Source organism: Schistocerca nitens, chromosome 5 (genome assembly GCF_023898315.1).
Source record: "Schistocerca nitens isolate TAMUIC-IGC-003100 chromosome 5, iqSchNite1.1, whole genome shotgun sequence".
NCBI lineage: Eukaryota > Metazoa > Arthropoda > Insecta > Orthoptera > Acrididae > Schistocerca > Schistocerca nitens.
Genome location: NC_064618.1, coordinates 629,692,835 through 629,837,013, shown reverse-complemented (window position 1 = coordinate 629,837,013; position 144,179 = coordinate 629,692,835). Strand labels below are relative to the sequence as shown.

The 144,179-nt window shown below is 41.2% G+C and overlaps 1 protein-coding gene and 1 pseudogene across 1 annotated transcript; one reads left to right on the top strand and one right to left on the bottom strand.

Moving 5' to 3' along the window:
* Positions 1-30,629: 30,629 nt before the first annotated feature.
* Positions 30,630-30,747, top strand: LOC126261361 (5S ribosomal RNA; annotated as a pseudogene).
* A 48,025-nt stretch (positions 30,748-78,772) lies between these two features.
* LOC126260626 (outer dense fiber protein 3-like) lies at positions 78,773-131,216 on the bottom strand. Its single transcript, XM_049957965.1, has 4 exons — positions 131,108-131,216; positions 117,280-117,501; positions 101,947-102,148; positions 78,773-79,040 (listed from the first exon to the last, which is right to left on the bottom strand). Exons 1-4 carry the CDS (start codon positions 131,214-131,216, stop codon positions 78,773-78,775), a joined length of 801 nt encoding a protein of 266 aa, XP_049813922.1.
* Between the last annotated feature and the right edge of the window lie 12,963 nt (positions 131,217-144,179).

The following is a 144,179-nucleotide window of genomic DNA, read 5'->3' as shown; positions in this document are numbered from 1 at the left end:
AATGTCTCTGATGCGACCAATGTGAAGCTGAAGAACAAATAGTCGCCCACATGGCCCTGATTTGTCCCGATATATCCTTCAGCGCTACGTTACATCAGATTTAGCGATAGACCACATCTGAAGACTCCACATTAATGACTGCCGTGCTGGAGAGCGATTAAAAGCAAACAACAGTAAAAGTCATGCTGAGCACATAAATGTTTAACCGCACTTTGTCGCTTCCCATAGAAGTTTTGTTTGTTCTCGTGTCGATGGAGATGCAGAAACGGTGATCTCACAACTCGTTACGCGTTCATCCTTGTAAGAGCGTAACTATATGTTCAGTAAGAGTATAAATATCATCCCTCCGCAGATACGTCTCGCACTTGAGGAGCTCGCCACCTCTAAGCAGGCGCCGTAAACTGACGCCATTTTCAGCGCAAGTCAGCGCTGTTAAGTGGTTATTACACAAGTATAGCGCTCGGTTTGCTGCTGCGTGGGATTCACTAGGTCGCTTATCGATCCGTGTAGTTTTCCCGCTGTGTATTCCTGAATCGACCAGCCGGCTGCAGATTGGTCCAGCCTGCTATATAAGGCCGCGGACAGCGCACAGACGCGACAGTCTTGCTGCGTCCTCAGAGCTCGCCACTGCTTAGACATGCTGTCAGCACAGATGATTGTCACAGGTAAGTGTCCAGGCAGGTTATCGCATACCGTTAAATGCATCCGTGAGGGACTGCAACCTGAGCCGCTGCGTATCGTATTGGACGTTAATCTGTTGTAGCACTTTTGTCATTAGCAGTGCCATTAGAACTATAGTTTATACAAAATTGAGGAGGTGCGAGTAAATTTCGCATTCTGAGGGTCCCGAAAATTTTTTATTATGTACATAGACGGATCAGCCATTTCGGGAATCGAGAACATCGACGATTTTTGCCTTTTATCGACATTGACACTGGCAAGATTTCAGGCCCAGTGATTCGAAGACTGTAGAGAATTTTTTAATTTCAACCTAGAAATCGGATAACAAATGGTACAAGAAAATTTTTTTCGAGTGAAATACTTACAAGCTAACAATTTTCTGATTTTTCCTTTACTTATACTGTGAAATCTTGTTTCCTACCAAATTAGATGACACGTCAACGGGAAGTAATCTATAGGTTTTTGCCTTTTATCGACATTGACACTGGTAAGATTTCGGGCCCGGTGATTCGAAGACTGTAGAGAATTTTTTAATTTCAACTTAGAAATCGGATAACAAATGATACAAGAATATTTTTTCCGATTGTCATAATTACAAGTTAACAATTTTCTGATTTTTTCCTTTACTTATACTGTGAAATATTGTTTCCTGCCAAATTAGATGACACGTCAATGGGAAGCAACCTACAGGTTTAATTGAGTGTGTTTCCAAGTATCAAAATATGTGACACATATGGCTGTATCTTTTGCCTGCATTAATTTAAAAACTTAACTTCCTTACACCAGCAGGGGACCATAGACCTTAGTATGCAACATAAATTTCAGCTTGATGCGGCTACCTGTTCCTAAGAACAAGGCGTCTTAATAGATGGATGAACAGACACTGTTGGATAACAAATGACAACATTATTTTCATATGACATAACTGCGAATTAATAATTTCGCATTTTCCCTTTACTTTTACTGTTTGACAAATTTCGTGATTGTGCATCAACAGCAATTACTCCATAGGTTTTAATGAGATAGTTTGCCATTATAAAATTATGTGGTACAAGTGGACGTACCTTTTGGTTGCACTGACTTACAGAGTTACATTCATTGCACCACTAAGGGACCACAGATCTTAGTATACGACATAAATTTCAACTTGATGTGTTTACCCGTCCAAGAGAAAAAAGGAGTCTTAACAGACTGACGAACAGACTCACAGACGGTGTAATAAATGAGAAAAAAATAAAGTTTTTGACGTGATATAGTTACAAATTAACGTTTTTCGAATTTTTTCGTTTACCTGTACCGTGAAACGTTGTTTACATCCAAATTTCATGATTCGAGATCAACGAGATGTACCCTATAGATTACGCTGAGTGTGTTTGCGAATATCAAAATATTTGACATAAATGGCCATATCTTTTGATTGCATTGACGAAGAGTCTAACTTTTATTACATCGCTAAGGGACCATAGAATTTAGTATGTGACATGAATTTTAACTTGGTATGTCTACCCGTTCCCGAGAAAAAAGGGTCTTAACAGGCGCACAGACTGACAGATAGTCGGATAACAAATGACAAAAATATTTTTTTTCGTGTGTTAAAATTACAAATTAACAATTTTCGAATTTTTTCCTTTGGTTGTTCAAAAATGGTTCAAATGGGTCTGAGCACTATGCGACTTAACTTCTGAGGTCATCAGTCGCCTAGAACTTAGAACTAATTAAACCTAACTAACCTAAGGACATCACACACATCCATGCCCGAGGCAGGATTCGAACCTGCGACCGTTGCGGTCGCTCGGCTCCAGACTGTAGCACCTAGAACCGCAGGGCCACTGCGGCCGGCCCTTTGGTTGTCCTGTGAAACATTGCTTCTTGCCAAATTTCATGATTCTGGGTCAATGAGAAGTACCCTATAGGTTTTGATGAGTGACTTTGCGGGTATCAAAATATATGGCATAAATGCTGTATCTTCTGATTGCATTTACTTAGAAGCTTCAGTGTTTTACACCGTCAAGGAACCGTGGATCTTAGTATGCGTCATTTCTACCCATTTCTGCCTTTAATAGTCGTACAGACCGACTGACAGACAGACAAACAAGAAAGGGTTCCGTTTTTATAGATTGAGCTACGGAACCCTAAAAAACTACTAACTGTTATCAGGAGGTTCTGGACGTAAAGGTTAAAGCATTTCACACAGCAAAGGAAGTTTGTCTATTCCCTTTTCCTTTAGAGTCTCCTCTTTATTCATGCTGTTGTTGCCTTCAGAACCAAGACTTGTTTGATGCAGCTCTCCGTAACAGTCCATCCTGTTCAAGCCTCTTTATCTCCGAACAACTATTGCTTTCTACATCCATCTGAACCTGCTTAGTGTATTAATGCCTATAGCTCGCTGTACAATTTTTACTCCTCACACTTCTCTCTGTTACCAACTGACTATTTCTTGGTGTCACAGGATGCGTACTATCAATCGATCTCTTCCGTTAGTCAAGTTTTACCATAAATTTCTTTTCTCCCCCATTCGATCATTCGATTCAGTATCTTCTCATTAGTTATTCGATTTAACCATCTAATCTTCTGTATTCTTCTACAGCACCACATTTCAAATGCTTTTATTCTCTTCTTCTCTGAACGGTTTATGTCCCATGTTTCACATCCGTATATTGCTACACTCCGGACAAACACCTACAAAAAAGAATCCCTAACACTTAAACTTATATTCGATGTTAGTAAATTTCTGTTCGTCAGAAACGTTTTATTTGCAGTTGCCAGTCCCCATTTTATATCCTCTATGCTTCGAATTATCATCAGTTACTTTGCTGCAAAAATAGCAAAACTCATGTACCACTTTTCGTCTTTAATTTCCGAATCTAATTCCCTTAGCATCGCCCTTTGTAATTCGACTAAATTCCATTATCTTTGTTTGCTCATCTTATCTTGTATTGCAGGCCTCGGTAGCTGCGCGGTCAGTGCGACGGACTTCTCATCGAAGGGCCTGCGTTCGATTCCCGGTCCGGTTGGACATTTTCTCCACTCAGGGGCTGGGTGCTCTGTTGTCCTCACTTTCGTATCGTCAAACTTGATATTCACCAATTGAGTTGGCTATATAACCACGTCCCGAAAACTAATAAGTTAAAAACAAATCTTATCCATTCTTTTCAAGGCACAGTCTATTCCATTCAACTGCTCTTCCAAGTCTTTTGTTGTCTCTGTCAGAATTACAATATCATCGTCGAACCTCGGAGTTTTTATTTCTTCCCCCTTAAGTTAATTTCCTTAGCAGGGTTCCTATACAGGTTGCAAATAACTTTTCGTTTCCTGTATTTTATCTCTGCTATCTCCAAAATCTGAAAGAATGTGGTCCAGCCAATGTTGTCAAAAGCTTTCCCTAAGTCTACAAATACTATGAACGTGGTTTGCCTTTCTTTAACTTATCTTCTAAGATAATTAGTAGGGTGAGTATTGCCTCACGTGTTCTTACATTTCTCCGGAATTCAAATTAATCTTTCCCGAGGTCAGCTGCTACCACTTTTTCCATTCTTCTACGTGTAATTGTTGTCACTGTTTTGCCAGTATGACTTATTACACGAATTGTTCGGTAATATTCACACCTGTCAGCATCTGCTTTTTTTGAAATTGGAATTATTATATTCTTTTTGAAGGTTATTTTGTCTGTCTCATGTAACTCACTCACCAGGTGGAGAAGTTTTGTCACCATTGGCTTTCCAAAGTTTCCAATAATTCTGTGGAAATGCCATATACTCCAAGGAACTTTCTTTCACATAGGTCTTTCAGTGCTCCATCAAATTCTTCTCACCGTGTAGTATCTCCCATATTATCTTCACCTACTTTCTCACCCTTTCTGTAGCATTCTCCTCTATTTTCCCTTCTTTGATTGGCACTGATTTGTCATCTGAACTCTTGATATTCATACAGCTGCTTCTCTTTCCTCTAAATTTCTCTTTAATTTTTCTATGGCAGCTTCTATCTTTCCCCTAGTCTTGCATGTTTCTACTATCTCTTGTTTTCCCTCTAGCGATTTCTGCTCAGCCGTTTTTAATTTTCTGTGCCTCACATTTTTTAGACGCCTGTCTTCCCTTTCGCCTGCTTATGCGTTTTTTTTTTATATTTTCACTTCTCAAGATATGCTGTATTATCCAAAGACTTGTACCAGGCCTTGTGTTTTATCTTTGTGATATTCTGCTGCCTTCCCTTCTTCATGTCTGAAACCTTCCCATTCGTTTTCTATTTCCTCCAGGTTCATACATACTGAAACAATTCTCCATGCGATCCAAAAATAACTGAAAAACGAAAAATCAATAATCTGCAGCGTATTGTGAGCAGCACGAAGTAATTTTCAGATTTATTTTAATCGCATGATGTTACCTCAATTTATAATCGACACCCGTAACGCACACCTGTGCTATGACACCCGGCTCGGAGGTAGCCAGTTCAAGGGGACGTTAGGCCCGGCGGTACTGTGCGAGAAGAGTAAGCTGTGTGCTGGCACCGGGTCTCAGCCTCCCATTCTCTCATCATCATACGACAGAAACGAGGCACCTTACTGTATACACACCCATTAGTCACCTATGCTTAACGTCTACGCTTCAGAAACAGCTCCCATACATTGCGAAGAAAGGACCACTATGTGTGGAGGAACAAATTATTTCCCGATCAGTTGTCTGCCCTCCAAAAATGCCATACGCCTCTTTCTTTCTTTATTACGCAATGTCGCACAAGTAACCAGTTGACGAATGTAACGTATACCCCATCAGTCCAAAAAGTTTCGATACTGGCTTAACGAAAAAAATTTAAGATGTCGATTTAAATGCTTCATATGGTCTACATAGCAGCCCCTCACTTGAGTTCAATGCACAGATTATTCCCACAATCATGTGAAACAGTCAGAGAAGTCGCTCTTTGGAATTTTGTTCAGTTAGCGCGCAGCATAGCACCTACTTCGGTACTGGCGAACCGCCAGAGACCCATTCCCCGCTTTGCCATTTTGTTTTCACCTAGATAACACGAAGTGTTAATCAAGTTCTTTCGCAGAAAAGAACTGTTCACGTTTTTAATTTCAATCGAGTCGCGGCAGCCGTCCTCACATCGATCTTTTTTTCGAGAGATAGGGTGCGTAGGACAAATTCTGCACACACTTTTCTCTTTTTTGAAACATATTGGAGTATCTTGAACACCTGATTTACAGATGTTAAGTTCGTTGCTGCCCTACAGTTTGTGAGACAACACCGTTGACACACAACGGACGCACCTCCACTGTTTAACACTGCCTGCTTACAGCTGACTTGTCAAATGCTCATTTGTTGCTTACATTTGTTAGCTGAGTCTGCCACGTAGATCTAGAAGTTGTGACACTATAGTTGGGTAGTGAAGTGTTGTTGGTTTCAGTATGGAATGACTTTGATTAACAATAGTATTTGTTCTTATATTTAAATACGCTGCTGAATGTGAGACACAATCATAAAAGTTTGATAAATTATTTAAATGCCTGTGTTCTTCTAGTCATTATGTTGTATTACAACAGCCTTAATTAATTTTATGCGTTGTTTCAAATAAGCAAAGCATTAGAAGATGACCGTCTGTGTAATGCTCGTTCACCGTGTTACTGCTGTGTCAAAATTTATACCATAGCAGCTAATCGGTACAAGTTGCTCAAACTTGTGAGTTATCAGTATTGGAAGAAAACAATAAAACATTCCTTTTCCTCACGTGCTATAACCCCGCAGTGACCGCGCTACTTATCCCTCTGCCCATGACATAAAAGGCCAACTTCTCCTAGCTCACGAACGATTTTTTCTTTTAATTTGTGACTTTTGGCCTGAAGGCCATATAACCAACGAACGAATTCACCAACGTCAATTACAATTAGGCACATCTTAAAATATTACTGCCTCTGTAAGTATATTAATTCGTTACTGAAATGAAAACTTCCTATTAAAGTTAGGCAAATCTTTGGATTATTCGACTGTTAGTTGCTAAACGCATTTTGTTACAAAACACGGCCGATGACCGCGGGCCGCACGAATACTTCATTCGAGCCGCAGTTTGACGACAACTGTTTTAGACGGACGGTGAATTTATGAAAGCACGATAACATGATAACAACTGTAATGTTAGACATAAAGTTACGAAATGTTGCGATAGGTCCTTAAAGGCAGCCTGAAAAGCTTAGCGTACTCTATGTCCTATTTACCAATAAATTCAGAAATGTATAATTCATGCAAGTTTTTTCTCAGCAGTTTGGGATCGAAAAGGTGTTCTTGAATATTATCTTCATTGTCTTCAGTTTTATCCTAATAAACTTTAACACGTCTCTTGTAGCCTGAAAGGGTAACAATTTACAAAAGCTAGACTCTTTTATGTCGCAACGAGGACCGCTTCCGCTGTGACTGCATCTGAATGGACTTTGCGATCTGAGACTGCGGATAGAAAACTGTACTGATCAACAGTTCGCTGTTCTCGTTACGACGTAAAATGTCCATTACCTGCAGGATTCAGTTGTCATCAACAACTCGCTCTAAATTTCATTTACTTTCGTCTAATGTGATATCCTGAGGCAAATTTGTAGCCTTCACGGCAATCTGCCAGTCTACATATCCATCCTCATATTTAATTTCTTTCTGTTCAGTGCGAAACAGCAAATTACACTTTACTTCTTTTTTCTAAAATTGGTCGCATCTGTTTCGCAGAGAAATTATTTACATTCTTCTTCGATTGCTGCATGGCAGCATTAAAGACACTGTCTTTACCAGTAATAACAGGGAGAATCATTTGAAATCTTTGATGTTAAACAGGGTTATGTCACTGTCCTCACTATATTCTCTCTATTTGTTGGTGCAGTCATTAACCCTGTCAAAGCAAAATCACTGCCAGATGTAGAAACAGAGGATTATTCAGCCTCTAAAAATTAAGGACCGGGACAAAAGAATCTTCAACTAGCGTCAATTCAGCTCCAATACTTGGATGACAAAGACGTTTTTTTACGGTTCAGAAGATGATACACAGGCTATTCTAAATGCTTCCAGTGAAGCATATGGAAACAACGCCTTGATCTGAAAGTAAAAAAGACATATCGTGCGTCAAGCTATTCGCATTTCCACCTAGTTCCTCCTGCCATTACGATCACTGGCGAATTCTGCAGAGCATATTACATTTTCCTTACCTCCGTAGTCATGTATCGACAAGTACAAACGTTGATGCCGAAATCTAACGTCACCTCGAATGTGGCAGCACGGCTTTCGCTAGTCTGAGGGAAAGGTTTTTGATAATCGCAACGCCAGGACTCAGAATGAGTACACGGCTGTAGAACTTGAATCACAGCGCATAATTTGCATGAGAAAATAGATATCTCTTCCGTCTGATGAAAATCCATGGAATCAATTTCAAAGACGGACAAACTGACTGCTAATACTACTTACAACGCAGCGACAACTAACAAACATCAGATCAGGATGACTTCTCATCTGGTCTGTCTTCCAGACTCTCGTCTCACCCGCTCAGCTTAAAAGATGCACAAAGTGAGGAGGCTGTTTGCAATTGCCATAAACTTTGTGATAAGGTACAGGTCATACGCGGATAACCGAATAACACCTGCTTAGGACAATGCGTGTGACTGGCAACAACTTAGCAGGCGATGTACTTCCGGCAAAGGATAATTTTCGGTTCCAACAAGCCAACACAGTTCATGGTAATAAAGTCACTACTTGTGGGGTGTCATTAAGTTATATCATTTAGTGATTAGGGGAGTAGCTGAACAATGCTTCATTTCATAATTAGAGTATAGGACACAGAAAGCTGTCCTTCAGTGTCAACGGACAAGAAACAGACCTGAATCTTATTGAGACGCTGTAAAATGAGGGCTGCCACTGAGTTCTGTTCTGCTTCCATTGCTTTATATATGATTGAGCTGTCATCAAACATCGCAAAAATAATTCTTTCTCAAGACGATATCAACATGAAAGACTCTGGATGTATTATAAATGATTTAGCAACCAGGGCAGTGGATAACATTAGTTCATGGGTAACAGGACATGGACTGATGTGAACTGAAAAAAAAAAGAAAAAGAACAACATCACAGTGTATACTGTTTCTGACTCGAAACTCGCGTGGAATCAAAACAATTTACTGCCTCGAGATTACCAGATAATCACGGAAATCGATAGTTGTAATTTATTACTTATACAGGGTTATTATAAATGATTGAAGCGATTTCACAGCTCTACAATAACTTTATTATTTGAGATATTTTCACAATGCTTTGCACATACATACAAAAACTCAAAAAGTTTTTTTAGGCATTCACAAATGTTCGATATGTGCCCCTTTAGTGATTCGGCAGACATCAAGCTGATAATCAAGTTCCTCCCACACTCGGCGCAGCATGTCCCCATCAATGAGTTCGAAAGCATCGTTGATGCGAGCTCGCAGTTCTGGCACGTTTCTTGGTAGAGGAGGTTTAAATACTGAATCTTTCACATAACCCCACAGAAAGAAATCGCATGGGGTTAAGTCGGGAGAGCGTGGAGGCCATGACATGAATTGCTGATCATGATCTCCATCACGACCGATCCATCGGTTTTCCAATCTCCTGTTCAAGAAATGCCGAACATCATGATGGAAGTGCGGTGGAGCACCATCCTGTTGAAAGATGAAATCGGCGCTGTCGGTCTCCAGTTGTGGCATGAGCCAATTTCCGCGGGCTACCCGCAAAACTTGCCCGCACGCGTTCAACTGTTTCTTCGCTCACTGCAGGCCGACCCGTTGATTTCCCCTTACAGAGGAATCCAGAAGCTTTAAACTGCGCATACCATCGCCGAATGGAGTTAGCAGTTGGTGGATCTTTGTTGAACTTCGTCCTGAAGTGTCGTTGCACTGTTATGACTGACTGATGTGAGTGCATTTCAAGCACGACATACGCTTTCTCGGCTCCTGTCGCCATTTTGTCTCACTGCGCTCTCGAGCGCTCTGGCGGCAGAAACCTGAAGTGCGGCTTCAGCCAAACAAAACTTTATGAGTTTTTCTACGTATTTGTAGTGTGTCGTGACCATATGTCAATGAATGGAGCTACAGTGAATTTATGAAATCGCTTCAATCATTTGCAATAGCCCTGTAGTTATAGCTTATGGTGAAAAGTGCTCTTTGTATTATTAAATTCAGGATCTCGTGAAGAAACTAAAAGTTCCCGTCCCTACAGTAAGGACAATCTTCACCGTCTTTGAAAAAAAAATATGAAAATGTTTGTTTAATTAGCACACATTCCCACTATGTTCTACGGTTTCATATTTTGAGGCAATTGTGCGCGCTCAGGAAGAATACTTTCAGCGTAGAAAAGAGCGTCAAAACGATATGCAGTGTCAGTTTGGAAACTTCCTGCATGTCGCTGTTCGGAAATCTGATTCTGCCACTCATGTACATGTATTGAGAATTGTGGTTAAGAATGGGGACTCATTTGAAAGGAACTGTGAGAAGAAAACGTGGCAGATTCTGCTAACATCATCACAAAGGGTAATGCTTCGAGCCGATGTCTTATACGAGACGATTTCTGGAATCAATTTGAATACCATTCGTGTCGCCGATAACTTAGTTCAAACCTTAATATGGACTGGACGTCATTTTAGTGGCTTGCGTGTATGCATCGATTGATGTGTAGTACTATAGGGCAAAGCTGCGTTGGCTTTGATGAAAGCGTATGGAGAGCAGTGTTGGCTTTGTGTTATTGATGATGGTGAGAGAGAGAAACTTGAGGGTGAAACTTTTGTCCCGTGGAATAATTCAGCTGCGGCTATTGAGCTCACTTTACGTACTCAACAGCAAACGAATAACCAACAGTCTCAACTGATCTCACTCCACCAGACACTGGTAGCGGTTACTATTAGATGTATCTCTTAACACAAATATGGTTGAGAAAATTTCTTCAGTTTGAGACTAACATTTTTATCATCTCGAATCATCTGCGAACTTCCGTAAACGAAAAATCTAGTCCCTGGAGACTTTGTTTTCGCATTGTGAAGGTCAGTAGGAGTGGATGTGAGCCCACCTTGCCCACTGCATTCAGCTCACTGAATTGTTGTGACCCTTGTCTGAGAACTGACACAGCCATTAGCAGTTGGTGTGTGTCGGTGTTGTTGATTGCCTTGTAATTTCACGCTGCAACTCCAACATGCACCGACGAAATGGTCAAATGAATATATGCATACGTTTATTTTCGATTAATACTCCGCAACGAAAATGCTAATATCGAATTGCCGCAGCACGACTCCAGTACTGAGAACTGTCTGCCGTGGTGAGGGATGGCGACGAAGCGGTTACTGGAGGACGACTGGTCCTGGAGAATCCGAGTTCTCTGCTCGTCTGGACAGCTTGAACAGCCCGCAGCGTCACTCGGCTAGAATACGCGTTGCCTTCTTGCCTTCCCTCTGAGTATTTATGGATATCTTCTCTCGGAGTATTTATGGGTGTAATAGAAAATAAAAGTTCTTATGTACGGAGAATGAAATATTATTCCGTTGCGGTACAAGATGCTTCGAAAATGGCACTTAAATTATCTTCTCTCGGCGGCAGCTCTTCATGTGTTGCAACCTGGCAATAATACAGCGAATACATGGATGTTTTCTAACTGTCAGAATCTATTTAATTTGCAAATGAGGTCCTTACCGCTATCGTTAAGTGCTAAGACCGGTTGCGTGTCATTGTTAACAACATGTTGCCGAAGTTAGATCATTCTTGATTATCTGAGGTGGAAGCTATTGAGTATAAAACAGACCTGAGCTGTAACATGAGATTAAAAGGAGAAAAATGAAGCTATGGCGATTTTGTGGGATAGTGAAAATGCTTTTTATTAACTGGAAGTGTTTGTAGAGTTCCGTACCTTAGGTGGTAAAGACGGAAGCTTTACAATAGAGGTGTCCAACCTTGTAGCTTTCCTTGGCCAAATTGGAAAAAGACAAATATTTCTGGGCTGCATATAATATGCGTAACACTAATAATAACCACTGAAGGAAAAAAAAGAAAGATACAGGCGGTCCTAGGTGTATAGCGAGCACATTTACGCAATTTAGTATACATTATGATTCTTCATTATGAAAAGCAAGATGTAATTAATCTGACATTTCATTTCATATATGAGATTTCACTAAATATTTTATATATAATTACAAATAAAAGAAGTAAAGTGACATTTTTTTCGAATTTGGGAAACTAATCTACCAATATCAGGTTCGATCGAAGTGGATGCAATCCTCCGGGTGTTCATCTGAGATTCTGGTTCTATTTTTACTTTCTGCGTGCTTTACTCTTGAAAATAACTTCAAGAAGGTAAGTGGTTTCAACCAAACATGAAATACACACCGAAGCGCCACATAAACTGGTACAGGCATGCGCATTCAAATACAGAGATATGTGCACAGGAAGAATACGGAGCTGCGATCGGTAACGCCTATCCAAGACAACAAGTGTCTGGCTCTGTTGTTAGATCGGTTACTGCTACTACAATAGCAGGTTATCAAGATTTAAGTGAGTTTGAACGTGGTGTTATAGTCGGCGCACGAACGATGGGACAAAGCACTCCGAGGTAGCGATGAAGTGAGGATTTTCCCGTACGACCACTTCACCAGTGTAAGGGAATTATCAGGAATCTGGTAAAACATCAAATCTCCAACATCGCTGCGGCCGGAAAAAGATCCTGCAAGAATGGGACTAAAAGACGACTGAAGAGAAATCGTTCAGCGTTACAGAAGTGCAACCCTTCCGCAAATTGCTGCAGACTTCAGTGCTGGGCCATCAACAAGTGTCAGCGTGCGAACCATTCAACGAAACATCTTCGGTATGGGCTTTCGGAGCGGAAGGCCCAATCGTGTACCCTTGATGACTGCGTGATATTTCACGCCTCGCCTGGACTCTTCAACACCGACATTGGACTATTGATAACTGGAAAAATGTTGCCTGGTTGGACGAGTTTCGTTTCAAACTGTATCGAGCGGATGGTCGTGTACAGGTATGGAGACAACCGCTTGAACCCATGGACCCAGCATGTCAACGGTGGGCTGTTCAAGCTGGCGGAGGCTCTATAATGGTGTGGGGCGTGTGTAGTTGGAGTGATATGAGACCCTTGATACGTCTAGATACGATTCTGACAGGTGACACGTACGTCAGCATCCTGCATGATCACCTGCATCCATTCATGTCCATTGTGCATTCTGACGGACGTGAGTAGTTCCAGTAGGACAATGCGATACCCCACACGTCCAGAATTGCTACAGAGAGGGACACTCTTTTGAGTTCAAACACATCCTCTGGCCATCAGACTCCCTAGACATGAACGTGATTGAGCACATCTGGGACGCCTTGCAACCTGCTGTTTAGAAGAGATCTCCACCACTTCGCACTCTTACGGATTTATGGTGTCAGTTCTCTCCAGCACCACTTCAGACATAAGCCGAGTCCATGCCAAGTCGCGTTGCGGCACTTGTGCATGCTCGCGGAGGCCCTATTCGATATTAGGCAGGTGTACCAGTTTCTTTGGCTCTTAAGTGTATAACCCATCAGTGGGCAGCAAGGGCTATTTGTCTCTGAACAGCTATTATTTTTAAAGGTCTAACATAGATGCGTCAATCACTCATCGACGGAAGCTTTGGTCTGCGCTGTTGATCGGTGTCCGGCCTGCGCAATGTCTGAGAGGTTTGAATTCACGCAGACAGCACACAGACAGGTCTGAGCGTGTAAACGGTATCTCAGATTAACTCCCAATCCATTGTTGCTTTGGCGAGCGTCGTGTCGTTGTTGGGTCGGTGTTCTGATACGCAGAACTCAGTATGAGTGATGTTTCTGGATATTCTCAAGATTCGAGGATTTTCTCCGGAGAGTTTGTAACAGAATTTATAGGTCTTTACAGATGTTCAATCAAAATTAGACTATTTTATTTTTTTTATTTTTGTGTGACACATTTTAATGGGCCTACACTCCATATATACAAATTTGTAAATAAATTTGTTTAAAAATTGTGACTGTACAAGATTAAGAAACTTAATCTCAGTAAAAAATAAAAAAAATAATGAGTTTGATTAATTTCTGTTCCCACATTCAAATATTGCAGCCTTAATACTGCATATGTAGCACGACATGTCGTGACTTAATCATATTAATGACAGCAAGCAGAAAATTTAAGATCAGCATGGCTTCTGCCCATAGCTAGAAATCTCAGTGTCATTAAAAACCTCTCGTAAGCAATTAATGATTTTCTAATTACGGTATCATGTCTGTATGTGTGGTGTGACATGTTGCAAAAGCACTAAAAAAAAGTCTCTTCGTCCATTCTTCTTAAATAGGTGAACCACTCATCTTTTTTTCAAATTTTAACTCTTTTAAAAGATTAACATGCGAGAGTGACGCACGTTTTAGAAGCCAGTTCCTTGTCCACTTGTTACGTTGTGGTCTTTCTTTTTTCAACTTCTGAAATGACAGCTGCAGGCAGCAGAATTACTTTATAAACAAATTTATTCAGTTTAACCAAAGCCCCCATACTGTGAACGATGAATTCAAGACTGACCAAAACTGTACCTGTGGTCGAAACGTGTAAATGTGACGTAAAATACGCAGACCCTATGCGCTGACAATCGTTGTGAATCTAGTCTGCACAGACAAATCGGGATGTGTAAAGGTCCCTTAAGGTCTATGGTTCCCTGACGATGTAAAAATTTTAAGTTTCTACGTCAGTGCAATCAAAAGATACGGCCAATTATGTCAATTATTTTCATACTCACGAACAAACTCGTCACAACCTGTAGGTTGCTACCTAAAATCATGAAATTTGGAAGGAAGCAAGGTTCCACCTACAAGTAGAGGAAAAAATCCTAAAAACTTTAATCTCACAGGAAACAAATATTGTTCTTGTCTTTTGTTATCCGACTGTCTGTCTGTCCGTCTGTAAGACCTTTAGTTCCAGGAACGGATGTAAGTATCGAGTTAAAATTTATGTCATGTACTAAGATATATGGTTCCTCGGCATTGTAATAAACTTAAGCTTCCAGATCGATGCAATCAAAATACATGCCCATTTGTGTCACATATTTTGACACTCGCAAACTCACTCATCAAAACCTATAGGGTATTTTCCACTGACTCAGGGTCATGAAATTGGACAAGAAGCAAGATTTCATAGTACAAGTAAAGGAAAAAGTCCTAAAATTGTTCATTGGTAATTACATCATACGAAAAAAACATTTTTTGCCATGTTATCCGACCACCTTTAAGTCCGCCTGTGAAGATCACATTGCCTCACGAATGGGTAGAAGTACTGAGCTGAAATTTACGTCACAACTAATAATGTCTACCATCCCTTCGTGGTGTGCAAAATTTAAGCTTCTACATCAATAAAATAAAAAGATACGGCCATTTGAATCTGGTATTTTCATATCTTTCCAGCACTGATATCGACAACAGGCAAAAGTCTTTGAAATTCTCGATTCCTGGGACGGACAAACTGTCTATACACGTAATTAAGTTTGTATGTAATCCTCGGTGCGTGAGTCCTACTCGCCCTCATCCGATTTTTTTTTTGTTAACTAGAAGTGTGTTTGATAACAGGAAATGATTTTTAGAAAGTAGACTGCTGCCGAATAAAGTGAGTTACTTCTCACACATTGGCGTTAACGGCAGACCAGCGAACTAGCTGCTTTCTATCTCTCTCTCTCTCTCTCCCCAGGCGTTCTACATCGCACGGCAAGACAACGGCACCATGGAAAAACCATTGTGTACTTAAAAGAAACGTTTTTGTATTCCCATGGACTGATGATGCCGTTCGTCCACTAACATGTTGCATTATTCAAAACACAAAGCGAAATACCAATACACTGTGACTCGTAGCGCTTGCTGTAAAACGTGTTTATCAATTTGTAACGAATTATGTACAACAAACACGCTGTATGGCTATGGAATATTTGATCTATATACACAGTAGAGAAAACAGCTGTAAAGAATTTTTTAATGTTTCAATGCGTTCTCATAGAACGAATGTACAGTATTTCTAGCAATACTAGAAACTAGACATTTCAGTACACTTCAGCTACAGCCGCAAAGAAAGGAAAACCCGTTAATTTTATCATTTACTAATTTCGTTATATTACTCTAATATTACAGCTAGAAATATGGCGTCTGTGTAAAAACGTGACGAAACAATCCGTCACACAATTCAAAAGAGTCGCTACTTCAATGCCCGTCTTGTGGTCGATTCTCATTTTAGTAACAACAGACTCAACTCCAGCACATCAGTTATATCGTGGCTTATGGACATAATATGTCATCATCTCATTTCTGACTTTAACTATATGGAAATTTTTTTATTTTCATTTATTCGTTCATTTACTTTAACTTAGTCGCATACGCTTCCTAGTACTACATCACACTGTTAAAAACTAAGCTAGGTATATAGTGATTAAAACACGCTGCACTTTGACACTCGACCCCACGAATTTATGAGGCAATGGCACACGTTGGTGATTTCTGGTTCGGCCAAAATTACAGGTGGGCTGCAAAATATGATGTTAATAACATAGAAACTACAATGAATGACAAAAATGTGAAGCTCCCAGAAGGAGAGTATGACACGAAATGGAACTTAACAGGTTGCGAGAGAGATGAGAGTCTATATGATATTATTTCAATGATTACAGTGTAGACAAAATTTACAAAGAACTTGGCGATACGAGCCTATTTATCTGTATGACACTGCACTGAGCTGGATGCCCGACTATTGTAATTGGTCCTTGACGTGCTGGACACTGGCGCTCGAGCGGATCTGACTACCGAGCTGAGGACAGATCTGAGGATCCTGCTGGCCAGTGGAGTGTCCCAATTCTTGCAGGCACTTCACAGAGACACGTGCCATATGTGGACGAGCAACGTCCTGTTGAAGAACTGTTGCTGTTGTGGTCTTCAGTCCAGAGACTGGTTTGATGCAGCTCGCCATGCTACTCTATCCTCTGCAACCTTCATCTCCCAGTACCTACTGCAACCTACATCCTTCTGAATTTATCTCTTGGTCTCCCTTCACGATTTTTACCCTCCACCCAGTACTAAATGGGCGATCCCTTGATGCCTCAGAATATGCCCTACCAACCTATCCGTTCTTCTAGTCAAGTTGTGGCACAAATTTCTAATCTCTCCAATTTTATTCAATACCTCCTCGTTAGTTATGTGGTCTACCCCTCTAATCTTCAGCTGAGGGGATTAGATTAGGAAAGGAGACACTTAAAGTAGTAAAGGAGTTTTGCTATTTAGGGAGCAAAATAACTGATGATGGTCGAAGTAGAGAGGATATAAAATGTAGGCTGGCAATGACAAGGAAAGCGTTTAGGAAGAAGAAAAATTTGTTAATATCGAGTATAGATTTAAGTGTCAGGAAGTCGTTTCTGAAAGTATTTGTATGGAGTGTAGCCATGTATGGAAGTGAAACATGGACGATAACCAGTTTGGACAAGAAGAGAATAGAAGCTTTCGAAATGTGGTGCTACAGAAGAATGCTATTCTCTTCTTGTTAAAACTGTTTATCGTCCACGTTTCACTTCCATACATGGCAACACTCCATACAAATACTTTCAGAAACGACTTCCTGACACTTAAATCTATATTCGATGTTAACAAATTTTTCTTCTTCCTAAACGCTTTCCTTGTCATTGCCAGCCTACATTTTATATCCTCTCTACTTCGAACATCAGCAGTTATTTGCTCCCCAAATAGCAAAACTCATTTACTATTTTAAGCGTCTCATTTCCTAATCTAGTTCCCACAGCATCACCCGATTTACTTTGACTACATTCCATTATCCTCGTTTTGCTTTTGTTGAAGTTCATCTTATATCCTTCTTTCAAGACACTGTCCATTCCGTTCAGCTGCTCTTCCGGGTCCTTCGCTGTCTGACAGAATTACAATATCAACGGCGAACCTCAAAGTTTTTATTTCTTCTCCATGGATTTTAATTCCTACTCCGAATTTTTGTTTCCTTTACTTCTTGCTGAATATACAGATTGAATAACATCGGCGATAGGCTACAACCCTGTCTCACTCCCTTCCCAATCACTGCTGCCCTTTCATGCCCCTCGACTCTTACAACTGCCATCTGGTTTCTGTACTAAATGTAAATAGCCTTTCGCTCCCTGTAATTTACCCCTGTGAAACCTTCCCGTCTCCTCTATACCTCTTTCTTTACGCAACCTTCCTTTTACAACACACTATGAAACCTTCCCTTAGGGTTTCTATCTCTTGCTTAATAATAACAAATGAAATGTTCCCTTTGAAATTTACTCTCTTTCTCAATCTTCGCATACAAATTTAATTGCTGCTTATTAAAAGTGATTTTCTGATTATTTCGACGAAACAAAGAATGTGTCGTCGTGGTGGCCTTCAATCGGTATCTGCAATAACCCAAAACTGTTCCTTACGTTTTTTTTTTTACTGTTACTGTCCGCCCCCGGTAGCTGAGTGGTCAGCGTGACAGACTGTCAATCCTCAGGGCCCGGGTTCGATTCCCGGCTGGGTCGGAGATTTTCTCCGCCCAGGGACTGGGTGTTGTGTTGTCCTAATCGGATCACTATTCATACTAGGCATTACGTATGGCGATTACAGCGCCATCTTCTGTTGTTGTTGTGGTATTCAGTCCTGAGACTGGTTTGATGCAGCTCTCCATGCTACTCGATCCTGTGAAAGCTTCTTCATCTCCCAGTACCTACTGCAACCTACATCCTTCTGAGTCTGCTTAGTGTATTGATCTCTTGGTCTCCCTCTACGATTTTTACCCTCCACGCTGCCCTCCAATGCTAAATTTGTGATCCCTTGATGCCTCAAAACATGTCCTACAAACCGATCCCTTCTTCTAGTAAAGTTGTGCCACAAACTTCTCTTCTCCCCAATCCTATTCAATACCTCCTCATTAGTTACGTGATCTACCCACCTTATCTTCAGCATTCTTCTGTAGCACCACATTTCGAAAGCTTCTATTCTCTTCTTGTCCAAACTGGTTATCGTCCATGTTTCACTTCCATACATGGCTACATTCCATACAAATACTTTCAGAAACGACTTCCTGACACTTAAATCTATACTCGATGTTAACAAATTTCTCTTCTTCAGAAACGATTTCCTTGCCATTGCCAGTCTACATTTTATATCCTCTCTACTTCGACCATCATCAGTTATTTTGCTCCCTAAATAGCAAAACTCCTTTACTACTTTAAGTGTCTCATTTCCTAATCTAATCCCCTCAACATCACCCGATTTAATTAGACTACATTCCATTATCCTCGTTTTGCTTTTGTTGATGTTCATCTTATATCCTCCTTTCAAGACACTGTCCATTCCGTTCAACTGCTCTTCCAAGTCTTTTGCTGTCTCTGACAGAATTACAATGTCATCGGCGAACCTCAAAGTTTTTACTTCATTCTCCATGAATTTTAATATCTACTCCGAATTTTTCTTTTGTTTCCTTTACTGCTTGCTCAATATACAGGTTGAATAACATCGGGGAGAGGCTACAACCCTGTCTCACTCCTTTCCCAACCACTGCTTCCATTTCATGCCCCTCGATTCTTATAACTGTCATCTGGTTTCTGTACAAATTGTAAATAGCCTTTCGCTCCCTGTATTTTACCCCTGCCACCTTCAGAATTTGAAAGAGAGTATTCCAGTTAACGTTGTCAAAAGCTTTCTCTAAGTCTACAAATGCTAGAAACGTAGGTTTGCCTTTTCTTAATCTTTCTTCTAAGATAAGTCGTAAGGTTAGTATTGCCTCACGTGTTCCAACATTTCTACGGAATCCAAACTGATCTTCCCCGAGGTCCGCTTCTACCAGTTTTTCCATTCGTCTGTAAAGAATCCGCGTTAGTATTTTGCAGCTGTGACTTATTAAACTGATAGTTCGGTAATTTTCACATCTGTCAACACCTGCTTTCTTTGGTATTGGAATTATTATATTCTTCTTGAAGTCTGTGGGTATTTCGCCTGTCTCATACATCTTGCTCACCAGATTGTAGAGTTTTGTCATGACTGGCTCTCCCAAGGCCATCAGTAGTTCTAATGGAATGTTGTCTACTCCCGGGGCCTTGTTTCGACTCAGGTATTTCAGTGCTCTGTCAAACTCTTCACGCAGTATCTTATCTCCCATTGCATCTTCATCTACATCCTCTTCCATCTCCATAATATTGTCCTCAAGTACGTCGCCCTTGTATAAACCCTCTATATACTCCTTCCACCTTTCTGCCTTCCATTCTTTGCTTAGAACTGGGTTTCCATCTGAGCTCTTGATGTTCATACAAGTGGTTCTCTTATCTCCAAAGGTCTCTTTAATTTTCCTGTAGGCAGTATCTATCTTACCCCTAGTGAGAAAAGCCTCTACATCCTTACATTTGTCCTCTAGCCATCCCTGCTTAGCCATTTTGCACTTCCTGTCGATCTCATTTTTGAGACGTTTGTATTCCTTTTTGCCTGCTTCATTTACTGCATTTTTATATTTTCTCCTTTCATCAATTAAATTCAATATTTCTTCTGTTACCCAAGGATTTCTATTAGCCCTCGTCTTTTTACCTACTTGATCCTCTGCTGCCTTCACTACTTCATCCCTCAGAGCTACCCATTCTTCTTCTACAGTATTTCTTTCCCCCATTCCTGTCAATTATTCCGTTATGCTCTCCCTGAAACTCTCTACAACCTCTGGTTCTTTCAGTTTATCCAGGTCCCATCTCCTTAAATTCCCACCTTTTTGCAGTTTCTTCAGTTTCAATCTGCAGTTCATAACCAATAGATTGTGGTCAGAATCCACATCTGCCCCTGGAAATGTCTTACAATTTAAAACCTGGTTCCTAAATCTGTGTCTTACCATTATATTATCTATCTGATACCTTTTAGTATCTCCAGGATTCTTCCACGTATACAACCTTCTTTTTGACAATAGGCAATATAAATATACACGTCTTACACCTGCCACCTTCAAAATTTGAAAGAGAGTATTCCAGTAAACATTGTCAAAAGCTTTCTCTAACTCTACAAATGCTAGAAACGTAGGTTTGCCTTTCCTTAACTAATTTTCTAAGATAAGTCTTAGTGTCAATACTGCCTCACGTGTTCCAACATTTCTATGGAATGAAGAATAGCAACACGATACTGTAGCGTGAGAAGTAACACATGAGGGCGCAGGATATCCGTGACGTACCGTTGTGCTGTCAGAGGTCCCTCAGTCACTACCAGCCGCGGCCTGAAGTCCTACCGATGGGGCCGGCTGTTGTGGCCGAGAGGTTCTAGGCGCTTCAGTCTGGAACCGCGCGACCGCTACGGTCACAGGTTCGAATCCTGCCTCGGGCATGGATGTGTGTGATGTCCTTAGGTTAGTTAGGTTTAAGTAGTTCTAAGTTCTAGGGGACTGATGACCTCAGATGTTAAGTCCCATAGTGCTCAGAGCCATTTGAACCTTACCGATGGTTCCCACACCATGACGCCAGGAATAACAACACTCTCCACATTGGAGAGCTGGGACCTCTGCGTAGGTCGCCGCCACACTCGCCGACGTTGGTCATCTGGGTAGGTAGCGCAGAAGCGCGATTCATTGCTGGACACAATACAACGCCATTCCCCTGCTGTCCACATTTCCCGATCACGGTACCACTCGAACTGCAGCCTTTAATGGCAGCCTGCCATGGGACAATAATTCTCTAGTCCAGTTGCTACTAGTCTCCGACCAATGGCGTGCACAGAACGTTGCAGCGTGTCCATTGCTTGTCTTCGGATGGCAGTCGCACATGTGAAGAGGTTAGGATGTGTTTGGAGCACAATATGGTTGTTCTGTCTTGTAGTGCTGAGACGTGATGGATTGGAATCGTGACGACGAACATGGCTGCACTCACGTTTCCATGCAATCCAATATCGAGCCTCTGCCACATCCGAATGGCCCATAAATGTGGGTATTGTACGGTTCGACCAGCTGGCCAGAGACCCACAAAGAGGCTCGTCTCCGACTCCGTTAGGTGCTGATAACGCAGCCTCGCAGGAGTGCACGGCATCTCCGTGTCCTTCACTATGGTCACTCGTCTGATGCTATTCACTCCGTTTTACTTGTAAGTAGGCTGTTAAGGTTTTTAAGTTGGTAACGCCACGTAGCGCTCTATATGAAAATCAGTGGCTGTGCTGTGCAGTCTGTGGCTGGTTTGCATTGTTGGAATTTTTGCTATTGTAGTGTTGGGCAGTTGCATGTGAACAGCACGTAGCGTTGCGCAGTTGGAGGTGAGCCGCCAGCAGTGGTTGATGTGGGGAGAGAGATGGCAGAATTTTGAGAGCGGACGATCTGGACGTGTGTCCATCAGAAAGAGTAAATTTGTAATACTGTGTATAATGAGTTTTGAACACTATTAAGGTAAATACGTTGTTTGTTCTCTATCAAAATCTTTCATTTGCTAACTATGCCTATCAGTAGTTAGTGCCTTCAGTAGTTAGAATCTTTTATTTAGCTGCCAGTATTGGCGCTCGCTGTACTGCAGTAGTTCGAGCAACGAAGATTTTTGTGAGGTAAGTGATTCATGAAAGGTATAGGTTATTGTTAGTCAGGGCCATTCTTTTGTAGGGATTGTTGAAAGTCAGATTGCGTTGAGCTAAAACCATTTTGTGTCAGTTTAGTGTTGATCAGAATAAGTAAAGAGAGAAATGTCTGAGTACGTTCAGTTCCGCTCAGCTGTTTGAAAATCAAATAACGTAAGAGGTTAACCAGTACAGTAATTGATAAATTTTTCTAAGGGGATGTTTCATCCTACCAGTCCTGGTAACAAAATTAAACACGAACAACACTAATGCGTTTTGGTAGTCGCTCTACCTGCCACAGAAAATTGCAGTTTGGATTCCGTAGAAATGTTGGAACACGTGAGGCAATACTGACCTTACGACTTATCTTGGAAGAAAGATTAAGAAAAGGCAAACCTACGTTTCTAGCATTTGTAGACTTAGAGAAAGCTTTTGACAATGTTGACTGGAATACTCTCTTTCAAATTCTGAAGGTGGCAGGGGTGAAATACAGGGAGCGAAAGGCTACAATTTGTACAGAAACCAGATAGCAGTTATAAGAGTCGAGGGGCATGAAAGGGAAGCAGTGGTTGGGAAAGGAGTGAGACAGGGTTGTAGCCTCTCCCCGATGTTATTCAATCTGTATATTGAGCAAGCAGTAAAGGAAACAAAAGAAAAATTCGGAGTAGGTATTAAAATTCATGGAGAAGAAGTAAAAACTTTGAGGTTTGCCGATGACATTGTAATTCTGTCAGAGACAGCAAAGGACTTGGAAGAGCAGTTGAACGGAATGGACAGTGTCTTGAAAGGAGGATATAAGATGAACATCAACAAAAGCAAAACGAGGATAATGGAATGTGGTCGAATTAAGTCGGGTGATGCTGAGGGAATTAGATTAGGAAATGAGACACTTAAAGTAGTAAAGGAGTTTTGCTATTTAGGGAGTAAAATAACCGATGATGGTCGAAGTAGAGAGGATATAAAATGTAGACTGGCAATGGCAAGGAAAGCGTTTCTCAAGAAGAGAAATTTATTAACATCGAGTATAGATTTAGGTGTCAGGAAGTCGTTTCTGAAAGTGTTTGTATGGAGTGTAGCCATGTATGGAAGTGAAACATGGACGATAACTAGTTTGGACAAGAAGAGAATAGAAGCTTTCGAAATGTGGTGCTACAGAAGAATGCTGAAGATAAGGTGGGTAGATCACGTAACTAATGAGGAGGTATTGAATAGGATTGGGGAGAAGAGAAGTTTGTGGCACAACTTGACTAGAAGAAGGGATCGGTTGGTAGGACATGTTTTGAGGCATCAAGGGATCACAAATTTAGCATTGGAGGGCAGCGTGGAGGGTAAAAATCGTAGAGGGAGACCAAGAGATGAATACACTAAGCAGATTCAGAAGGATGTAGGTTGCAGTAGGTACTGGGAGATGAAGAAGCTTGCACAGGATAGAGTAGCATGGAGAGCTGCATCAAACCAGTCTCAGGACTGAAGACCACAACAACAACAACATGCACACCGATGGACTGTATCTGCATGAAGTTACATTGCAATCCGAACGTGACTCCATGGTACTTCAGTGTCTTTATCATGAAGTGTATAATCGTTCCTAAAATGGACGATAACATAGCACTTCCGACTTCGCCTGTGGCTACGAATGAAACCGAGAAAACACACAGAACATTTGTGGATGCGTAAATATGAGGAAAAAGACAGTTTATTTTGCTCCACTCTTCGGAGCTATTAAGGAAAAGCTCGTTAAAGCAATATCAAATTACGTTCAGGACAATCGAGAAATCGTTATTTACACATGATGTAGCTTCTTAGCGAACCCTTAATATTAAAATATTCATGATCTCTACAGTGATCACTCACTGGCTCTCTACCAATTCGTTCTCGGCGTTCAAAGATAATATTGCGATGCACCAAATTCTTGGCGTGTTAATGTGACATCGTTCGAAATATTTGATATAAATTGATTATAATAATTTTAGGACGAAGACATATTTATCTGAGTGCGTGAACATAAAGACATACCTCTGCACTTTTCTATATTTTTCATTGTCTACCCATAGAAATAGGACGGGCTGTTAGATTGATCACTCACTGTGAAGTCAGAAACTTCCCAGCCAAATACCAGACCAACTGGTAGTGAGGTCGAGAAAGCCGCAGTTGGAAACACCTGGAAGGCGATTTACAACTCCGGAATTTGCCTTGTAACCAAGGGAATCCTCAAAAAACTCATTGTCAGAAGCAGGAGAAGGGTACTGTTGGTGTTGTGGTCTTCAGTCCGAACACTGCTTCGACGCATCTCATCATGTTAGTTTACTTATGCAACGCTCTTTAGTTCTGTATGTATAAACTAACTGGGCAAAAGTCAAGAGACTGGTTGTGCCGTTTAAAGATGTGCCATGTATCACACACCAGTGTTGCGGAAAACGTGTATCGAGCGGGTGTTGACACGATATCTGAGCAGTCTTTCAAGGGCAGGTGTCCGGTGAACGTGAGATCGTGTAGCGATGTAGTCGTCTTTGAGCGTTGGTTGATAATCGGCGCAAGACGCGCGGGTCATAATAGACCCGTGTAGGAGGTTACGCAAGAATTTGGATTTTCGATCTCAGCAGCGTCTAGGGCGCGTCTCCGACACGGGGACTTAAGCTTAGGAAATCAAATGATTTTGTCGATTAACTTTGCCTTCTTGAAACTTCCTGTGACATTAAAAGTTTGTGACGGATCAGGAGTCGAACCAGGACATTTGCCTTCCACCGGCAAGTGGTCTACTGACTATTTTTTCGTCATTCTTTCTATGTGTTTCTTCGTAATTTTTCTTCTTCTGTGTGGTTGTCGCCTGTGGTTGTCTCTGAAATTCCATCGAAGAGAACTTCGCTCAATTTATTTTATTACAAAGGGTGACTAGTTTTCGTGCCACAACACACTCAGCTACCGTGTCACCATCTGAGCTATCCAAGCACGACTCGCTGTTCGACTTCACAGCTGTACTTCCGCCAGTACCTCTCCTCCTACCTTCCAAAATTCACAGAAGTTCTCCTGCATATCTTGCGGGAGGTTCGAGCCCCGGTCCGGCACACAGTTTTAAATTGCCAGGAAATGGAAATCAAGGCAATTCCAATGCAGGATGAAAAATTCGTTCTGGGAACATAACAGGTCTCTACTGAGATTTTTGATAGATTTTTAAAAATTTCTAGTAAACATGAGCTCTAAAATGCATAGCTTAAGAGTTATGAGGACTTGTTCAGTGGAGGAGATGTGTTTCACAGTAGCGAAGATGAAGAAGTGCTCGTAGCTCCTCAGGTATGCATTTTATAGCCCATGTTTACTGGATATTTTTTCCTTCCTCTGGTCCACCCTACCATCTGTGGAATTTGTCTACCATACAATCTCAGCAACAATAGTACCAGTACATGTATTCCACTGTCAGTGACCGGGACTGGGTGTTTGTGTTGTCATAATCATTATTTGTGACAGTGGTTACACTGGATTGTAAAAAAACTGGAACTTTGAACGGGCTCTGATGGGCGCGCAGTTGAGCGCCCCACAAACCAATCATCATCATTATCATCACCACCGTCAGTGATATCAGAACGGTTTTCGCTTGTAACTTTCTACTCGTTCGTTTCCAGTACAGGGTCCCTTGGTCCAACCAATGTAGATCGTTGTGGCTACCAGAAGGCAAATCCGCCGGCCAGAGTGGCCAAGCGGTTCTAGGCGCTGCAGTCTGGAACCGCGCGACCGCTACGGTCGCAGGTTCGAATCCTGCCTCGGGCATGGATGTGTGTGATGTCCTTAGGTTAGTTAGGTTTAAGTAGTTCTAAGTTCTAGGGGACTGATGACCTCAGAAGTTAAGTCCCATAGTCCTCAGAGCCATTTGAACCAAGGCAAATCCAGCTCAGTTGGTGTCTTTCAAATGAAGCGTGCCATATGGGTGCAAACAGGTTCAGTTCGTTCCAGTCTGCTGTATTAGCGGGGTCGCGTAGAACTACAGCCTTGTATCACTGACGTCGATTGCCCGGCTGCGTAGACGAGGTCGTTAAGGTACGCCTGTGACTCCCGACTCGGAGGTAACCAGTTCGAATTCGAGTGCTGAAAGAATTTTCACAGCCAGTATTTGACTGGAAAGAGAAGGAAAGGTGCGTTTACACCGCGGCCAAAGATTAAATTTCAAACCTCTCCGCAGAGTCCCACTCTGGAGCCCGCTTCAGCTGACGCACTCCGTGGTTTCATGCTTCACATTATTACTCGACTACAAATGCTAAAAATGAATGAAACATAACGTAGTAACTTTTTATTGACAATATTTGACAATATAACTAGCTTCCATCAAGGGCATCGCTGTAAAATGCTAATTGTATCCATTACATTTAAAAATAGTTATCTCCGCACCAGAAGCAAGTAGAAAATTTTGTTTCTTAATTCGTGAAAAAATTCAGCAATGTCTTCCTTAAAAAGTTTATCTGAGTCATTTTTTGTTCTTTAACATTCATTAAATCGTAAAAATTATTCCATAACTTGGTGGCACATTTATCCTCGGAGAAAAGAAGCGTAAAACCGTTAGTATGGGGCCATCCACTGAGAAGGTTTAGCCAGTTATCGAGAGCGCCATTGAGATGATCTAGCCAATTACCAAGAGCACTTTTTTTCCAAAAAGTCGATATATCTCAAAAAATTATTAATATTTTTTTTAATTTTTCTAACAAGCGTTTTTTATTATTTTCTGCTGGCTATAATTACAGTAACTAGCAAGTATGGAAATGTACATGTTAACGGTGTATAGAGAACCCGATTTTTTATGTTTTTTCGATATATCTCGAAACTTAGGAAAGGCGACGATGTTTATACAAAATCAATCGGTAGATTTTATTAAGCCCTACTACTTTTTCCTTTAGCATATTTCGACTGGAGCTATATTTGTTTACTCATGAGAAAAAACCGTTTTTTGTAGCTTTGCGGAGTTTTTTGGCTGTGTTTGTAATCTTCGATCGAGATTCATGGTAAAAAAACTCAATGTAAAATTTAATTTTCTATCCGCTCATATTCTTTTTGGTTTTCAGGTAATGTTGTTGTTGTTGTTGTAGTCTTCAGTCCTGAGACTGGTTTGATGCAGCTCTCCATGCTACTCTATCCTGTGCAAGCTTCTTCATCTCCCAGTACCTACTGCAACCTACATCCTTCTGAATCTGCTTAGTGTATTCATCTCTTGGTCTTCCTCTACGATTTTTACCCTCCACGCTGCCCTCCAATGCTAAATTTGTGATCCCTTGATGCCTCAAAACATGTCCTACCAACCGATCCCTTCTTCTAGTAAAGTTGTGCCACAAACTTCTCTTCTCCCCAATCCTATTCAATACCTCCTCATTAGTTACGTGATCTACCCATCTAATCTTCAGCATTCTTCTGTAGCACCACATTTCGAAAGCTTCTATTCTCTTCTTGTCCAAACTGGTTATCGTCCATGTTTCACTTCCATACATGGCTACACTCCATACAAATACTTTCAGAAACGACTTCCTGACACTTAAATCTATACTCGATGTTAACAAATTTCTCTTCTTCAGAAACGATTTCCTTGCCATTGCCAGTCTACATTTTATATCCTCTCTACTTCGACCATCATCAGTTATTTTACTCCCTAAATAGCAAAACTCCTTTACTACTTTAAGTGTCTCACTTCCTAATCTAATCCCCTCAGCGTCACCCGATTTAATTAGACTACATTCCATTATCCTCGTTTTGCTTTTGTTGATGTTCATCTTATATCCTCCTTTCAAGACACTGTCCATTCCGTTCAACTGCTCTTCCAAATCCTTTGCTGTCTCTGACAGAATTACAATGTCATCGGCGAACTTCAAAGTTTTTACTTTTTCTCCATGGATTTTAATACCTACTCCGAATTTTTCTTTTGTTTCCTTTACTGCTTGCTCAATATACAGATTGAATAACATCGGGGAGAGGCTACAACCCTGTCTCACTCCTTTCCCAACCACTGCTTCCCTTTCATGCCCCTCGACTCTTATAACTGCCATCTGGTTTCTGTACAAATTGTAAATAGCCTTTCGCTCCCTGTATTTTACCCCTGCCACCTTCAGAATTTGAAAGAGAGTATTCCAGTTAACGTTGTCAAAAGCTTTCTCTAAGTCTACAAATGCTAGAAACGTAGGTTTGCCTTTTCTTAATCTTTCTTCTAAGTCGTAAGGTTAGTATTGCCTCACGTGTTCCAACATTTCTACGGAATCCAAACTGATCTTCCCCGAGGTCCGCTTCTACCAGTTTTTCCATTCGTCTGTAAAGAATCCGCGTTAGTATTTTGCAGCTGTGACTTATTAAACTGATAGTTCGGTAATTTTCACATCTGTCAACACCTGCTTTCTTTGGTATTGGAATTATTATATTCTTCTTGAAGTCTGTGGGTATTTCGCCTGTCTCATACATCTTGCTCACCAGATTGTAGAGTTTTGTCATGACTGGCTCTCCCAAGGCCATCAGTAGTTCTAATGGAATGTTGTCTACTCCCGGGGCCTTGTTTCGACTCAGGTCTTTCAGTGCTCTGTCAAACTCTTCACGCAGTATCTTATCTCCCATTTCATCTTCATCTACATCCTCTTCCATTTCCATAATATTGTCCTCAAGTACTTCGCCCTTGTATAAACCCTCTATATACTCCTTCCACCTTTCTGCCTTCCCTTCTTTGCTTAGAACTGGGTTGCCATCTGAGCTCTTGATATTCATACAAGTGGTTCTCTTCTCTCCTAAGGTCTCTTTAATTTTCCTGTAGGCAGTATCTATCTTACCCCTAGTGAGACAAGCCTCTACATCCTTACATTTGTCCTCTAGCCATCATGCATAGCCATTTTGCACTTTCTGTCGATCTCATTTTTGAGACGTTTGTATTCCCTTTTGCCTGCTTCATTTACTGCATTTTTATATTTTCTCCTTTCATCAATTAAGTTCAATATTTCTTCTGTTACCCAAGGATTTCTATTAGCCCTCGTCTTTTTACCTACTTGATCCTCTGCTGCCTTCACTACTTCATCCCTCAGAGCTACCCATTCTTCTTCTACTGTATTTCTTTCCCCCATTCCTGTCAATTGTTCCCTTATGCTCTCCCTGAAACTCTCTACAACCTCTGGTTCTTTCAGTTTATCCAGGTCCCATCTCCTTAAATTCCCACCTTTTTGCAGTTTCTTCAGTTTCAATCTGCAGTTCATAACCAATAGATTGTGGTCAGAATCCACATCTGCCCCTGGAAATGTCTTACAATTTAAAACCTGGTTCCTAAATCTCTGTCTTACCATTATATAATCTATCTGATACCTTTTAGTATCTCCAGGATTCTTCCAGGTATACAACCTTCTTTTATGATTCTTGAACCAAGTGTTAGCTATGATTAAGTTATGCTCTGTGCAAAATTCTACAAGGCGGCTTCCTCTTTCATTTCTTCCCCCCAATCCATATTCACCTACTATGTTTCCTTCTCTCCCTTTTCCTACTGACGAATTCCAGTCACCCATGACTATTAAATTTTCATCTCCCTTCACTACCTGAATAATTTCTTTTATCTCGTCATACATTTCATCAATTTCTTCATCATCTGCAGAGCTAGTTGGCATATAAACTTGTACTACTGTAGTAGGCATGGGCTTTGTGTCTATCTTGGCCACAATAATGCGTTCACTATGCTGTTTGTAGTAGCTAACCCGCACTCCTATTTTTTTATTCATTATTAAACCTACTCCTGCATTACCCCTATTTGATTTTGTATTTATAACCCTGTAATCACCTGACCAAAAGTCTTGTTCCTCCTGCCACCGAACTTCACTAATTCCCACTATATCTAACTTTAACCTATCCATTTCCCTTTTTAAATTTTCTAACCTACCTGCCCGATTAAGGGATCTGACATTCCACGCTCCGATCCGTAGAATGCCAGTTTTCTTTCTCCTGATAACGACGTCCTCCTGAGTAGTCCCCGCCCGGAGATCCGAATGGGGGACTATTTTACCTCCGGAATATTTTACCCAAGAGGACGCCATCATCATTTAATCATACAGTAAAGCTGCATGTCCTCGGGAAAAATTACGGCTGTAGTTTCCCCTTGCTTTCAGCCGTTCGCAGTACCAGCACAGCAAGGCCGTTTTGGTTAATGTTACAAGGCCAGATCAGTCAATCATCCAGACTGTTGCCCCTGCAACTACTGAAAAGGCTGCTGCCCCTCTTCAGGAACCACATGTTTGTCTGGCCTCTCAACAGATACCCCTCCGTTGTGGTAGCACCTACGGTACGGCCATCTGTATCGCTGAGGCACGCAAGCCTCCCCACCAACGGCAAGGTCCATGGTTCATGGGGGAATACTTTTGGCAAATTTAATATTAGGCCGTCATTTCTGCACTGTGCCAGCGGCCTTGCCGCAGTGGTAACACCTGTTCCCGTCAGATCACCGAAGTTAAGCGCTGTCGAGCTGGGCTAGCACTTGGATGGGTGACCATGTGGTCTGCCGAGCGCTGTTGGCAAGCGGGGTGCACTCAGCCTTTGTGAGGCAACCTGAGGAGCTACTTGATTGAGAAGTAGCGGTTCCGGTCTCGCAAACTGACATACGGTCGGGAGAACGGTGTGCTGACCACACGCCCCTCCGTATACGCATCAAGTGACGCCTGTAGACTGAGGATGACACGGCGGCCGGTCAGTACCGTTGGGCCTTCACAGACTGGTGACTATGCTGTATCTTATACCCCTCACAGGCTGCCTGCTGCTGTCGGTGGCTGCCAGCGAGGACGGCCCGTGCAAGCGGTGCCCGGCTTACAGCTACCCAGTCTGTGGGAGGATGCCCGGCAGCGGCAACTCCACCAGCACCAGCGCCTTCAGGAGCCGCTGCGAGATGGACCGCTTCAACTGCATCAACAAGACAGGTAGGCCGCCTGTAACGATAGTTACAAATCTACACCGCCTACACAAATAATTTTTCCTTTTATTATTTCGTTTTATTCGTAACTCCTACTAAACCACTGGTTCGATTTCAACTTTCCTACGAAAGTAATGTAGTGTCTCAACCGTACATGTATCGAATTTATTACGAAAGTAGTAGATTGAGACGTGGAACACACGCCCAAGATACTTTAACTTAACAAAGACAAGGCAATAATTACCAATCAGACACAAACTCTGGCTTGTAATTTCCTACAGATTTTATTTAGCAATTGCATGACAACAGTAACTGCTGTTACCTCAGAATAATATACATAATTGCCCAAGAATCTGAAACATTACTGAGAAGACAAAATGTCAACGGACATCAAAGCCCACCCAAAACAGTGGATAATTTTAAACCCCATTTACATAAATCTTAAGAACCATACAAGCAATAAATGCTTTCGTGAGAAAAACTTCCACAGAAGCAGGACATCTTTCAAGATATAACAGCAGAAACAACTCAATTTCTCTTTCTGAATAAGATATTAAAAACCCAGTACAATGGACAAGTAATGGCACATCAGAGGTGCGCGGAAACTACATCTCAGATCTAGCCTGAATGAAAGCTGAAAGGAACGGTGAAGAAGGAAAGACGGACGCCTCGGCGTCACCAGGAACAAAAAATACTCAACGTAAATTCGGCGAAGAACTGGATGGAGTCTACAGGGTGATCAAAAAGTCAGTATAAATTTGAAAACTGAATAAATCACGGAATAATGTCGATAGAGAGGTACAAATTGACACACATGCTTGGAATCACATGGGGTTTTATTAGAACCAAAAAAATACAAAAGTTCAAAAAATGTCCGACAGATGGCGCTTCATATGATCAGAATAGCAATAATTAGCATAACAAAGTAAGACACAGCAAAGATGATGTTCTTTACAGGAAATGCTCAATATGTCCACCATCATTCCTCAACAATTGCTGTAGTCGAGGAATAATGTTGTGAACAGCACTGTAAAGCATGTCCGGAGTTATGGTGAGGCATTGGCGTCGGATGTTGTCTTTCAGCATCCCTAGAAATGTCGGTCGATCACGATACACTTGCGACTTGACGTAACCCCAAAGCCAATAATCGCAGGGACTGAGGTCTGGGGACCTGGGAGGCCAAGCATGACGAAAGTGGCGGCTGAGCACACGATCATCACCAAACGAAGCGCGCAAGAGATCTTTCACGCCAGCATCTCGTGGTCGTGCGGTAGCGTTCTCGCTTCCCACGCCCGGGTTCCCGGGTTCGATTCCCGGCGGGGTCCGGGATTTTCTCTGCCTCGTGATGGCTGGGTGTTGTGTGCTGTCCTTAGGTTAGTTAGGTTTAAGTAGTTCTAAGTTCTAGGGGACTGATGACCATAGATGTTAAGTCCCATAGTGCTCAGAGCCATTTGAACCATTTTTAGATCTTTCACGCGTCTAGCAATACTTTGCTTTTTTTTTTTTGTTCTAATAAAACCCCATGTCATTCCAAGCATGTGTGTCAATTTTTACCTCTATATGTACATTACTCCGTGGTTTATTAAGTTTTCAAATTTATACTGACTTTTTGATCTCCCGGTACTTATAAACACAGCAACCGCGCTATCGGTTACAATTCAAACTGGCCGCCGCCACGGCATCGTCCCCCAGTTAGACGACCAGCTACAACGGACGACGCGCATCGCTAATTATACCATGAAACAACAACATAAAACGACACAACTGGGCAGTATCCAGAGTAACACAGTCCTTAAAACATTAGAAAAATTTCAAAACAGGAATTCGGCCACAACAGACCGACAAGCCATTCACGTTCAGAATCAACCACTTTAAATATCTGCACTACCTTGTCATTAATAATATCTGCAGATAGGCTTATTACTGCCAGAGCAGGAAGTGACAGTATACTCAAATATGTAAGAATCTGGTCATAGTGCTAAATCACGCACTCTTAACTCATAGCCCGCATCTCGTGGTCGTGCGGTAGCGTTCTCGCTTCCCACGCCCGGGTTCCCGGGTTCGAATCCCGGCGGGGTCTGGGATTTTCTCTGCCTCGTGATGGCTGGGTGTTGTGTGATGTCCTTAGGTTAGTTAGGTTTAAGTAGTTCTAAGTTCTAGGGGACTGATGACCATAGATGTTAAGTCCCATAGTGCTCAGAGCCATTTGAACCAATCTTAACTCATAACCCCAGAGCCGATTAATTATGGTTCAAATGGCTCTGAGCACTATGGGACTTAACATCTGAGGTCATCAGTCCCCTGGAACTTAGAACTACGTAAACTTAACTAACCTAAGGTCATAACACACATCCATGCCCGAAGCAGGATTCGAACCTGCGACCGTAGCAGTCGCGCGGTTCCAGACTGAAGCGCCTAGAACCGCTCGGCCACAACGGCCGGCGATTAATTATATTATATATATTTCATAAACACACACTGAATAGTTACAATACGACAGGACTCTAGCACATAATAAATTTTTCATCAAATGGTTCAAATGGCTCTGAGCACTATGCGACTTAACTTCTGAGGTCATCAGTCGCCTAGAACTTAGAACTAATTAAACCTAACTAACCTAAGGACATCACACACGTCCATGCCCGAGGCAGGATTCGAACCTGCGACTGTAGCGGTCACGCGGTTCCAGACTGAAGCGCCTAGAACCGCACGGCCACACCGGCCGGCAAATTTTTCATCATTTTTAATTTTTCTAACAAGCATTTTTTCTACTGTCTGCTGGCTAAAATTATAGTAACTTGCAAGTGCCTGCTTATGAACACATTACCTAAATACCAGCAGACAGACAGAAAATCGAACCTGTGGTTATTTCGGAGTGCACAGACACGCGCTTAGATATACACTCCTGTGCCCACATCTCAAGTCCGTCCAAAACAGGCAAACCTATTTCACACAGGTAACCACTGTTCATTAAGTTGTACACCAGTGGTCGATACGAAACAGATAACACTGGGAGAAACGTTAACTGCAAACAGCACGAAGTTCAATATACATATATACAGCAAGACTTTAAGCATCTGAATAATTTCCCTCCCGCCGGAGGTTCGAGTCCTCCCTCGGGCAAGTGTGTGTGTGTTGATCTTAGCATAAGTTAGTTTAAGTAGTGTGTAAGTCTAGTGACCAATGACCCAAGTAGTTTGGCCCCTTAGAAATCCACACACATTTGAACATCTTTTTGAACAATTTCCACCGTTTGATTCTGTAGCGCATCCGTTTGCAGCCTGATACATTCCAAAGCCACTTTCACTTGTTCACATCGTTTATCAGCACAAACGAGACCATCGCCCTCTCAATAGACGCAGTACACACTCGCTGACTGCACGCACGTCTCAGTATGTGGCCCCAGTGCCCATATGACAGAAAGGGGCAGAGCATGCGTAAAGAGCGACCGCCGACAAACAGACTGCACACCGGAGCGCCAGTCACCCGCCCAAAACCAGCCCTCTCCCCTTATCGTCGTGCGCTTAAACAGACGAAAAGCGACCAAAGAGGGAAACCGCGGCCACGAGATACAGAGTTGGTCGCAGAGATCTTATTATATGAATACAGAGAAAGCGACTGGCGCCAACGGCGCCATGTATCAGATGCAAATAAGATAAAACAATCACGACAGAATTACATAGTTTCTTTCGTAACACAAACAACAAATTAAGGTGTTTGCGTTTTCTGGGGGGAAACTGGTATAAATGCGCTCTCTGTCCTGTTGTATTATTGCATCGTTAGTACTTTGCCCAAACTCTGTTCTTTCTAATTATCTCAAAAATTCTCATCAGCATTGATTTTGTAAGGTTTTGTAGTTCTTACAGTGAAATTATCGCCCACTCTTCTCTTATAGCTGTTTTCTGCTCACACACGGCCTCAAACTGCCTTCCACTGCAATAAACATATCTTGAAAGTACACCCAAAAGTTTCTCAAGGTCTTCAAGTCCAAGCTAAGTGCAGGCCGGGGCAAAGCATCGATATCTTCATCTTCAAACTACTTTTTTGTTGTGGAAATACCGGGACAGATGCATTATCTTGTTGAAACATTAAACTCTCCTCCTCTAGGTCCTCATACCTTCTAATCAATTCTGTCTCTAGCGTCTCAGTGTATGTATTAGAGTTTGTTCTTGTGTTCACCCAGACAAAGCGCGATTTACCTTTAGTGCAGAATGCAGCCCAAATCATATCACTTCCACCACTAAAATTTCTGTTCACTCTTACCTGCTACTCTGTTCTCCGATCATGCCAATCATATTGAAATCCATCCAGACCATCCAAGTTAAACTTCTTCTCATCACTGAAGATCACTTTTTCCAATTTTCAAGTCCATGACGTATGCTTTTCAGCATCACTTCAAACCGGTTCATGCTCTGTTCAGAGTCTTACACGAGTGGTAGAGTTGTTGGAAACCAGCAGTGGGCTCTTACTTTACTGTAGGTTTTAGCTATTACTTCCAGCTTCCTCATTCCGCCACAGCTCTATTCGGCGAGCGGAAGGTGATGATGTAATTGCTACAGTTGTTCTAAGAAAACTCTTTCTCGATTTCAGCTTAGGACATGATGCTTCGCTTTCAAACATGGGATGCCTGAATCGTTTTCATTTTTTTATTTTTTAAATTTAAAAAAAAATTTTTTTTTGTTTTTTGTTTTTCAACCTCTGCCGTTATTCTTCGTCTAATATCCGGGAATGCTTTGCCTGATTTTGTCAAATGAAGTTTATCGTAGATTCCCACTTATAATGCGGTCTGTCTCCTTAAGAGTGGTGCCAACGTGCCTGCTGTGCATATTCTGGCGCTGCACATTCTGCCATGGAGAAATCTTGATGCAGAGTAAACTACGTTGTCTTCATCATACTCTGCCAGATCTTCGAGGGCTGCAGTCAGTTGAGAGGTGGCATGAGCCCCCTCTCATAGTTCTATCTTACGATTCTCCTCTCTAATTGCATGCCGTGGAAAGTTGCTATTGCTTCACACGGCCACTGTCGTGGGGGCGGGAATGTTCTGTGTTCGGCCTGTACGGGTTCTCAGGGTAGTCGGCTCTCGCCTTTCGGTCGAGGACGTCGAAGCAACCAGCCATCGCCTCCGGTACGCCAGATCGTGTTCTGGCAGTTAAGAAGACAGTGTGGCAATGTATGTCCGCAGCACCGGCAGATAGGGATTTTCCTAGGTGATAATCAGAGCTCAGCAGAGCGCGCCTGTTCGTCTTTTTCTAACTTTGTTCTGTCTTGAGTAGCAGCAATTAATGTTGGGTTAGCTGTGTGTCTCTCTTAAGATTTGAGTGGCAAGGAATTGACTCCACATACCACCTCGTCTTAAACCTCACAATCTAGTTTAGGGACAACTTCACATTCACAGCGTTTGTTTGAGTATCCAATTTGAGCCAATTTGATGTATTGTAAATGTTTCATGTGTTTTTGTTTATTATTTTGTGTTTAGTCTTAATAAATCATATTGTTATTTTGGGCAGAACTTTCATTCTGTTAATCGGTAGAGCAACCCTATCATTCCTCACTATGTTAATGAAACCTTCGTTTATTTAACTTATTTATCAAATTAAATTATTGCAGGTGCCAAACTCTCTTCTACTCCACTGGCAGGGTTCATTAGAGTCAGTTCGCGTATTTTTTTAAATCCTTGTGCAACAGCAAAAGTCGGAGTTAGAATAGGGGGGGCTTAGAGCATCATTTACATATGTAGATTCTAGAAGAATTTAGTGTTAAATACACTGCTAGCCCCGGCACCTCTCACAGTTTCATTTCTACCTCCTCAATTATTCGTCTTTTGGCTGCAATGCTGGGTCGTCACATAGATGAAGGATCTTTCGTCAGGAAATACATACTGAAAATATTCCCGAAGGTACATTTATTTATATACTATTATTGTTACTTTGACACTGAAAATAAAAAGTTGAAACAAAAAGCTAGACCTGTCTGTCAATCATAAAAAATAACGAGTTGTGAAGTGCCATTGACTAGTGCTCTTCAGCAGTAGATAAGCAAGAAACAAACTTTAAAAAAGGTTTATTGAACGCTGATACCGTCCATAGGGTGTTTCAGAAATATTTTCGTGAACTTTTTTCAGGGAGGAGGGTAGAGGGGTTGTCATATCCCTCATCCCAAAACAAGAAAAGAAGACAGTGTAAATATATATCCAAAAATCATTCGTCTTTGAAGTATAATGTAAGTTTAAGATCTTATATTTTAGGTGAACTCCAACAGCTGAAGCTTGTAATTAACACTTTGTTAATCTAGTGACGTACCAATACCACATTACATCCCCAATGGCGATGAGCTGACACCGAGACACATTTATATTTGAGACTTACATAAATTGAAGATTAATTCTTGAATTTTTTTATGTGTGTACTATCAGTGCGGTACGTGATAAATATCAGAACAATATCAACAGCGCCATTAACAATGGCACAATATTCACTTTAGGAAGTAGTTGTGAATGGCCACAAAAAAAGTATTGGACGAGAGGCAACAGGGTTGTACCGAAACGTAATAAGGTCATTACATAAGTCATGGCAACTATGGTGTATCTTGCGAACATGTGGCATCACTGTAATCGCAGTAAATACATTTGAAAGATCGCAACCAAGAGTGCCGAAATCAACCGACAGGCTACGTCCGCATCCGACGAAGGCTCGGTATCAGCGCCTGAAACGTTGTGTGAGCTTGGCAATGCTACAACGTGGATATAAGCAGAGTGAGACAGCAAATATACGTGAATATTGTCTTTCTCGCTGCCAGAAACGCTACTCGGTGTCATACAGTGTGGGTGACGTCGAGAATGTCTGGCACTGCTGGTTAATGCAGTCATAGTCCATGATAACGCTGCAGCCCACACTGCAGATGTCATCAACAATTGTGTGCAACGGGAGGGGGGGGGGAGGGGGCAGTAATCCTCCCCCACCCACGCTGCTCACCCGACCCCAAAATATGCGACTTCGACCTCATTCCAAAACTGAAGAAATCATTGCTTGGGAAGCGCTTTGCAGACAGGGTGGATATCCTCACGGCATTTCGGCAACTGGCCGAGCGGTTCTAGGCGCTACAGTATGGAACCGCGCGACCGCTACGGTCGCAGGTTCGAATCCTGCCTCGGGCATGGATGTGTGTGATGTCCTTAGGTTAGTTAGGTTTAAGTAGTTCTAAGTTCTAGGGGACTGATGACCTCAGAAGTTAAGTCCCATAGTGCTCAGACCCATTTGAACCATTTCAGCAACAGGTGGCACACGTTGACAACAATGCCAATGGCAAACAACGCCTTCCCCATCGTTAGCAACGCTGTCTGGATCCACGGGGGGCTATTTTGAAGGACAGTAGTTGATTTTGATTCACTTTTGTTCCATTTGGACTGAGGCTTTATCCCCAATACTTGCCGGTTTACGGACTGCATTGGAGGTGGATGTAGGCTACACTGCAGTCCCGTTGGCTAAGGTGAAAACTTAAGACTGCCAGCTGAGTTACCCATAGAGAGCCCCAGCTTTTCCCACAGAAAGAGGAACATACAGAGTTTGGGAAACATCTACAAAAGAATACGGTCCTGCTCCGCCATTCTATACCTAACCCACACGACACCAAACCGGTATTCATCCACGATGAACTGTGCAAAACCACACGTGGTTGGTTTGGGGATGATACTGTCCACCTATCATTAAAGCCGCTGTACACAGGACCATTCAAAGTCGTCCATAGAGGAGCAAACTTACTTCAAGATCTGATGAAACGATCGAGAGGAAAAAGTATCTATCGAGCATCTGAACTCTGCATATCTTGAAGCGGATTCGATGGAGTGGGGGCTTCTGGTCTCTCCCCCTACACCTTCAGGCACCTTCTCCCACACTCATCACCTCACTCAGCTGACAAGGCCTCGGACTGGGTCGTGGAGGAGCAGCCAATGCAGGAGCGCCTGGAATTGAAATCACCTACACCACAGCGTCCAGGTGTAGTAGGAAGAGTGGGCATATCAAAAACAGTTTCCAACATTCCCAGGGATCTGGAGATTCAAAAGGAAGGGGGAGGAGGGGGAAGGCTGTTGCAACTATCAGAGGATCGTCAGATCGGTCACGTACAGATAAATGACTAAGTATATGTGAAATGTTTTTGTATTTTTTTCTTTGTTCAGTTGGGAAGTGTGCGTTTTTGTTGTGCATCGAGCTATTGCGAGATGTAAAAATACGTGAATTTAAAGTTTATATCCTCAACGGTGTATGGCTATTCAGTCAGTGTTTTATTCGCATGACTAAACCAAGAAAAATCCTACAGTTACGTTGTTCGAAGAGCACTGGATCATGTAATCAATGATACGAGGGTAATACTGAAAGTCGTGACAACGAATTGTTTAAACTCCAACACTGTAACAAAAACGACTGCTCGATTGTAATATAGAGACTTTAAACCACATGTGACTAAACTGTGACGCCATTAGCATCTATCGCGAGATTACAGGCAGTTCTTCCAACATTGTCGATAACTATGTTGCGTTTTGGCAACTTGCTGTCATTGAATTCTCTGTTGAAGAGGCAAAACGCTTCTGAAATTCACTCCAAATTTCAGGGTGCCTATGGAGATGCCTGCATAGGTGCCAGCAGTGTTAGGAGATGCGCCGCCAAACATTTCAAAGATGGAAACACGAGTATCCACGATAAGCCTGGTAGCGATCGCCCTCGAACTGTCTCTATGGAATGCCACGGTGAAATATTCCGATTTATTTTCTTGAACATGGACAAACCATAAATGTTGTGCATTGTATCCAGATACTTTTGAAGCTCCGTCCTGCATTGCATGATCAACTCCCTGGATAGGAGGTCATCTTACAACAGAATTGGACGTGTCCTCATACTACGCATGCCACTTTGGAGAAGATCAGAACATTTGGGTGGGAAACTCTTACGCATCCTCTCAATAATCTCGAATTGGGAACCCCCGAATACCACCTTTTCGGTTCTGTTAAGGAATAGATGCGATGCCAGTGCTACCAGATGATGGAAGATGTTTGGCCAGCAGTGTCAATCTCTTTTGGGAAGCTTGAGCGTTTTTCAAACTTGTGGAACGATGGAAAAAATGTGTACAGAGAAATGGATACTATGCTGAAACGTAATAAAGAGTATGTAGAAAGAGATGATGTACATGGTTTGTATAAAAAATAAAGATTAGAAATTGACAAAGTTGTTGCTCATTTCTTCGAGTATGGGCCTCGTTGTTGTGTAGGTAAGGGATGACCAATTCCATGCCTACAGATTCTCCTATGCTCATTCCTTGTTGTGTTCTCTGTGTGACCTCCTAAGATAATTTATACCTGCAGCGGATGATTCAATAAATTGCCATGGAAAAAGGTGAAACCATTTGACATCGTCCAAGGAACTAGACTTGGGATTACATAACTTCGCAGCAGCTGAAATTTTTCAATTCCGTTATCATCTATCAGTCACTGATGTCATCCAGTTTGTGCGTTGCTTTATGTGTAATGGCACTGCTGCTTGTTAGCCATTCGCTGATATGCCTTGTCGACGTGTAAATTGTGTGTTTCGTTGTTGTCCCACTGTCTACAAGACTTTTAGACGTGGAGACGAGTACACCCACAGGTAGTGGCAAACGTAGAAAAAGTTATAGGCTTTTCACTTGACAACTTTGAAAAATGTTCTGTCTGCCCCTGGTCAGCGCGACCTAATGTCATACCTAACGGTCCGGGTTCGATTCCCGGCTGGGTCGGAGATTTTCTCCTCTCAGGGACTGGGTGTTGTGTTTTGTCCTCATCATCATCATTTCATCCCCATCGACACGCAAGTCGCCGAAGTAGCGTCATCTTGAAAGACTTGCATCAGTCGAACGGTCTACCCGATGGGAGGCCCTAGCCACACGGCATTTCCATTTCCATTACCAAATTTAAAAATTGAGAATTTCCGAATATGTGTAACTGTTTCCTTTTAGTGAGCGAAATCTCCCCCCCCCCCTCTCCCCCTCCACCCCACTCCCATAACTTCGTTAAAGTATTTGTTACATCCTGTACAGCCCTTTGTTGCTTACAAATATTTAATTCTGATCATAATCGTTGAACTTTGACGTTATTTTCTAATCATCTTTTTTTTACTGATTTAATCTGATCGGTTTTTCTACTGATTTGATATTTTCTGTTTTTATTTGTTAATTTACAACACAGAAGTTACAAAATGTGTGCTGATACCTACAGGTTTTGCGTTGTTGGTGTAAAGTGTAATCTACACTTAGAATTCATCTAGATGAAGAGGTAAACTTCCTAAAACCATTATGAAGTTATCTGTAGAACTACCCTTAACAGCCTAGGATGCAACCAACACAGTCCTCATATTCCCAGCTGGCATTTGATCGTGCAGTTGAATTGGTGGGCAGTAGAATCTATAACACGAATACTGTATTAAGAATGGTGTTGTTAACTTGCCAGGATCGAGTTTGTTTCAACACCTACACATATCACTTTTTTAAACTTGACGAAATTTTCACGTTTATTTCCACTTCTAGTGGCGAAAAATAGCATTTTCTCTTTCTGAGTGATGCATCAGGGAGCACAGTTCAAGGAAAGAATAGCACACCTACTATTATAACATATTTCCATGTTTTTCAATGCTCCTATAATCACTTTCTTACGCAAAACCGAATGTAGTCTCATTAAGTGAATGGAGAAAAGATATGCTGCTGAGACAATTAAGTTACGCAAGGGAGCGAGTGGTTATCCTTATGGCAATGGATGTTCGCTAGGTGTATCAGTCATTATTGCGTTGTGCTGGTCACGGAGGAGAAGAATGTCCTGGGAATTGGTGATGGAGGCCAAAGATAACTTATTGGGCAGTATATTGTCAATATTTTAGATTGTATATGACACCTCCTTGGTCTAGAATAACTATATGAAACAATTGTACAGCGTGCTCAAAAAAAGTATCGAATACTTTGAGAAATGGTAATACTCATCGAAACAAGAAACGTTTTTACAGGAGGTGTTCAAAGTGGCGTCCATTCACGACAAGGCATCCCTCTGCGCCCCGGGGGTAAGGAATATCGCACCCTTTCAAGTTGTTGTACCTGCTGGCACCCTTAGAAGAATCGACCCTGTATTTTCCTCACATCGTTGATTGGCTTGGTGTAGACCAATTCCTTAAAGTGTCCCCACAACCAAAAGTATAGGGAACTGAGATCTTGGGAAAGAACGAGCCAAGGTGCGCCCCCTCCCCCCAACCAATCCAGCGGTCCTGAAATGTCTGTGTCAGATGTTCGCGCACATTGTGACGAAATGGTGAGCCATCATGCATGAACCACATATTTATTCGTTGCTGCAATGACACAGCCTCCAGCAAGTAGGCAATATATTAATGAGAAAGTCCAGATAATGTGCCCTAGTTAACCTTTATGGTAGCACGTGTGGCCCTATTAATCTACTGACAAGAACGCCTGCCCATACGTTCATTGAGAATCGGCGTGAATGCCGTCTTCCCTGAACCGATTGGGTATTTCTCATCGGTAAATAAAATCTTGGGTGTGAACAGTAGATCTGCAGCATACTTCTGTAACAGCCATTGACAGAACCGCCGTCTGCCATGGTGATCCTGTGGCCTTAGGGCCTGAACACACTGTAGAGGATGCAGGTATAGAAATTGTTCAGTTGTTCATGAAGTAAAGCCCAGACAAGAGAGTGGGACACGTCTCCTGCTGCTGCTAATCGTCGCATACTGGTCCCAAGGGTTTCTTCCACCAAACGTAGCATACGCTGGAAAAGTCTGCCAACCAGCTATTCAGAGGGCAGTCTGCATTGTGGATGTTTTTCAGCTTAAAGGGCACAGGCTTTCAGGCTACATCCATTTGCTAAACCACAGCAGAAATCACATCAGTCATTTCACTTGTCGAGTAACAGGCTTCCATTGCTAACAAGTGGTGGAGGAGAGAAAACGTATGTACTACAGCATTTATACGTTCAAACAGTGCAATAACAGTAAACTCATAAGTGCGTTTGGAAGAAGGTAAAGTGCCATGATACATACTCACGATTGACAGTACAATAAAGCACACAAACACGACGAAAACTAACGCAGCCTACACCACGACTCCACAGCTGACTGACTACCTAATGATAGGTAGAGTACTGTGAGTGAGGAATCACAATACCTTTCCTATAAACACGTGTTTATCTCGGAAAGTATGTTTTTCCTAACCCAAGTTTGTTGTTGCGATGAGTGCTACCACCCCTCAAAGTACTCGACACATTTTTTAATACCATTTCATATCATTACTAGTGGTTGAACAACAAATCTATCAATAAACATTAAAGGCAGCAACCCATTCTTATTCATGTTCTACATTCGTGCAAAGGGTAACACATGATGCAATATTTCTAGCTTAGTACCAATAATTCCTATTGTATATATTGATTTTTTGGTTTGCAAGAAAGAAGTGCTTGGGTTTCTGTTTATGAAATGCATGTTTAAAAATGAGTGTACATATTAAACTTATATGCAGCAGTATAAATAGTTCTAGTGTGAAAGTAATCATTTCGGAAATTAAAGAATTTTTGTCATTTCTCAGTTGTTTGCATTCAAAACGTTTAGTTGTATTATTATGGTTGCTGTTCACTTCTTAGCTTTTTGATTAAAGAAGAATTTCACAGAACACTTATTTTTTCTATTTTGATACTAAAGAACACCTCTTTATTCATTTTTATGTTCTTGTTCTTCATTTACATTTTTGTAAAATGAGCTAATTTAGTTTTGATACTGTGCAATGATGTGAGTACTATGCAGTTATTAAAAATAGAAATAAATAATTTCAGGCTTCAGTGGTTTATCTAAGTTTCTATTTTTGGCCAATAGACCGTATATAAATCACAGCTACCTGTGTTATTTGCTCCAGTACAGTTTATGTCAAATGATGATGAATTATATTGATTACTTTCATAACCATTTTTGCAAGTATCAAAACGTTTGATGACAATATCTATCTGAAACTATCACACTTTTATACAATAGCATATGAAGACTGGTAAGTGTGATAAGTGATAAGCTACTTGTCCTAAAAAATATATATGAATGTGTACCCTTCAAGGGTAGTATATATATTTTCTCTGTGCTCCAAGATGCTTCAAAGAAGCCAATGGTAATCACTGAAAGTAATGAAGCAATTAAATTTTCTTCCCATTCATTCAGGAATAATGAAACCACAAATGAAATAATCATTATTTTATAGAATTTTTGTTTTTAATGAAAACTACTACTACTACTACTACTCTGCAACAGATGAATTTATGTGTAGCTAATATTGATTTCTTTTGTTAAATTTAACTCTAGACTGAGATAATGATAGAATAAATCATGAAAATGTCAACATGTAACTAATTTTCACTTAGATTATACAGAATGATTTTTTCCACCATGTACAAACTTTAGGAATTAATCGATGACCTCTCATCGAAAAAAAAGGTCTAATGAACGTATGTCCGGAAGTGCATCCTTTCCATAATAGAGACCATTTATTCAGTCACATACTGTTGCAGACACTGCGGTATAATGCACGCTACACCATGCAGCCACAGTTATAGTATGTGCTGTAAATGGTTTTCATGTGGCTCAACTCTTGTGTGTACCCGCCACAGCATGTTGTCTCACACATTCACATAGGCCAGGCTGTATATGAAGAGTGTCAAAGTCAGCATGAATACATTGCTCCATTATCTCCATATCTGGAATGGGCTCTGCATACTTTTTAGACGGCTCCATAACCAGAAATCGCACAGGCTGAGATCCAGGGAATGAATAGGCCATGCAATTGGACACCCTCGTCCGACCTATCGACCAGGTAAGACACAACTGAGATGCGTCCGGATGTTGTCAGTGAAGTGGGCTGGAGTACCATCATGTACCATCTACGTAACCCTTCCAATCATCAATGGAACTTCTTCCAGTGGGGGAGGAAAAGTCACCCACAAGAAACGCTGATAGTTCCGGCCTGGTAGGTGACGTGGACAGAAGACTGGTCCCAAAATACGGTCGCCAATTATCCCTGTCCACACTGGTGCTGATGATTCGCTGTCAACATACCTTGAGGGCTCTGCACACTGTCTCATAGATGACTGTAGTGAAACTTGAAGATACCACCCTGCGTGAAGGTGGCCTCATCTGTGAATAGGATGGATGACACAAATCCCACAATCGTGGTTGCTTTATAAGGAATCCAGTGATGAAACTGTTTTCGATGTCGAAAATCTGTCGCTAGTAAGCCCTGCACACGCTGTAAGTGATAAGGGCAGTAACAATGATCATGGAGAATGTTCCACACGGTTGTCTGGTTTACCCTGTACTGGCGGACCATCTGACCGGTAGTGACACAGCGTTCACCTTCCACAGTGTTAATCACATTTTCCTCCGAGTCTGGTGTCTCAACAATTCGGGTACATCCCTCATGATTTCCCTCTTCCTGAAACAACCTTGTCTCAGACAACCGACGAGACACTGTTGCAAACATTGAATGCTGTGATTGTTGTGCTGGGGATAGGTCTCCTGACACAGCCTTGCTGCCTGCTGCCTGTTGCCATTTGCCTTTCCGTAAGAAACACTACGTCGGTAAATTCTCTATTCAAATACGGAACCACTGTGTATAACTATGTGGCACATCCACTACAAGATGGTCAACAAGAGAAATGAATAGGACACAACATTACCAATTACTATGGCAGGAGAGGGCGCTAGGGCATGATGTATGAAGAACAATACTGCCCTGTAGGAGGAAACCGTGCATACTGTAACTGTGACTGCTAGTATTAGACTGCAGTATCTGTAACAAACTATGGTTGAATTAATGGTCTCTAGCATGGGAACCATGCGTTTCCGAACATAAGTTCGTTAGACCTATTTTGTTCCGTATCTTCTCATCAACCAATCCCTAGAGTTTGTACACGGTGGAAAACATTGATATTTGACTTCCAATTCCACATTATAGTGAGATATTGCTGATATGATCCATGGTACATACTAAGAAGTAAACTATGTTTTGCAACCATGCTTAATGATGATTCACTTATCTTCCAATGATAATAATATCAACTCCTCTGAATTTCTCAGTGATTTTATTGACTGACTTTTTTTCTTTGTCAAAATGTTATTTTGTTAGTATTTGAGAATGAGCCCATTACAACACAAAGCACTTAGAAGTGGGCATTTGCTTCCATTTCTGCCCATATTTCTTTCATTCCTGTGGGCTTCCTTTCTCTCTTCAGGTCATGTTCTTCCCATTTCTTCTTTGGTTTTTACCCTTGGTCAACTTGCCATTTGTGAATTTTGGACCTGATGATTTCGTAGTTTTGGACATTATCTGGGATTATTCCTCCTAGTTCAGATAAGTCTTGATCTCACCAACACATTTCATTGTGTCTGTTTTGACTTTGTTCCCGTCGTCAAGGGAAAAAAAATCGGGTATTTGTTTTGTAGGTTGTCACACAACAGTTTTACCAAAACTGTCCCAAATCTGATGTAAACTAGAATTAAACAGACCTGTCAAATTGGAACAATTAATCTCCACTGTTAGGTTTGTATCAGTACCAGTGACTGTCAGTCCTTGAGGTAGGTTACGTTTCCATACTCAGTTGCACAGTTCATCCATTGAAGAGACCACTTTGAAAGCACACTGAGCTGAGTTGCAAATTCACAGGTGTGCTGCTGGTCATGTAGGCTGACAGTGGAGGCCGTGATTAGTGAAATTCATGGAATGACTCGCTGGCAGCGTCACAGATCAATGACACTTGGCTTTGAGGATCCGCCCCTGGGCACCATTCACCAGAAAGTCACAAATCAGATACGATTTCCCATAATGCAGAGCCTCTGACAGAGTCCATTTTTAACAAATGAATGTGGAAGGAGAAGTAGTTCTGTTTTTGGTGGGGCCCAGAAGAATACTATTATGAGCAGAATATTGCAAGCAGAACTTCTTAGAAATACACAACCTGCAGTAGACAACATTAGAAAGTGGCGTAAGAACCCAGGATTTAGGCCACCTTTGAAGGTGTGGGACCCCGCTCAGCTCAGGCACTACAAAAAAAGATGTTTTCCGCAATATAATAACAGCTAGGACTGACTAACGTAAATAAATTAGTAGTTATAGAAACTCGACTGTGCTGCCGAGCTCCCATCACATTGCCCATAGACAGAGGCAGAAAGAGAGCTCCACACAATTTCTTAGCACAAAGTTTCAGGGAGCGTAATAGTGGTTAACCTGTGAAACAAGAGTCAGGGGCTGGCAGCAGCTATTTTTAAGGCGTCTTTTTAATCGTCTGCGCTCGGAATATCCGTAACACAGCCAATCTAAATGAAGTGAAGACCGAAAAATGCGATAACAGACATCTTCCTTTTTCGGAAGCAAACGATTCAAGCAAAACAACTTCAGTGCCAGGGCTACTCACCGTCAGATGTATTGTCGCCAGACTACTACTGCACATCTCTTCAGCCGAGCAACAAGCCGCCTATTTGAGCCTATGAGCGGGCGACAGAAAATTTCCTGGCTTCGTTGAACTTAGCCACAGACGCAACCAATGACTGATTTCGCATCCACGTCAGCCTCCGTCTGCAGATTAACATGGCGGGATCTTTCGAAGGCAGCGAGACGCTGTATGGACAGCCAAGTCGTTTTTACTAAGTTTCAGTAATCTCAAGCTTCATTCAGAAGACCTGCTGAAACGTCAGCTTTAGAAAATTGTATATTACTGTGCTGGTAAACTTCTACGTTATTTGATTCTCAAACAGCTAAGCAAAACTGAACGTACTCAGACATTTCCCTCTTTACTTATTCTGATGATGACTAAAATGACACAATATTTTTAGCGCAACGCAATCTGACTTTCAACAATCCCTACAAAAGAATGGCCCTGACTAACAATAACCTATACCTTTCATGAATCACCAACCTCACAAAAATCTTCGTTACTCGAACTACTGCAATACAGTGAACGCCAATACTGCCAACTGCCAGCTAAATAAAAGATTCTAACTACTGAAGGCACTAACTACTGATAGGCATAGTTAGCAAATGAAAGATTTTGATAGCGAACAGACAATGTATTTACCTTAATAATGTTAAAAAGTCATCATATATATATATATATATATATATATATATATATATATATATATATCAGTTCATGACATCCAGTCTTACAAATTTCCTTTTTCTGACAGACACACGTCCAGACTGTCTGCTCTAAAAACTCTGCCATCACTCTCCCCACATCCACCTCTGCTGGCGGCTCACCCCCAACTGCACAACCCTACGTGCTGTTCACATCTAACTGCCCAACACTACAATAGTGAATATTCCGACAATGCCAACCAGCCACAGACTGAACACAGCAGTCAGTGATTTTCATACAGAATGCTACGTGGTGTTACCAACATAAAAACCTAAACAGTCTAATTACATAGCCCCCATGCTCCCCACAAAAATTTTACAAATTGTTTTGGGCAGTGCCCAATACATATTTGTTAAAAAAAATTATATTAATGCTAACAAAAATATCAAATACACACAATTATTGATACACTGTTGGTCAAAAGCAAAAATTGTCCACTGTCCATAAAGACAGTCCTGATCATTCATCACAGTAGTAATTACATTGCACAAATTCTGATCAGTAAAAGAAAATGCACACAGAAGTAGTGGATTTCCATGCAGTCTTGAAGTAGTGTTGTCCTTCCAACGGAAAGACAGTGCCAACTCTTGACATGCAGACAGGTAATGGGACATAACAGAGCAAACCCACAGCAGAACCAAAGTTTTCAAGAATATTAGTAGGTAGGTCATCACAGACCCACTGCAATTCGTTAGAGGTTATGGTATTGGTGGGCCACCAGAGGTGCAGACCCACTGCAGTTCTTGTAGAGATGGCAAGCAGCCATCTGTAGATAGATAAAACGTTTATAGACCAAGACAGGTTTAAAAACATAAATTCTTGTCCTGTTGAGAATGGGCTTTCTGATCATGATGCTCAGCTAGTTACAGTACATGACATAGCTCCATTAAGTAATTCAAAGCTACCCTCCAAAGTTGTGCGTTCAATTAATGACTCAACAATTAGAAATTTCAGAGAAAATCTTCAGCAGTTAGACTGGGATGAGGTGTACATGGAGCCCAATGCTAATTTAAAATATAACTTACTTCATGATACACCTGTAAGAGAATTTGAAAACTGTTTCCCCAAGAAAGTAGTTAAATCAAATTATAAGAAATCATGCAAAAAACCTTGGCTTACTAAAGGAATAAAAATATCTTGTAACCACAAAAGGGAACTGTATCTAACAACAAGAAAGAGTAATGACCCAGAAACAGCCAAATATTATAAAAACTACCTTGCTACATTAAGAAAAGTTATCAAAAAGTCCAGAAGCATGTGCATCATGTCTAAGATTAATACCTCTGATAACAAAATCAAAACAATTTGGAATATTATTACAAGGGAGACAGGGCAACCAAGAGTACAGGATGATGGCATCGCCATCAAAGCGAATGAAAACTTGATAAACAACAAGCCGGAAGTTGAAAACATTTTGAATAATCATTTTTTAAATGTTGTAGAGAAAATAGGATCTAAATGTCCATTAGAAGAAGCAAGGCAGTTAATGGAAGAGACCTTACCCACACCATTTGATACAATTGAAATTCCACCCACGCCTCCTGCTGAAATTAGGAAGACAATAAACTCTCTCAAGAATAAAAGCTCACATGGAATTGATGGCATTTCCAGCAGGATAATAAAAACTTGTTCCCAAGAAATAAGTGGGATTCTTAGCCACATATGTAATAGCCCTCTGAAGCAGGGTATGTTCCCAGATAGACTGAAGTATGCCATTGTTAAAGCACTGCATAAAAATGGGGATATGTCTGATGTCAACAACTACCGCCCAGTCTCTCTTCTGACTGCCTTATCCAAAATTTTTGGAAAAGTAATGTATTGTAGAAAAGCTTCACACCTTTGTAAAAATAAAGTTTTAACAAAATGTCAGTTTGGTTTCCAAATGGGTTTTTCAACAGAAAATGCTATATATACTTTCACTAATGAAATATTCTTCCCCCATGAACCATGGACCTTGCCGTTGGTGGGGAGGCTTGCGTGCCTCAGCGATACAGATGGCCGTACCGTAGGTGCAACCACAACGGAGGGGTATCTGTTGAGAGGCCAGACAAACATGTGGTTCCTGAAGAGGGGCAGCAGCCTTTTCAGTAGTTGCAGGGGCAACAGTCTGGATGATTCACTGATCTGGCCTTGTAACATTAACCAAAACGGCCTTGCTGTGCTGGTACTGCGAACGGCTGAAAGCAAGGGGAAACTACAGCCATAATTTTTCCCGAGGACATGCAGCTTTACATGCAGATTTACTGTATGATTAAATGATGATGGCGTCCTCTTGGGTAAAATATTCCGGAGGTAAAATAGTCCCCCATTCGGATCTCCGGGCGGGGACTACTCAAGAGGACGTCGTTATCAGGAGAAAGAAAACTGGCAATCTACGGATCGGAGCGTGGAATGTCAGATCCCTTAATCGGGCAGGTAGGTTAGAAAATTTAAAAAGGGAAAAGGATAGGTTAAAGTTAGATATAGTGGGAATTAGTGAAGTTCGGTGGCAGGAGGAACAAGACTTTTGGTCAGGTGATTACAGGGTTATAAATACAAAATCAAATAGGGGTAATGCAGGAGTAGGTTTAATAATGAATAAAAAAATAGGAGTGCGGGTTAGCTACTACAAACAGCATAGTGAACGCATTATTGTGGCCAAGATAGACACAAAGCCCATGCCTACTACAGTAGTACAAGTTTATATGCCAACTAGCTCTGCAGATGATGAAGAAATTGATGAAATGTATGACGAGATAAAAGAAATTATTCAGGTAGTGAAGGGAGACGAAAATTTAATAGTCATGGGTGACTGGAATTCGTCAGTAGGAAAAGGGAGCGAAGGAAACGTAGTAGGTGAATATGGATTGGGGGGAAGAAATGAAAGAGGAAGCCGCCTTGTAGAATTTTGCACAGAGCATAACTTAATCATAGCTAACACTTGGTTCAAGAATCATAAAAGAAGGTTGTATACCTGGAAGAATCCTGGAGATACTAATAGGTATCAGATAGATTATATAATGGTAAGACAGAGATTTAGGAACCAGGTTTTAAATTGTAAGACATTTCCAGGGGCAGATGTGGATTCTGACCACAATCTATTGGTTATGAACTGCAGATTGAAACTGAAGAAACTGCAAAAAGGTGGGAATTTAAGGAGATGGGACCTGGATAAACTGAAAGAACCAGAGGTTGTAGAGAGTTTCAGGGAGAGCATAAGGGAACAATTGACAGGAATGGGGGAAAGAAATACAGTAGAAGAAGAATGGGTAGCTCTGAGGGATGAAGTAGTGAAGGCAGCAGAGGATCAAGTAGGTAAAAAGACGAGGGCTAATAGAAATCCTTGGGTAACAGAAGAAATATTGAATTTAATTGATGAAAGGAGAAAATACAAAAATGCAGTAAATGAAGCAGGCGAAAGGGAATACAAACGTCTCAAAAATGAGATCGACAGAAATTGCAAAATGGCTAAGCAGGGATGGCTAGAGGACAAATGTAAGGCTGTAGAGGCTTGTCTCACTAGGGGTAAGATAGATACTGCCTACAGGAAAATTAAAGAGACCTTTGGAGAGAAGAAAACCACTTGTATGAATATCAAGAGCTCAGATGGAAACCCAGTTCTAAGCAAAGAAGGGAAGGCAGAAAGGTGGAAGGAGTATATAGAGGGTGGCAGGTGTTGACAGATGTGAAAATTACCGAACTATCAGTTTAATAAGTCACAGCTGCAAAATACTAACGCGAATTCTTTACAGACGAATGGAAAAACTGGTAGAAGCGGACCTCGGGCAAGATCAGTTTGGATTCCGTAGAAATGTTGGAACACGAGAGGCAATACTAACCTTACGACTTATCTTAGAAGAAAGATTAAGAAAAGGCAAACCTACATTTCTAGCATTTGTAGACTTAGAGAAAGCTTTTGTAAACGTTAACTGGAATACTCTCTTTCAAATTCTGAAGGTGGCAGGGGTAAAATACAGGGAGCGAAAGGCTATTTACAATTTGTACAGAAACCAGATGGCAGTTAGAAGAGTCGAGGGGCATGAAAGGGAAGCAGTGGTTGGGAAAGGAGTGAGACAGGGTTGTAGCCTCTCCCCGATGTTATTCAATCTGTATATTGAGCAAGCAGTAAAGGAAACAAAAGAAAAATTCGGAGTAGGTATTAAAATTCATGGAGAAGAAGTAAAAACTTTGAGGTTCGCCGATGACATTGTAATTCTGTCAGAGACAGCAAAGGACTTGGAAGAGCAGTTGAACGGAATGGACAGTGTCTTGAAAGGAGGATATAAGATGAATATCAACAAAAGCAAAACGAGGATAATGGAATGTAGTCAAATTAAATCGGGTGATGCTGAGGGGATTAGATTAGGAAATGAGACACTTAAAGTAGTAAAGGAGTTTTGCTATTTAGGGAGTAAAATAACTGATGATTGTCGAAGTAGAGAGGATATAAAATGTAGACTGGCAATGGCAAGGAAATCGTTTCTGAAGAAGAGAAATTTGTTAACATCGAGTATTGATTTAAGTGTCAGGAAGTCGTTTCTAAAAATATTTGTATGGAGTGTAGCCATGTATGGAAGTGAAACATGGACGATAACCAGTTTGGACAAGAAGAGAATAGAAGCTTTCGAAATGTGGTGCTACAGAAGAATGCTGAAGATAAGGTGGGTAGATCACGTAACTAATGAGGAGGTATTGAATAGGATTGGGGAGAAGAGAAGTTTGTGGCACAACTTGACTAGAAGAAGGGATCGGTTTGTAGGACATGTTTTAAGGCATCAAGGGATCACAAATTTAGCATTGGAGGGCAGCGTGGAGGGTAAAAATCGTAGAGGGAGACCAAGAGATCAATACACTAAGCAGATTCAGAAGGATGTAGGTTGCAGTAGGTACTGGGAGATGAAGAAGCTTGCACAGGATAGAGTAACATGGAGAGCTGCATCAAACCAGTCTCAGGACTGAAGACCACAACAACAACAATGAAATATTTAATGCTCTTGAGTAACCGGAAGTCACCCGTTGGGATTTTTTGTGATCTATCAAAGGCTTTTGATTGTGTAAATCATGGAATACTTCTAGATAAGCTCAAGTACTGTGGTATGAATGGGACAGTGCTCCAATGGTTTAAATCATACCTAACTGGAAGAGTGCAGAAAGTTGAAATAAGCAGCTCACATAATATGCAAAAAACCTGGTTATTTCTCAAACTGGGGAACAATCAAGAATGGGGTGCCACAATGTTCGGTCTTAATATATGTTAATGACATGCCATTCTATATTCACGAAGATGCAAAGCTGGTACTTTTTGCCAATTATACAAGTATAGCTATCACACCCAACAGACAAGAATTAACTGGTGAAATTGTAAACGTTGTTTTTCAGAAAATCATTAAGTGGTTCTCTGCAAATGAGCTCTCATTAAACTTTGACAAAACACAGTATATACAGTTCCACACAGTAAATGGAATGACACCATTGATAAATATAGACTTGGATCAGAAATCGGTAGCTAGGGTAGAATATTCAAAATTTCTAGGTGTATGCATTGATGAGGGTTTGAACTGGAAAAAACACATTGAAGATCTGCTGAAACGTTTGAGTTCAGCTACTTATCTTATTAGGGTCATTGCAAATTTTGGCGATATACATCTGAGTAAATTACCTTACCATGCCTATTCTCATTCTCTGCTTCCCTATAGCATCATATTCTGTGGTAACTCATCATTGAGTAAAAGAGTGTTCATTGCACAAAAGCGTGTAATCAGAATAATTGCTGGAGGTCATCCAAGATCATCCTGCAAACACTTATGAGCTAGAGATCATCACTGTAGCCTCACAATATATATATTCACTTATGAAATTTGTTATTAACAATCTGAACGAATTCAATAGTAATAGCAGTGTACATGGCTACAAAACTAGGAGAAAGGATGATCTTCACTGCTCGAGGTTAAATCTAACTTTGGCTCAGAAGGCGGTAAATTATGCTGCCATGAAAGTCTATTGCATCAAAAGTCTGACAGATAGCCATATAGCACTTAAAAGGAAATTAAAAGAATTTCTTAATGGCAACTCCTTCTACTCATTAGATGAATTTTTGGATATAATAAGTGGGTAATTTCCCCAACCCCCCCCCAAAAAAAATTAAAAATATTAAATGTCATGTAATATTTTGTGTAATGTAATATCTTGTATAGACACCTTTTATTAACCGGACACGTTCCACATCATTACGAAGTGCCGTATTCATGATCTAGGGAACAAGTACTAATCTAATCTAATCTACTGTGCGGGTGCACAGTCACCATCGAAGAGTCTTGCAGATAATATAGGAAGTCCATGAACCACCACTTGTGCAATCACAAATAAAATTTTGGAAATGTCATTAGAACCAGCAATGCTGTTAACCAGTCCCTTGCTGAATTATCGACACACATGTGAGTACTAACAGTCCCCCTTTTTTTCCTCAAATTTTGTGCATACACTATGACCAACAAAAATGTGTGCAGTGAAATGAAACTTATTTTGAAGAACTGGTGTCTATACAATTACAAATTTACGACATGAGAATACAATTACAAAGGTACAAAATACATCATTAAAGAACATAATAATACAGATAACATTTGTAGTAATACAGGATTTACAAAATAAAAGAAATAAACATATACATCAGTGTTACAGGAATTATAACATAAGTAAATAAATAAAAAATGAGAAGAGCTTTCGAAACATTAACTTCACACATGAGCATTAAAACAGAACAGAATAAATAATGTCTAAACATCTCTACAAAGTAAATAACATATTATTAGTACAAATTGTATTTGAAGATAACAGTATTCCTCATCATAGTGAATGTAGCTTAGTATTAGAAAAATTCTACAATGTAACTCTTATCAGATAAACACATAAAGACAGGAAGAACACAAATACACAAGGGTACACAAACACATAACAGAATAACACAAAAGGAAAGGACAGGGTTTGTTTTCAGTATGACTTTTTTCAAACCTTTTTTCTTGTAGCTTCTCAATGCATTTCTTCCAATTCATCACAACTCATTCTCTTATATAGCCTACCAACGCTTAAGCTAACTAAATCTACTGAGCTCAGATATATATACTAAGGGATGAGGCAATGCAGCAGCACAAAACAATTAACACAAACACCAATGACAAAAAAATGCAAATTGGTAAAGCAAGCAGCAATAAATATAAATTATCAAAGAAAATGCAGCATTACAACTAATATGAACCAATGTGCAGCAAAAAGAAAAATAAATCAGTAGTAAAACTGGCTTAATACAATATAAAATTCAGTAGAACTATGCCTGGCAAACAGTAGAAGACATAAGAAATTGTAATGCACGATTATCACTGTATACTTACTTGTACGTGCTTACCAGAAAGTAGTGTCATTTTCTATGGCTTTAGAAGAATCAGTGCTAAGGCAGAAATCTTGTGACAGATCTGGATGAGCTAGTATTGGCGCGTTAAGTAGCGCTTCTTTCAAAGAATTGAATTCCAACTGTGCCTGTTCATCCCAGTTACAAATAGTATTTTTTCCAGTGTGAGAGATGGAACTGAAATGGCTCTGATTGCTTCTAACTTTTCAGGATCCGGTTGAATGCCTTCAGAAGAAATAATGTGTCCCAAAAACTTCACCTTTGCCCTACCGAATTCAGACTTTTCCAAGTTAATTGTAATTCCACATTCTGAAAAATTACGTAATATGCTGTTGAGGATGCGGTTATGTTGTTCCCATGAGGCTTCTGCTATTAGAATATCGTCCACATATAACGTGATGTGACGTTTTAATAACTCAGGTAATATGGAATTTAACCCAGAATGAATGCCGCCGAAGAAATGTTCAAACCAAAAGGAAGTTTCCGAAATAGATAACAAACGCCGAAACAAAGAAAAGCTGGGGATTTTCTACTTTCTGGATGAAGTTCGATCTGATAAAAGCTGGATCTGAGATCAATGGAAGACAACACTTTAACACCATTAAAATTTTGAGTAAGTTCTTCCAACGTTTGCGGCCTGTCTGTTTCAGGAATGATGATAGTATTGATTTGTCTCGAATCTAAGGCAAGCCTGATCGATCCATTTTTCTTCTCAACAACATGTAATGGATTGTTCTATGAGCTTTCTGCAGGCTCAGTAGTTCCCTCGTCGAGCATAGATTGTATTTCTGTTCTAACACAGTCCCTATAATGTGTCGGAATTACGTATGGTCTAACACATAATTTAGTATGCTCACAAACACGAAATTGGTATTGAAATCCCTTGATTGTTCCTGCTTTTTGAGTAAAAACTGTGGAGTGTGCTCGTAAAATCTCAAAAAGGTCCTGCCTATCAGTGTCATTACAATTCTCAATTGTTTGAATTTTATTCTGAATTAACTCATTAGTATCGATATCATCCCTGTCAGTACTTGCAGAGTGATTGTTAGTGTCAGGTTCCGTCGAAAGTTCCGAACTGTTGTTTAACAGGAGGTAAAGCCGATTAATGTCCTCGTCATGATTTGAGAGCCAATCTTCAAATTTCAAAGCTATTTACTTACCTTCTTTCTCTAAACTTATTTCAGCATCGTGAAAGTTTAAGATCGTTTTGTATTCATTCAAAGAGTCTACTCCCAATATAATTTCTGTTGACAATAATGGAACGATAAGAAATTTCATAGAGAAACTGTGGCTGTGACAAAAGAATTCTAAGTTGGTTTGTTGGCGTACATCTACACTTTTGCCAAAGATTGCACCTTGTAATTTAATCTTACGTAACGGAAGAGTGGGGCAATCGTTCGATTTGTTGCATTTGCTAAAGGCTGTTTCACTAATTATTGAGATGGGACTCCCAGAGTCAAGTACTGCTTTAAATTTTACATCATTTACTGTAATGTGAATTACGAGATATGCAATGTTGTTCTGTTTTACGTCGTGTTCCTGGAGTAAGATGTCCCTAATGTCTTCCACTTTTACATAATTAATAGCCACGGCAGCTGCGTCGTCGGCTTCATAAGTACGTTTTGTGGCTGCCAGCGGTGTGAGTCATTGTCTACTGTCTATTTGTTGTCGCGCGTTGTTATTGGGATTTGGAGATCCAACCTCTACAATTTTAGCCCTGTTTGAATCCCACCAGTTCTGATTAAATTCTGGTCTATTGTTAAGGTTATATCGTCTGTCGTCATGTCGGTAGTTTCTGTAATTTCTTTCTTGTCGGTCACGTGGTGGAGAATTTCTCTCTGAGTCATAACTGCGCGCTGTGCTGTTTCGTATGAAGTTGTTCTGTCTCCCTTGATAATAATAGTTCTGGTTCCCATATTGTCTGTTTCTGATTGTCATTGCCATTACCGCGGAGAGGTGATCTTCCCTGTAATTATTGCTACTCTGCCAACGGTTGTCATATGGGTGGTCTCTGTTTTGGTCACGATTTGCGTTGTAAGAAGAACAGCCTTGTCGTGTCCAGTTATTATATCTGTCATCGCGGAATTGTGACGGATGTGACCTGTAATTGTTGTGTTCCCGTTTTCGCATCCCGCGATTGTCAGTGTCGATTTCCAATTCTTGTAACAATCCCTGAAAAGCTTCGATGTCGTTTTTGCTATGTCCTGCCAAAATAATATGTCATAGATGTTTAGGCAATTTGATTAAGCAAATGCGAATAAGTTCTGAAGGGCTGTACAGGTTTGACAGATACTGATTTTTGTGCAACATGTCTTCAAAATATTTTGCCGGACTCGAAAATTCACACTGTTCAAAATGCTTCCTCATTATGATGCTACGTTTTACTCCGTCTTGAGTAGCTTGAGACCAATATACTGAGAGGAAGGCATGATAAAATTCTCCTTCACTGTGACAATTGCGAATGATCGAACGCATTCGTACAGCAGGTTCATTTTCTAAATAGCCACACATAAATTCCAGTCTGTGCTCTAATAACCAGTTGGGAGGAAAACAATGAGAGAATTGATGAAGCCATGCTTGTGGATGAATGTCGTTACCGGAATTGTTAAATGTTTTGAATTTACTTGTAGTAATAAACAGCTTACAGCAAAGTCATCACGACGGCGAGCAGCAAATCGGTCATTCTTACGTCATGTCGGCGGTTACATCTCAAAATTCAGTGCGCCTTGCCAATTTCTTTCATAATTTCCGAAATGCCCTGTATTATTATTTTGTGGCTTTTCCGTATTTCTGTGTTCCTCTTCCCGTATCGGAGCGCGAATATCCTTTGAAATATGTAAATATTGTATTACTTTTGCCAACTGATCTTGTACTTCCCGGATTTCTCTTTTGTGTTGCGTATTAATTTGATTTTGATTTTGTTTAAATTTCTTAATTTGTTCATACTGTTCTGTGTCAGTGAAGGCTACAGGTCTTGTGTCATTCAGATCATCATCTACCTTTGTAGATAAGTTAGTGAACTGATCCGAAAGTTCGGCTACTTTCTCCGATAATGAACTGATTTCCTCAGTGTGTTTTTCTGAACCAAGCTTCAGAGTGTCCATTTGTGTTGAAAGCGTATCTACTGTGTCCTTTAAGTTTTCCTGAGTTTTGCAAGTTGCGTAACCGAATCAGTAGATGCAACTGAGTCAATTTTAGCTTGCAAGGTGTCGTGAATTTCATGAAAAATAGTTTGCAGCTCTTTTATGTCTGCTTCTTGATTCTGTAATGCATTTTCATGACGCGAAAAAATAGGTTGAAAATTCTCACAAATTTGTGGTTTTACGTCATTACAGACTTTTTGACATTTAGATTCAATTTTGAGTATCTCTGCAATTAAATCTTTACGCGTTTGTTTCTTGAGTCTAACTTTTGAAGCTGTTGCTGTGCTTGTTTCTGATTTTGTTCCATTGTGTCTAACGTTTGTAACTGTTGCCGTGTTCGTTCCTGATTTTGTTCCATTGCGTCAAACTTTTGAAGCTGTGGTCCCATTTGTTGCATTAGTTGTAATAACAATGCACTGGTGTCTGAAACATGTTCCTCTGTACTTTTCGGCAGTGCATTTGCACCGGCAACATTCGCATTTTGAAAAGCAGAAAATGTGTCTTGACTTGACTGAGAAACGGATAATGACACAAAACCTGAATCTACGGTATTTGCAATATTGTGTCCTGTCATTTCGGGTTCCTGGGGCGAGCTGTTGTCGACCGATCGATCGACAATACTACCCTGTTACTAGCTGTTTCACTGTCTACACGATTATTTATTGCCTGGTCCATTCCCCTATTCACAATTAACAAATTACTATGTTGAACATTAGTTAATTCATTACATGGTGGCGCTAATACACTACTCTCGTCTTCACTATCCTTTCTCAGTTTACTTTGGAGCCTATTATTACGTTTTACACACGCCATAATTGCCACAATATTACACACGATAACACAGAAAAGCACAATTTGAAGAGCAAAATAAGAAAACACATTAACATAGCACTGAAAATATCTAATTAATTGCTAGCACAGCTGCGAAATATCTGGTGCAAATCTACATGCATGCCACAACTGTTTTACAGTACAACAAAGAAAAACTACAACTACATAGGAGATTCTCTCTACAATTACGCGCCAGTAATAAACAATAACTACACTAATTACACAAAGTGCAAGAAAAAATCAGAAGATTCCAGTGAGGTGTCTTCGGCTAAGGGTCGACATATGAAACGTCCCCTTTGGAAAATTATATACTACTGTGCAGGTAAACTTCTACGTTATTTGATTCTCAAACAGCTGAGCAAAACTGAACGTACTCAGACATTTCTCTCTTTACTTATTCTGATCATCACTAAACTGACACACAATATTTTTAGCGCAACGCAAACTGACTTTCAACAATCCCTGCACAAGTATGGCCCTGACTAACAATAAACTATACCTTTCATGAATCACTTATCTCACAAAAATCTTCGTTACTCGAACTACTGCAATGCAACGAACGCCAATACTGCCAACTGCCAGCTAAATAAAGATTCTAACTACTGAAGGCACTAACTACTGATAGGCATAGTTAGCAAATGAAAGATTTTGATAGCGAACACACAATATATTTACCTTAATAATGTTCAAAAGTCATCATGTATAATTATATATCAGTTCATGACATCCAGTCTTAACAAATTTCCTTTTTCTGACGGACACACGTCCAGATCGTCCGCTCTCAAAACTCTGCCATCTTTCTCCCCACATCCACCACTGTTGGGGGCTCACTTCCAACTGCACAACGTTACGTGCTGTTCACATCCAACTGCCCAACACTACAATAGTGAATATTCCATCAATGCCAACCAGCCACAGACTGCACACAGCACAGTCAGTGATTTTCATACACAACGCTACGTGGCGTTACTAACATAAAAACCTAAACAGCCTACTTACACTGCTTGTAGATTTTACAGTCAATATGTTTTAAATTTCTGCCACAGATGCAAATGTGTACTCTCGTCCAGCGTTATCTGCCTTTGAAAAGTAACATTTCGCCAATCATGGTACGACTTTTCGAATATAATAGATTTGAATTGATACATAGTTATAATCAGACCTCAGATCCTTTAAGCATACTTGTCATGGTATTGGTCTAGAGTTTCCAATCTTTGTGGTATGATTTATCATGCAGTTTTAATGTGATAAAATGCATTATGATTGTGTAATTTTGTGATAGCGACTTTTGGAGGGCGATTAATTATGTCAGATCAATAGTCCAATTATGTCAGATCAACAGGCCTACTTTGCGTACCTCTAGTCAGCGCTCTGATCCACACCCTTATAAAGTCTTTAAATGTGTCTGTAGAATCTTAATCTGTTTTTTTTTTAGTATCACTATGGATATTTGTGTGTTACTTGATTTCCTGATTGTTTATGAGTGGGTATTGTTCAACTACAAGATTTGAGGCTAGAATTTTTCTTACGAGTTTGCGTTCTTCTTTCCCAAAGCTTTCAGCTTTCCTGTTCAAAATCAGTGTTTCTGATCAATTGAAGTGTCCTGGTTTGATTGTAAAGAGATCTGTTTTACAAAGAGGGTTAAACTGGCCGATAAATGTTACTGAAAATTCCAAATTTTTGGGCAAGAATACATGAAGCTTCATAAGTTTGATAAAATGAAAAGCTACAAAATTCTTAGGGGTGTAAAAGACTGTTCCAGTGTAGGTAGATTAAGAAACTATGACGTAGTATACTTAATAAACAAAACTGAAGACAACAGAAGAAAATGGAGTGAACAGTTCCAAAGAATGACCAATGGCAATTTACCTTACACACCCAGAACTACGATATCTGGTTGGCTGAAGAGGTCTGGCCAGGTCGAGAAAGAGATGTGCGCGGTCACAGGCAAAAGCGTAAGACTTGAAGGGCAGATGACGAAGAAGGAGAAGCTACAAACTGTAATTACAAACTTGAAACTCCGTGGCAGAGTCAAACTGTATGCTGCAGCGGGACTAGAACCAGGCACCTTTGCCTCTCATAGACTCATAGAGAAGTGTTCTTTCGAATGAGCTATTCGAGTACGACTCGCGAACCGTCCTACCAGCTTTAATTCCTCAGTACCCTCCAAACTTTGTAGAAGTTTTACAGCATACCTTGCAGGACTAGCTCTCCTAAAAAGGATACTGCAGAGACGGGGCTTAGCCACAACCAGGGGGATATTTCCAGAATGAATTTTCGCTCTGCAGCGGAGTGTACGCTAATTTAAAATTTCCTGGCAGGTTAAAACCATGTGTTGGACCCGAACTCGAACGTGTGACATTACAATCTGGAAACAACAAAAATGTTACGTCTTCTATAGCTGTATAGATACGATCTTTGAGTTCCAAGGCACTAGAATGAGGCGAAAGGAAACACAGGGGAGACTGCTCCACATTCGATTAGAAACAACGGCAGCACAACTGAAATAATAAAAAATCTGTGCAATTTTTGTATGTGCTTACGAAAAGATTTCTTTTTTCTCTCAGTGCTGTATTTATTATTTCAGACTTCCAGCTAACAAAGAGGGATGACTGCGCTGCCTTGCGTGGAAGAAAAGATAAGCCGCCATCTACAAGTGGGATTCCCTGACAAGCATGACGTTTTGGATCTCCTTCACTATTTTACTTTTATTTTGGCTGTTTAACTGTTACTTGTATTTTGATTACATTAAAGACTGATAACAAACCAGTAACTCATGGATTAGAAAAAATGAATACATTTCATGTAAGTTGATTGGTTGTGTAAGTACAGGATGTATCCTCGGAATCTGCGCTTTTTAGTCGAATATTCTTCGAATCACTAACGTGAAAGCATTTGGTAAAGGCTGGAACTAATATAGTGACAATAACAAAAACTACAATAAATACAGAAATATTCTTATAGCTATTGCTTTGTGCCTGGAACTTCCATGATGCAAAGATCTATATATCATAGTGACTATTATATTCTGTATACAATAAAATGGATTTCTAAGTATCGAATGACTAGAACCCTGTCACTCCACTGTATCTTGAGCAACATCAATGACGAAACTGGCTGCTCTGACGTCTAATACAGTAAGCATCCACTTGTAATATTGTGCTTTTTATTTTTATTTTCGTTTGGGGCATAAGATCTTAGAGTCATTCTATTTGGTCAGTGACAATTGAACACTGAAGTTATTGTTAATGTGTTTAAAATGAGTTCTACTTAATTTTTAGCTCTAGTCCTCGGAACAAACATATTTCAATGGATCAGCTGGAAGGTACAACAGGTATTAACACAGACAATATAAAGAAACATTAAAATAGTACAAAAAATCATTTCCCATGGTGTTGCAGCTATAAACTAAACTGAAGGGGTGGGCAGAAGAAAGTGCTAACCTCAACTTACTAAGGATTAGTTTGATCACTTTATTTGTTGTGTTTCAAGAGCACCACATGCACATAAGAAGCAGTTCCACAAGAACTGCAAGAAAGTGTTGACTACTATGTTAATTGGCTTGTCTTAGTGTATTCATGTACTTATCTTTGAATTTAACGAAAGATGTATTAATACAAAATATGCTCCTCCCAGTAGTATTTTCTTCCACTGACCTTTTCATTGACACTAAAGTTCAAATACTAAAATAGTTTTTCAACATGAATTTAACAACTGTATTAAAACTTGATCATTGATCTAATTTAAATGTTACATAATATTTTGTGGGGACTGGATGTATGATGAACTCAACTGCTGTGTAATTTTTTCCTCAAACTTACTGCAAGAGAACAACAAACACTTTATATCTCTGAACAACTCGTTGTCCCAGTCACAAAATGGCTCTCTATTAATGTTGGTACAATACAGGTGAGACAGAAAACATCGTACCCATGATGGTTCCTTTTGATAAATTGCTATCTTTAGTCCAGGTCTTTGTTGAGACAGTAGGTTCTATCTCTCTGTAGCGTCTTCCCGAGCGAGTTTCACTGTTTGTATAATTGAGTCACAGTTCTGTGATGGATATAACTAATATTGTCATTGTTGATAAAAACTCAATAGAAACTATAACAACTAGTCACATCACCTGAGCAGTACACATTACTAATAAAATTTCATGGTAAATCTACTTTTCATGTATAAAAAATCAAGTAAAATACCTCATAAAATCGAAATCAGTAGATTATTTCCACTGTTGACATTACTCTGTGGACCGTTAAGATATTTTGACACCCACTTGGGGAAAATTGAAACTAAACACAACAGAAAATATTTTCTTAGTAAAAATAATTGTTTAATATATTTCTCAAACAATAAACGAAATAATTACATTTCTTGTGACCCACCTGTGATGTCATCTAACAGTAAGTTAATAATGTTTGATCGATTCCATTTTATGACAATGTTTGAAGTTATTCAGCATGTACATAGTGTAAACATTTTTCACATTACAGTAGTTCACTTGGCATTATCAGTGCATTGCATTCACATTATTATCTTGTAACATCAAAATATGTATATTTTTTTCCTTTCTTCATCACCAATGGAATTAGGTTTTGAGACCTCTGGGGATGTCTTCAACTTCTAGGTGTCTAGTATTCTTCACAATTTTAAAATATCACCCTTCATAACTCATAAAGAAGTCTCTGAGTAATATTCAAGTTGTTAGTTCACTTCAAGGTGACACCACAGACAGCTGACAATGGAAGATGTTTTCAAGAATTGGTCTCACTGCAGTCTTAAGTTGCAGATAATCAAGAAATGAGAAACAGCGTCAGGACCCTATGGAATCTCAAGGATATCAACTTTATGACAGAATTCCAGAAAAAATAAGTAATTAAAAACTGCTCACAATTTGTAAATTGATTCCTAAGAAACCTCATCCTAGACATTAAATCTCAATCTCTAAGATTTGTAACCCTAATTACCCCTCCTGAAAAAAGTCTATTATTCTCAGCCATTTCAAAATGACAAGATAAAAGGTACAGAGGTGTCTTTGGAAAATCGCCAATGTATAAGAGGACTAATAAAAATGAATCAAAGACTTAAATTTACAGAAACCATAAATTTCTCTTTTCAGAAAGGATGAATGGCGGTTGGACCACGTCTTTATGGATAAATTTTACCACTAGAAACCCACAAAGTCGAATTACTGAGGAGGGCAGACTCAAGATAAGGCCATTACATTACAAAGACAAAAATGAAATTAACAAGGATGATGAAACACTTTCCAAATACAAATATGAGGAAATGTGCTTCAACCACTTCGATAAACAATAGGAAGTACTATAAAAATAGGAGAAAGATCTATCAACACTAAAACAGTACAGAAACTGACTACTGAATGAAAACTGTCACCAGAAGAGTTTGTGCATATGAATGCCTGAAAGATACAAGAATAGTGCAATGTAGAACATAGCCCACTGATAGAGAGAAAAAATACTACACTTGAGTAAAAAATAAATTCGTACATTAGAAGAACGAAATTAAAAAAAGAAACTTGTCCCATAATATCATAAGATAAAGTATAAACTTGTCCAGAAAACCCAATAAAGGATAGACATGAATTTTAGACAAAACAATCTGAGATTATGACATTATTTCAGAACTTTTGGAAGATATACTAAAAATGTGAACCCCTCCCCTCTCTACTAGCAAAAAAATATGCTGACGGGTAAATGAGAAAATGAACCTACTGCAAGAAAGAAATTGCAGAAAACCTGTTATACTCATTCAACCAACTTGTAAATTCTAAAAACTCACTGAAAAATGTTTACTGTAAATTTTGACACATTTGCTGTAACCACCAATGATCAAATAAATACTCCAACCACATGCAAGCAAAAATCGCAATTACATAACTAAAGAATTAAAAGGTAGATGTTGAAGATATAGTCTGTGTGTAAATCTAGGAAACTACAGAAATATCTATGATTATAAAACGCCACCATCATCTAATTCGAATTTTATTCACAGAGAAATTTCTAGAGTATTGGAGTTCAACAATAATCCATCCAACATTGAAAAAAGGATATAAGGCCAACCTGTTTAATTGTAGAGGAATAATCAATCTGGATTGCACATTGTAAATTTTATCCCAGATAAAAGTCAGCAACTGCAACTCTGAGAATACAAGAAGGATTTAGCAATAGAGACACTGGAGAAATTTCTGGAGTATTGGAGTTCAACAATAATCCATCCAACATTGAAAAAAGGATATAAGGCCAACCTGTTTAATTGTAGAGGAATAATTAATCTGGATTGCACATTGTAAATTTTATCCCAGATAAAAGTCAGCAACTGCAACTCTGAGAATACAAGAAGGATTTAGCAATAGAGACGCTGTTCAGACCACATTTTCAGCCTGAAACTAAAATTGGAATATCACAATTATAAAAATAAACAGTTCTATGTCTAATTCATAGCTTTAAAAGAGTCAAACGTTAGTATCAATAGATCCACACTTGTAAATAATCCTCAGAGTATATGTTCTTTCTTTCAAAGAAATAAAAAATAGTGAACTGATTTTAACTGAGACAAATTCAAAAGTAAAGTGCAAGGAATGTGAGCCAAAGCGTCCACAACAAAGTCTGGCTTAAGGCAAGGTGACGGATTATCCTCATTACATTTCAACATGACCGATGTACTGCATGAAAATTTGGCAGAAAGAAAATCCACCATAAGTAAAAATTGTGGCAAAACATTCTATAAGAATAATCTGCCTGGGATTTGCTGATGATATAGTCTTCCTAGCTCTCGTTAGGGAAGGTGTTTGTGCTCAGATTACCAGTCTACATAAAAAATCACCAAGAAATGGGGTTACAAGTTTCACTTGAAAAAACTGATATCTTGTTTATGAAACCCCTCTATATAATTAAAACTTTCATAAATGTTCAAACATAGTGCTGGAATTTAAATGTCTGGGAGAAGTCATTGAGAACAACAAGGATAAATAGAACCAAAAAATGGAAAAAGCTCTGTTTTTAATCTGTCAATGTAGAATGAGAAACACTTTTGAAGCTGCAATACTATAAAACTGTAACTCTCTCAGAAGACAATTACATTTGAAAGGCTCTGTTCCAAATTAAAAAAACAAATAAGGAGTGATCAGCTCCTCAAAACGGAAAGAAGCATCATTAAAACTTGCATGAATCAAAATTGGAACTCTATTGACACAGTAATGTATTCTCCAGAAAGAAAAGAATTGTCTTTTTCTTTCTCATCTTGCGACTGCCAGAAAAACGGATCTTATAACAACCAGTGTTGAGAATCTGGGGAAGATGACGGTAGGTCAGCGGATCTGAGAAATCCAGCAATATCTCAAAGCAATTAACTTGGTGTAGCAGATGCAAAGAATAAAGATAAAATTTATAACATTATGAAGACCTCTGTTTTTTGAGCAGGAATCGTATGAAGACTATATAGTTTTCACAGACAGAGCAAATGAGAATGTACTGAGTGGAACGCAAAACCAGACGGTAAAAACTTCAAAGAACAAGTATGTGGAATAACTCAACTGGTCCAATGTGTATTTACAACATTTTCTTCTCTTAGGGTGGTACACGTAAGTTATTAAGTTCATATAGTGTTATTTGAAGTAAATCACCACTATATGTTATGTCGAGATGTAACATATCTTTGTACAGGATCTATAACAGAGTAATATTTAAAAATTATAAATATTGTAACTATTGGAACACAAAGTACTGACAACAGAGTGTATTGTAAGAAAATAAAGCAAGTTGCTGGTTCTTGTATACCACAGATGTTTCTGGTTGATTCCATGTCTAAAACTGCTTAACCAAAACCCATCACTGTAGGAAACTTTAAAATATTTTTCTAAATTAGTTCGAAGCCAGTTATTTGTATGGAAGAACTAGGAATTCTCAATGTTTTCTAATAAAATAATGTTGATGTTGAAACAGTGTTTCACCAATTTTGGGAATTTTTTATATCTTGCACACATTGCAGAAGGCTTTGTAATATCTTCTTTCTGCATCTACATCTACATATATACTCCGCTAGCCATCAAGCGGTGTGTGGCAGAGGGCACAATTCTCGCCAAAGTCATATTCCCACCTCCACCCCCCGCCTCCTCTGTTCCATTCGCGTATCGCACGATGGAAAAACGACTGTCTGAAGGCCTCAGTATGTGCTCTAATTTCTCTTATCTTTGAATGTTGATAATTGCGCTATGTGAAAGCTGGTGGGTATGCTCTACATCCACGACGCGGCGAAGATCGGATTTCGGAATTTAGTGAGCAGGCCCTTCCGTTTAGCGCGTCGTCTATCTGTAAGTGTGTCCCACTTCAAACTTTCTATGAGATCTGTAACGCCCTCGCGATGGCTAAATGTACCAGTCACGAATCTTGCCGCTCTTCTTTGGACCTTCTCAATCTCTTCACTCACACCCGACTGGTTAGGGTCCCATACAGACGAACAATACTCGTAAGACTGGACGAAGTAACCTGTTGTAAGCAATTTCCTTTGTTGAAGGACTGCATCGCTTCAAGATTCTACCAATAAATCGCAATCTAGAGTTCGCCTTGCCCGTTACTTGTGTAATCTGATCATTCCATTTGAGATCATTTCGAATATTCACACTCAGATACTTGAGGGACGTTACCGCTTCCAAAGACTGGGCATTTATTTTGTACTCGTACATTAATGGGGATTTTCGCCTTGTTATACGCATTGGGTCACACTTACTAACATTGAGAGGTAACTGCCAGTCATTACACCATGCATTTATTTTTGCAAATCCTCATTGATTTGTGAACAATTTTTGTGTGATACTACTTTCCTGTAGACTACAACATCATCGTCAAACAGTCTAACGCAGCTGTCAATACCATCAACCAGATCGTTTATGTAAATCGTAAAAAGCAGCGAACCTATTACGCTGCCCTGGGGCAGACCTGAAGTTACGCTTGTTTCTGTTGAAGTCACCCCGTTCAGGACGACATACCGCTCCCTGTCTGTCAGAAAACTTTCTATCCAACCGCATATGTTATCGGATAGACCGTAAGCGCGCACTTTTTGGAGCAAGCGACAGTGCGGAACTGAATCGAGCGCCTTTCGAAAGTCGAGAAATATGCCATCAACCTGGGAGCCGGTATCTAGAGTCTGTTGTATATCATGCACAGAGGGCCAGCTGTGTCTCGAATGCCTGCTGTTTCCTAAAACCGTGCTGGTTTCTGCAGATGAGCTTCTCAGAGTTTAGAAAGGTCATTATGTCTGAACACAAAATATGCTCCATGATTCTACAACAAATTGATGTCAGTGAAATTGGCCGGTAGTTATGTGCATCCCATTTTCTACCCTTTTTATAGATTGCTATGACCTAGGCCTTCGTCCAGTCCCGTGGAACTTTATTTCATTAGTACAGATATTGTTTCATTATGATTTGATCTGTGTGATGCTATTCTAAACTGATCTTGATTGATGGTGTGATGAGAAGATTTTCATTTCTTTTAAATATTGTTTTGTGTTTTATTAATAATATCTTACAGAGACAAGGCATATTGCCTTGGGAACAAATGGCTCATCTTGTAATTTTCTTAAAATTATGTATTCAGTCTCATTTCATACAAATTGTTACTTGAAGAAAAACTATTTAATAAAAACAATACCACTTTTTTCATTGTTAATGTGAGCACAGACTGTGAGATAATGAACTTTCAGTAAATTTATGAATGATAAAGTATTTTTTAATTTGCTTCTTTTATGAAATGCTGTCATTCTTTATATACGAGGAAATTTCTCTAGATTGTACATACAGCTAAACACTGCATGGTGTGCATTGTAAAGATTTATTTTTGTGCATATTTTAGGGTTGCCCCAAGATCTTATTTCATGACTGATGTTATCAGTAGTGTGAAACAGAAAATCCAACTGAGACATATGTTACAATTACAAAGAATTACGTCTTGCCAGTGCTTACCGTCATGATTCATAGTATTACCGATAGTAACCCTTAAATTAGAAAATACTAATCAAAGTTTTTGAAAAAAACAGATTCCTCCTTCTGGAAGGAAAGAGATATTGGCCAGGGCAGTTTAAGAAAGTAGGCAGGAGGGGAGTACGTCTCTGAGACAATAGGAAGGAAAAAAACCATCTGCTATCATTAATCTGTGTTTTATTTAATCTAATTATCTTTAGTAATTTGTAAGAAACGTGTGTCTGCTATTTCGTCTAACTTTGTCTCCATCCAAACCATGTTTTTTTTTCTTTGATTATCCCCAGATGTTCGCTTTTCCTTTGTTGCGAAACATGTGCAATCTTATTTTTTATTTATAATCCAATCATGTCCCACGAAGCATGTTGCCATTACTCTTCAGAACGCTGTTCCAGCTGTCTTCATTTTAGAGATGTGCTCAAAAAGTAACGGAAATTTTGTAATTTCGTGTGTTATATTCGTTCTGCCGCGCGATTTTTTCGTTGTTGTGTTGGTAAACATGCCTAAATAGTATCTGTACAGTGTTAGCCATATAGGATATTTATTCTGTTGTCAGCTGTCAGCAAGGTTCCATGTCTTCTGGTAGTATCGACAATTATTTATTTTATATAAAAATGGATCCAAAAATGCATATTAAATTTTGTTATACGAACAGAATTAGGCACAGCAAAGTTTTAGAAATATTAAATATTGCCTTCGGCGAATCTGCTATGAGAAAATCAAGGTTTTACGAGTGGTGGAAGTGTTTCGCGGAAAGCCGTGAAGACGTTGAACATGAGCCCCATGGATGCCCCAGTACATCAACAACAGTTGAAATTGTGGAAAAAACGAAAGAAATGATTTTAAAAATTCCTCATTATATTGGCACATCAGTTACCTCCTGCCGTGAAATGTTTTAGAATGTTACGTGTATGAAACGTGTACAGCAAACTTCCCTCAGAAACTGCTGAATTTTTAGTAGAAACAGCAGCTAATGCATGTTGCTTAGGAGTCACTAGATGAAGTCAGTATTGATGCGGAAATACAGGAACGTCATAACAAGTGGCTAAGCATGGGTTTACAGGCATGACGTCGAAACTAAGGAATCTTACTGGATTGCTAGGACCGAAATGAACTCGAAAAATGCAGTCAGATGTGAGGGTTATAGACACTGCGGCCAAACGATCAAAAATGATAATTGCTTACAAGTTCCGCGCCGTTCGCGTATCACATCACGGCAGTGTATCTCCTCAGATTTATTTGCTTGTTCGTAACATTTATTTTGCGAAAAACGACACCGTAACGATGCATCAGCCACCATATTTGCCAGAAATGGTTCGACATGATTTTATTCAGTCCCCAAAAATAAAGAAAACAGTTGACGGTGTAGTAATAATGATAATAATGAGCGTATGGCATTGGTGGCCGGGAGACACCTCGCGGGCCGGTTCGGCCGCCGCTCCACAAGTTCACTACGGCGACTTGCGAGTGAATCAGGATGAAATGATGATGAAAGACACACAACACCCAGTCATCTCGAGGCAGAGTAAATTCCTGACCCCGCCGGGAATCGAACTCGGGACCCCGTGCGCAGGAAGCGAGAACGCTACCGCAAGACCACTGACGGTGTAGTGTAACATGGTTGCTCGTAAGAATGACCTATGTATCATTGAGGAAGTTCGCGCTGGCGAAAGATGTCCGTGTGTATTACAAACATTTTATGCAGAGGGAATCCACTGTGCGCACTCCGATATGATCTGTGCTGGTACCGTGTTTGCAGCGACGGTACACAGCAGGGGCGAGGCGCGGCCTGCTGAGCGCAGTAGTACTTGCTACAGTAGATGTGGACACTTGTGCCTTGATGACGGCCTAGAAGGTGTCATGAACACCTCAGAGAAAACGGACATACTACAATATAAACACTCAAGACAAATGAATATCATAAATTTTGCATCTTAGGGTTCAATGTGGTCGGACGTACCGACTGATGTGTATGAGTTTATGAGTTATGTTACTAATACAGCAGTGGAAATCAGTATACAGGCAGGGTTTCGTGAAATTAATAGTACAATGTCTGAAGCATACATGTATCGAATTTACCGTGAAAGTAGTAGATACATTTAAGACATTAACAATCATGACGAAATTACCTACTTTCTTTCATAACACGGGCAGAAAATATAGGTTTGCGTTTCCTGGATGGAACTGGCAGTAAGGCACTCACTGTCCTGTTGTGTTATTGCATCATTGGTACTTCTGTTAGGGTTAGTAGTTCTTACAGTGCAATTGTAACCCACTTTTCTCGTGTTGCTTTATTCTACTCATATAGAGCCTCAGATTGCCTTCTATCACGATGATCACTTCTTGCAAGTATTCCCTAAAGGTTCTCCACAGGGTTAAAATGCTATCTACGCGCCTACGCGCAAGCCAGGGCAAGACATCGAGATCTTTATCTTCAAACCACTTTCCGACTGTAGCAGAAACATACACAAATGAATTATAACGTCGAAACATTAGAGTTTCGTCCCCTATGTCTTCATACATTCAAATCAGTTCTGTCTCTAACATCTCAACGCACATGTTAAGAGTTCATTCTAGTATTCTGCCAAGCAATGCGTGGCTTAACTTTAGCGCATAAGGCTGCCCAAATCATTATACTTCCATGATTGAAATTTCTGCTCTTTTTACCACCTGTTATGTTCGCGAATAATATCAATAATATTGAAATCCTTTCTGTTCATCTACATTAAACTTCGTGTCACTGAAGATTCCTTTATTGCTTTATGAATGTCGTGACGTATGTCTTACAGCAATTTCTAATCTACCCTCTTTATGTTTGTGTGTTATAGCGGGTTTCTGCAGTCGTTTCTTGAGCGCAAAGTGTCCATCATGTGACAAAATTTGTCTTACACGTCTGGTAGCTAATGGGAAACGTAAATTAGCACAAACTGAGAAGAATGGCGGTTTGTGGCCCTTGCTGTGCACAAAAGCAACCATTTCTATGACTCTGAAAATTTTCTATTTTACCCATATTTTCCATTCTGTCCATATCGTGCGCCCAATTTGTCGAAATTGTCAGTCATTGTACTTGAACAGTTTAACTTCTTCGCTATTTGACGATTAGAGAGTCCAATTTCACTGCACGTACCAACTGTTACTTTTCCATCACACCATAACTGTTTTCCGCGTGGCACTGTCACAATTTTGGTTTATGTACACAATACGCACTATCACTAATAGTATCTGTTCCCTATCTGTAGTAACGGCATGTACGCACTCACTAACACCGCACCTTCTACCACCTGAATAGTTGATGTCTTGTCGTATCTTGTACTACTGGCATAAAATGCGATCCATTAGACTGCCTTTGTCGGTAGACTGGATCTCATACTATTGCATATATATTGTGCACAACCATTCTAACTGGCAATGTTAATTTTCTTGCAAATATTCGTGCCTTTTTATTGATTTCCAACACTGTAATTGGATCTGTCTTCACAACTGATGTAAATAGTTGGAAAGATACAGAATATTATCGTTGAAGGTGTTGGAAATAGTGAAACACCCTGCCCGGATTTGAAAAAAAAAAAAAAAAAAAAGGCTCTAAGCGGTATGCGACTTAACTTCTGAGGTCATCAGTCGCCTGGAACTTAGAACTAATTAAACCTAACTAACCTAAGGACATCACACATATCCATGCTCGAGGCAAGATTCGAACCTGCGACCGTAGCGGTCCCTCAGTTCCAAGCTCTAGCGCCTAGAACCACACGGCCACTCCGGCCGGCCCAGATATGAAGTCAAGATCGCGCACGGCTATGGTATGAAGCAGCTGGACCACGAGAACAAAATTAAAAGGTCTCCGTATTGAAAGAAGAACGATCAAAGATAACTTCAGACCACATCACACTGACAGATCTGCCGTGCGATGTTCTGTACTCATAGTGTTACAGCCAAGTCACCGCACACACACAGAACCAAACATGACAAGGGCCGTCATTTTACGGGGACAGCAAAACGCAAAGCCGAGAGAGCTAATGCCGATCTCAAAGACTAAATTCCCGAAGTGTTTAGGGATTGGAAAATGCACTGGCATTTGTGTATATCTAATGAGGACTATTTTTAAGGGAATAACATTTTAAATGGCAAACTAAAATTCTTTGCATAAACACCTTCCTTTTATTCTCTGAACACAACACATATGATTGTGATGTAAACAGAGTATGACATTTTCTCTCCTTTTCTTCAACAGTTGAGGCAACGGCCTTGCCGCAGTGGATACACCGGTTACCGTGAGAACACCAAAGTAAACCGCTGTCGGGCGTGGTCGGCACTTGGGTGGGTGACTATCCAGGCCACCATGCACTGTTATCATTTTTCGAGGTGCACTCAGCCTCGTGATGCCAATTGAGGAGCTACTCGACCGAATATTAGCGGCTTCGGTCAAGAATACCATCATAATGACCGGGAGAGCGGTGTGCTGACCCCACGCCCCTCCTATCCGCATCCTCCACTGAGGATGACACGGCGATCGGATGGCCTCGGTAGGCCACTCGTGGCCTGAAGACGGAAAGCTTTTTTTTTTCTTCAACAGTTACTTTGTTTGAAATGTTGTTTAGTACTAACTGAGTTGCATTGAGAGACCGGAGGGGAACTGGGGGTGGGGGGTGGGGGGCAATAAAGTGATAATCTTTCATTTCTGATTTGCATGTCTTACCCATTAACACATACTGGTTTGCGTCACTAACATGCGTTTGTTTTGTTCTCCTGTCTGTCTTCGAATATTATAGTTTTCCAGATTTTTTTGTCAGAATGATATTGGTAACAACATTAATGTATTAAAAAGTTACAGAAACATTGTAGATGCAGATTCCCTCGTCGTATAATGCAAGGCTTATGGTTCAAATGGGTCTGAGCACTATGCGACTTAACTTCTGAGATCATCAGTCGCCTATAACTTAGAACTAATTAAACCTAACTAACCTAAGGACATCACACACATCCATGCCCGAGGCAGGATTCGAACCTGCAACCGTAGCGGTCACTCGGTTCCAGACTATAGCGCCTAGAACCGCAAGGCCATGCAAGGCTTAATTTCGGACGGAACGCGCCGGAATAGCGTACTGACACCTCCTAAAGACTTTTCTTTTAACTCTCGAACACGTCGGCACCGGAGATTTGAAATAGTACACTTATATTCAACCGCAACGTAACTATGATTTGTCGCTGTGCTGGCGCCAGTGAACGTGACAATGACTGACATTATAGTGGCGTTCGTGTTCAAATATGTTGCTCATTTGTAGTAATGATTATGAACTTAGATAAGTTCAATAGTAGTTGAAGAAAAATTACATTTAAAGCATTTACTAAACATCTCACTCCGTGTCCCACATAGCATAATGCTTTTCTTTTCCTAACTCTTCGGAAAGTCGGGACTATACGTGTGTACGTGACCCCGAGGCCTAGGAATATCTACACCGTCATTCCCCCTTTCCCCTCCCCCCCCCTCCTTGAGGACGCCTATGTGCCGGACATACGTTCACAGCGAAGCTACAATGCAACTCAAGGTCCGTACAAAAATAAGGTTGGTCAGAAAGCGTTCTGTGCTGCTATTAGCTGACGCTGTGACGTCACTACGGAACAGCGTCTGCCTCGGGAACAGCGCTATAACGTGTGCGGCTCGCATTTGTGGGATGAATTTGTGGTACGTTTTAGTTTTTATTACTGATATTCTGCTATTACTAGAATGTTACCTCTACATCAATAACTTAGCCAGCTTTTAAACAGACACTGCTGATTTAAAAAATAATTTAAGCATCTATCGAATCAAAACATGCAAAAAAACCGCAAAGTACAGTCTGTTTTTGAAATTTTCTCTCAAAGTAAATGTTCGAAATGAGCTGTCAATCTTCTAAGTTGCTCTAAGAAAAGTTTTAACGTGTAAACAAGACCTTTGCAACTCTCATTTTCCTTTTGTGTTTATCAAAAGTTCAAAGGAACTTCAACTAACAGGTAGACACTGTTGTTTTCACCGCAGAAATTATAAGTGTTCCTTATTTGCAGAAGGCTTTTGAATTAGCTAAACTAACTAGAAAATCCTTCGAAATACCTGGTTGCGACTGAAACTGCGTTTTAACCAAGAACGGAGAGTTGACGCTGCAGGTAGAAAATATTCGAATTCCTTACTGATAATATTGTAACTTTGTTGAGAAACAGTACTCAAAGAAATCGACTTGCGGAATAATGTCCTCTTTGACCCATAGACTCCGTTTTCGAGCCTGTACCAAAGTTCTGATTTGAGTGGGTGAAAATATTTTCCCCAGTATTCGACTAATTTCACAAGACACAAATGCATTTTTTATTACTTTCTTCATTGTGAAGACGCCGTTTCGTTGATGACAACAGACTTCGAAGATCTTGCAATTTTATGTACACGCTTCTCATACTCTGTAATGCTACTACTTAATTCTGTGTACTGGCTTTATCTGAATCAGTAGAAATAACTTCATATTCCATCATCTTCATCTTCTCTTCAGGTATCAGACAGGAATTGCCTGTTACGGTACCCATCTCTGTCGCGGTCTTCCTCTGTCTCTTCTCCCACGGCACTTACAATTTCTTGCCTTTAAGGGAAGTCTCTCACTCTCCATTATTTGTAGATGTTCATTCCATTTTCTTCTGTAATCTCGAATTTTATCATTGAGGCTAAAGATTTGCAGTTCTTCCCTAATATATTTATTTCTTAGCAGATCTCACATTTGTTGAAAGGTTCCTGCCTTTGAAAAAAAAAAAAAAAATGGCTCTGAGCACTATGGGACTTAACATCTATGGTCATCAGTCCCCTAGAACTTAGAACTACTTAAACCTAACTAACCTAAGGACATCACAAAACACCCAGCCATCACGAGGCAGAGAAAATCCCTGACCCCGCCGGGAATCGAACCCGGGAACCCGGGCGTGGAAAGCGAGAACGCTACCGCACGACCACGAGATGCGGGCGTTCCTGCCTTTCTTCAGTCCTATGTGTGTGCTAGCATTGGCACTAATAATACAAGGAAAATTACACGACTAAAATGCAACGCTCTTCAGCACTCGTTTCCGCAATACATTTAGCAGTCTCTAACATACTCAGTTTCTCTGAAATGACGAGAACACTTGCAACATTCACAGCGTCTTTTCTACAGCATTTCGACAGCCAAATCCTTTGCAGACCTGCTTCGCGTGGGAAAGCATGAAGCACTACTTCCGCACCTTGAGTATTGCGACTGTAAGAATTAGTCAAGAACAGCACAACCTGGTGTTGTTTGTACACACTAACAACACTTACACTTGCAGATAATCCGCTATGCAAAAGCAGCTAAACGAAAACGGCAAAACTCACGAAACCACACAGCCTCCCAAACATTCAAATATGGGCGCAAAGTGTTCCACCCTGACAACATGCGTACAATGTCAGAAACGCATCTGCTTCCGTGCAGCGTTCGCTGCGCCGCTCTGAACACAACTGTTTGAATGTTGCAGCTGGCAGCAGTTGAACACATGACATCATAGTCTCGAAGACCACCGACTTGTGCCGATATGTACCGAGGGGAACCCCTGTTGAGTTTATTAAATCATGTGGTTTTAGTATTTTGATTATAAGAAATTATTTTTGATAAAACTAAATTTCAGACAAGAATTTTGTAAAAAAATGATTTCTCATTTCAGTTTTACCACAAATTTTCATAAATCGAAAGTTGTGATTTTTATGGCTGGAGGTGAAGGGGATAGGGAAGATTGTGTGCTTGAAATGGTGTTTTCCGACACCTAAAAGTCTAGAAATTAAGAGCGGGTATAATGTCTGAAAAATACGTTCTGTCATGCTAGAAATTACTTATATGTCGAAATCCTTACGCTTCTGGAGCGAGAAGATTGTATTTGTCTGCATAGAAATTACAGTATTGAAAAAAGGTAATGACGACAAAATCTGTGAAAGTTGAACATATTCCTGTTATTTATTCTAAATGGATTCTCTTGTATGTGCTATCTACCGTGGCGCCATAAGCTAACGATGCCAGACCGCACTGTAGCCACGGAACAATAAATTTCAGACAAACTGCATGGAAGTAGCACATAATTTAAGCACTCTGAAATTGAATCAGTAAAAGTAATAACGTTGCAACTGAGAATTAAGAGCATGTTAAGAAATAAGAACTTTTCGCAATGTCTGCAAGCTGATACTCATTTAATGTCAGTTTTAACAATAGAAATAAGTCAGAAATTGTCATACACGTTTTAACTAAACACATAATTATTCAAAGCCAAGAAAAAATACATGTAATGCAGTATAGGGACCGTGGATACATAACTCTTAGTCCTACTGCAGCTTCACAATTTTTGTGACATGTGGTTGGCACATCTAGCTACACTTTGTAACATCGAACATAAAAATATAGTTTCTCAAACAATGCAGAAATGAGGACAATTTAACGCAGCCATGGAAGTCTCACCACCTGAAAATTCTGTCCGCTATCGAAACTAGGTCCGTCTCTCTGTTGAATAGAGACGACCTTAGTAAACATTGGCCACGAAAGTGCACGCCTATTAGACGAACTTACGACATCTAGAAGCACTTAGAATAACAAGCATATGTCAACAGTAGGTTTCCTTTAAAGAAATGCGCAGATATGATGCCATCTGCAATAAATGCAATTGTTACTGATTTTTTATTGGCAACACAGATAGTTACCTCGAATCCACTTGGGCAAAATATTCCGACAGACGCTAAATGAATCACTAAAACAGTTACTTAATTATGGTAATCGGCTGTGGCACGAGCGGAGCTGACAATTCTGTCGTATTGGCCACCGCTTGCCTTGTAACTCAATAACACAGTCTAAGAAGCAGTTTCGTCTTCCTGATTTGTGGATGTAATCTTGATACCAATAATAATGAAGCAATAGAGACTTTGTAGACTCCTGAAATAATTGATACTGGCAGAATGGCCCGATTCTCTCGAGAAGACGAAAATGATAAAATATTACATCACTCACGTAAAAAGTGTCACGGAAACAAGAGAACACGAGTATGATAACCTGGAACCCGAGGAAATGTTTCCTTCGCTTTTGTATGTTTCCCCCGGATTTAGTTGTCGCAGGGCAGGATGAGCGGCGTGAGGTAGGGTGAGTGCTTGATTCCGAAAGAGATGCCGAAGTCGTTGGTTTGGCAGCAGCGTATGGGCGGCGGCAGATACTTGGCCGGACCGGGAGTTTCAGGACCGCCAGGGGGCGGGTACACCTTGTCCGGCATCGTGTAGGCGGGCGCCTTTGGCCTGATTAGGTTGACTTCGCCCACGGTGTAGTCGGCCGGGCCCGGCCATGGCCGGTAGATCCAGAAGCGTGGGTACCCCGACCTGTAATCAGAGGAAAGAAATATACTAATTTACCTTCCACACCTCATGGATGTTGAATAACTCAAAAAATCTTAAACATATTTTCACTTAAGAGGTAATATCAGATTCGTACCCCTCTCTCTCCCCCCCCCCCTCCCTCATGAACCATGGACCTTGTCGTTGGTGGGGAGGTTTGCGTGCCTCAGCCTCAGTGATACAGATACGGGTAGCAGTACCGTAGGTGCAACCACAATGGAGGGGTATCTGTTGACAGGCCAGACAAACGTCTGGTTCCTGAAGAGGGGCAGCAGCCTTTTCAGTAGTTGCAGGGCCAACAGTCTGGATGATTGACTAATCTGGCCTTGTAACATTAACCAAAACGGCCTTGCTATGCTGGTACTGCGAACTACTGAAAGCAAGGGAAAACTACAGCCGTAATTTTTCCCGAGGCCATGGAGCTCCACTGTATGGTTAAATGATGGCATCGTCTTGGGTGAAATATGCCACAGATAAAATAGTCCCCCATTCGGATCTTCAAATGGTTCAAATGGCTCTGAGCACTATGGGACTTAACATCTGAGGTCGTCAGTCCCCTAGAACATAGAACTACTTAAAACTAACTAGCCTAAGGACATCACACACATACATGCCCGAGGCAGGATTCGAACCTGCGACCGTAGCGGTCGCGCGGTTCCAGACTGAAGCACCTAGAACCGCTCGGCCACACTGGGGGGCTCATTCGGATCTCCGGGCAAGGACTACTCAGGGTGACATCGTCATCAGGAGAAACAAAACTGTTCTACAGGTCAGTTTGTGGAATGTCAGATACCTTAATTGGGCAGGTAGGTTAGGAAATTTCAAATGGATAGGTTAAAAATAGATAGAATTAGTGAAGTTCGGTGACAGGCGGAACAGGACTTCTGGTCAGGTGAATACGGGGCTATAAACACAAAAATCAAATATCGGTAATGTAGGAATAGGTTTAACATTGAGTAAAAAAAATAGGAATGCGGATAAGCTACTATAAACACCATAGTGAATGCGTTATTGTAGCCAAGATAGACACGAAGCCCACACCCACCACAGTAGTATATGTTATATGCCAACTAGCTCTGCAAATGAGGAGGAGATTGAGGAAATGTATGATGAGATAAAAGAAATTATTCAGATAGTTAAGGGAGCCAAAAATTTAATAGTCATGGGGGACTGGAGCTCAATAGTAGGAAAAGGAACAGAAAGACAAGTATTAGGTGAACATGAACTGTGGGAAAGGAATAAAAGAGGAAGCCGCCTGGTAAAATTTGCCACTGAGCATAATTTAATCATAGCTAACACTCGGTTTAAGAATTATGAGAGAAGGTTATATATGTGGAGAGACCTGGAGACACCAGAAGGTTTCAGATGGATAATATAACGATTAGGCAGAGATTTAGGAACCAGATTTTAAATTGTAAGACATTTCCAGGGGCAGATGTGAACTCTGACCACCGCTGATTAAAACTGAAGAAACTGCAAAAAGGCAGCAATTTGAGGAGATGGGACTTGGATAAACTGAAAGAACAAGAGGTTGTAGAGGGTTTCAGAGGGAGTATTAGGGAACGATTGCCAGGAAAAGGGGAAAGGAGTACAATAGAAGAAGACTGGGTAGCTCTGAGAGATGAAATAGTGACGGTAGCAGAGGATCAAGTAGGTAAAAAGAAAATGGCTAGTAGATCTTTGGGTGACACAAGAGACACTGGTTTTAATCGATGAAAGGAGAAAATATAAAAATGCAATAAATGAAGCTGTAGAAAGTGAATATAAACGTCTTAAAAATGAAATTGACAGGAAGTGCGAAATGGCTGAGCAGGAATGGCTAGAGGACAGCTGTAAGGATGTAGAATCATATATCACTAGGGGTAAGATAGATATTGCCTACAGGAAGTGAAAGATACCTTTGGCGAAAAGAGAACCACCTGTATGAATATCAGGAGCTCAGATGGGAAACCAGCCCTAAACAAAGAAGGGAAAGCAGAAAGGTGGTCTATATAAGAGAGATGTACTTGAGGGCAATGTTATGGAAATGGAAGATGACGTAGAGGAAGATGAGAAGGGAGATATAATACTGCGTGAATAATTTGACTTAGTACTGAAAGACGTAAGTCGAAACAAGGCCCTGGCAGTAGACAACATTCCGTTAGAGAAACTGATAGCCTTGGGAGAGCCGCCATGAGAAAACTCTTCCACCGGATGAGCAAGATGTATGAGACAGGCCAAATACCCCAGACTTCAAGAATAATATAATAATCCCAATTCCAAAGAAAGCAGATACTGACAAGTGTGAAAATTACCGAACTGTAAAGATCAGTTTGGATTCTGGAGAAATGTAGGAATACGTGAGGCAATATTGACACTACGACTTCTCATAGCAACTATTAATCAAACTGCGTGCATATGGAGTATCGTCTCTGTTGTGTGACTGGATTCGTGACTTCCTCTCAGAGAAGTCACAGTTCGTAGTGATAGACGGTAAATCATCGAGTAGAACAGAAGTGATATCTGGCGTTCTGCAAGGTAGTGTCATAGGCCCTCTGCTGTTCCTGATTTACATAAATGATCTAGGTGATAATCTGAGCAGTCCCCTTAGATTGTTTGCAGATGACGCTGTAATTTACCATCTAGTAAAATCATCAGCTACGATCAATTCCAATTACAAACTGATCTAGAGAGAATTTCTGTATGATGCGAAAAGTGGTAATTGGCACTAAACAAAGAAAAGTGCGAGGTCATCCATATGGGTACTAAAAGAAATCCGATAAATTTTGGGTGTACAATAAATCGCATAAATCTAAGGGCTGTCAATTCGACTAAATTCCTAGGAATTACAATTACGAGCAACTTAAATTGGAAAGACCGCATAGATAATATTGTGGGGAAGGCGAAACAAACACTGCACTTTGTTGGCAGAACACTCAGAATATGCGACAAACCCACTAAAGAGACAGCCTACATTACACTTGTCCGCCCTCTGCTGAATGCTGCTGCGTGATGTGGGATCCTTACCAGGTAGGATTGACGGAGGACATTGAAAGGGTGCAAAGAGGGGCAGCTCGTTTCGTGTTATCGCGCAATAGGGGTGGGAGTGTCACTGATACGATACGCGAGTTGAGGTGGCAGTCACTGAAACGAAGGCGGTTTTCTTTGCGGCGAGAACTATATACGAAATGCGAAAATATTTTGTTGACACCCAACTACGTAGGGAGAAATGATCATCATAATAAAATAAGAGAAATCAGAGCTCGAACGGAAAAATTTAGGTGTTCCTTTTTCCCACCGAGCGAGGTGGCGCAGTGGTTAGACACTGGACTCGCATTCGGGAGGACGACGGTTCAATCCCGCGTCCGGCCATCCTGATTTAGGTTTTCCGTGATTTCCCTAAATCGCTCCAGGCAAATGCCGAGATGGTTCCTTTCAAAGGGCACGGCCGACTTCCTTCCCCGTCCTTCCCTAATCCGATGAGACCGATGACCTCGCTGTCTGGTCTCCTTCCCCAAAAACAACCAACCAACCTTTTTCCCACGCGCCATTCGAGAGTGGAATGGTAGAGAAGTAGTATGAAAATGGTTCGATGAACCCTCTGCCAGGCAATTCAGTGTGAATTGCAGAGTAACCATGTAGATGTAGATTAAGGAAACGAAAACCTACATTTATAGCATTTGTAGACTTAGAGAAAGCTTTTGGCAATGTTGACTGGAATACTCTCTTTCAAATTTTGAAGATTGCAGGGGTAAAATACAGAGAGCGAAAGGCTATTTACAATTTGTACGGAAATCAGATGGCAGTTATGAGAGTCGAGGGGCACAAAAGGGAAGCAGTGGTTGAGAAAGTAGTGAGACAGGGTTGTCACCTATCCCCGATGTTATTCAATCTGTATATTCAGCAAGCAGTAAAGGAAACAAAAGAAAAATTTGGAGTAGGAATTAAAATCCATGCAGAAGACATAAAAACTTTGAGGTTCGCCGATGACATTGTAATTCTGTCAGAGACAGCAAAGGACCTTGAAAAGCAGCTGAACAGAATAGACAGTGTCTTGAAAGGAGAATATAAGATGAACATCAACAAACGCAGAACGAGGATAATGAAAAGTAGTCGAATTAAATCAGATGATGCTGACGGAATTAGATTAGGAAATGAGGCACTTAAAGTAGTAGATGAGTTCTGCTATTTGGGCAGCAAAATAACTAATGATGGTCGAAGTAGAGAGGATATAAAATGTAGACTGACAATGGAAAGAAAGAAGAGAGATTTGTTAATATCGAGTATAGATTTAAGTGTCAGGAAGTCCTTGCTGAAAGTATTTTTATGGAGTGCAGCCATCTATGGAAGTGAAACATGGACGATAAACAGTTTAAACAAGAGGAGAATAGAAGCTTTTAAAATGTGATGCTACAGAAGAATACTCAAGATTAGATGAGTAGATCACGTAACTAATGAGGCGGTATTGAACAGAATTGGAGAGAAGACAAATTTGTGATACAACCTGACCAAAAGAAGGGATCGGTTGGTAGCACACATACTGAGGAATCGAGGGATCTCTGATTTAGTACTGGTGGAAGCGGCGGGGGGGGGGGGGGGGGGGGATTGAGGGGGAGGGGGTAAAAATCATAGAGGGAGACGGAGAGATGAATACAGTAAGCAGATTGAGAGGGATTTAGGTTGCAGTAGTTATTCGAAGTTGAAGAGGCTTGTCCAGAATAGAGCAGCATGGATAGCTGCATCAAACCAGTCTTTGGATTGAAGACCACAACAACAACAACAACATCTGACATATTACAAAACAAGCAAATGTAGAGTACATTGAAGTGCATTGGTAACTCCGATACTAGAGTAATAATGCATCATCAAAGAGAAAAATCAGCAGACAACACTTACTTACACTGACTGCATAACTGCACTGAAGATGTACAGAAGTTTGATCTTATGTTATACTCATATTATTCGATAGTATTAACAACATATCCATAGTAGTCGGTCTACTAAGAAATTCATCAGTGAAGTAGAAGAAGTTGGACGCCAATAAATCCTTTAGGTTCCTAAAATTAACTTTGTTAGTAGTTTCATAGCTGTCACCAATTTATTGAAAATATGTATTCTTGAGTAATGGGATCTTTCTGGACCAAAATAAGTGGCTTTCATGTTTATGCAGGTTATTATTTCTAATACTGATACTATGAGCTGAGCTATTGATTTGAAAAAGACATATTTATGACAAGTTTCATCACATAATAAATGTGTTGGGAAGCAGTGGTTAGTACCCCAGTTCCTTGAGCAGGCCTTTGCAGGACATTCTTGAGTTAATACATATTACACACCTTTGGATTTAGAAAACTTTAACTTGACTTGATGAGTTATCTATATCTAACAACACAGTTGGTTGAAGTTAACCATTGTGTTGGGTCAGTATAAAAAGAATGGTACAAACTTACCCAAAAACTACAGAATTACTGAAACTGTAGAGTAAAACAAACAATTTTTCAGTTACATTAACAATTATGGCTACAATAATGGTAGTTCAAACATATCATGTCACTGGCTTGATACGGTTTTGAAAACAAATAACAGACTGGCGCCTTTTTACTGAACTATGGAAAACCATTTGACGCTGTATTTGCAGTATCTTAATAAACTGTCACACTATGGAATTATGGGCAATGGAACATTAGACAAATAATGGTCGGAATTTCAAATACAAAATCTGATTTTCTTAATATAGAATAAGGGTTTCGACAAGGTTTTGTGTAGGGATTTTTCCTGGTGTTATTATGCTTATCCATTACGGATATTTTAGAACCGTGACTGTATATTAATGTAAATAAATTATACACAACTGCAACCAGTCACTTTTAATAATGCTTTATTACATTAACCGGTTTTCGAACCCTTTCAGGTTCATCTTCAGATGATTTCGGGAGAATCCGGGAAGCTACATCATTATTGGTAGTAGCATAATGCTGGGTGCTGGTTCTATGGCAGAAAGATGGGTCACACTTTAATGTAACGCCATGACTATAGATTATCTGTCGATATGGGTGTGAATTTAGTTTTTACTTACTGCGACAGTATAGGCGGCTTTTTTCGTATCTGTCTGCATCCATTTTGAAGTCCAGAACACTTTCACACAAACTATATTAGTTCACACTTTAACAGTGACACTTCACCAGCATCCAGCATGCGCTTTACAACTGTTGCTTATAACAAAGATCTTGACAGAGAGATATGGCATAAGCCTACTTTGTACAGAGATGAAATTTGTTGTTCTTTACATGTGTTAATGTCGATATAAGGGCAAGTTTTTTTCATCAGAATGGTGATAACATGAGAGCACTAGAGAAACTAATAATAAATTACTACAAGAATAAATTTCAGTGATCTGTTATGTTATTTCTATTTGTATGTTACAGGCAGTTTTTTTTAATATATATTAAACATGAACAAAATTCTTTAGCTGTTGACTAATTTTATTCTAATATTAGAGTGATCTGGGATATTGGTAAAGGCAGCTTATGTTTGTTCCAGCTAGAATTAATATGTATAAAGTACTGATTTATGTTAGCAATGGAGGGCTTTAACATTTAGCGATATGGTACATGTCTTATTCTGTGGTAGTATATTACATTGACACCAGTGTGGTTAGGATGTAAGGAGAGGCGGGAGGGGGTCATTGGGAGGGGGGGGTTGGGGAGCTGGTGTATGTTTTATTGGGTGGTTACTTGTTTTGAACTAGCAGATCTTCAAAGTTCTGAAGGAAAAATTTGTTTCTCAGTTCAGTTTGATCATTAAGTAGGCAGTCAGGTGCTGTATTTGTGTAGACAAATATTTCAATTTCTTCAAGAAGGTCAAGTATTGTGCCTTTGTTGGCAAAATGTAGTATTCGGAGATTCTGTTCTATGTTGTTTGCAGAATGATTGTGTTGGGCAAGATGTGAGGCAAAGCTGGACTTGTTCAGGTTGTTAAGACGGAGTGCATCCATGTGTTCTTTATATCTTGTTGTGAAGCTTCTACCAGTTTGTCCAATGTAGAAGCTTGGACATGAGTTGCAAGTGAGCTTGTACACACCTGACTTTTGATATTTTTGTATAGTGGTTTTGGTGGTGTGTATGATTTGATTTTGTACTTTGTTGGTGGTGAAGAAACTTATTTTTATGTTGTATGTCTTGAAGAGGTTGGCAATTTGGTGAGAAATCTTCCCTAGGAAAGGCAGGCTAACAAATGTGGTTTTCTTGTTTGTGGGTGGTTGTTCAGCAGTTGGTTGATTTAGTTTTGCTGTATGGATTAGTTTATCTATTATTGCAGGGTTGTACCCATTGGTGGAGGCAATTGATTTAATAGTTTCTGTTTCTTTTTGTCTTTCATTTGTGTCCATTGGGAGTTTCAGCATGCGATTAACCATTGTTCTGAAGAATGCTTTTTTATGTTGGTCTGGATGGCAAGAGGATTTGTGTATGGTAACATTGGTGGTTGTTGGCTTTCTGAAAATTTGAAATTTATGCTTCTGATTTTTATTTGAGATTGTTAGATCAAGATAGTTAATGCCTTCTGGTGTTAAAGCATTCTTCAGAACAATGGTTAATCGCATGCTGAAAATCGCAATGGACACAAATGAAAGACAAAAAGAAACAGAAATTTTTAAATCAATTGCCTCCACCAATGGGTACAACCCTGCAATAATAGATAAACTAATCCATACAGCAAAACTAAATCAACCAACTGCTGAACAACCACCCACAAACAAGAAAACCACATTTGTTAGCCTGCCTTTCCTAGGGAAGATTTCTCACCAAATTGCCAACCTCTTCAAGACATACAACATAAAAATAAGTTTCTTCACCACCAACAAAGTACAAAATCAAATCATACACACCACCAAAACCACTATACAAAAATATCAAAAGTCAGGTGTGTACAAGCTCACTTGCAACTCATGTCCAAGCTTCTACATTGGACAAACTGGTAGAAGCTTCACAACAAGATATAAAGAACACATGGATGCACTCCGTCTTAACAACCTGAACAAGTCCAGCTTTGCCTCACATCTTGCCCAACACAATCATTCTGCAAACAACATAGAACAGAATCTCCGAATACTACATTTTGCCAACAAAGGCACAATACTTGACCTTCTTGAAGAAATTGAAATATTTGTCTACACAAATACAGCACCTGACTGCCTACTTAATGATCAAACTGAACTGAGAAACAAATTTTTCCTTCAGAACTTTGAAGATCTGCTAGTTCAAAACAAGTAACCACCCAATAAAACATACACCAGCTCCCCAACCCCCCCCTCCCAATGACCCCCTCCCGCCTCTCCTTACATCCTAACCACACTGGTGTCAATGTAATATACTACCACAGAATAAGACATGTACCATATCGCTAAATGTTAAAGCCCTCCATTGCTAACATAAATCAGTACTTTATACATATTAATTCTAGCTGGAACAAACATAAGCTGCCTTTACCAATATCCCAGATCACTCTAATATTAGAATAAAATTAGTCAACAGCTAAAGAATTTTGTTCATGTTTAATATATATTAAAAAAAACTGCCTGTAACATACAAATAGAAATAACATAACAGATCACCGAAATTTATTCTTGTAATAATTTATTATTAGTTTCTCTAGTGCTCTCATGTTATCACCATTCTGATGAAAAAACTTGCCCTTATATCGACTTTAACACATGTAAAGAACAACAAATTTCATCTCTGTACAAAGTAGGCTTATGCCATATCTCTCTGTCAAGATCTTTGTTATAAGCAACAGTTGTAAAGCGCATGCTGGATGCTGGTGAAGTGTCACTGTTAAAGTGTGAACTAATATAGTTTGTGTGAAAGTGTTCTGGACTTCAAAATGGATGCAGACAGATACGAAAAAAGCCGCCTATACTGTCGCAGTAAGTAAAAACTAAATTCACACCCATATCGACAGATAATCTATAGTCATGGCGTTACATTAAAGTGTGACCCATCTTTCTGCCATAGAACCAGCACCCAGCATTATGCTACTACCAATAATGATGTAGCTTCCCGGATTCTCCCGAAATCATCTGAAGATGAACCTGAAAGGGTTCGAAAACCGGTTAATGTAATAAAGCATTATTAAAAGTGACTGGTTGCAGTTGTGTATAATTTATTTACATTTTCCTGGTGTGTTTTTGACTTGCCAAACATTTTAGCATTTAAAGCTATGATTTTTGCAGATGGCATGACTTGAATCACGTCTCACGCAGATTAAGTCATTGTATGGAGAAAGACTTCACCATGAAAGGGGAAGGTCAGCCGTTCAAGGGTAACTCACCAAAGTTGAATGGTACTAAAACTGAAAATATACCCTTTCTCCCCTTCAAGATTCCAGACAGTAATTTACATTCGAATATCCAGATAGAAATGGCCTGTAATAAATTATCAATTTTAGGGTACTTAATGCAAAAACTAAATAGTTTTATCAGTCAAGAAGTCCTTACTGCTAATTCTACTTTTTTCATACACATTTCATTAAAAAACAAATTTTGCTGGTAGTAAGAATGTTTTCCTCTTGCACAAAGAATTTGTAGCATACATTTTTGGTTTAAGGAGGACAAGATCTAGCAAAAAATTCTTCGTTTAAGATAAAATATTTACTGTTCAGTTTTGTACACAACACAGTTTATCCTCTACGGCATATGGCACAGAAAAAGCTCATATGTATGAAATCAGTGCCAAGTATCAAAAATTACAAAACCAGTTATAGAAACACTACAATTGCTCCCTGGAAAAACATCCCAAAACCAAAAACAATTCTGACGTGTTAGAGCAAATTTTTTGCTAACAAAGTACCACAAAGTGTTAAGGGGACGATAAGAACAAATTTAAAATGTTAACAGATCTTGTGTAAAAAGAAAGGCCTTACATAATACCAAAAAATCCTATTAAATTGTCTAAATGATATAATTATTCAAGTGTGGTATGAGTCGAATCTTATACAGCCTAATTAATCAGTGCAATATTTAAGTGTAAACTGTCATATGCAAGTCAAGTGAGTTACATTATTGTGAAAGGGCAACCAGACACCACACTGATTAAAAGTTTTAATGATTTCATTCGTTACAGTCATTAGCGGTTCCAAATAATAAATTCAGCTTCAGACTGCCCTAGCACATTAATCGGGCATACTACTGATCATCTGTTACTATTCTTTCCTTTTGTTGTCAAAGTGCACCATAGTGAAAAAGACAAAGACTGGAAATCACAGTGAAAGCGATTTTAAGCGTGATGTAAAAATAAATACGAAAATATATGTCTTACGAACCTACTATGGAAATGATCTAATCGTTTCCAAGGATAATATATACGCATGTAGCACCAAAATACAAGACATGTTCAGAATGTAATTTTTCGATGAAACCGGCTGACTAATTTCAAGGACAAGAAGTTGGCAATAGAACGCACTCTCGTTTGTCTCAGTTGGCTGAAAGCTCATGTTGTGGTGCCTTGTTGAAATGAGTATTCTCCGACTTACGCCAACTCCGAGGTGAGGAGCGTTACCCAGCTTCTTCTTGCAATAGGAAACGGACCGTTCCAGATTTTTAACGACATCAAAACTATTTAAGGGGATGGTGTGATGAATGTTACTAAAAGGTACAGGTGGAATTGCGAGTTTAAAGTTGGGAGAACGGATGCTCATGATGAAAAAGAAATGGACGCTGCTCAGTCATGACTGATGAGATGGTGAACAAGATCAAAGAAATTAGTCGTGGTGACCATCGATTGAGTTTGGACGAGATGAACGCAATGTTTCCAGAAATCTCCACATCTCATCTACGGAAATCATTACTGATACAGTTGGTTCTCGAAAATACGGTGTGGAATGGGAACCAAAGCACCCCACAGACAAACACAAAGTCGGTCAGAATCACATCTTCATGGGAGTTTCTCGAGTGCTTCTAACGGGAAACTGAACGCAACTGACTTTTTGTGACTGGCGTCGGAACGTGGGTGCCTCAATACAACCCTGATACAATAAGGCAATCAATGTAGTGGCGACATCCTTCCTCCTCATCAGCGAAAACATTCAGAACCGTTCTCTCTGCTCGAAAAATCATGGCCTTTCTCTTTCGGGACCGTAAAGGGATTCTCTCGTTGAATTTTTGTTCCGGGACGGAATAATTAATGCTGTGCGGTACTTCAGAATATTAAAAAAATCAAAGAGAACAATACAGAACAAAATAAGGGCAATATTAACGAAGGGAGCGTGTTTGTTGCATTTGTTGATCTGCCACCTTCAAATTTTCATCTTTTCACCTCTCTGGATTTGTTTATGAGGGGAGAAAGGTTGTCTACCGAAGATGACGCTCTGGTGCCTTCAAACAATGGATCAAACTGATGGCAAGAGACATTTTTGTCGAAGGTATCATAAAGCTCATTCCACGGTTCACAATGTGCATCGAGAACGAACGCGACTACAGTGAAAAACAGTGTCTGAGATACACCAGTGAATTTGTATATTTTCGATTTTAAATAACAGTACTCTTCATTTCTCGACATGCCTTTCATGACGCAAAACTACTTTTAAAAGGGCATTGTCAAATAATATTTCACTAACGAAAAACGGTACTATGTGTAAATGGTATCCAGTAACCATATTTTAGTGGTTCACAACAACATATGTACGTAGAGACCTGACATGGCAAGTACAGCATAGTGAACACAGCCAACTATGAACTGGTCTTCACTGCGAATGAGCTGTCACAAGGGAATGATGAGCAAGAGGTCAATGACGTACGAGAGACAATATCTCGTCCATGCAGGTAAAGAGAGGGTGATTGGAGAGTACAGAATTTCCCAGGCACAACAGCAGCCATGAGTATACTAATGGAGTCTGAAGTTTAAACACTGAGAATGGCGGAAAACCGACTTTATCCAGAATTGATATGAATGATGTCTACCAGTCTACCATTAATAGCTAGCTTCAGTGAAACCAAGAACACTATTTGAAAGTGAATTACAAGCAAGAACTTTTGGTGTAAAGGGCTAATTGATGTGACAAAGATTTCTCGAGTTATTTGTATTATAGAATGTATAATTAGGTACTTTACTAAGAAAGCAAATCAGCCAAACACAAATAGATACAGTAACCGACAAGGTGTCAATGAAACATACTTCTGGAGCGCTTATTATTACTATTATTATTATTTCTTAAGTAGCCATCGAATGCAGTAACCTGATAACGAACTATGATCATTAATTCATAACTAATTAAAAATAGAGAACATAGAGCAACGGCATGAAGTACAACTGATACAGAGTGATAATAATAAAACTGTACATTTACATATTCGTACATGTTTTGTGTGACTACTAATAGCAGAGGTTTTATAATGATATTGTTGTGGAAATGGGCAAACAATACATCTACATCTACATCTACATGATTACTCTGCAATTCACATTTAAGTGCTTGGCAGAGGGTTCATCGAACCACAATCATACTATCTCTCTACCATTCCACTCCCGAACAGCGCGCGGGAAAAACGAACACCTAAACCTTTCTGTCCGAGCTCTGATTTCTCTTATTTTATTTTGATCATCATTCCTACCTATGTAGGTTGGGCTCAACAAAATATTTTCGCATTCGGAACGGAAAGTTGGTGACTGAAATTTCGTAAATAGATCTCGCCGCGACGAAAAACGTCTTTGCTTTAATGACTTCCATCCCAACTCGCGTATCATATCTGCCACACTCTCTCCCCTATTACGTGATAATACAAAACGAGCTGCCCTTTTTTGTACCCTTTCGATGTCCTCCGTCAAATCCCACCTGGTAAGGATCCCACACCGCGCAGCAATATTCTAACAGAGGACGAACGAGTGTAGTGTAAGCTGTCTCTTTAGTAGACTTGTTGCATCTTCTAAGTGTCCTGGCAATGAAACGCAACCTTTGGCTTGCCTTCCCCACAATATTATCTATGTGGTCTTTCCAACTGAAGTTATTCGTAATTTTAACACCCAGGTACTTAGTTGAATTGACAGCCTTGAGAATTATACTATTTATCGAGTAATCGAATTGCAACGGATTTATTTTGGAACTCATGTGGATCACCTCACACTTTTCGTTACTTAGCGTCAACTGCCACCTGCCACACCATACAGCAATCTTTTCTAAATAGCTTTGCAGCTGATATTGGTCTTCGGATGACCATACTAGACGGTAAATTACAGCATATTTGCGAACAACCTAAGAGAACTGCTCGGATTGTCACCCAGTTCATTTATATAGATCAGGAACAGCAGAGGTCCCAGGACGCTTCCCTGGGGAACACCTGATATCACTTCAGTTTTACTCGATGATTTGCCGTCTATTACTACCAACTGCGACCTTCCTGACAGGAAATCACGAATCCAGTCGCACAGCTGAGACGATACCCCATAGGCCCGCAGCTTGATTAGAAGTCGCTTGTGAGGGACGGTGTCAAAAGCTTTTCGAAAATCTAGAAATATGGAATCAACTTGAGATCCCCTGTCGATAGCGGCCATTACTTCGTGCGAATAAAGAGCTAGCTGAGTTGCACAAGAACGATGTTTTCTGAAACCATGCTGATTGCGTATCAATAGATCGTTCCCTTCGAGGTGATTCATAATGTTTGAATATAGTATATGCTCCAAAACCCTACTGCAAACCGACGTCAATGATATAGGTCTGTAGTTATATGGATTACTCCTACTACCCTTCTTAAACACTAGTACGACCTGCGCAATTTTCCAATCTGTAGGTACAGATCTATCGGTGAGCGAGCGGTTGTACGAGGGCTATTCCGAAAGTAAGGTCCGATAGGTCGCGAAATGGAAACCACGGTAAAAATCAAAAATGTTTTATTTGCAACAGTTAGATACACCTTGCAGCTACTTATCTCCATAGTCGCCGACCCAACTTAGACGTGTATCGTAGCGTTGTACCAACTTTCCCATACCCTCGCTATAGAAGGCAGCCGCCAGTGCTCTCCGCCAATTCTCTACGCTGGCCTACGGCTCGTTGTCTTGTGCCGAAATGTTGTCTTCATAACCAGCGGTTCATGTGACCAGAGCTGAAACTCAGAGGGAGACAATTACGGGCTGTATTGTGGGTACTCTCACATTTCCATTTGAAAACGATGCAGGAGCATCTTCATTGCCCCTGCAGAATGCGGCTGAGAATTGTCTTGAAGACGAAACAGCACGACAGTTATGTAATGTTAGCTGCATAGCTTCAGGGGAAATTTCTCACCAGGCCCCCGTACTTGGCGGCAGACACTATTTTCTAGACATCTTTACGCACTCACTGCGAGCTCAGAAATGAGAAGAGCGACGTGATGCTAACTGGGGTTATACTAGAGACACTACCCAACACATCTGTGCAAAGCTTTATCGGATTTTCATAGTCGTTTCCATTTCGTGACCGATCGGACCTTACTTTCGGAATAGCCCTCGTATATGATTGCTAAGTAGGGAGCTATTGTATCAGCGTAATCTGAAAAGAACCTAATCAGTATGCAATCTAGACCTGAAGACTTGCCCGTATCAAGTGATTTGAGTTGCTTCGCAACCCCTAAGGTATCTACTTCTAAGAAACTCATGCTAGCAGCTGTTCGTGTTTCAAATTCTGGAATATTCCATGTGGTGAAGGAATTTCGGAAAACTGCGTCCAATAACTCCGCTTTAGCGGCACAGTCGTCGGTAACAGTACCATCGGCACTGCGCAGCGAAGGTATTGACTGCGTCTTGCCGCTTGTGTACTTTACATACGACCAGAATTTCTTCGGATTTTCTACCAAATTTCGAGACAATGTGGAACCTATGAAAGGCATCTCGCATTCAAGTCCGTGCCAAATTTCGCGCGTCTGTAAATTTTAGCCAATCTTCGGGACTTCGCGTTCTTCTGAACTTCGCATGCTTTTTCCACTGCCTCTGCACCAGCGTTCGGACCTGTTTTGTGTACCACGGGGGATCAGTTCCATCTCTTAACAATTTATGAGGTATGAATCTCTCAATTGCTGTTGCTACTATATCTTTGAATTTGAGCCACATCTCGTCTACATTTGCATAGTCAGTTCGGAAGGAATGGAGATTGTCTCTTAGGACGCTTCTAGTGATACTTTATCCGCTTTTTTTAATAAAATTATTTTGCCTTTGTTTCTGGTGGATTTGGAAGAAACGGTATTGAGCGTAGCTACAACGGCCTTGTGATCACTAATCCCTGTATCAGTCATGATGCTCTCTATTAGCTCTGGATTGTTTGTGGCTAAGAGATCAAGTGTGTTTTCGCAACCATTTACAATTCGCGTGGGTTCGTGGACTAACTGCTCGAAATAATTTTCGGAGAAAGCGTTTAGGACAATCTCGGAAGATGTTTTCTGCCTACCACCGGTTTTGAACAAGTATTTTTGCCAACATATCGAGAGAAGTTTGAAGTCCCCACCAACTATAACCGTATGAGTGGGGTATTTCTTTGTTACGAGACTCAAATTTTCTCTGAATTGTTCAGCAACTATATCATCGGAGTCTGGGGGTCGGTAGAAGGAGCCAATTATTAACTTAGTTCGGCTGTTAAGTATAACCTCCACCCATACCAATTCGCACGGAGTATCTACTTCGACTTCACTACAAGATAAACCACTACTGACAGACACAAACACTCCACCACCAATTGTGCCTAATCTATCTTTCCTGAACACCGTCTGAGACTTCGTAAAAATTTCTGCAGAACTTATTTCCGGCTTTAGCCAGCTTTCTGTACCTATAACGATTTCAGCTTCTGTGCTTTCTATTAGCGCTTGAAGCTCAGGGACTTTCCCAGCACAACTACAACAATTTACAACTACAATTCCGACTGTTCCTTGACCCAAGCACGTCCTGTATTTTCCATGCACCCTTTGAGATTTCAGCCCACCCCGTACTTTCCCGAGGCCTTCTAACCTAAAAAACCGTCCAGTCCACGCCACACAGCCTCCGCTACCCGTGTAGCCGCCAGCTGAGTGTAGTGAACTCCTGACCTATTCAGCGGAACGCGAAACCCCACGACCCTATGGCGCAAGTCAAGGAATCTGCAGCCAACACGGTCGCAAAACCGTCTGAGCCTCTGATTCAGACCCTCCACCCGGCTCTGCACCAAAGGTCGGCAGTCGGTTCTGTCAACGATGCTGCAGATGGTGAGCTCTGCCTTCATCTCGTAAGCAAGACCCGCAGCCTTCACCAAATCAGATAGCCGCTGGAATCCAGAGAGAATTTCCTCAGATCCAAAGCGACATACGTCATTAGTGCCGACATGTGCCACCACCTGCAGCTGGATGCACTCTGTGCTCTTCATGGCATCCGGAAGGACCCTTTCCACATCAGGAATGACTCCACCCGGAATGCACACAGAGTGCACACTGGATTTCTTCCCCTCCTTAGCCGCCATATCCCTAAGGGGCCCCATTACACGCCTAACATTGGAGCTCCCAACTATCAATAAGCCCACTCTCTGCAATTGCCCGGACCTTGAAGGCTGAGAATCATCCTCTGAAACAGGGCAGGCAGCTGCATCTGGCTCAGCCAGAGACAGTACCTGAAACCTGTTTGTCAGACGCACCGGGGAGGCTTTCTGATCAGCCTCTGGGGACGTCTTTCGCTGCCTGCCACGCCTTGGAACGACCTCCCAATCAACCATAGGGCTCAGCCCCACTGCGGGCAGCAACAGGGGCAACCACAGTGGCAGACCAATCTGGGGACAGATGGGACGAGGCTGACACCCCCGTGATACCCAAGTCCAGCTCCCCACAGTGGTGCCCATTGGCAAGAGCCTCAAGCTGCACGACCGAAGTCAGTGCCGCCTGCAGCTGTGAGCGAAAGGATGCCAACTCAGCCCTCATCCGAACACAGCAATCACAGTCCCTGTCCATTCTAATCGATGTTGAACAACAGTTACTTAAACACGAGTCCGTGCCTAGATAATGCAAGGGAAACACGCAAAGAATGTATGAACTAACCTGTACAAATGTCTAACGACTGCGCTACAATCTGCCTGAATTTACGATTACAGTAACTAAAACTCGAAATTACACCTCCTATACGAAACTCACACGCAATTTAAGTAAGAATCTGCGAAGGTACAAGATACAACTGTGAGGTACTGAAAGATAACGATATTTTAAGAACAATAAATGGTAAGTTGGCTACTTTCAGTTATAAGATGCTCATTTCTAGAGTAGAAATGTAACAATAAGTGTGTACTCATAATTAAGCTTTTACCAGAGTACCTAATGTAATAAGAATTATGTTGTTGGTACGGTTTTCATCGACATACCAGTCTAATCATATTGATGTATTTAGAGTTATTGTAGCGTCTGTTGTCTAGATTTCATAAAACTACTGCTTAATAATCTACTGAGAAGGTTAAACACTTGCATACGTGCCGGCCGCTGGTGGCCGAGCGGTTCTGGCGCTACAGTCTGGAACCGCGCGACCGCTACGGTCGCAGGTTCGAATCCTGCCTCGGGCATGGATGTTTGTGTTGTCCTTAGGTTAGTTAGGTTTAAGTAGTTCTAAGTTCTAGGGGACTTATGACCTCAGCAGTTGAGTCCCATAGTGCTCAGAACCATTTGAACCATTTCAACTTGCATACGTAATGAGAGAACTATCAGTATGAGGAATGTATGAAGGGACATGGAGAGACAAATGGTATGAGGACAAATCAGTGTTCTTCTGGATGGCATTACAACCACATATATTAGCTTGACCTAGCATGAATCCTGTTTGTGGGGTGTAATAAAGTATATATCCTTCATTAATAACAGTCGTCCTCCCAAATGCTAGTCCAGAGTGCTAACAACTGCACCACGTCGCTCGGTTTATGTAGAGTTCTGTCAGCAGAAATCAGTACGTTAAACCAAATTTTAAAAACTGCCTAATATTTTGAGTTTCGTCTCCCCCCCCCCCAAAAAAAACAAAAAGATCCTATCAAAAGCTGCCTCCTGTTCTTTATTTTAAGTATCTCATAGACTTTCAAGTATTATTGTATTATTTCAACATGACTTCCGTTGCAGTAATTTTACTGAATGTATTTCGAATGAAATAGCAAGATATTGCATTGCTCTGTAATATACAAAATTTATTCAACCAGAAGTACTTTTATTTAACTCAGTCTGACATTTTAGAATCATTTTAAAGTCACTGGAATAAGCATATTAGATTCGATTGCTACTTTAAGATGGATTCTTTAGCTTGAGGGTTTTAGGTAAATTAGTTGTCCTCTTTCTTTCCATGAGCTTGATACCATATTTTCCTCCTTACCTTTTTCACTATCTGTTTACCATGGATGACAAGAATGATGATAAGATACAGAGTCTCAGTTCCTCAAATAACACACTGATACTGTCATTATTTGATGTACAGGGTGATTCAAAAAGAATACCACAACTTTAAAAATGTGTATTTAATGAAAGAAACATAATATAACCTTCTGTTATACATCATTACAAAGAGTATTTAAAAAGGTTTTTTTTTTCACTCAAAAACAAGTTCAGAGATGTTCAATATGGCCCCCTCCAGACACTCGAGCAATATCAACCCGATACTCCAACTCGTTCCACACTCTCTGTAGCATATCAGGCGTAACAGTTTGGATAGCTGCTGTTATTTCTCGTTTCAAATCATCAATGGTGGCTGGGAGAGGTGGCCGAAACACCATATCCTTAACATACCCCCATAAGAAAAAATCGCAGGGGGTAAGATCAGGGCTTCTTGGAGGCCAGTGATGAAGTGCTCTGTCATGGGCTGCCTGGCGGCCGATCCCTCGCCTCGGGTAGTTGACGTTCAGGTAGTTATGGACAGATAAGTGCCAATGTGGTGGCGCTCCATCCTGCTGAAATATGAATTGTTGTGCTTCTTGTTCGAGCTGAGGGACCAGCCAATTCTCTAACATCTCCAGATACTGTAGTCCAGTTACAGTAGCACCTTCGAAGAAAAAGGGACCAAAAACTTTATTGGCTGAAATGGCACAGAAAACGTTCACCTTAGGCGAGTCACGTTCATACTGAGTTGTTTCCCGCGGATTCTCAGTGCCCCATATACAGACATTGTGACGGTTGACTTTCCCGTTAGTGTGGAAAGTTGCTTCATCACTAAACACAATCTTTGAAACGAAAGATTCATCTGATTCCATTTGAGCAAGGATAAAATCACAGAAATCGATTCTTTTAATCTTATCAGCTGCAGACAGTGCTTGAACCAATTTCAGTCGATAAGGTTTCATAACTAACCTTTTTCGTAGGACTCTCCATACAGTTGATTGTGGAATTTGCAGCTCTCTGCTAGCTCTGCGAGTCGATTTTCCTGGGCTGCGAACAAATGCTTGCTGGATGCGTGCTACATTTTCATCACTCGTTCTCGGCCGTCCAGAACTTTTCCCTTTCCACAAACACCCATTCTCTGTAAACTGTTTATACCAACGTTTAATACACCACCTATCAGGAGGTTTAACACCATACTTCGTTCGAAATGCACGCTGAACAACTGTCGTCGATTCACTTCTGCCGTACTCAATAACACAAAAAGCTTTCTGTTGAGCGGCCGCCATCTTAGCATCAACTGACGCTGACGCCTAGTCAACAGCGCCTCAAGCGAACAAATGTACAACTAAATGAAACTTTATAGCTCCCTTAATTCGCCGACAGATAGTGCTTAGCTCTGCCTTTTGTCGTTGCAGAGTTTTAAATTCCTAAAGTTGTGGTATTCTTTTTGAATCACCCTGTATATCAAATCTGGAGACTAAATTGTTTCAGTTTTCCACAATACAGAAGTTATATACAAAAATGATAGCTGATTCTTTGTTTCATGTTCCTTAGTGTGCATTTAATGCCTCAAAATGTATAATACTTGGTAATTATGAGATATGATGTGAGAAGACAGAACAAAAATGGTTCAAATGGCTCTGAGCACTATGGGACTTAACATCTGTGGTCATCAGTCCCCTAGAACTTAGAACTACTTAAACCTAACTAACCTAAGGACATCACACACATCCATGCCCGAGGCAGGATTCGAACCTGCGACCATAGCAGTCACGCGGTTCCAGAATGAAGCGCCTAGAACCGCACGGCCACACCGGCTGGCAAGACAGAACAACAATTTGGTTGGAGCAGCAAATAAAAGAAATAGAAATACGAAAAAGTTATGTTGTGTAGATGTCATAGTCCATCAGTGAGGTGGCCTGTATAGAACAATTTTGAATCTAAAAAGAAGTGTATACAAAAACTAAAATAGTATGTAATCAACATTTGGAAAAGAAATCAACACACATTAATGATGAAATTGTAGATTTAACTGATAAATTCTTTTACTGAGGACAGCTGCCACATCTGGTTTTGTGAGTTGGCAAAGCCAACGAATGTGAACGCAAAATTAGAATTGCAGCAACAGGGTGGTCTGCAGTGTACCTCAGGATCTAAATTCGTTGTCAGCAACATACTCTATATTTAATACTTGTCATTAGGATGCCAAATAAACCCTGCTTAGTGGCTGACAGCCATTTATAATTATGTACTGAATCTGTTGTCGCCAATATTTACATCAAATTTAAAAAAAATTCTAAACAAATAAGTAAATTCACTAGACAAATTCAAAGTTTTTGTATTAAATAAAAGATAAATATATCAAAAGTACTTTAGTACATCATCTACGAAACTCATATGTGGGGTATGGTGGGGGGATGACATTGTATATCTATTATCCCAGTACCACAGCTTAAAATGTCTGTTGTAGCTTCTCTAACAGGAGTTTGTTGACACATTCTGCGGTGAATGCACGTCGGTTAGCCAGATCCAGGACAAATTCAGAATGAAAGTTTTACCCTGCACTCTGCAGTCGCTGACATGCAATTTCCTGGCAAATTAGAACTGTGTGCCGGACCTAGACTCAAACTTGGGACCTTTGCCATTGTCGGGCAAGTGCTCTACCGACTTTTCTCTTTTATTCTTCATTTTGTTCTTGTCGTTTTGTCTGAGCAGATGCCACAGGACATCCCTTTGGGATCATCGTTGAGTATTTAACTCTTTTTTTTATTTTTTATTTTATTTATTTATTTTTTTTTTTTTTACAGAGTGCAGCCAGCCATCTGATCGAACACGCTGAGCTACCGTTCTGGTGTCCAATTGAGTTACACAAGCACGACTCACGACCCGTCCTCACAGCTTTACTTCCGTCGGTACCTCATCTCCTACCTTCCAAACTTCACAGAAGTTGTCCCGCGAAACTTGGCAAGACAGGCACTGCTCCAGGAAAGGATATGCAGAGACATGGTTTAGCCACAGCCTGTGTGGTGTTTCCAGAATGAAACTTCCATTCTTCGACGAAGTGCGTGCTGATGTGAATCTTCCTGGCACATTAAAACTGTGCCTGATCGAGACTCGAACTCAGGACTTTTTCCTTCTGCGGGCAAGTGCTCTACCGACTGAGCTACCCAAGCACGACTGATGACTCGAAACGTGCTCGGAGAGCTCAGTCGTAGAGCACTTGCCAGCTAAAGGCAAAGGTCCCAAGTTCGAGTCTCTATCCGGCACACAGTTTTAATATGTCAGAAAGTTCCATGACAAATTGTTTTCTGTACTTTGAATATTCACCATTAAATGTTGTAATGGTTCCATACAGATGAACAGTGTTCATGATCAAATGGAGAGGAGAGGTTGGAAACAGCCCTTCTTAATGATATTATACAGGGTGAAAAGTATTTAAACCGACAAACTCTGGGAGGATGTAGGGGACATCAAAACAAATATTTTTCCCTAATGTCATTTCTTCCTATGAGGAGTATTTAAACCGGCAGAGGAAGATTTCTATGGCAGAAAATTAATTAAACCAACAAACACTTTTCCATTTTTTATGACCATGAGACAACACATTAACACAACCCAATTTGAATTACAGTAGATTTTCAAAACTGCCTCCATTGACATGTAAACAAAGTTTACACCGTCGGATCATATTCTGTCTGACACGGGCAAAAACCCCAGGAGTATCTTGAATTGTTCCTGCTGCTGCTACTATCTGGGCTACCAGATCCTCTTCTGATGCAACAGGAGTTGTGTAAACAAGGTTGCGCATCTCTCGCCACACAAAAAAGTCCAGAGGGGACATATCTAGGGATGGAGCAGGTCATGGTACAGGACCATCTCTGCCAATCCACGTTTTTGGGAACCGTCGGTCCAGGAATCGACGCAAACGACGACTGAAATGTGCTGGCGCCCCGTCATGTTGGAACCACATGCGTTGTCTTGTAGGGAGCGGGACGTCTTCCAGCAAGTCTGGAAATGCTGTGGCGAGAAAATTGTAATAGTGCCTGCCATTTAATGGCCTAGGCAGCAGATATAGCCCAATTAAACAGTCCCCAACAACACCGACTCACACATTAACGAAGAACCTAACTTGATGTTGATCAATCCGCTGTGCAGCTCGCCCGTTGTGGTGCGCACCAACCGCATCAGTGTACTCACTCCAGGTGTATCGCTCCATTAGTAAACAGAGACAATGCACTACTACACTGGTGGACAGCAGTTGCCTACAACTGAAGAACATAATACAGCCTCCACCGGTTTAAATAATCCTCATAGGAAAAAATGACATTAGGAAAAAATATTTGTTTTGATGTCCCCTACAGCCTCCCAGAGTTTGTCGGTTTAAATACTTTTCACCCTGTATATCTTGAAGTTTTCTTACAGGAATTTTTTTGGCATCTGCTCTCCCCACAGCTAGGACCATATGGTTATCCCACCAAAGACGACTTTTGAGTGAATGTATCTCGTTATTTGGCAAGTGCGACTGATTACAGTATCTGCGTGTCAGACGTCACTGGTTGTCGTCCCCTGTTTATGTGATAAGCAGAAGATGCAGGCACTCACAGGGAATAGGAGGGGGCGTTGGGCTTGTAGATGACGTTCTCGCCGATGACTACCGGCAGTGTGTAGGTGTTGGGCGCCGGTGGCTGCGTCAAGCTGCGCTGCTTGTGGCGGTCGTTGAGGCTGTAGTGCGGCGCGCGGTTTGTCTTCAGCACTGGGACGTCCTCCACGCGGTACGCCATTGGGCCCGGGCTCTTCGGCATCGCTGCACACCAACACTACGTGGCATAAACACTCTTCAAATGCTACGCTCTCACACAATTCGAGTTTCATTCACAGGCTACACGCAATATACGATGATAACTAAATTATTGTACACATCGAGACATTGTCTCACACAACATCAGTAACTCTTGTAGCTAAGATGTAGTGCTCCTATCATGTTTAGAGATATCGCAGAGGCATCTGTGTGGCTTCAGTGGCATTAAAACCTAAATTTTAAGCGACTTACATTCATTGTACATATCTGATTACATAAATGGCTCTACAAGAACAACAAATACATATAAATGGATATGTGAAAGTACTTCGACATAGCTACGAAACGCTTTGAACAATTTGAACCAAGCTGGGTATACATCAGACTTAATACCAGAGGACAGCTATGCAGGGCGTAAGACACACCTAGCACCACTATTTGAGGGTGGAGGTATGGATGAGAAACTAATAACATGTACGTATAACTCTGGAATGCCTGGAACAATTACATCCAAAATACACTACTGGCCATTAAAATTGCTACAGCACGAATATGACGAGCTACAGACACGAAATTTAACCACAGGAAGAAGATGCTGTGATATGCAAATGATTAGCTTTTCAGAGCATTCACACAAGGTTGGCGCCGGGGGTGACACCTACAACGTGCTGACATGAGGAAAGTTTCCAACCGATTTCTCATACACAAACAGTGGTTGACCGGCGTTGCCTGGTGAAACGTTGTTGCGATGCCTCGTGTAAGGAGGAGAAATGCGTACCATCACGTTTCCGACTTTGATAAAGGTCGGATTGTAGCCTATCGCGATTGTGGTTTATCGTATCGCGACGTTGCTGCTCGCGTTGGTCGAGATCCACTGACTATTAGCAGAATATGGAATCGGTGGGTTCAGGAGGGTAATACGGAACGCCGTGCTGGATCCCGACGGCCTCGTATCACTAGCAGTCGAGATGACAGGCATCTTATCCGCATGGCTGTAACGGATCGTGCAGCCACGTCTCGATCCCTAAGTCAACAGATGGGGACGTTTGCAAGACAACAACCATCTGCACGAACAGTTCGACGACGTTTGCAGTAGCATGGACTATCAGCTCGGAGACCATGGCTGCGGTTACCCTTGACGCTGCATCACAGACAGGAGCGCCTGCGAAGGTGTACTCAACGACGAACCTGGGTACACGAATGGCAAAACGCCATTTTTTCGGATAAATCCAGTTTCTGTTTATAGCATCATGATGGTCGCATCCGTGTTTGGCGACATCGCGGTGAACACACATTGGAAGTGTGTATTCGTCACGCCATTCTGGCGTATCACCCGGCGTGATGGTATGGGGTGCCATTGGTTACACGTCTCGGTCACCTCTTGTTCGCATTGACGGCACTTTGAACAGTGTACGTTACATTTCAGATGTGTTACGACCCGTGGCTCTACCCTTCATTCGATCCCTGCGAAACCCTAAATTTCAGCAGGATAATGCACGACCGCATCCTGTACGGGCCTTTCTGGATACAGAAAATGTTCGACTGCTGCCCTGGCCAGCACATTCTCCAGATCTCTCACCAATTGAAGACGTCTGGTCAATGGTGGCCGAGCAACTGCCCCGTCAGAATACGCCAGTCACTACTCTTGATGAACTGTGGTATTGTGTTGAAGCAGCATGGGCAGCTGTACCTGTACACGCCATCCAAGCTCTGTTTGACTCAATGCCCAGGCGTATCAAGGCCGTTATTACGGCCAGAGGTGGGTGTTCTGGGTACTGATTTCTCAGAATCTATGCACCCAAATTGCGTGAAAATGTAATCACATTTGTCCAATGAATACCCGTTTATCATCTGCATTTCTTCTTGGTGTAGCAATTTTAATGGACAGTAGTGTAATTCATACATGACTTACAAAACTACTAGGAAAAAATAGTATGTGTAAAACACTCCTAAACCCTTTATAGTAGCAGCAAAGGAGAGAAGATGACAAGAAAAAATAGTTGAAAACGACCGATATTAAAGTCGAATACAGGGTCTTTGGTCTTAGAATAATTGGTAACAGATCTGTTAGTATAAGAAGTACCCTGTGCCACGGCCTATAAGGTGGCTTGCAGGTCTCTTAAAATTTAAGGATAAGTCGCAAATCACTCGTAGGATCTCCGTCCACGTTCAGTTCTCCTGAGAAGGATTTTACTAAGTCTCCAGAGGTCGACCAAATTCAGTTGTCGACGATATCTTATCAGACTCCGAATCCCTCATGAAGCTCACCACGTTCTCAAAATTCTGCCCCAGTTACGTTAACTGACAATAACAGTGAAGCACCCATAAGACATAATCGAATGTCAATGTAATTTCGTGCATGTACACACCATAGGCAGATAAGTGAATGATTATAGAGTTTCAATTCTCTGTAGCAGGTAGAACGACCATCAGAGTTAATTAGAACTGTTCGTGTTTAGTGTTGTTATTAGGCCTGGTAGGGTGTATGAGAGGGCGAGAACAGCTTCAGATGTTGAGTCATTACTGCGAAGGATACGGAGAAGCAAAGTTCTCATATGAGACAGCGTTATCAGCAAATGACAGAGTTGGAATGGAGCCTCATTGTGGGTCTCCATTTGGCCGACTGGTCGAATCTTGCAGCATCCAGATTTGTGGGCCGATGTTGCACGGGAAAGTGAGGGCAGGCATACTCGCCATCAAGATTCCGGTCCACCACGTCTGACCATCGCTACAGAAGATCGCTGTATTGTGCACCAAGGTCATCGTAACACCTTCACATCCTCACCTGCCGCCCGAGAACCATTAATGGACTCCCTGCAAAATTATGTGTCATACCGCACCACTGGTTGGAGACTAGTAGCAGTTCAACTAAGGGATTACCATCCAAAGCGTATGCTGCCCTTAACACAACACAAACGGCTGCATTTGGAGTTGTGGCGTAACCGGGAAGCAGCGACTGCTGGTGAATGAAGTCGCATTGTGTTCAGAGATGAATCGCGGTTCTACACTACTCCGAATGACCATTGTTGGCGAATATGGTGGCGAGCTGGGGACAAGTCCCATTATTTCAATGTTTTGGAGAGGCACAGCGGTATTACTCCTGACGTCACGGTGTGGGGAGTCATTGGGTATGACTTAAGGTCACGGCTAGTTGCGACAGGCGAAACTCTGACGTCGCAACGCTGCGTCACATACATCTTGGGTTCTCACGTGTTACCTCTCACGTGACTATCGTGGTATTATTTTTAAAAGGACAATGCTCGCCCACGAATAGCATGTCTCTATGAACTGTCTGTGTGATTTTCAGGTACTCCCTTGGCCAGCTAGATCCCCAGACCTGTCCCTGATAGAACATGTGTGAGACCTGCTCGGATGTCAGTTCATCCCAGTACCAGAATCGAGTATATCACGAACCAGTTACAATTGTTGTGGGCCAGCCTGCCTGGCGAGAAAAGACAATGGCTTTATCAACCCTTCCCAAACGAGTCAGTGCATGCATCCAACCCACAGTGGGTACAACGTCAAACTGATAGTGGGTTTATAGTGCTAAGTTCCTTGTGTGTTTCACTCTATTTTGTGATCACTGAAATAACGTTATATATCCTCTCACCCCCTGAAGTTTTAATTTCGTTTTCTCCTCTCCTACTGGGTGTTTCTTTTTTTTTCAGGCAGTGTATACTTTCGTAACGAAGTGCACCAGTATCCTGCATAATCCTTGGTGCTGTCCCCCGCCTTCTTTGTAGCACTCCTTTACCAGTTCTGCTAGTTCTGCTTCTATCCAGAGACTTTGGGTACATGTGGCCTCTCTCCTAATGTTATGGAGCATTTCCACAGAACTCAGAGAAAATTTTTTGTTTCTTTACATAACTATCTCAGACCGTAATTCTTCTTTTACTCTTTTAATTTTCTCAAAAGAGGTGTTTACCTGTTTAGGGGTTCGTGTTGAGATGCAATTTACATATTGGCTTTGATATGCTTTTGGGTTTATATGGCACAGAAAATGAGAGTTCCAGGTTAGAGTACAGAGTTTATGAGAAGTGTTTTATTGTGATGTTGAGTGTGAACGGAAGTACACAACATGGCTCACAAAGTTAACCTACGTAATGTTCCTAACATTTATGAAAATAGTGTTTAATAACACAACATGCACTAGTAATGCGCTTTCCAATGTTCAGTCAAGTTGTTGATTACAGTTTACTTGTACTCCCGAAAGCACGCCATTAATCAATCACGCCGAGAAAATCAGAGATCACCACGTACACAGACAGTAGATGTGATGTTAATCGCTAGGACGTAGAACATTGAAACCCAACAATGTGAAACGACAGACATCATCCAAAAATACCATCCCTAAGGCTGGTCCTGCTCCAACACGTTGTTTGTTTACTCTAGGTATGGATGATAGTAAGAAAGAGTCGATTAATTGACCATTTGGAGTCAGTCATAACATCGATTACTTGTACGTTAATAATTCGTTATTCGATATTTGTTATTCTAGGTCTTTATTTGTAGGTCTACAAAGCATTCCCCTAAAATAATTTTTGTGTGATGAAAAGGTTTGTTTTACAAAAAATAAAGTGACGTTATCACACTTTTATTTGTCTTTCTGTAACCAACAGTAGTTGTTCATTTTCATGAAATACAACAATTTTTATTTCTAGATTTTAACTGCTTTTACTGGACAAGATCTTATCATGGGGGGGCACCTTATTTAATAATGTATACAATCGCGTAATATATCTACATCTACATTTATACTCTGCAAGCCACCCAACGGTGTGTGGCGGAGGGCACTTTACGTGCCACTCTCATTACATCCCTTTCCTGTCCAGTCGCGTACGGTTCGTGGGAAGAACGACTGCCGGAAAGCCTCCGTACGCGCTCGAATCTCTCTAATTTTACATTCGTGATCTCCTCGGGAGGTACAAGTAGGGGGAAGCAATATATTCGATACCACATCCAGAAACGCACCCTCTCGAAACCTAGACAGCAAGCTATACCGCGATGCAGAGCGCCTCTCTTTCAGAGTATGCCACTTGAGTTTGCTAAACATCTCCGTAACGCTATCACAATTACCAAATAACCCGGTGACGAAACGCGCCGCTCTTCTTTGGATCTTCTCTATCTCCTCTGTCAACCCTACCTGGTACGGATCCCACACAGATGAGCAATACTCAAGTATAGGTGGAAGGAGTGTTTTGTAAGCCACGTCCTTTGTTGATGGACTACATTTTCTAAGGACTCTCCCAATGAATCTCAACCTGGCACCCGCTACTTCAAATCGTTCCGTATGCATACTCCCAGATATTTTACAGAAGTAACTGCCACCAGTGTTTGTTCCGCTATCATATAATCATACAATAAAGGATCCTTCTTTCTATGTATTCGCAATACATTACATTTGTCTATGTTAAGGGTCAATTGTCACTCCCTGCACCAAGTTCCTATCCGCTGCAGATCTTCCTGCATTTCGCTGCAATTTTCTAATGCTGCAACTTCTCTGTATACTACAGCACCATCAGCGAAAAGCCGCATGGAACTTTCGACACAATCTACTAGGGCATTTATATATATATTGTGAAAAGCAATGGTCCCATAACATCTGGCAGGTGACATGGGTGGCCAGCTATGGCTGCGACCAGACTAACCTCTGCTAACAGCTCAGTAAGGCATTGAGATTGTGTAAGTGTGCTACAAGGTTCGGCCAGCTGTATGTGTAGTAACTTTAGGTCTTTTCCTTCTCCGTTGATGCTGCTACAAATGGTTTCAAAATGTTGGCAATGTAATGCGAAGTCAGCGTCTGATGACAGAAGATGAGGTCAATAATGTTGCATGCAGACTCTGCACACCAAATGCCAACATTCTCATTATGCAGTGGTGTTTCGTGGAAGTTTTGCGGATTCTCCGCTGCCCAGAACCTGTGACTCTTATGAGTTGACATAACCACTCAAGTGAAACCAGGCTACATCTGATGTAAAGAACAGTCCATGACCAAGCTATTCATTGTTGTTTTAGTGAACAGCCACTCACAAAGCTGGAGGTGTTGAGGAGCATCTGCTGGAGTACTCGTATTCGTCTGCGTGATCGATGTGATATTCCGATCCCCAGCGGCAGGCGTCGGGTTGATTTGGTAGGACTCTGCATTTTCTGGTGAACTGCAGCCACATTTTCTGATGTGCGGGTACGTTTCGGAATGTGTTTTGACATGAAACTTCCTGGCAGATTAAAACTGTGTGCCCGACCGAGACTCGAACTCGGGACCTTTGCCTTTCGCGGGCAAGTGCTCTACCAACTGAGCTACCGAAGCACGACTCACGCCCGGTCTCACAGCTTTACTTCTGCCAGTATCTCGTCTCCTACCTTCCAAACATGTTCAAAACAGGTCCTGTCTGAAGCCATTATCGGAATAAGCATTGCATGGCACAGTTTGCTGGCACTTTGATACCATTAAACTTCTCAACAAACAACTGACCACAGCGTTTCCACAACTTTGTTGTCACGTTACTTTTCAAACTAATACAGGTTACTCCACTGTGAGTACCGTCGTCCCCTTTGCACTGCTCCGCTCACACTAACAACCCGCACTACGCTCTGAACCGGTGTGGATCACGTGGCGGGCATGCATGTGGTGTGAACGTCACGACGTGTGGTTATATGCATGCTTTCACGTCCAATCGTATTCACTCGTCCCGGTCACTTCTAGTTGCCCCATCCTATACTGGACAGTTTTTTTGGTTTTGTCCATGTTACTCCTACCCAAATGTGGAAAGCAAAGAACCTGCAGTAGAAGAGATATAGTTCACAGTACCCAAGATGAAGAAGTGCTCATAGCTCTTAAGGTATGCATTATAGAACCCACGTTCACTAGGCTTTTCTGGTTCATATGATCATTCCTGTCATATCCCTTAATACTGACCTTTCGTTCTGGGATATCCACTATTTTCAGTTCCACTCGTTCGTGTAGAATCATGATTATAAAATAAGCATCGTAATTTGTCAGATTGTGAGATCCTAATGACGTTACATAGTAGATATGTAATTTAAATTGCAACTGTCATGTGCAGTTTCTTCGTAGCTGGTAGTAAAATGACAATGATATTTATGTCTCCTTCTTTAGGATGAAAATGGCTGAATCATAGATTTAGTTGCGTATTGATGAGCTGTAATACTATAATATACTGCGATTTTATGTAACATAAATGATAAATTTCCATTTTTTCAATCTGTCACATTAAAATGTTTGCAAGTTTCTTGCGATTACGATGCTAGTGACGTGCAATGACATCATTTTAAACGCTTCTCCTTTCTATGCTTTTCTTCAGACTGCAGTCATCAATAATGGTCAGAATAGTGAATATATTATACATTAACAGATACATTTTCATTGTTTTTCTCAAATATGTGCACCTATTTCAGTTCAGTATGTAAAGATATTTTTGCAAAATTTAGTGCTTAGAGCAAAATGTGTAAATTAATCTTCGACTAAAGGATTGAATATTGACGTTTACCGAGAAAGTTTATTCAGTTAGGTAGATAATGCGAGGGCTCAATACACAGATCAATCAAAGCAACATGGTGCCCTCTATAAAACATGGTAAATTTGCATCATCGGTACAAGACACCAAGTTGCTCACACTCGTGGATGAAGTAAGGACTTAAGGTTACGGTCATTTTCATTTGCTGAGAAGGGAAGACAGGCGAAGTCAGCAGCTAGATAATGCGCTGTGCGCAGAAAAAAAGGATGGATAATTATTCTACGTGTAGTAATATATTCTAGATTACAGGTACAACGCTCAATAGCTATATTCTTCATCATCTTCTTCTTCTCCTTTTTCGTTATACTTTTTTCGTTTCTCAGTGTAGTTGACATTGTTATAAGAGCTACAGCAATGTTAGTGCCAGTTGGTGGTCGAATACTCCTTCTGAAGGAAGGAAAGGAATCCATGTATCCCATCTGCGTGAGTCTAGGGTAACCATCATGTTCAAGCGTGTTAAGTTTTCTAAATGTTTGCGGAGAGGGAGTCTTATGCAGGGCATGGGAACCAGATCGATATTCACCTAGCTGAATGTGGGAAACCGCCTAAAAACCACATCTAGGCTGGACGTTTCACTAGCCCTCGTCGGCGCGCCTCCCTGAATCCCGGAAGCGCCGCATTAACGCGCTCAGCTATCCAGGTGGGATCTCAACAGTTTCATTATGATAATGTAAATGTAGGCTGACTTAAACTGCATTTTGAAGATACAACATATCGATTGAAGATGTGGCAAATATGCCATACTTGTAACATACATAAGATATTGATTGTAACTATAACAGCTACTGAAATTTTTGAAAATGCATAGTTGCAGTAATATTACGCTAAGTCCCACTCCACGCCTGTCACCAGAGACAGGGAGAGAGAGAGAGAGAGAGAGAGAGAGAGAGAGAGAGCGAGAGAGTGGGAGGGAGGGAGGGAGAGAGGCGGGAAGAGGAGGAGGAGGAGGAGAAGGAGACTGCAACACGCACACACAGGAACGAATGGCGAATGCGAAATATTTTACCGGTTCCAAACTGCATCCCAAATAATTACTTGGAAAGTAAATAGTCCACGTGTACACCTGTAGACAAGCGAAATCCTTTACAGAATGTGATACTGCAGCTCCTCCCCTTATCTATCAGCACTGGGTGCGAGGGCTACGAGGAAGTCAGGCAGCACGTGACACTTAGAGAACTTAAACAAGTGCCAGCGACCATTTCCGGCACGGAGCGAGTATTTCAAACGAATTTAATAGTTCTTGACAACGTGTTTAAAGGCGTTACAAGTTCTATATAGCACAAGACAAAATTAAAACTTTTACTGCGTACTTTTTCAATTAAATATTGATTTCTCGTGGGTCCCGCACGGAGCCGGTCGTTCGAGAATTGCGGCTCATAAGCCGACTAGAGTGACGTCACAAGTCCGTTGCCGGGCCCACACGTCTCGTTGGTGCCGACTGGGCGGGAATGACGTCACGTTGCGACGTGTTTTGCGAGAATATGTACCAGAAAATAAAAACGGCTGTACGAATGAACTACCATATTCAGCTGAAATCCGCAGTAATGTTTACGACTGTGAGAATGTATAACATCTTTCGCTGTTGTATTATTTTGTGAAAAATTCGATACGAGTGGTAACAGAATGAACCAAGGATTTTTACTGATCTAGACATTAACTAGTACAGACGTTTTAGGAATTTTAGGAGAGAGATCTTGTATTGGTAGCCATTAAGGATAGTTCTTTTAAAGTATTTTCATTAAATGTAAGGAGATTGTATTGGAAGAAATCTTTCAAGAAAACAGCTGTATGATTTTCTGAATACATTTCAAGTGATTTAAAGGGCAAATGGACTTCATTTCCTTTCCATATATTGGCTTATGTGGATATGAGATGTTGTCGGAGACTGTGTGATTTTGTTGCTGAAGTAACTCCTGTACGGAACCTGCTTATACGATCTGCATTGAACCTACATTAAGAGCTAGGTCATTTTAGCAACACTTTACGGACCTGTCATAGCACTACTGACGCGATCCGCTGTTTCTCTCCGGGGGAATAAGTTTTCTTACAGCCGACCGTGAACTACGAGAGCTGAGGCGAACGGAGCCACGAGATCAACGGAGACTGCCGTCGCATCTTCAACCACAGTCTTCATTTTTGTGCGCTTAAAGTACAATTGTAGCAAATACTTGGTTCTATAAAACTTCAGAATAATAATTGAAATCATATACTGAGTAATTTGAAGGGCTTCGAAATGATCTGTCTAACCATAATAATTAATGGCAGCTAACTTTCTTTGCGCAAGACTACATCTTAATCATAATTCTACATAAATTAACTCTTTGCTGTTTTCCTGCCCTAGATAATAATAAATTAAATAAATAAATAAAAATTGTAATAATCATCCACTAGTTGACCTGTTCTCGCTTTGAATGAGTATATATATACAGGGTGAGTCACCTAACGTTACCGCTGGATATATTTCGTAAACCACATCAAATACTGACGAACCGATTCCACAGACCGAACGTGAGGAGAGGGGCTAGTGTAATTGTTTAACACAAACCATACAAAAATGCACGGAAGTATGTTTTTTAACACAAACCTACGTTTTTTTAAATGGAACCCCGCTAGTTTTGTTAGCACATCTGAACATATAAACAAATACGTAATAAGTGCCGTTTGTTGCATTGTAAAATGTTAATAACATCCGGAGATATTGTAACCTAAACTTGACGCTTGAGTAACACTCCTCCGCTGTTCGATCGTGTGTATCGGAGAGCACTGCAACATACATCGCGTTTCTACAGAATGATCTGCCAACGTTGCTCGAAAATGTCCCACTGGAAACGCGTCGACGTATGTGGTATCAGCATGATGGTGCACCTGCACATTCCGCAATTAACACTAGGCTGACCCTTGACAGGATGTTCGACGGGCGTTTCATAGGACGTGGAGGACGCATAAATTGGCCAGCCCGTTCTCCTGATCTTACACCTCTGGACTTCTTTCTGTGGGGTACATTAAAGGAGAATGTGTACCGTGATGTGCCTACAACCCCAGAGGATATGAAACAACGCACTGTGGCAGCCTGCGGCGACATTACACCAGATGTACCGCGGCGTGTACGACATTCATTACGCCAGAGATTGCAATTGTGTGCAGCAAATGATGGCCACGACATTGAACATCTATTGGCCTGACATGTCGGGACACACTCTATTCCACTCCGTAATTGAAAACGGAAACCACGTGTGTACGTGTACCTCACCCCTCATGGTAATGTACATGTGCGTCAGTGAAAAAGACCAATAAAAATGTGTTAGCATGTGGACGTAATGTGCTGTTCCAGTCTCTTCTGTACCTAAGGTCCATCACCGTTCCCTTTGGATCCCTACGTAATTCGGTGCTTTCCGATACACACGATCGAACAGCGGAGGAGTGGTACTCAAGTGTCAACTTTAGATTACAATATCTCCGGATGTAATTAACATTTTACAATGAAACAAACAGCACTGATTACGTATTTGTTTATATGTTGAGATGTGCTAACAAAAATAACGGGGTTCCGTTTAAAAAAACGTAGGTTTGTGTTAGAAAACCTACTTCCGTGCATTTTTGTATGGTTTGTATTAAACAATTACACTAACCCCTCTCCTCACGTTCGGTCTGTGGAATCGGTTCGTCAGTATTTGATGTGGTTTACGAAATATATCCAACGGTAACGTTAGGTGACTCACCCTGTATATACACTCCTGGAAATGGAAAAAAGAACACATTGACACCGGTGTGTCAGACCCACCATACTTGCTCCGGACACTGCGAGAGGGCTGTACAAGCAATGATCACACGCACGGCACAGCGGACACACCAGGAACCGCGGTGTTGGCCGTCGAATGGCGCTAGCTGCGCAGCATTTGTGCACCGCCGCCGTCAGTGTCAGCCAGTTTGCCGTGGCATACGGAGCTCCATCGCAGTCTTTAACACTGGTAGCATGCCGCGACAGCGTGGACGTGAACCGTATGTGCAGTTGACGGACTTTGAGCGAGGGCGTATAGTGGGCATGTGGGAGGCCGGGTGGACGTACCGCCGAATTGCTCAACACGTGGGGCGTGAGGTCTCCACAGTACATCGATGTTGTCGCCAGTGGTCGGCGGAAGGTGCACGTGCCCGTCGACCTGGGGCCGGACCGCAGCGACGCACGGATGCACGCCAAGACCGTAGGATACTACGCAGTGCCGTAGGGGACCGCACCGCCACTTCCCAGCAAATTAGGGACACTGTTGCTCCTGGGGTATCGGCGAGGACCATTCGCAACCGTCTCCATGAAGCTGGGCTACGGTCTCGCACACCGTTAGGCCGTCTTCCGCTCACGCCCCAACATCGTGCAACCCGCCTCCAGTGGTGTCGCGACAGGCGTGAATGGAGGGACGAATGGAGAGGTGTCGTCTTCAGCGATGAGAGTCGCTTCTGCCTTGGTGCCAATGATGGTCGTATGCGTGTTTGGCGCCGTGCAGGTGAGCGCCACAATCAGGACTGCATACGACCGAGGCACACAGGGCCAACACCCGGCATCATGGTGTGGGGAGCGATCTCCTACACTGGCCGTACACCACTGGTGATCGTCGAGGGGACACTGAATAGTGCACGGTACATCCAAACCGTCATCGAACCCATCGTTCTACCATTCCTAGACCGGCAAGGGAACTTGCTGTTCCAACAGGACAATGCACGTCCGCATGTATCCCGTGCCACCCAACGTGCTCTAGAAGGTGTAAGTCAACTACCCTGGCCAGCAAGATCTCCGGATCTGTCCCCCATTGAGCATGTTTGGGACTGGATGAAGCGTCGTCTCACGCGGTCTGCACGTCCAGCACGAACGCTGGTCCAACTGAGGCGCCAGGTGGAAATGGCATGGCAAGCCGTTCCACAGGACTACATCCAGCATCTCTACGATCGTCTCCATGGGAGAATAGCAGCCTGCATTGCTGCGAAAGGTGGATATACACTGTACTAGTGCCGACATTGTGCATGCTCTGTTGCCTGTGTCTATGTGCCTGTGGTTCTGTCAGTGTGATCATGTGATGTATCTGACCCCAGGAATGTGTCAATAAAGTTTCCCCTTCCTGGGACAATGAATTCACGGTGTTCTTATTTCAATTTCCAGGAGTGTATATACACTACTGGAAATTGAAATAAGAACACCGTGAATTCATTGTCCCAGGAAGGGGAAACTGTATTGACACATTCCTGGGGTCAGATACATCACATGATCACACTGACAGAACCACAGGCACATAGACACAGGCAACAGAGCATGCACAATGTCGGCACTAGTACATTGTATATCCACCTTTCGCAGCAATGCAGGCTGCTATTCTCCCATGGAGACGATCGTAGAGATGCTGGATGTAGTCCTGTGGAACGGCTTGCCATGCCATTTCCACCTGGCGCCTCAGTTGGACCAGCGTTCGTGCTGGACGTGCAGACCGCGTGAGACGACGCTTCATCCAGTCCCAAACATGCTCAATGGGGGACAGATCCGGAGATCTTGCTGGCCAGGGTAGTTGACTTACACCTTCTAGAGCACGTTGGGTGGCACGGGATACATGCGGAAGTGCATTGTCCTGTTGGAACAGCAAGTTCCCTTGCCGGTCTAGGAATGGTAGAACGATGGGTTCGATGACGGTTTGGATGTACCGTGCACTATTCAGTGTCCCCTCGACGATCACCAGTGGTGTACGGCCAGTGTAGGAGATCGCTCCCCACACCATGATGCCGGGTGTTGGCCCTGTGTGCCTCGGTCATATGCAGTCCTGATTGTGGCGCTCACCTGCACGGCGCCAAACACGCATACGACCATCATTGGCATCAAGGCAGAAGCGACTCTCATCGCTGAAGACGACACGTCTCCATTCGTCCCTCCATTCACGCCTGTCGCGACACCACTGGAGGCGGGCTGCACGATGTTGGGGCGTGAGCGGAAGACGGCCTAACGGTGTGCGGGACCGTAGCCCAGCTTCATGGAGACGGTTGCGAATGGTCCTCGCCGATACCCCAGGAGCAACAGTGTCCCTAATTTGCTGGGAAGTGACGGTGCGGTCCCCTACGGCAGTGATTTCCCTAAATCACTCCAGGCAAATGCCGCGATGGTACCTCTGAAAGGGCACGGCCGACTTCCTTCCCCATCCTTCCCCAATCCGATGAGACCGATGACCACGCTGTCTGGTCTCCTTCCCCAAAACCAACCAACCAACCAACCCTACGGCACTGCGTAGGATCCTACGGTCTTGGCGTGCATCCGTGCGTCGCTGCGGTCCGGTCCCAGGTCGACGGGCACGTGCACCTTCCGCCGACCACTGGCGACAACATCGATGTACTGTGGAGACCTCACGCCCCACGTGTTGAGCAATTCGGCGGTACGTCCACTCGGCCTCCGCGCGTGCCGTATGGCGCAGTGAATATACCGAAATGAAACTCAGTGAAATACAAGTTATTAATTTATTGAATATTCAATTTAACTTACAAATTTTCACATCAAAAGTTGAAAGTGTCCCCCCTGTTGTGGAATACACAGTTCAATTCGTCTAATCATGTTTCAAAACACAAGCTGTAACATTTCTTCTGTAACATAAGCATTGAAAGTGGATATTGCAGTTTTCAATGCATCGACGAATTTTGGACGGTTTTAATAGACAGTTGCTTTCGCTGCACCCTAGAAGCAAAAGTCAGGTGGTGTTTGGTCAGGCGATCGTGGAGGCCAAAGTCCCTGTGAAATTTTGCGATCACCAAAAAATCAGCAAGCAGTGACATTGAAACGCGAGCTGTATGCGCGGTTGCACCATCTTGTTGAAAATAACCGTTCAGTATTTCGCTTAACACATTTCCAACTGACTTGTTCGGACTCATGGACATTTTATCGGAAATATCGAGTAGTTAATCCTCAGACAAAACGTTAGGACGACCACTTCTCGGTGCGTCTGTCACTGAAACCGTACTTCGAAATTTGTTAATCAAATGTCGCACAGTATCGTGATGTGGGAGTCTTGTCTCCGGGAAAACTGAACTAAATGTTTGACGAACTGAAACCGTGTATTTACTGCCAGATTTAAACACTTATTCGACTAAAAACACACGTTCTTCAATGTTTAACATTTTAACAGTGACAAAAGCGGAACAAACGAACAAAGAAACTAAACTGAAACGTTCACGTCAACACGTAACGACACACACCAACGATTCTACTGACGCTGGCTGAGATAAACGAAACAGAGGAATGTTGGGAGAGTCCACTTGAAAGGAAGTAACCCAGACAGGCGAACAATCATACGGCACTGCGGAGAGATTTTTCAACACCCCGTATATTCAAGCGAGTATTTATAATCACACTTTTTTCAAATTAATTATATTGTATTACTAAGTTACGAAATCTATTCTATCGTCTGGAAGTGATTCCTTGATCTGTCAATACAGGTTGGGGACATTGCCTTCACCAGATCTCGAAGCCAAGGCCTCGAGGTCCAAATAGGAAACTAAGGATCAATTCTTTACTAGTACCTACACTGACTCAATGATGTTTACAATATACTGCGACGTTAGCTGATGATGTGGCTATGTACTTACAGAGCGGCTCGAGCGGCCAGCGCGCCGTGTACTGGGGCGTGCCATCCTTGCCGACGCGCGTATAGTACTTCTCGATGGTGTAGCGGTTGGGCGCGGGCCTCACTCGCCGATCCACCAAGGGCGGCTTGGGTCGCATCGTGTAGTTGGGCGCGCGGTACTTGGTGGGGTCATGGCCCTCGTAGCCCACAGTCGACGGCAGCATCACCGCCGCCGGCCCGGGGCCTGCAAATAAACTAATAGTTATTTCCATTTCCCAGGAAGCAGAGCAGTCTCCTCTCCGAGGAACCAATTCTCGGATATGCACCGGATGGGTGTATTTGGCTGACACAATAATTCGAAGACCGTCAGCTGATGCTGAAACATAAAAGGGATTTAACAGGCTTATATATCCCCCCCCCCCTTTCTACAAGATGATTAGCAATGGGTCCGCTCCCAGCGGCTCGTGAGTGTCCGCCGCTGAAAGTGATCCGAGGGCTGATGGTCTGTGTGGTATTCGCCCGCACACCGCCTCTCCTCTAGTCGCAGGCGGAGTGCAGACTCCCACGTCTTGATGAAGTAGCATCCCGCCACCTTTTCAATGAGGTTTTATATCTGCCTTATGTCGACATCCTCCTTTACAACATTTTCTCAGAAAAATGGCACCTACACCATGATTCGAGCGTGTCATACCATCTCAGGAAGGTATGAGAGTCTGCACTTAACCTATTTGGGAAGCAGGGGCAGTGTGACATCGAATCTAATACACAGTCCTCAGAGACCAAGATGAACTCTGGAATAGTCTCGTGGATGGAAACGATGGACGCGCCCTGGGGAATCTCGTGGGGATCTCGAGGTCTGTGCGAGATTCGACCACACACCGCCTCTGCTCTCGACCACACAGCACCTCTGCTCTCATCGCATTCGGAGTGCAGACTCCCACGTCTTGATGAAGTAGCATCCCGCCACCTTGTCAACGAGGTTTTATATCTGTCTTATGTCGACATCCTCCTTTCACCTAGACCATAATTAGAGCGTTTCTTACTATCTCAGGAAGGTATGAGAGTCTGCACTTAACCTTTCAGGGGAGCAGAGGTAGTGTGACATCGAACCTAATACACAGTCCTCAGAGACCAAGATGAACTCTGGAATAGTCTCGTGGATGGAAACGATGGACGCGACCTGGAGAATCTCGTGCGGATCTACAAAAAGGCTTGATCTTATTTTAAATTCTTTTTGAGGGTTTGTAAATAGGTTATTAACAATTCAGACAAAAGGAGCAATGTTTTAGTACAGAGTATGTCATTTAAGAGTAACGATATGTGCACAGAAAACAACACACACGTTAGAATAGGCCTTTAGGCAGCAAACTAAATTCCATATTGTTATTTATCGATGAACAGTTTAAGTGTATAGTACACGTAACTAGTGTTCAGAGAGGGCAGGAAATCCTCGTACTCAGGCAACCTGTTCGGTACAATATTTATTACGTAGGTTGGTATCTATGTTACTTCTTATCAGTTGCAGAAATCATCTGTTGGGATTCATGTTTACGTTTTTACCAGTCGCAATCGAGTTTTGATTTGTAGCCATGGCAGATGTAAGCGGTCATGGTTACTTTATTGAGGAGCGCTTAGTGACAAATGTGTGGGTGCACTAACACCACATACGGCAGACAATGAAACAGATTATGGGAGCATGTGAGCGTACCGCCAGTTTCGCCTTCCGAAATGCCCCCACGAAAGAAGCCGAAGTAAATATTCCAGAATTCGAATCAAGAACAGCTGCCACCACGAGTAACATAGAAGTAAATATCCTCGGAGTAGTAAAGCAACTTAAATCACTTAATAAAAGCAAGTCTTCTGGTCCAGACTGTATACCAATTAGGTTCCTTTCAGAGTATGCTGATGCATTAGCTCCACACTTAACAATCATAAACAACAGTTCGCTCGACGGAAGATCCGTACCCAAAGACTGGAATGATGCACAGGTCACATCAGTACTCAAGAAAGTTAGTAGGAGTAATCCACTAAATTACAGGCCCATATCATTAACGTCGACATGTAGCAGGATTCTGGAACATATATTGTGTTCGAACATTATGAATTACCTAGAAGAAAACGGTATGTCGACACACAGTCATCATGGATTTAGAAAACATCGTCCTTGTGAAACACAACTAGCTCTTTATTAGCATGAAGTTTTGAGTGCTATTGACAAGGGATTTCAGATTGATTCCGTATTTCTGGATTTCCGGAAGGCTTTTGACACTGTACCACACAAGCGGCTCGTAGTGAAATTGCGTCCTTATGGAATATCGTCTCAGTTATGTGACTGAATTTGTGATTTCCTGTCAGAGGTCACAGTTCGTAGTAATTGACGGAAAGTCATCGAGTAAAACAGAAGTGATTTCAGGCGTTCCCCAAGGTTTTGTTATAGGCCCTTTGCTGGTCCTTATCTATATAAACGATTTGGTACAAACAATTGTTGTTGGGCTAACAAAAGCCTACCTATCATAGTTTAGGCGATATGAGCTCATAAACAATGAGATACGTGAAAAACTTCCGCATCATGCATGACGAATGGCAAAACGCCATTTTTTCGGATAAATCCAGGTTCTGTTTATAGCATCATGATGGTCGCATCCGTGTTTGGCGACATCGCGGTGAACACACATGACGTTTAAATATGTTATTCCTGTGCTACGAACTATATTAGCAATAAATTTCGCAGATGTTATCCACATATGCCACTAAATGCACCTCAAAATTATATCCTGCTGCCACACATTGTTGAGCAGATACTATGTCAAAATCATGCCCCCCCTGAGATGTGTGAAAAAGTGTCACATTATGCATGACATTGAAATTCATTACCTCTTTGCTACTAGCTCTATTCGCAACGTATTTCACAGCCACTATCCACATGGTGCTGAATTGTCCAAGTCTGCAAAATTAACTGTTGCAATCACCTCCTTGTTTGAATAAAATCTTTGTCCCGCCAGCCGTTTCTTCAAATTGGGGAATAAATAGTAGTCCGAGGGAGCTAAGTTTGGAGAATAGGGGGGATTTGAAACGAGTTGGAATCCTATTTCCATTTTTCCATTACTTTTGCGACCACAACTGCTGAGGTGTGTGCTGGTGCACTGTCGACTTTTTTGCGGTCCAATCACTGGAGATTTTCTTGCAGCTCGGTTTTCAAACGGTCCAATAACGATGAATAATATGTACCTGTAATAGTTTTATCCTTTTCCAGATAGTCGATGAGGATTATCCCTTGCGAATCGCAAAAGACAATCGCCATAACCTTTCCAGTCGAAGGAATGGTCTTCGCCTTTTAGGGTGCAGATTCTCCCTTGGTAACCCATTGTTAAGATTGTTGTTTGGTCCCAGGAGTATAGTAATGTATCCATGTTTCATCCACAGTGACGAAGCGACGCTTAAAGTCCTGTGGATTCTTCCTGAACAGCTGCAAACCATCCTTGCAACACTTCACACGATTCAGTTTTTGGTTAAGCGTGAGCAATCGCGGAACCCATCTTGCGGATAGTTTTCTCATGTCCAAATGTTAAAGCAAAATATTATGCATCCGTTCATTCGAGATGCCCACTATCAATCTTACGCACCTTAACTCTTCTGTCATCCATCACCATATCATGCATGGATTTTATCAATGATTTCTGGAGTCGTAACCTCCACAGGGAGTCCAGAACGTTCAGCATCACTTGTGCCCATATGGCCACTCCGGAACTTTTGAAATCACTTACAAACTGTTCTAGTCTCCTGAGGCGTTTTACCTTTCATAAAGTAATTTTTAATCACCACACGAAATTTTGACAATCACTCGACTTCCTTGATTCACACGAATGCCATACACAAAGAAATAGACCAATATGGCTGAAACTTTTTGTGCGTTCTTTCCAATGATGCTACTAACTAAACATGATCTCGATACGCGCCGGTGCTGTCATCTCTCGAACTTTGCACGGACTTTTTAAACGCCCCTCGTACACTTGATTACTGTCTCTTTGAACGTCTTGTATGCAGAGGTCGTCGAGATCGAAGGACTGTGGAGGATATAATAAGGTGAGGTAGTAAGATGCGTCACTTTGGTAACCAAGTTATCAACTACGTTCACTATAAGGCTCCTGAAACCATTGTAGTACGATTCTGGTCTTTTGACACGTACAGTTATCCTGACGGAAGATTCCATCACCGTCGGCGAATTTATCGACCATGAAGGAATCCAGGTAATTCGCAATAATGTTCATGTAGCCCACAATTGTCACGGTGTCTTCGATTACTATCACAGGCCCCATGAAAGTCCAGGTGAATGTCCCTCACAGCACAATACTCCCCCCCCCCTCCTCACTCCTCAGCCCCCCCTCCCCCCCACCACCACCACCCCCCAACAGCTTGTGTCTTGTGACGCAATACATTTTTCAAGCAGCCGTCCGCTTGGATGTCGACGTATTCGAACAAGAACATCGACATACAAGAAACATGATAATTTGACCAGATGAAATTTCATTGATCCACGAACGCAACTCGATAATCCTGTATCATCTGCACTCGTGACAGACAATATCGTTGTGTCAACATGGCCCATGTAGTCGTCTGTTGCGGACACCCATGATCAACAATATTCGCTGAACGGTGTGCCCCCAGAAAGTTGTGCCTGCACCGGCATTGTATTATGTCGTCAGATCTGCAGCAGATCGCTTTACGGAGCGGTGCCTCCGACGTCCACGTTCTGTCATTAGGCGTGGACGTCCACCACCTCGTCGCCGACTCATGGTCTCACTGCCCTTCGAAAACTTTCCGTATATGATCACGACAGCAGCTCGCGAACAGCCGGCCAGCATCACCGCTTCCGAGATGCTCATTCCCAAGCACCGACTCATAACGGTCTGCCCTTTGTCAATGTGGCTTATGGCCGTGACTTTTGCGATTTGCGGCCCTTAGTGTCACTAGAAAGATTCCCCATACGCTTCTGCTACACTTATATACACTCAGATGACAAAAGTCTTGCGATACCTCCTCATGTCGTGTTGGGCCTACTTCTGACCAGCGTAATGCAGCAACTCGACATGGCACGGACTCAACAAGTCCTTGGAAGTCCCCTGCAGAAATACTGAGTCATGCTGCCTGTACATCCTTCCATAATAGCGGAAGTGTTGGTGGTGCAGGATTGACCTCTCGATTATGTCCCACAAATGTTCGATAAGATCCATATCGGTCGATCCCTGTGGCCACATCATTTGTTAGAATATCCCAGAATGTCCTCAGACAATCGCGAGCAACTGTGGCTCATCGCAGTTTGAGAACACGAACTCCATGAATGGCTGCAAACGGTCTCCATTTAGCCGAACATAACCATTCCAGGTCAATGATCTGTTTATTTGGCCCAGAGGACCCAGTTCATTTCACGTAAACACAACCCACAACATTATGGAGCCATCACCAGCTTGCGTCCATAGCTTCGTGTGGTCTGCCCCACACTCGAACCCCACCATCAGCTCTTAGCAACTGAAAGCGGGTCTCATCTGCGCAGACCACGGTTTTCCAGCGTTCCAGGGTCCAACCGATATGGTCACGAGCCCAGGAGAGGCGCTGCAGGCGATGTCGTGCTATTAACAAAGACACTCAACTCGGTCGCCTGCTGCCATAATCCATTATCGCATAATTCCGCTGCACTGTCCTAACGGATACGCCATAACCCATTAACACGTAATTTCGCAGCACTGTCCTAAAGGATAAGTTTCTCGTACGTTCCACATTGATTTCTGCGGTTAATTCACACAGTGGTGCTTGTCTGTCAGCACTGACAACTCTACGCAAACGCCGCTGTTCTCGGTCGTTAAATGAAGGCCGTCGGCCACTGCGTTGTCCGTGGTGAGATGTACGGCCTGAAATTTGGTAGTCTTGGTACACTCTTGGCGCTGTGGAACTCGAAATATTGAATTCCATGACGATTTTCGAAATGGAATATCCCATGCATTCAGCTCCATCTAACATTCCGCGGTCAAAGTCTGTTAATACCTGTCTGGTAGCCATAATCAGGTCGGTAACCTTTTCACATGAATCACTTGAGTACAAATGACAATCCCGCCAATGTACTGCCCTTTTATACCTTATGGATACGATATGACAGCCATCTGTATATGTGCATTTCGATATCCTACGACTTTCGTCACCTCAGTATAGTATACCTACCGCGTCGCGTTTCCTTAACGCCACCAAATGAAATTCAGTATCGCGCTGAGCAGTGTATGACGCTAAGGTTTGATTCCTACTTAAATTCGGTGAAATATCATGTGGTTTGCTATTTTCTTTCACTTATTGCAGGAAGAAAGTAGCAAATATCTCTTATCGCCCAAGATTGGCCAGTATAACGGAAAACATACCGAAACATAGCAACATAACTCCGGAATGAGAGGACTTCTAAGAATAGTGTAACAAATTTAGCACACGAAACTCTGGGAAAGGTAAAATGATATAAAAATAGCGGATTAAAAATTTGTAACCAAGATACTGATACCTTTTGAAGTAAAGGAAGCATCTTGTCTTCGAGTGTTGCAAAACCCAACGAATTAAAACGAAAGGAGCCATAAAAGAAAAATAACCAAAGCGAGAAGAAATAAGGACTATTAAATGACAGACTTGGGTCAAACACATGAATCACATACAGGGTGTTAAAATGTTTCTCACATTCAAATAGGACAGCTCTAATCAAACCTAGAAAAAGTCCTATAAACATATGTCCGAAACCAAATAATTGTTGAGGTATGGGTCACTTTGTCCTATGGTAGCTGTCTACCTATTGACACTACAAGAGGTGCTCCTTGTGGTTACTGAGCAGTCTTAAGGTGCGTTTACACCTGTGCGCCTTGCGGCTCCTCGTCTTGCGGCTGTAGCTCGCCTCACACGGGATTAGAGGCACGCATGTAGGTGCAATGCCTCTTCCTCCACATGTGCGTGCGAGTGATTCCATTCACACCTGTGTTCACACTGGGCGCATCTACCTCCGTGTGAGGCAAGCTACACCCGCACGCCGATGAGCTCCAAGCTGTACAGGTGTAAACACATCTTTATACATCCTTCAGCCCTCCTTTTGAATTATGGACTCATGGGAACGTACGTGGCAACCCTCGGATTTGCTCACTTATACGGTTCACACATTTGTATAACGCGTGCACGATGCCAGTGGGAGTAGAATACACCAGTGCCTCTAAAAATCTGCGTAGCCAACGATACTGATCAGTGACCGGGGGGCCATGCTGCTAGATGTCCTCGCTTAATCAACCGCTACTTAAACGTTTATCTTACGCACTGTCGCACGATGCGAAAAAAAAACGTGTAGCGCCCCTTCGTGCAATAAATCATATCCGTTGTCTTTCTGTAAGGGTAGCTTTCTCCAATAGCGGCAAATTTTATGGGTCATAAATTGGTAACAAACGTGGTTTTTTGGTTTTCATTGCTGACTTTCGGTCACGGGGCTCCAGTTTCAATTTTTTGCCAGTCGGAGCGGTGTGTGTGTGTGTGTGTGTTTTGTCTTTATCATCACCGTCGTGCAAGTCGTCAAATAAAAAGACTTGCACCAAGCGGGTGAAATGGCCGAAGGGGACTCCAGACCAGATATGCCATTCGAATATTTTACTTTTTTGTTATTAACAACACCTGTTTATTTTTGTGTGCGAACCTGTGAGTCTAAATGGTTCAAATGGTTCTGAGCATTATGGGACTTAACATCTGAGGTCATCAGTCCCCTAGACTTAGAACTACTAAAACCTAACTAACCTAAGGACATGACACACGTCCATGCCCGAGGCAGGATTCGAACCTGCGACCGTTGCAGCAGCGCGGTTCCAGACTGAAGCGGCTAGAGCCGCTCGGTCACAGCGGCCATCCCTGTGAGTCTGTGCCCTAAAATTCCCGCCACGCACAGAATTAAGTCGGACCGGATAGTTTGCTTCCATGATCGCTCGAGAATTTGCATCTGCCCATACGAGGTTATTGGGGTAATTTATTACCTCATTCTGCGTGAATCCCGCGTCGTCTGTAAATGAAGTTCCAACTGTGAACTGCGTATATACATCGCTCTCGCTTAGAATCCATTGGCAGAACTATAGTCTGGCAGGGTGGTATTACACTCTGAGAGACTGCACTGTAAACGAATGGATACAACAGCCATACTGCCCGTGCAGAGCTGACCACTCACGATTATGTTTTGTGCAGTTATAAGCTCCAGTTCTTCGCACAGCTGTTTCAGGATCATCATCTACTCGACAAAAGACTCGCTCCTTCATATCCGGCGTGCGAACTGTGCTAGGTTTATCGCAACTCCTCGTCCTTGTCGCTAATGATTACGCGCCTACGAGCCAGAACATCCCGTTCAAAATCTTTGTCGGAAGGTGTGCGTGGCTGAGGATGGTGTTCGGCGTACACGACATGTCCTGTCGATTAACGCCGTTAGCTAAATCACAGAAGAATACCGCGAGGAGCAATAGGTCGGCATTTCATTGTTTACATTGTCCACACTCCATAGAATTTCTAATGCTGTTCGCATGCCAGCACAGCATCGGAACGATACGTGCAGAATGGCTGATGTAGGAAACTGTAGTATTTACTCTGTATGACAACAGCATCACAGCGTCTGCGACCCTTAAACCAAATCTATTTTGAAGATACAGGGGTTGGACAAAAATGTGGAAACACCGCCAGAAATGTATGCTTGAACATGAACGCAGATGCTAACTAAGCCTGCAGGTTGCACTGTTGTGTTTGATCACGAACGGCATCTGTGCAATGTCCTCAAGTGTTAGTCGTGGTGAGAACAGTGTTCAGTTTAGTTGCGAGTGCATTATGTCGCAGCTAAGTGAATTCGGACGTGGCCAAATCGATGATGCTCGTATGATGGGAGCTCCAGTAATCAAGGGTGCCGAAGTGTTTGGTGTTTCAAGAGCACTATGTAGAAGGTTCGCACCGCGCACAGAGGAAACGGAAAAGCATCATCCGCTAAGACGCAACGCGGACGAAAGGATGTGCTGAGTGATCGTTACGGAAGGTCGTAGAAAGAGGACTGTGGCGAAAAATAAGAGGACGATAGCCGCAAAAGTTACTGCAGAACTGAATGTCGCACTCCCGAACCCTCTCAGCACCAAAACAACACAAAGTTGGGAATTGCTGGGCAAGATTGCATTCCAAAACCATTAATCAGTGACGCCAATGCCTGTAACAGGAAAACATGGCACCGGAGCCATAAAACTTTTACTATGGAGCAGTGAGAGAATGTCACTGGGCTGGACGACTCTTGTTTCTCACTGCTCCCAACTTTTGGCTTAGTTTACGTCCCAAGAGTGAAACATGGCGGGGGTTTGGTGATGATATGGGAAACGCTATTTTGGTATTCCATGGGCCCTATGGTTACTCTGCAAGGTCGCATTACTGGCAAGGATTATATGACCATTTCGGCTGATTAGGTCCCTCCTATGGCACAATGTTTGTTCTTCAATGGTGATGCTGTGTACCAAGACCACAAGGCCTCCGTTCACACAGTTCGCATTGTCCAGAATTGGTTTTGTGATCACTCATCTGAGTTGCCGTATTTACCCTAGTAATCACAGTCGCGAGATCACAATATTATTAACGATTATGTAACCAACTTTGGAGAGATGGGTGCTTGATCGCTATTCAACTCCATCCTCGTTACCTGAACGTGACACTATTTTGCAGGAAGAACTATATAAGATTCCCCTGAAAATCGTACAAGACCTCTATTTATCCATTCCGAGACGACTGGAAACCGTTTCGAATAGCTACCAGCTGTGTTTCTATCCCGTTTTAGGCATGGTTGAGTTTTTGGTGTTTTCGTATTTTTGTCCACCTCTTGTATGTAGCCGATACTTTCATAGCATACTTTCATAGTGTGCCGTCACTGAGAAGATAAATTAATGGAGTAATTACATCAAGTTGATTCCACTCATAAGAGCATTTGCTTCACTATGGAAATAGAGAAAAATGGTTCTTTGACTTTCTTGGATGTCTTGGTTAGACGAAAGAATAATGTCTCTCTGAAGCTCTCTTTGACAGCATAAATCGGCAAGAACTATACAGAGTACTGAAAGAAGTTGGTATATGTGCTAAATTAATAAGACTAATCAGAATGACAATGACAGAGACAAGAGCAAAAGTAAAGGTCCTTAGCAGAACAAGTGAAAGCTTTGACTTTAATAAAGGTGTGAAGCAAGGGGATAGTCTCTCCACTGTCCTATTCAACATTGCCCTGCATAGTGCAGTAAATAAAATCAACAAAAGAGGCACCATATTTATGAAAACTAGCCAGATATGTGCATACGCTGATGACATTGCTATAGTAGGAAGAAATACCAATACACTCCTAGAAACATACCGGGCAATGGAAACAGAAGCCTTAAAAATTGGCCTCATAGTAAATGTAAACAAAACAAAATATATGGTAATGTCACAATCTGAGGCCAGAAGAATCCCCTAAAAACCTAAACATCAATGGGAAATGCTTCAATGGAGTGTCCTCTTTTAACTACTTGGGAGCCCTAATAACAAATGATAACAGTATTGGAAAGGCTATAAGGGAAAGAATACAAGCAGGAAACAGAGCTTACTTTGCAAATATGCAGCTTTTCAAAAGTAGCCTTGTTACATGAAAAACTAAATTGCTAATATATAATTCCCTAGTCCGCCCAGTTATCACATACGGCTCAGAGGTATGGACGTTGACAGAACACGATAAAAATGCTCTAAGAAGCATTGAGCGGAAAATACTACGCAAAATCTATGGGCCAATAAGGAAGGAAGAAGGCTGGAGAATACGCTACAATGCTGAATTACAGGAGTTAATACAAGGCAGGGACATAGTAAAATTTGTTAAATCACAGCGAATACGACGGCTAGGACACTTGGAGAGAATGGCAGAGGATAGAATTCCAAAGAAAATGATGAAAGGTATGATCCATTCAGTTAGGCGAAAAGGGAGATCTAGAAGAAGATGGATCGATGAGGTAATAATGGATATCAGCAATATGGGAGTCCGGGGGTGGAAAAAAGCAGCAAATAACCGAGAAGTGTGGAGGAAGATTGTTGAAGAAGCCAAGGCTCACCAAGGGCTGTAGAGCTACTGAAGAAGAAGAGGAGAAGAAGAAGAAGAAGAAGCATTCAGTTTATCGTACATCCATTCGTACCAGTTTGTATTTGCAATCCTAAAGTTGTCATCATTCGTCGCAAACTATGAGTGTGCTTAAAACACTTGGACACACAGCTCACATAGTCTTCGATCCACTGAATTTGCCTGAGAGGTCAGCCCCCTAAACACAGTACTCAGAGAAAATGGATATTCTAATCAGCAGATTAACAGGCCACTCTAATTAAAGATAGGCAACGGCCTTGCCGTGGTGGATACACCGGTTCCCGACAGATCACGGAAGTTAAGCGCTGTCGGGCGTGGCCGACACGTGGATGGGTGGTCACCCGGGCCGCCATGCGCTGTTGCCGTTTTTGGGGGTGCACTCAGCCTCGTGATGCCAATTGAGGAGCTACTCGACCGAATAGTAGCGGCTCCGGTCAAAGACAACCATCATAACGACTGGGAGAGCGGTGTGCTCACCACACGTCCCTCCTATCCGCTTCCTCTGCTGAGGATGATACGGCGGTCGGATGGTCCCAATGGGCCACTTGTGGCCTGAAGACGGAGTGCAAATTAAAGACAAAAGACAGGAAGTGGATAAAGAGGCCAGTACGCCGGCAAAATCCCTAGCTTTTCTTCCCTTTATTGGCACTATTTAATTCAAGATAACAAGAATCCTCCAGAAATCTCAAGTTAAAGTGGTTTTCTAAAATGTCAGAACTCCTGGGATCAGTGACGAATTATTTTTAGCTGCAGAAGTCTGGAGTCTACAAAATAACTTGACAATGTCGTTCGGCTTACACATATCCAACCACGTGCTCTACACTGAACTTCAAAGCTGTACTCATCTTATGGAACCAAACCAATCTGCTGTTGCTGAACACTGTATCTCCACCGAACATTCAATGGAGTATGATAAAACAGTAATTTTGACCACAGCAACTTCATTTTGGGACTCCATTATTAAAGAACGCGTGGAAACACGCACTGAAGAACATAAGAAGAATTGTGATAACGGCTACGAGTTGGATAATGTGTGGGACTCCATCACTTCCACGGTTTGCTCAGACATAGAAGACAGAGTACGCTCACGGCAACGGCGAACGACAACCCTCAGGAGAGCTGAGTTCCGCAAATTCCACAAGCGAGGGCGCTGCCCACCGGGTTGTGTGGTCAGCCACCAATGTCTTAATGGAAGCGAGGAATGCATATAACGCGCTAATAAACTACGAGACGGGGAAGTCTTCTTCAGTCTTCGATGGCTCATCTGAGAACGAATGGCTGGTGCCTAGTTGAAATACCGTGGGTTGTAGTTAACGACGATCTCAGCAAGCCCAAAACTTGAGTAAACTGCACCACAGTCGGAGGACTAAGTACAGAGACAAACACAGTCAGTAAGGAATCAGCAGTGAACCTGAACAAGAAGACAGGTTCACCGACTACTGACAGTTGTGAATACAAGTAAAACTGCCCATATTATCAGCAAATATTTGTTTCCGAAAATTTTTTTCTACTTTTGACCAGTACCCTTTCCTGCAGGATCTCCATGGGAAACAAGAGAGAGGATACAGAACATGTAAGTTATTGATCATCTAGGAGGAGAATAACATCACCTTGAGTCCCATGTCTGCAAAAGAATGGTTACAATACTTCACTGATCTCTGGACTAATAAGAATTAAAAGGGTCATTCCATGTCAAGTCATCCAGGCCAGGGGCCCATGGCCCTAGCAGTCTGGTCCCTTCAATCCCACAAACGAACCAACCATCCAGGCCATGACACCCATTATCTAGTTGTTAACTGGGATTTTATATACTGCTTTTGTATCTAATATCATGAACTTCTGCCAATTTTTATTGCTTTATTACATTCTGTTGGTAGCAGTTACTGAAAGTGTGATTCAATGCGTTACTTCAAAGCAAACTGTAAAAATTCGGAAATTGGCAGCAGTTTTTAAACAACAAATGGTATGCTGACAGTTTTTCCCCCTCAATATTCTTTCTGACACGTAGTTTCTGAAAACATGTTTGAATTATCCATTCAATTTTTTGCAAATTAATTTTATTGTTGAATTAGAAAAAATATTTTGGACAATCCCCCCCCCCTCTGGAAAACAATGAAAAAATTAGAAAGTGATCTATAAATAATAAAGTCTTATTACACAAAATGTCAGTTTTGTGAAATGAATGGCACTGGGAAAAAAATTATATATATAGATATAATTTTTTTCCCAGTGCCATATATATATATATATATATATATATATATATATATATATATATATATATATATCCTGGAGGGAAATACAATTCCTACCCAAGAGACATTAACAACATGAGTCAACATAACAATATCCAAATTGAACAAAAATTGTAATATATGAAACAAAATTACACATTATTAAAAATATAGGGAAACTTTTACATTACATGACATATGAACACTATCTTACCTCTGCCATAACCAAATTAACTCAATGTAAAAATACATTGCGTTTTGTTCATAATATTTAAGCATTTTTCAAAAGCCAATATTGTCAACACTGCACAAAATGCTGGTGCTGCAATCTGCGTTCAAGTTGATTCAGAACTACACAAGTGACGAGACATTTTGATGCTTAGATAATAATTTTTTGTATGAGAACCACTTTTCTTCCACCAACTTTGGGGACTCTTTGCCCAGAGAATAAGTACGGCCTGTTGCTGTGGTGATACCAACTTCATCTTGAGCAACAAAATTGAGATTTTCACTGAAATCCATTAAAATTAACACTGATCCTTCATCAAGTGTTTCCTTCTCCATTTTCAGATAGTCAGATTGTGATTGAGAAATTAAAGAGTGTGAAGTGAGTTTTTAAATTAGGGTGTCAAATAATTCTGTTAGAGAAGTGATTTGAACACTTAACGTCATTTTATCAGTTGATACCCACTGACTGTACTGAACCACCTCATCAGGATCATAGTCTTCTATTTCATTTTCTAAGTGGGTTTGAAGCAATGAACTGGTGGGGCATTTTTCACACAGACGAAGCATACAGGCCCAGTTATTTATATCACATGTTATTATTTTAATTAGATTTTGGTACGTTTTCTTTGAATAGAAATGGAATTTAGAAGCAATTTAACATTTTCACCACGCACACACATGTGGTATGTGTTCCTGATGATCCTACAAGTATACACTGTTTTGATCGAAGAGAAGTAAATTTTGAGAATCCTACTTTGTCTTCAGGATAAATTTTATCGAGAGAATACAGTTCATTTAAATTACTTAAAATAAGACGCTTTTGTTCATAGGTACTTTTGCTGGTACTCAATTTGTCTTTTTTCCCAGGCATTATTCTTGTGTTTTCGTCATCCAAATAAAAACTCTTTTACTTTTTGCACTTAATCATGTGGCTACATCTTTCCCCTTTTCTGCTCAGCCATCGGTAAAATACCCTTCTCCGTTAAAAGAGCTCTTGCTTGTCGTACCAAATATTCAGAGACGTGAAATTTGGAACTGATTATGTTGAGCCCAAGTTGGTGGCACGAGAGTAGGTAACTGCATTTTTTCACGATTATTTGCATATTCAATTTTCTGTTTGATTTCGTCCATGAGTTCATCATGATGTTTTGCCTTTTCTTCCAGTTCTGTTAAATCACTGTTAGGGATAGTCATTGCATCAGCAGCTAGCTCAACTTGATATGTATGTGAAATTTTAGTTTTCAGAGCCCCAGCTGCTGATTCCAATTTTCGTTTGGGTGCTGCATACTGACTATGGCGAGCAACTGAATGCAGCTTTGCAGGAGATGCTACCAAGCTAGTTAAGTTAGTATCGAGCACAGATTTTTCAGGAGTCTGTAACTTCACATTACTGACATTTATATAGCCTGGTGATGAGTCGTCACTTGCTTGTTTTTCATTAATAAGTTTGATACCGGCTGGGCACATTTTCTCCCCAGGAATAACGCTAAAGCCTCTCATTTTGAATGTCTTTGTCTTTTCTAAACCAAGATGAAACAGATCGTTTATGGCACTTGAAAGGATCACAGCAAATTTTCTTACGTAGAGAGAATCTGTGCAGGTACCTGTCTTTGCTTTTAACACACATGCTTGAAACACTTAAATCACATAATAAAAGTTCTTGTTCTTCACTGGTCAGTTCATTCACACAAGTCAGGGCATTATCACATACATGTTGCAGATACTTTCCGTACTGCTTCAGTCATAAAACCAATATTTGTCGTAAATAATTCAAAAGATGATTGGTGTAACCTAAAAATATTAATGAAAAATCATTCTATCCCACTGTTTCATTACAAAAGTATTTCACATTATTATCATAACATTGGGGGACCTACTTTAGTTTTGGAATGAATAGTTAAAAACTGCAACAATTGAATTTTTAACTAATAATTGACTCGGATACAACGCAATACAAGAGCTCAGAACTGCATGCTCAGTAACACCTTACTCAAAACAAAGGAACTGGATGATGCAATACATGTAGTGGCAATAAAACCGTTTTCTCAGATATTATTTGTTCCTAGGGAAATCCAGTGTAACCAACGTCAGCAATTTAGTGGTGACATGGTAGTCATGAATTAGCAACTTCAATATTTCTTTTACAATAATGTTGTTTTTTGCACTTCCCACTATTTCTACAAACTGGTTCCTTTTGTGTGACATAATGGAATATTTATAACAATACTGTAAAATTTTCAAAGGTATCTATGAGGGGGCAATACCTTAAAAAATTATAATGTCCATGCATGGTTGTTGTTTAAAAGAAATTATTTACAATTTTTCTGAGATGTAGATGATCACTATAAAAATATAAACCTTCCTCTTTAACTAAAAAAAATTTCAAGCTTCCACTGCAAAAACTGTAGGAACTATTGCATTTTTAAATTGTAAAGGAGCTCGTCTATGAAAGCCTGAATTCCTGAATCTATACAACTTCTTTTTATCATAAGTGAAAAAGTAATTGACCTGCAACATTTACATTTTGGAAATGTGAATATATATAAGTAAACTTCCACTGCCCAAAATTTCAAGGATTTGCATAACGATGGGTGTCATTTCCTAAAATTTCTGGATGATTTGACGTGGAATGACCCGAAATCCAATTGGAGAGGGTAAAGCAGCTGATATAAATAGTAATGTAGATCAAATTACAACAAATGGATTAAATACAGCTTCACCAACACTAATAAATGAAAAGGCACCGGGCTGTGATGATGTTAAGTTCTGTAGTGGTTAAGTATTTGTGAAAACAGTTGAAGACACATTTGTAACGTTTAAAACTCCTGTTACAGATACGGATACTTGCTGCAGGAATAAAATGCAGCAGTAATGGGCCCTATATTGAAATCTCTAATACCGACGACAGCCACACGATGTGGCTTCACATTCCACCAAATAGTCTGCGCAAGCGACGCGCTGTATACGGAATAATGTGGCAGTCTTTGAGCGGAAGCAAGACACAAAACTAGACGCTACTAAACAAAGTACATATTTCCCGTCATTCTTTTGGATCTGAATTTTGGACCGGCATTTACAAAGTTTAAAGTACGTACTTCTGTTTAGCTGTTATTCTGAAATCAAAGAAAAATCCTGTCAAGGAATCATAAGTTCAGGGAAAAGAAATAAAACTCTGACTTGTGCTGAAGTCAGCAAGGTATTTGAAAGAGTAGTTGAACGAAACGAACAGTGTCTCTAAAGGAGGATATAAAATGAAGATCAACAAAAGCAAAACAAGGATGCTGGAATGTAAGCGAATTAAATTAGGCAATGCTGAGGGGGTTAGATTAGCAGATGCGACATTAAAAATAAGTAGATGTGTTTCGCTACTAAAAGAAGGGACAGATTGATAGGACACATCCTGAGGAAAGAAGGAATTGTCAGTTGGTAGTGGGTGGAAGTATATATATCTGTGTGTGTGTGCGTGTGTGTGTGTGGAGGGGGGGGGGGGGGGAGGGAAGGAGTAGAAATTCTAAACGGAGACAAAGGGGTGAACATAGTAAGCAGGTTCAAATTGATACATGTTGCAGTAACTATTCATAGATGAAGAAGCTTGCATATGACAGAACAGCGTGGAGAACTGCATCAAACCAGTCTGCTGACGGAAGATCACGATTACATGTATTTACTGTTTCGTAGGATCTATTTTTAGCTACAATTTTGTTACAAATCGCGAGTGCTGAAAGAGAAGGAATATCAACAGATGGCATTAATCGTTTCAATAACACATGCTGCTACACTGAAAAGCCAAAGAAACTGGTACACATGCCTAATATCGTGTAGGGGCCCCGCGAGCATGTATAAGTGCCGCAACACGATGTGACATGGACTCGATTTATCCTGAAGTAGCGCTGGAGAGGACTGACACCATGAATCCTGCAGGGCTGTCCATAAATCCGAAACAGTACGAAGGGGTGGAGACCTTTTCTGAACAGCATGTTGCAAGGCATCCCAGATATGCACAATAATATTCACGTCTGAGGAGTTTGGTGTCCAGCGGAATTGTTGAAACTCAGAAGAGTGTTCCTGGAGCCACTCAATTTTGGACGTGTGGAGTGTCTGGTAAGACTAGAAATAATTTAATTCTGTTTACCGTGTCAAATGCCTTTTCATAATCTGTGAAAGCGACGTAAGTAAGTTAATTCTTTTGTGGTGAAAATCCAATCTGCACACGATCTGCTATTACGGAACACGTCCTCCGCATAATTTATAATCGTTTCTGTTATTATGCCAAATATTCTTTGTATTATACACTGAAGCACTAAAGAAACTGGTATAGGAATGCGTATTCAAATACAGAGATATGTAAACAAGCAGAATACGGCGCTGCGGTCGGCAACGCCTATATAAACCTAGCGTCTGTTGCAATTGTTAGATCGGTTACTGCTTCTACAAGGGCAGGTTATCAGAATTTAAGTGACTTTGAACGTGGTGTTTTAGTCGGTGCACGAGCGATGGGACACAGCATCTCCGAGGTAGTAATGAAGTGGGGATTTTCCGGTACGGCCATTTCATGAGTGTACCGTGAATATCAGGAAGCCGGTAAAACATTAAGTCTCCGTCCGCCCCCGGTAGCTGAGTGGTCAGCGCGACAAACTGTCAATCCTAAGGGCCCGGGTTCGATTCCCGGCTGGGTCGGAGATTTTCTCCGCTCAGGGACTGGGTTTTGTGTTGTCCTAATCATCATCATTTCATCCCCATCGACGCGCAATTCGCCGAAGTGGCGTAAAATCGAAAGACTTGCACCAGGCGACCGGTCTACCCGACGGGAGGCCCTCGTCACACGACATTTCATTAAGTCTCCGACATCGCTGCGGCCGGAAAAAGATACTGCAAGAACGGGACCAACGACGACTGAAGAGAATCGTTCAACGTGACAGAAGTGCAACCCTTCCGCAAATTTCTGCAGATTTAAGTGCCGGGCCATCATCAAGTGTGAGCGTGCTAACTATTCAACGAAACATAATCGATACTGGCTTTCGGAGCCGAAGGCCCACTCGTGTACCCCTGATGACTGCACGGCAAAAAGCTTTACGCCTCGGCTGGGCCCGTCAACACCGACATTGGACTGTTAATGACTGGAATTATGTTGGCTGGTCGGATGAGTCTTGTTTCACATTGTATTTAGCAAAAGTGATGAAAAGTATCTATGACTGAACATGTATTCTCCTACTCTCTTTAATTCAAATGTTGACTAAGAAATAAATGACTATCAAATACTTAAAAAAATTATCGCCACTCTAGGCACAATGCTTTTTGCACAACCATGTGATTTTAGGCGAGACAGAAGATGATTTACAACGTAGGCTGTAGCTGCTTGTGAGAGTGGGAAGTGAGTACAATATTTCTACATCAAAAACAAATGTGACGGCATGCAAAAAATGTGAACCCGTTAGGGTCAATGCAGTCATTAATAACAAAGTAATGGGCCAAGTTAACAAATTCTCTAAGCATGGGTGTGACATAGCGACATATCAAATGATGTTGTAACTACAAAACTACTGAAATACCAGTATCTATTTGATGAAATAAAGTGACGTTTCAAAAATAGCGGAAGATATGGGTTAGTTACACTATATTACGAATGGCAGTACTAAAGTTGTTTGCATAGATGTGGATGTTAGTCACTTACTAAACGACAGGTCAAAAGAATAGAACGTCCAGGGATGAGGTTTCCGAACGCTGTAGTTGACTGCACATTCCTTGATAGGAAGAGAGATAAAGATATCAGGAAAGAAATATATTTAAAATGAATGAAGAAACAGTGAACTACAGAAAAAAATGGAAAAAGCTTTTAAGAATAATGCAAGAAATCAGAACAGCAAAATAACTGTCGAACTATAAGTCAAAAGAATGGGCCCAGAATATATCAATGTCTTTAAACATCCGCATAGGCAGAAATTTAATGGATTTAAATCAGACGACCAAGCGGTCATGGTGTTTATGTACTCCACGAGTCAGTAGCTGATTAAACATTTCTGTTAAATATTGTCGTGCGAGACATAGAAAATTAAGTACGCCCCGTCGTGCATGAATTGCACAGATTGTCTTACAGCAAGAGTAACTTTGTCCAACAGTGGGGTAATTCGTCGCGTAGGGACTGCAGCAAATTAGGAAATTAAGGAGGCGGGAGCTGGATAGGCGGAAAGAAGCAGACGTTATTGAAAGTTTCAAAAGGAGCTTAAGGCAACGATTGACTGAAAAAGGAGTAATGAACACAATAGGATACGAATGCGTAGCCTTGAGAGATGAAATAGTGAAGGCAGCGGAGAGGGTCAAATAGGGAAAAAAACAAAGCACAGTAAAAATTCTTGGCTGACGCATGAGATCGAAGTCGGAATGGCTAGATGAGAAATGCAAAGATGTAGATAAGTCCATAAGTAGGGAAAAAATAGATGCCGCCTACAGGAAACTTACAAGAGACCTTGGGATAATAGAGAAGCAGCAGTATGTGTATCAACACCGGAGATGGCAAGCCAATACTAAACAAGAAATCTGGAAGTGGTGGGAATATATATTGGGGCTATACGATGTAAATAAACTTGTAGTTCACGTTATAGAAAGGGAAGATAAAGTAGCTAGACAAATCTGAAAGCGGAGGGAAAGACAGTCGAAACAAGGTTCCTAGTGTAGTTGACATTCCCTCAGAACTATTGAGAGTACCTTGGGAGAGGCAGTCTGAAGAGGAAAAATTAAAAGCTTTGAAGTTTACTGATGGCATTGTAAATCTGTTAGCCACTGACTTGGAAGAACAACTGAACGGAACAGATTGTGTCTTGAAAAGACGTTATAGGATGAACATCAACGAAAGTAAAACAAAGGTAATGAAATATAGTCGAATTAATTCAGGTGAAGCTGTAGGAATTAAAGCAGGAAATGAGACACAAAAAGTAGTAGATAAGTTTTGCTATATGGGTAGCGAAATAACTGAAAATTGCCGAAGTAGGGAAGACATAAAATGAAGAATGGCTATAGCACTTAAAGTATTTCTGGAAAATAAGAATCTGTAACATGTATCACAAATTTAAGAGTCAGGAAATATTTCCTGAAGGTATCTGAATGGAATGTAGCTCGGTATGGAAGTGAAACGTGGACTATAAGCACTTCAGACGAAAAGAGAGCAGAAGCTTTTGAAATGAGGTACTGCGGAAGAATACTGAAGATTAAATCGGCGGATCAGATAACTAATGAAGTGGTACTAATCTAATTCGGAAAAAAGAAATTTGTGGTACAACTTGAGTAAAAGAAGGGATCTACTGGTAGGACACTTTCTCAGGGGTAAAGGAATTGTCAGTTCTGTAGTGAGAGGAAGTGTGTCTGTGTGTGGGGGGGACTGAAATTGTAGACGGAGACCAAGGGACGAAAACAGTAAGAATGTTCAAATGGATGTATGTTGAAGTAGTTATTCGGAGATGAAGAAGCTTGCACAGGACAGAGTAGCGTGGAGGCCTGCACCAAATTAGTCTTCGGACTGAAGACCACAACAATGTCACCAACAACAACTTGTTACACGTTTGTTACCTTAAGAAGAAATGTTTACAAAACAATCGAGTCATGTGTGATGTTAAGGATCCCACACACTTTCAGTATCTATTGCACATTAATATCGGGTCAATATATTGCGTTAATTCGCTAGGCCAAGACCGGAAAAATATTATTGCGCAATACGAGTGCGAAATGCGACCGTCGCGAACATGTCGGCGCTCGACGACGTAGAGCTCGCATATATTGTGACTGCAGTCGCTACGTGCTGCAGAAGAAAAGCAAGAGGAAGTGGCAATGTGCGAAAAAGTGTCTTAAAAGGCGTTGTACACGCGGCCGTACTAACATTATAAGAGAACTTGCAGCAGAGCCAGATCAGATTTCGTTACACCTTATGCATGCTGGAGTGTGCGCTGATATGAAACTTCCTGGCAGATTAAAACTGTGTCCCGGACCGGGACTCGAACTCGGGACCTGTGCCTTTCGCGGGCAAGTGCTCTACCAACAGAGCAACCCAAGCACGACTCACGCCCCATCCTCACAGCTTTACTTCTGCCAGTACCTCGTCTCTTACCTTCCAAACATTACAGAAGCTCTCCTTCACACTCCGCTGCAGAGTGAAAATCTCATTCAGGAAACATCCCCCAGGCTGTGGCTAAGCCATGTCTCCGCAATATCCTTTCTTTCAGGAGTGCTAGTTCTGCAAGGTTCGCAGGAGAACTTCTGTAAAGTTTGGAAGGTAGGAGACGAGGTACTGGCAGAAGTAAAGCTGTGAGGACGGGGCGTGAGTCGTGCTTGGGTAGCTCAGTTGGTAGAGCACTGCCTGCGAAAGGTCCCGAGTTCGAGTCTCAGTCCGGCACACTTAATCTGCCAGGAAGTTTCAAGCAGTTGTAGTGTTATTTCTCTGCACTTAAACTCTTTCGTCAAATATCTCTTCAGCTAGTCATTGAGTAAGTATTAAATATGTTATGAAACTACATCACCGAATGCACTTCAACAGATGATTCCTTTCACCTGTCTTTCCTGTTGCATTCAGATTCATATGGCGTCGCTGTATCAATTGTTTGCATGTCTGGCAGGATATGACTGTATTGCACAATACCAACCTTACATGGTACAATATATTGCGCAATACATTGAGCGAGTGTCATATTTTTAAACCTCAGCAGGGTCCTTCGACATCTTGTGCAAACCGTCAATTCCGCTCTCAGTCGATGAAGAATACTGTGCAATGCTCAGTATTGCGCAGTAAATATTGAGCGTGTGTGGGCCCCTTTACACTTAGAATATGAGCCGATGGCTTGTATTGTAAACTTGAATTTTCCCACTAGAAACGTGTAGTTCAAGCACAGTAGACGAATTAATTAATATAAACTTAAGGTAAATTATCGAAGATCAACAAATTCATAACCTCGGTATGCCCTCAGTATCGAAAATGTGATGAGCAACTAACAGAATATTCCGTCACTGTTGCATAATAATTTCACAGGTATTATAGATTTGTACCAATACCCTTCAATAAGTACGGTGAAAGTACGTCTTGATACGCTAATTATTCTATGAAACATTAGCGACAAAAAATTTTCGTCCACCTGTTTATTTTTCATTTTTAGAGTTCTAACAGCCACCTACATAGTACCATTAGCGGTACAATATTGTGTGAGTTTCCTTTATTCGTCACATCAAAATTACTTAACAGAGTGCCAGAAATCTGTGCTTTGTCCTCAAACGTGCGGTAAGGTTTATAAAAGCTGACGATTTGAAATGAAATTATTTTCCAAGCTGGCGGTACTTATTCCGAGGGTTAATACAAAATTTCATGAGGGATAAAAACAAAATGGCTACGAAACTAAATTATTAAATTATTAAATTTTTAAAATATCTTTACTATTATTACTGTTTCATAAAGACTGCGATTTACCAGTAATTTTTCAGTATGAAAGTTAACGGTGACACAATGTAGTGGATGTTACAGGCTGTGAACGAATGTATGGACAACATCTTCCTCACAATGTCTACTCACTGTACACATACTTTGTATATTATTATTATTATTATTATTATTATTATTATTGTTAGGGGCAGTGGTCAGATCAAAGCAATGGCAGCCTGAAGTCTTCCAATTTCTGTCAGTTCAGAACTAAGGTCTAGCAGTGAACTGCTTTATAAACAATAAATGTAGTGCACACATTTTAAATTAGGTGATTTTAAATGGGAGTGCAGAGTACGGATGAAGCAAGTGTCGCTAAAGAGAAGAGTGGTGCAGAGGTAGCATATTTTATAAGAATTGTCCACCCTCATTGTGGATAGTTAGGAGTTGTAGTTAGGGCTGGCGCCGCACTGAGAACTGTTCTTTTTCAATCTAAAGTTTAGTCAGATGCTAATATTGATTATGATGAGGGGAGGAGTACTAATTAATATCTGATTACACTAAGGGGCAGTGCAATCAGAAACATTGAAAACCACTTAGACAGTCAAGACTATCGTATTGCCATGAATGCTTCCAAACGATCACCAGCGAAACTAAAAAATATCCTGCAATATAAGGTTTATAAGTGAAACATCAACCAGCCACAAGTACGGTTTAAATAGTTTTAGTTGAATCAAACCATGACCAATTTCGGATTCCTTACAAATCCATCTACATATGTTTGTTACAGCTTCCGTTGTTTTCCTGATATATTTATAGGAATCCGAAACCGGTTATGTTTTGATTCAAACAAAGCTCTGTAAACCCCACTTATATTATTACAGCCACGGTTTTCAAAATGTATTTTCCACACTATAGCATCCAGCACTTCTTCTCGCTTTGGAACAGGGGTTGACCATGCGGTATGTGTCAGATGTCCTGTAATTACAAGTAGACGTCCACTCAACGTCAAGACTACACTATTTACAAAAGCAAGACGCCAATAGGAAGACGAATACTAAGTATCGACGCACAGTAAAGGATAGTATTGTGGGAAAACACAATCGAAAATTCCTTCTAAAACCAGGTTTCACACAATTAAAGTGAATAAAAAATTGTACTTTCCATAATACACATGAGCTTTATCTTGAGTCTGTACCGAATAAAAGAAATAATTTGTGTCGGAATAACAATAGGAGACGTATTACCTACCGTCTTTTGTGTCTGAATCTTCGACCAATGTTTGTTAACAAAATCGTTAGCGAAAAATCGCCTTCTGAAGATCCTGAGACAAAAGCTAACGCACTAGATGACAAGAAGGAGCAACGAAAGCCCAGACAATAGGAGACATAAATTACGTCTTCAGATATTTGTTGTATTGAAACCAGCAAACTGAATCCTTATAACGGTTAATCAGATATGATCAATCATTACCCATCAATATGGCAATTTTCCTTCATCAAATTGATATATTAATTGAAAAGAAAGAACATTTTTTTCTTAAAATTAATCTACTGTTAAACCCGTACAGCCACAGAAAATCTGTAAAATATAAAAACATGTTTGTATGAGCTATAGGGCAAAAGATAATTTAAAAAATCCTCTAATAAAACGTCTGTTGCGCATTTAATTTTCTGAGAGTATTTAAATACTTCCTTGAAATATGTGATTAATTAATTTTCTGTGTATCTACATGCTCTCAACCCCAACGTATATGTTTCACCAAGGCACATGGCAATAAAATAAATTTACCTCGATTTCTATTAACAGGCGGTAGTGGAGTCTTCTGTGGCATAGGCATGATTGTCCTTAAATTTTCTAACCGCGAAAAAATGAAAGAATACAGAAATTTTAACTGAAAGTTGCCGAAAGGTTGGACTGTGTTTGTAACCAGGGAAACTTCAAACAAACCAAGCCATTACCAAAGATAACACAATGTCGTTAAAAAAGATGGTATTATTTTTTGTCATGCACGAAATAATCTGTTGCAGCTATGGGTCGGTGTGTGTAATTTACAAGATTATACTTGTTGGATGGACATGTAACAACAAACTGTTTTACGAATTAGATGGGAAATGTGCAAATCGTTAAAACGGGAAAAAAAGTTCACCGATTAATGTGACATCGAGTACATGCTTTGAATTGCATCTTCCTTGCTATAGACACAAACCGTGTAACGCTCGTTTCACAACAATTCTTGGAAACGTGACGTCGTTCTGACGTCAAACAACATCGACGACCGCGCGATCGGCTATCGTTAGCATTCGACACGAGCCCCACACAAGATTTCAATCGTGCATACTGAAGAACTATAAAAACACGCCATTCTTCGAATGATTTATTTTAATTATTATTATAATAAAAGACACGTAATGATTTATTAACTGTTAATGCCTTTATATAATAGCGCTCTCTTAGGAGTGAGTTATTACCTTCAATAATATACAAATTAAGAATGAAACACACTTGTTTTATAATTTTCGGTATGTCGTTTCAATGTAACGGAGCATTGAAAGTTTATCACGAACACATCACCATTATCATTAAATGTCACTTAATATCGAATCAACGATACAAGGCTTCAAGATAGAATATGATAACTAAGAACGGAGCAATACATTACATAATTAAATAATGAACAACGTCGTGGTTTCTGCAGTCAAAAGTTGTTGGTTCACATCCTATTAAATACATTTTTGTCAAGTTAGCATTGTTAACAGGTTTGTTTCTTATGAATGTAATACAAGTATGTTGTGCAATATTGGATATTATTTACATTGAGTCTCATCTGAGAACGAACGATGAAATAAATATTTAGCGATTTCCGAGTATGCGGTTAGGTAGGAAACTAAGAGAACAGATTAAATTGCTGCGAGTGAATCGAGGAACAATGATGCAGTATTCATATTCTTCCTTGGCACAAAGTCGACATCCGATCATGTGGTCGTGAATACTGCGCGTGATGACAAAATGATATCACGTTTGCCGAAATCGTCATGAGACGAGCATTACCCACACAATTCAAGAGCGTAAGAGTATAGTGCCATCCGCCTTCTTTTTTTACCTCCATGGACACTATGCTGTAACGCATACGCTTTCGGAATGACGAGAAATGCACATGGTTTGCACTGCTGACATGCAGAAATAAAAGCGCATAATATGTAAATAAATTGTTACACAAAAAAATATAAAACACAATTACAAAAAATAATTACACATGTTTATCAAATTTTCGATTCTACGTTTACATCTATGCAAATTGTTGCTGCTGCATTAATTCATCGTAGTAGAGTTATGAATGACTTGTACATTTGTCGTTTGAAATTTATAATAGCGCCCTATGAAATTGCAATGCTTTCATTTTCACCTAAGAGTGAAACAGGTCCTTTAATTTATCTACATAAATCCGTCGAGTACATAATACCACTCTGAGAAATTTCACTAGAGCTCCTGCAAATATTATAGCTCCAATTTTCGGCTACGTATTGTTTTGTGTGTGTATTGTTTTCCAAACACCATAAATCGCAAACAAAAACTCAACATATGGAACAGAAAAGAGAGAATCCAGAGTCCAAGTACACATTCTCTACGTAAATAGAACTGGCCCGCCAATATGACAAACGTCTGAATCACCTAAGGAACTTTTGAACGCACTTCTTGGGCAGATGTATGCATAGCACACATATTTCGGCTCTGCTGCATCGTCAGTGCGTTTTATTTTCCTTATTAATAGTAGATTATACTGAAAAACGAGTACATCAAGATCTGATTATCATTGTCAGTTTCACAATATTTCTCTCTCTTTTTTTTTTTTTTTTTCAAAATATGGACCTCAGCGTCATATTTGTTTATCTGTGAGGTAGTCTGCC

Excerpts from the sequence above, each read along its gene's own strand:
- LOC126260626 (XM_049957965.1), bottom strand. The coding sequence starts at position 131,216 with ATGGAGAAGGAAACACTTGATGAAGGATCAGTGTTAATTTTAATGGAT. Across the intron at positions 117,502-131,107 it reads TATCACCACAGCAACAGGCC|GCCCCGGGCCGGCGGCGGTG; the intron begins GTACTTATTCTC and ends GTTTATTTGCAG. Across the intron at positions 102,149-117,279 it reads CTGGCCGCTCGAGCCGCTCT|CGATGCCGAAGAGCCCGGGC; the intron begins GTAAGTACATAG and ends GTTGGTGTGCAG.